The following is a 144179-nucleotide window of genomic DNA, read 5'->3' on the forward strand; positions in this document are numbered from 1 at the left end:
CTTCTAATTTCTCAATGAGCCTTTGGAACATTGTTATTCTTCCATCTCTAAGTTGTGTCCAGCTATTTGTGACCCCATGGACTGCAGCATGCCAGGCTTCCCTGTCCTTCAGTATCTCCTGGAGTTTGCTCAGATTCATGTCCATTGAGTCATTGATGCAATGTAGCCATCTCATCCTCTGCCACTTTCTTCTCCTTTTGCCTTCAATCTTTCCCAGCATCAGGGAATGTACAAGTTTCATTTTTGATGAAGTGTAATCTCTTTTTTTTTTCCTTTCATCACTGTGGTTTTGTAATCATATCTAAGAAAGTTTTGTGAAACCCAAATCATGAAGATTTACTCCTGTGCTTTCTACAAAGAGTTTTATAGTTTTAGCTCTTACATTTAAGTTTAAATGATTCCAGTAGTTAATTTACTTGTAAGTGAGGAAGTGTTCAATATCAGTTTTTCATGAGACTACCTAATTGTCCCAGCACTCTTTGCTGAAAAGACTATTCTTTCCATACTGGATTGTCTTGGCAACCTTGTTAAAAAAATCAAGTGACTGTAAATGTGAGAGTATCACTGGACCCTTCATTCTCTTGCACTGATCTCTGTGTCCGTCCTGCAAAAAGCACCACACCGTTTTCATTTCTCTAGCTCTGCATTAAGTTTAGACATGAGTCTAAATGTGAATTCACCAACTTTGCTTTTCTTCCTAGTTGTTTGTGGCTATTATTGAATTTCCATATGAATTTTAAGATCAGCTTATCATTTTCCACCAAAAAAAAATAACAAACTTTCTGGGATTTTGATAAGGATTGTATTGAACCTATAGAACACTGTGGAACATATCTTCATTTTAACAAAATAATCATAATAAATGTTCTGATTCATGAATTTGGGTTGTTTCCCACTTATTTAGATTTTCTTTAATTTCTTTCAGCAATTTTTTTTTAGTTTTCACAGTATAAGGTTTTTTTTCTTCAGTTTTAACAATATGAGTACTTTTTTTTTTTTTGCTAAATTTATCCCTGCATATTTTATTCTTTTGGATGCTTTTGTAAATGAAATTTTCTTAATTTAATTTCAGACTTTTATTGCTAGTGTATAAAAATAAAATTGATTTTTATATATTGATCTGTATATCTTGCAACTTACTGAGCTCTTTTATTAGTGTTAAGAATATTTCCGCTTATTCATTTGGATTTTCTACATCCAAGCTCACATTATCTGCAAATAGAGGAAGTTTTGCTTCTTTCTTTCTGATCTGAATGGTCTTTATTTCAATTATTTGCCTAATTACACTGGCTAGAAATTCCAGTATAATGTTGAATAGAAGTGGTGAGAGCAAATGCCCTCAGCTTATTCCTGATCTTACGAGAAAGGGTTTCATTCTTTCACCATTAAATATGATGCTAGCTGTGATCATTTTACAGATTATTGGTTTGAAAGAGTTTCCTCAAAAAACTTGGTGTTTGTAGCATACTTTTCTCATTAAAGGATGAGGATTTAGTCAATCATTCTCTCTGGATTGAGGTGATCATGCGTTCTTTTTCCTCTATTAGTATAGTGTATTTAATTGATTGACAGTCTTATGTTGAACCAACCTTACATTCCTGGGTAAATCTGTCAAGTTCACAGTATATATAGTTTTTTTTTTTTTTTTTAAATACAGTACTAGATTCAGTTTGCTAGCACTTTGTTGAGGATTTTCATATTTGAATCCACAAAAGGTATTGGTCTGTAGTTTTCTTAACATGATTTGTCTAGTTTTGGTGTAAGGGTAAAATCAGCCTGGTGTAACGAGTTTAGAATTGTTCTCTTCATTCTTCCTTTTTTAGAAGAGTTTGCATACTATTGGTGTGAATTCTTTTTTCCACGTTTGGTAGAACTCAACCTGTGAAGCTCTCCGGACCTGGACATTTCACTGAGGGAAGATTTTTGATTAGTAATTAAATCTCTTTACTTTGTAGGTATATTCAGATGCTCTTCTTCAATCATTTAAATAGTTTGTGTTCTTGAAGAAATTGTCATTTCACCTAATTTATCTAATTAATCTAATTAATTAATCTTAGAGTTTATAATTAGACCTCAGGTGTGGGAAATCATGAACTCTATGAAAATGTTATTTAAGATTAAATTATTTCTAATCATCTTTGATCAGGCATATGTAGCACCATCTGATTAAAATTGACAGTTACATATATATATATATATATAGCTACGTATATACATATATATATGACAGTTACATGTATATGTGTGTGTGTGTGTGTGTGTGTGTGTGTGTGTATCTTCCCAATTGGCACAGCGGTATATAATCTGCCTGCAGTGCAGGAGGGCACAAGAGATGCTGATTTGATCCCTGGGTCAGGAAGATTCCCCTAAATTAGGAAATGGCAACCCACTCCAGTATTTTTGCCTGGAAAATCCCATGGACAGAGGAGCCTGGCAGGATGCAATCCATGGGGCTGCAAAGAGTCAGATACCACTGAGCAACTGAGCACACACATTATAGACATAACTAGCATATGGATTTAAATAGAGATACTAAATTATTTTCAGCTAGAAAAATATGTGTTCATTGAAGTAGTACAGCCCACGAGCCCTGCTTGTTAAAGAAGTATATGTAGTTATCTCAAGTCCCTTCTTAAACCTAGAAGAGGGATATGTCAATAAATGTCCATCCAAGTCTACCTTCACCAGCTATTTTTATGCTACAACATCAATCTCTTTTTTGCACTGTAACTGAACCTTTGGTAACCAGTGCTCAAGTATTTATTGAACACTTGAAAACGAAATGCTCTTTAGTTTCCTTGTTGGCTAAATAAGCATGGTAATCAAAGGGAGCTAAAAAAAAAAACAAAAAAAAAAAACCCAGGTATCTTTGTTTGCAAATGCAATGCAAATAACTCTTACTCTTATAGCCCCTTCATTAATGTGATTTAGTCCTCAACATAGCCTTTCAGTCTATGAACACACAAATGAATGTGCGGGAGAAGAGGTTCAAAGAATGGTTGTTCTTAGAAGATGAAGTTGTTGCTAGAAAGAAGAGATATGCAGGTTGTTTTAAGTATCTCTAAAAACAAGTGATGGGGGACTTCCCTGGTGGTCCAGTGGTTGAGACTTTGTCTTCCAATGCAGGGGGTGCAGGTTTGATCCTTGGTCTGGGACCTAAGACCCCACGTGCCTTGTGGCTGAAAAACTGAAACATAACACAGAAGCAATATTATAACAAATTTAATAAAGATTGTAAATGATCCACATTAAAAAAAATCTTTAAAAAATGAGTGATGGGAGAAAGTCTAGAAGAAAAACCTTTGAACTTAAACTTTTGTATCTAGAGAGAATTCAGTTTCCATATATAAAGACTTTCCTTAAAAAATTGAGACATAATTGACACTTAGCACTGTGTTAGCTTAAGGTGTACAAATAGGTTTGACACATATATATATATTGCAATGATACCACCATAGCATTACCTAGTACCTCTTTCTAGTCACATAATTATTATTTCTCTTTTATGGTGACAGCATTTAAGATCTAGTCTGTTAGCATATTTAAAATATATGATACAGTACTGTTGACTATAATCATAATGCTATACATTAGTTCTCCAGAGCTTATTCAGCTTCTAACTGAAAGTTTATTCCATTTGGCCAAAACTCCCAAATTCTCCCATCCACCAGCTGGTTAACAACCCACTCTCTGTTTTATGAATTCAGCTTATTTAGTTCCACTCTGAGAGACATTATTCTGGCCTGGAGAATGTCATGGACTGTCCATGGGGTTGCAAAGTCCATGGGGTCGCAAAGAGTCGGACACGACTGAGCGCCTGTCACTTTCACTTCCATAAGTGATATTAACACTTATATTAGTCTTTGTATGACTTCTCTCACTTAGTATAATGCCCTGAAGGCCCATTCATGCTGTTGCAAATGGCAGAATTTCCTTCTTTTATGGAGTTGAATAATATTCCATTATATATTCTACATCTTTTTTATCCAGTCATCCATTGATGATGGATAAGAAATGTTGGGGGCCATGATGACAGACCTGGTCATGAACCGATTAGAGTTCATTTCCTTAGAAGAGCTATATTACAAGCTATGCACTTTTTGCAAATACCAATGGCAACTTACTTAGAAGCAGTTGGGTAAGTGTTGTATGTAAACAATTTATTCTCCTAACAACCAGATGAAGGGGCATGCTTACCCCTGTCTTACAGATGGTAGTGTTGAATCTCATCCAAGTTAGTAAATGTGGCCACTTGTGTGTGTCTGTATGCACTCTCAACTACTAAGTCCTGTCTGATTCTTTTGTGACCCCATGGACCATAGCCTGCCAGGTTCCTCTGTCCTATGGATTTCCCAGGCAAGAATACTGGAATGGGTTGCCATGCCCTTCTCCAGGGAATCTTCCTGACCCAGGGAATGAATCTGAGTCTCCTGCTTTGGTAGGCAGATTCTTCAGCACTGAGCCACCTGGAAAGCCATCTGTGTCTTAGAGTTCCTTAAACTAAATCCACAGATAAAACAAGGTAGAGAAAGTTGATTACCAAAACCAAACATTGGTCTTATCATCTAGAATCAGGGCTTTGGAATACAGCATACGGAGAAGGACTAGTGAAATTAAATTAAATTTTAAAAGGAGTTTATTTTAGGTATCCATAAAAAGTAATACAGGGAGACACTTTTTATACATGCTTCAGTAGAACTTTTTAAGATTACTTAAGTCATATATTTCCATGATAAATCCTTCACAAACTTCTTTATTACTCATAACAGTTTACTTTCAACACATCCCTCGAGCGATTAAAACAGATCTGGGACGTGGCAGGTGAGAAGCAATAAATCACAATAATTCAAGCTTTAAAATCCTTCTCTGTCTCTCTTCTCTTTATCTTTCCTCTTTTAGTTCAGCTGAAGTTCTGAAACATCCAATTAACTGCTTTAACTCATCATGTGGAATGTACAGATAAAGTCATTGCATACAAATAAAATGCAATCTCAGCTATGTGGGCTGGGCTTCCTTGGTGGCTCAGACAGTAAAGAGTCTGCCTGCAGGAGACCAGGGTTTGATCCCTGGGTCGGAAAGATCCCCTGGAGAAGGAAATGGCAACCGACTCCAGTATTCTTGCCTGGAAAATCCCATGGACAAAGGAGCCTGGCGGGCTACCGTCCATGGGGTCACAAAGAGTGTGACATGACTGAGCGACTTCACTTTCACTTTTCACTTTCTCAGCTGTGCCCAGGTTTTCCGATGTTAATGGCAGGGGTTAAATTCTGCACTGTACTCCAATATTGCCATCACTCATCTTAGACCAAACATTACTTCAGATTTTAACACTATCTCCTTGGGATATGAAAATTTTCCACATTTACCAAACCATTTTCATGGAGAGTTGCTTTGTATATTTGATGCATAGAGTTCACACTCTCAATAACCTAAACCCAAATACTCATGGCAATAAAATAATTTTAAAGGAATAGCCTCATTTTATTAAATGCTTCCATTGTACTGTGTTCTGAGTAAAGACATTGCTGTTGTTGGTCAGTCACTAAATCATGTCCAACTCTTTGCGACCTCAGGAACTGTAGCAGGCCAGGCTTCCCTGTCCTTCTCTGTCTCCCAGACTTCACACACATTCATGTCCACTGACTCAGTTATGCTGTCTAATCATCTCACCCTCTGCCACCCTCTTCTCATTCTTCCAGTATTTCTTACAATATTTTATTATCAGTGTTCTAGAGGCAAGAACAAACACATACTCAAAACATACCACAAAAAGCCAAACTCTGAGACCAGAGTTTATAAAAACTGCTCTGAAGTACACAAGTATTAAGGGGAAGCCTTAAATTTAAGATCAGCTGTCCTCAAATATAAAACCACTGCCATTCTTGTATGTTAAAGAAATTGAGATGATGAAACAATATTCATTCATTTATTCAACAAAACACTTGTTGAGTGCTAACCATGAGATAAGAGTCTAGTGTTAGGAGTCGGGCCTTAAAAACTAAGACCCGGACCTTCGAGCTGCAGATCGTCAAGTAGAGGAAGTCGATGAGAGAAGAATTAATGTATTGTAACAGATATATGGTTTCCCCTGGTGGCTCAGTGGTTAGGAATCCACCTGCCAATGCAGGAGATGCAGGTTTGATCCCTGGGTCAGGAAGATCCTCTGGAGAAGAAAATGGCAACCTATTCCAGTGTTCTTGCCTTGAAAATGCCATGGACTGAGGAGCCTGGTGAGCTACAGTCCATGGGGTCGCAAAGAGTCAGACACTACTGAGCACACATACACAGCAGAGGCATATATATGAGAAGTGAGAAAAGTGAGCAGAAGCTTTGAAATCTTTTCTTTAAAATAATCATTTTCTTAAGCAAGCTACAAAGTTGTCACGTCTCCCAAGCAGGTCACTCTCAGAAAAGGTTGTTGTTGTTTAGTCCCTCAGTTGCGTTCAACTCTTCTTGCAATCGTATGGACTGTATAATCTGCCAGGCTGCTCTGTCCATGGACTCTTCCAGACAAGAAGACTGGATTGGATTGCCATTTTCTCCTCCAGGGCATCTTCCCAACCCAGGAATTGAACCCGCGTCTCCCGTATCTCCTGCACTTGCAGGCAGATTCCAAGACTTGTAGATGCAGATGACATTTGCAGAGCAACTCACTGAATCTCCAGAACTGGTGGCCCTGACTAGAGCCAGTGTGCTGGTGCAATTTTCCATTTTGCAGGGAAAGATTAATCAATATGCAGGAGATGAACACGAGTTTTCTCTAGGAAGATATTATACTTTCCTTTCTCATTTTTCCAGAGTAAGTTTCCATGAGGTGGGTGTGTTTGGGTTTAGCAGGGAAGAACGCCACAGTGGTGTGTTGTTTTAGTGGTTGCGGGATGACCTAAAGTAAAAACCATAAGTTCAAAGTGTCTGACTGTTTACGGGACACCCACCTCCAGAGAACTGGCATTTGAGTGTGAGATTACTCATCCGTATTAACTCTTTGAATAAACACTTTCTTGTTAAGTGTAACACGGACTATACATTTCCTGACAAAATAGTCCTCAAACTTACACAGAATATCTGGACCAGAGTTTATTTCTTTAAGATATATTTAGAAAGAGACAAGGCACTTCAGTGCATTATTTTCTAAGCTGCCCATGGTTTGGGGGCAAAGTGATGGACCAGAGACTTGATACTGCATCTTCAATGAGAGGAGGGTCACAAAGATTGCAGGCATTTTCCATGGCATTACTCCATCCATGCCTTTGTACTGCCAATCAGCCAGCTGTTTCTGGGTCAGTTTGTTAAACTGTGCATCTATTCTAAATACCAACCCAGGCTATCCCCTGATTCCAATTTATCTGTGACACACGCGTCTACTTCATTGTCATGGGCAAACGAGTAAGTGACAAAGGAAGGCATGGTTTTAAGAATAAATCCAGAGGAAAAAGTCATACAAGACACACATATACATAAACTCTAATAAACTCAACAGATGATGAAAGGAAGAGTTTGGAGGACTAATCCTACTACGTCTAATGCTTCCCTGGTGGCTAGGCGGTAAAAAATTCACCTGCCAATGCAGGGGACTTGGGTTCGATCCCTTGGTCAGGAAGATCCCCTGGAGAAGGAAATGGCAACCCAATGCAGTGTTCTCGCCTGGGAAATCACATGGACAGAGGAGCCTGGTGGGCTACAGTCCATGGGGGTCACAAGAGTCAGACACGACTGACCCGCTGTTCCTCATGAACCCTTTTATCCCATGACCTGGTATGGAACTCTCCATTGCAGGGTTCAACTTTATACTGCAACTATCTCATTAAAACAAAAGAAAACAATAAGAAGCAAGCAAACAAAAACCATGAAATTCACTCCTGTTACACTCTTTGCCTCTGGGATATACTTTCTCAAGCAAGATAGTCACCCTTCAATGAAGAAGAGACTCTGAAGAGGGGTCAAGATACAAGGAAGACCACCGTGTCTTGGGCCGACCCTCCTGAAGCTGCCAGACGAGTGCAGAGCATCTCTGGAGCAAGAAGTGCTTCCTGCGATCTCTGGTGCCCCGGAAGTGCTTCTGAGCCGTGGGCAGCAGGCCGGAGCCGCCCGAGGGTGGGCGGCACCCGAGGGAGGAGTATGCTCAGGAAGCACTTCCAGGTGGGGCCGCTGGGCTGCCAGAATCACACAGACCAACCACAATCACCAGGCAGTCCTTCATAACATTTATTACTGTGTGTACTCTCTATGGGATTATTCATATTTGCCCAGAGACTGACAAGCCAGAAATGACTAAAAGGTGGCGCATGAATCCTCTATTTCAAAAAACTATGAGCCGGGTTGTTCCACACCATGTCATCAACTTCACTTTTCCTCCCGTGTGTTCCTGACACACAGGCAGCAGCACGGTCCTGGATGAGGCGGCCTTGCCTCCGGCGTGCCCTGCTTCCCAACATCGAGGAGCCTGTAAACCTTCCTGTTAGCCCTGGGTCCCTAATTCTGGATTTCTAGCTGAACTCACAAGTCCTAGTAAAATTCACTGTTCTAGAATTTTCCAAAGTCCTCGCCGCTCACTCCAACAACTGAAATCTGAATATTCCACTTCTGTTTATTTTCACAGCTTTTCCTCTGCTGATGGATTGCTCCCATTGCTTTCATTTGTGAAAGGACTTCTGTCAGTTTGGGGTATTAATATCTGTTTCCTTATTAACATTTCTTGGGGAAAAGCAGCCTAATTACCCGTTTGGTTAGAAGTTTAAAGATTGGGCTTGGTGAAGTTTTGGAGTAGCAGAGGCAAAGTTTGGGGATAAGGAGGAAACATGAACTCTGAGATGATATTTGATAACACTGAATCCGTGGATCTCTGTTCCACTCAAATCCATGTCTCTCCCTTCCCTCTCTTTCTTTCTGTCTCCCTTTCTCAAAGTAACTTTCTAAAGTCAATAATTTATTTTTATAGCCATACTTCCGAATCTAGACAGTCGAACACTTCCATATTGTAGAATGTTCTCCAGTGAACTTTATTGATTGTGTAATTTAACTTAAACAATAATTTTAAAATTAATACTATATGTAGAAGAAGTAGCCCAATAATAACTGTATCTTCATTAGCTATTCTCTCTCGTGTGTGTGTGTGTGTGTGTGTGTGTGTGTGTGTGTGTGTGTGTGTGGTGTACGCACTCAGTTGTGTTTGACTCTTTGTGACACAGTGAGCTGTAGCCGGCCAGAATCCTCTGTCCCTGAGATTTTCCAGGAAAGGATACTGGGAAGCCCGTTTTCTCCTAGTTTAGTTTATTTAAGCACATAACACCAATCAACAAGCAAGTTTCTTTTGTGGCAATATACTTGTACACACAAAAAACATCCGGTCAATTTTATTTCCAGGTGACTAAGGTAACCTAATTGTGGCTCCTATAAATAAATAGATAATAGATAGATAGATATAGAGAGATAGATAGAGACATGACATAAACAAAGCTTATGTGAATTGCCATTTCACCGCACATGGGCATTTCTCATTCTAGATCTGTTCCTGTGACATTTATCATAGAGAAAACGTAAAAGAAATAATATGCATATATATATATATATAATCAGAAAGTGAGAGATGGGCTGCTTATTCCTTCTAGATTTTTTTTTAATTCAGTCATCTCTAGAACCTATAGGATTATTTTACATCCAAGAATACTGTTGTTATTCTAACCCTATAGAACATAATACTATTAGAATTTCAAATTACAATATTTTCTTTATCCTAACCTTGTTATTGTTAGTAATGATTGTTGTTTACTGTTATTTGGAAATTCAGTTTGACTCTGAATATATCTAATTTATATTGCTTTACACCAAGTGTTTCCCCTTTGCCATCAAAAGGAAAGTTTTAATCATTACTCTCTAAATTTGGATGTGTAAAATAGTTCGGAAGAAAATATTTTTTAAAGCTTCAGAGAAACCACTTCATATCTATAATCACAGATTTTTCCCTGAGTTTGAAATGAAACAGTACAGATCTAAATGTATACCTGAAAATGCAAAAATTATTACTAGAAAAACCTATTATATATCTCTTTCTCAGTATAGCAGTTGGCTAAAAGTAAATGTTTCTTTATTCAGTAATTTATTTTAAATCTGCTAAAAAAGGAACTTGGGTTTAGAGCAAGTTTTTGGTTTATTAAACAAACTCACACCTGGCCACAGAGTTCTTTGTATCTAGTTAAGTATATTCTCCCAAAAAAGATGAAAAGTAAGTTTTGCTTTTGTAAGTCCACTGAGGGAAACCTTAATACAACCTAAACAAAAATGTTAAATTTTCAATGGTGAAAAAGTACATACTTTTCTATGACAGATCCATTGCTTTAGTTTTGGTTAGTGGAGACTTGAGGACACTGTCCAGGGAAGGGTCAATGCTGGCATTTTGTTTGTTACTCACTCTGCCAGTGAAACGTCACATTCCTGCCTGGCAACACAGATTCCCAGCCCTGGATTTCCATCAGTTCAATTCAGTTCAGTCGCTCAGTCGTATCCAACTCTGCAACCCCATGAATCACAGTACGCCAGGCTTCCCTGTCCATCACCAACTCCTGCAGTTTACCCAAACTCATGTGCATCGAGTCAGTGATGCCATCCAACCATCTCATCCTCTGTCATCCCCTTCTCCTCCTGCCCCCAGTCCCTCCCAGCATCAGGGTCTTTTCCAATGAGTCAACTCTTCACATGAGGTGGCCAGGTATTGGAGTTTTAGCCTCAGCATCAGTCCTTCCAATGAACACCCAGGACTTATCTCCTTCAGGATGGACTGGTTGGAGCTCCTCACAGTCCAAGGGACTCTCAAGAGTCTTCTCCAACACCACAGTTCAAAAGCATCAATTCTTTGGTGCTCAGCTTTCTTCACAGTCCAACTCTCACATCCATACATGACTGTTGCTGGAAGGGGGACCCGTTCCAGGGCCCGAAAGTGGGCTCTTGTCTAACACTCGGAAATGAATTGTCCGAGGAGACACATGTGCTAACAAAGCAAGAGATTTTATTGGGAAGGGCTCCCGGGTGGAGAGCAGGAGGGTGAGGGAACCCAGAAGAACAGCTCTGCCACGTGGCTCGTAGTCTCGGGTGATGGGATTAGTTTCCAGGTTGTCTTTGGCCAATCATTCTAATTCAGAGTCTTTCCTGGTGGTGCACGCATCACTCAGTCAAGATGGATGCTAGCAAGAGGGATTCTGGGAAGTGGACGGACACACGGTTTCTCCTTTTGACCTTGCCAGAACTCTTCCGGTTGGTGGTGGCTTATTAGCTCCATATTCCTTATCAGGATCTCCTGTCATAAAACAACTTATGCAAATGGTTACTATGGTGCCTGGCCAGGGTGGGAAGTTTCAATCAGTGTGCTTCCCCTTACATGACCACTGGAAAAACCATAGCCTTGACTAGATGGCCCTTTGTTGGCAAAGAAATATCTCTGCTTTTTAATATGCTATCTAGGTTGGTCATAACTTTCCTTCCAAGGAGTAAGCGTGTTTTAATTTCATGGCTGCAATCACAATCTGCAGTGATTTTGGAGTCCAAAAAAATGAAGTCTGACACCGTTTCCACTGTTTCCCTATCTATTTCCCATGAAGTGATGGGACCAGATGCCATGATCTTAGTTTTCTGAATGTTAAGCTTTAAGCCAACTTTTTTACTCTCCTGTTTCACTTTCTTCAAGAGGCTTTTTAGTTTCTCTTCACTTTCTGCCATAAGGGTGGTGTCATCTGCATATCTAAGATTATTGATATTTTTCCAGACAATCTTGATTCCAGCTTGTGCTTCCTCCAGCCCAGCGTTTCTCATGATGTACTCTGCATATAAGTTAAATAAGCAGGGTGACAATATACAGCCTTGACGTACTCCTTTTCCTGTTTGGAACCAGAAAAGAAGAAAAGAAGAGAAGCTAAAAGAAAAGTAGAAAAGGAAAGATATTCCCATTTGAATGCAGAGTTCCAAAGAATAGCAAGGAGAGATAAGAAAGCCTTCCTCAGTGATCAATGCAAAGAAATAGAGGAAAACAACAGAAGGGCAAAGACTAGAGATTTCTTCAAGAAAATTAGAGATACCAAGGGAGCATTTCATGCAAAGATGGGCTCGCTAAAGGACAGAAATGGTATGGACCTAACAGAAGCAGAAGATATTAAGAAGAGGTGGCAAGAATACACAGAAGAACTGTATAAAAAAGATCTTCATGACCCAGATAATCACGATGGTGTGATCACTCACCTAGAGCCAGATATCCTGGAATGTGAAGTCAAGTGGGCCTTAGAAACCATCACTACGAACAAAGCTAGTGGAGGTGATGGAATTCCAGTTGAGCAATTTCAAATCCTGAAAGATGATGCTGTGAAAGTGCTGCACTCAATATGCCAGCAAATTGGGAAAACTCAGCAGTGGTCACAGGACTGGAAAAGGTCAGTTTTCATTTCAATCCCAAAGAAAGGCAATGCCAAGGAATGCTCAAACTACCGCACAATTGCACTCATCTCACACGCTAGTAAAGTAATGCTCAAAATTCTCCAAGCCAGGCTTCAGCAATACGTGAACTGTGAACTTCCAGATGTGTGAGCTGGTCTTGGGAAAGGCAGAGGAACCAACGATCAAATTGCCAACATCCACTGGATCGTTGAAAAAGCAAGACTGTTCCAGAAACACATCTATTTCTGCTTTATTGACTATGCCAAAGCCTTTGACTGTGTGGATCACAATAAACTGGAAAATTCTTAAAGAGATGGGAATCCCAGACCGCCTGACCTGCCTCTTGAGAAATCTGTATGCAGGTCAGGAAGCAACAGTTAGAACTGGACGTGGAACGACAGACTGGCTCCAAATAGGAAAAGGAGTATGTCAAGGCTGTATATTGTCACCCTGGATTTCCATAGAGGTTCTTAAACCTGTGAGAGAATGCAGTGACATCTTCACAGTGAAATACTGAAGGTTTGTGGACTGATGGATTTGAGGGAGTGAGAGGGAAGAACAAAGAGAAGGAAGAGAAGAGAGGGGAGGGGAGGGCAGGGAGAGAGAGAAAGAGAAATGTTCATGGAGAAGAAAGGAGGCAAGAGGGAGGGACAGAGCAGGAAAGAGGAAAAAAGGCCTCAGTTCTTCTGAATCCTTTAAAAACACAATGTCTGCCTCAGGCATATGAGAAATTGTTTGCAAAATTTAAATGACAATATAGTTTGTTTGTCTTCCAAAGAGGTGGATTTGGCCACAGACCTGGGGCTGACCCCTGAGTAAGAAAATATTACCTTTATGTGGAGCTTTCTTGCAGAACAGTGCTTCTCAAGCTATAAGACCCAAATGGGTCCCTTGAAAACCTTGTTAAGTTGCAGGTTTTTCTTTAGCAAGAAGAGACCTAAGACTGCAATTTTGGAAAGCTCCCGGAGGGTCCTGGTCCCACTGGCCCATGGGTCACACTTTGGTAGCAAGGCTTAGGAAACCAAAAATACCTCCAATAGAGGACATAGAGGGGCTTCCCAACTGGCACAGTGGTGAAGAACCTGCCTGCCAATGCAAGAGACACAAGAGATGAGGGTTTGGTCCCTGGGTCTGGAAGACCCCCTGGAGTAGGAAATGGCAGCCCACTCCAGTATTCTTGCCTGGAAAATCCCACAGAGGAGCTTGGTGGGCTACAGTCCATGGGCTCACAAAGAGTCAGACACAACTGAGCAGGAGCCTGGTAGAGGATGTATGGAAACGCCGATCCTTACTGAAAAGCAGATTTCCTCTCCCCTTGTGGTGGATTTCTGCCTCGTCAAGTAGTTAACCATGCCTGCTCTTCACTGACAGACTTTTCCTGACAACCACTCATATCCTAAGAAACAAGTTTGAGAAACCCACACCTCGAACCCTAAGATGTGGATCTCGTCACAGTGACCCATCTCTCAGCTCAGACAGCCTTCATCTCCACATTCCTCTAGAATCTGGCTTAGAAAGTGAGTGCAGACTCATTAATGTCAATTTATCCACACACAGCATCAGAAGAGCCAGAGTAGGTCCATGCTTCTTCATGACTATGGGTGCAAAAAGACACCTACTCAGTTAAACACTGCATACACTCTTTTTTTTTTTTTTTCCCAATTATATTTAAAATACATACTTATTCCCAGTGGCCAATGCAGGAGACTCAAGAGACACTGGTTCGATCCCTGGGTCAGGAAGACCCTGGAGAAGGAAATGGAACTCCAGTGCAATATTCTTGCCTGAAAAATTCTATGGACAAGAGGAACCTGGTGGGCTACAGTGGTGGGCTACAAGAGTGTGACTTGATGAGCAACTGAACATGTTTATAGACAACACAATTTTAATAAGACAAACTGCCACACTGGGTCATCAGTCAGTGGAAAGAGAGATTTCTCTATAAAACATATCACGTGTGCATGCCCAGTCATGTTTGACCCTTTGTGACCTGATGGACTGTAGCCCACCAGGCTCCTCTTGTCTGTGGAGCTTTTCAGGCAAGAATACTGGAGTGAGTTGCCATTTCCTTCTCCAGGGGATCTTCCAGACCCAGGGGTCAAACGCACATCTCCTGTGTCTCCTGTATTGGGAGGTGGATTCTTTACCACTGAGCCACTTGGGAAGCCAAACCTACACTTAAATCTACATGCCAAAATTTTGACTTCAGAAAAGTGGAAACTTTTCTCAATTTGCCCAGGAGAAGATGATAATTCTGGAGAGGGTAACTAAAGAGGACCCACCCTACCCTCCTGTTTTCCCCTCTCCAAAGGGTCTATATACTGCCTCTCCAATCTGCGTTGTTTCTAGCCTAGGCATTTATTCCTATTATGGGTTAGGAAACCAGATAAGGACACAGTATCACCAAAGGCACCTTCTCCATAAATGATCAAAGTCCTTAGCTGTCTCCTCCGCATGTTGTCATGACACTCCTCCTCTCTGCACTGCAGCAGTCTCCAGGTCAGAGGTTTCAGTCTTGCTCTGAGGCCCTCCACTGCCCTGGGTAGTAGTCCTGAATCACCCTGGCAGCCACACTCTCTCCCCACGCTAAGCAACGGCTACACACGGCCTGCACGGTGGCTGTCTCTCGCTGCCCTGGTGCAGGAGAAATCTGATGGAATTCTGTGGGAAGGTAGTGGAGGGAGTAGTAAGTCTGATTAAGCCATCGCTTAGGTTGATTTAGTAGCCAGCAGCTTAAACTGATGCTTTATCAACTCTCAAGTTCAAACCCTGGCTGGAAACTGAGTTATTCATCAAGAAGGATTAGAAAATGCAATGGGTCCATAAATTTCTCAGACTGATTCTTGTTATCTCCAGAGATTTTTCCTGTCACTTAAAAATGATGTCTGGGGTACAATTTGCATCTAAAATGGCCTTGGAAAGAGGCATAAGGCCAGCATTTCAAACTAATGAATCCTCAAGTTACAGAGAAATGCTCCCAGCCAAATAAAGCAAACCACATTCCGCCATATTGCGATCGGACCTGACCCAGGTCAGTGGCAGCCTTGCTGGTGGACCTCAGCTACTTTCTTCCGGGAGAAATGCTTACACTTTGTTGTAAGTGACCAGCCAGTGTTTAGAGCTTTGCTGTATTTTCATGGGTTGAATTACCAAGTGGTCTAGTTTATCCAAACAGGTTAGAGATACTCATTCTCCAGCAAGAAGTGTGCAATGTCTATTCTTGTGGAGAAGTGTTTTTTCTGCATATTTTCTGTCTTACGTGGTGTGTAATGCTCTTTAATCATTTCGGACAAAGGTTTGACAATGTAGAGTTCAATGAACTCAGCAAGTTTGACATCTCAGGGTCCCAAATCTACCCCGTGTTGTTGCCCAATCACTACGTCACGTCTGACTCTTTGTGACCCCATGGGCTGCAGCATGCCAGGCTTCCCTGTCCTTCAGTGTCTCCCGGAGTTTGCTCAAATTCATGTCCTTTTAGTCGGTGATGCTATCTAACCATCTCATCCCCTGCCAACCCCTTCTCCTTTTGCCTTCAATCTGTCCTAGTATGAGAGTCTTTTCCAGTGAGTCAGCTGCAAGTAATTGATGGAGGACTAATAATGAGTTCTAGCCATGACTGAAGTTTTATACGTGCATTCATTCGGCAGGTCTACGATTTGAAGGTGGTCTGGCTTTGGGACTCTAACTAAAATCTTCTCAGTGCAGGTGGCCAAACTATTGGAGCTTCAGCATCAGTCCTTCCAATGAGTATTCAGGGTTTAAAATACATAATGAGTGTAACAAAGCATAATTCTTGAGTTGAGCATGAGAGAAGTTTCTAGTTGATGAGGCCTGAGGCCATTGGTCTAAAGAGAAGCTTGACATTTTAGGGCTCAAGGCTGTGTTCAAAGGTCAGAAAAGGTTAATCTGAGAAAGTAGACTGTGATATTAGGACCGACCAGAGGAAACTTCAAAGTCATTCTGGACTGTTGCAAGAACATGCCTGACAACATTTTCACTTTTATTGGAAGAAAGAAGAATTCTAGTGATGAAAGTGTAGGCCAGATAAGAAAGGGGAGTTAAAATTTCAGGGTTTCCTTAAATTTCAAAGTGTAAACAGCCACTTGGTTCACCTACCTTCCTGTTATTCTAATGTGTTATTCTAAGATAAGACGAAGCTTTAGAGTGGAGGGATAACCACAGTGTGAGGACCGAAAATGTAAGATTCTGAAATTGTTCTAATGCCATTTAGTTTATTCTAATTCCTTTGGAAATAAAGGCCTTTTCCTGAACTGTAAAATGTAAGCTTCCCATGTTTTTTTTTTTTAATATAAATTTATTTATTTTAATTGGAGGCTAATTACTTTACAATATTGTATTGGTCTTAGAACCTGCATTTTAAAAGAGCAGATGCTCAAAGCTCCTCCCAAATTCCAACTTTCCCCACTCTGACAATGCCCTCACCAAAGCTCTTTCCGCTGAAATCTCGCACCTTCTAGGTTTTCTTACTTCATCTCAATTAGACAGAGCTCTGAAGCCTCTCTTCCAAGGCCCCCCAACCCCGTGTACACATTTCTATTGTATTTTTTTAATCCCTTTGTACCATAGATATTTGTTTTATGTCTGTGCTTCCAATGGGAACTGCGTTAGGCGTCTTTCAGTCCATAAGTTCTTTGTTCATTCACCAGGGATTTTTTTCAGACCTTTTACATCTTGGGTCTGGGAAACCAAGGTAACTAAAATATGATAAGGGCTTCCCTGGTGGCTTACCGAGTGAAGAATCCTCCTGCAATGCAGGAGAAACAAGTTTAATCCTTGAGTCAGGAAGATTCCCTAGAGTAGGAAATGGCTACCCACTCCAGTATTCTTGTCTGGAGAATTCCATGGACAGAGGAGCCTGGGGGTCTACAGTCAATGGGGTTGCAAAGAGTCGAACATGGGCTGAGTGACTAACACTTGCAAAATATGATCAACAGAGTACAATCATGCCTGCTAAATTACGACCGTTTAGCAATGATTTCTTGAATGAGTAAAGGAAGGGAAAATGAGTGAATGCATCACTAGCACCAAGAGCTGTGTGGAGAGCTGTTTCCCAGCTGAGGCAGTAGGAAGCATGGTAGAAATCACACATATTCCTCAAATGATACTGCATAAACAAAGAATGCATTACTAGGGGACCTTCACATCCGAGTCATAGTCTTATCCTTAACTACTTTCTTCTTGCTTCTTTTTCTTTTTCATTGTCCCCATCACCTATCACATTTGTGTTGGCCTCATGCTAATACTAGCCTCATGTTATCAACAAACATTCACAGAGGACTACCTATTTGTTCAATTAGGGCTTTTCAAATCAAATGTATTGATGTCATTGTCCCTGTTCTACTCTGATATGGAAAGGAAGTGTCTGGTTACCATTGTAAATTCCGCTGGGTATTTGATCACTAACACATAACACTGCACATTTTCTCTCTGAACATTTCTCTGCTCTAAAGCAGATCATTAAATTGCTCCCAGGCAGAAAGACCATGGACCAAAACAGCAGGGCACTTTTGTAATAAGACCTTGTAAATTGAAAGCCCTGGCTATCTCTCCCACTGTGAGAACCCGCTGAGACTGGTTCCTTTTAACATGGCATTAATAAGCGCTGCAGACCCAGTTAATTAAAGACAGTATATCTAGGCAGATAGGCATGGCAACTCTTAAAAACCAGTTCTTATTTTTAAGATGATTTTACTCTATGGAAGCTGACTCTGGTTAAATTGCCCACTTCTTCCAAAACTCAGTTTTCATGTTATGTATGGAACCGTGGACCTGAGATGGTCCACACTCCTGACGAGCCTGTGCTGGAATTTGTAACACGTTCTGCGCCACAAAGTCAGATGCCAGGGGCATCTAGCTGTGATTAACCAAGTCCATTTGTTAAATCCCCGCTGGTTAAAGGAAAGGCTTATAATTGCAATATCATGGCCCTACAGTTACAAACCGGGGGCCTGCTGGGAAGCCCAGACCCCAATGTGGAGGTGTCATGAAAGCCTCTGAGTCCATGGAGGTAGTTAATCACTCAATTAGACTCTCATTATCATCTGCCCGCATCAAAAAGACTTCCCGCAGTCCAGGAGGGGTTGTAACCCGTCCCTGACAGGTGACCCCCTCCTCAGACACAATGGCTACAATGGGCCTCAGAGGACACGCCAGCATGACAGGGCCCGTATCTGAGCCCAAGCAGATGCCCAGGGGGCTCAGACAGGAGATCAAAGGCCGGGAAACAGCTGATCCCAGACTGGCTGGTGTCAGCCTGGTGTTCCCTCTGTCAAAGGCAGATGGAGACCCAGCTTATTGATTGCCTCCCTCCATATTCAGCCAGGAATAAAAGGCCTGGCCTGCAGGCGGGGAGGGGGATGTTCAGGAGGAATGTTCAGCTTGGGAGCCCACAGCAGCCCAGAGGTGAGAAGCCTGCTAGTCCTTCCTTCCTTCGGAAAAGGTCTGCTGGAGGAAACTGAGGCTAAAGTTTCATCTTTTCCACCACATAGTAGTACGCCAAGAAGATAGAACCAGCAGTGGGCACAGTTTCAGGTAGAGTTGTTTAAATATTTTTCCAATGCACAGCAGGTCTTCTTGGGGTGACACTGTTCCCTGGGGACCCAGAAACCGTCTGAGGATTCCATGGGCCAAGCAATAGAACACACAAATTTGTACCATTTTTTTTTTTTTAATTCCCCATATAAGCAATATCATATGATATTTTTCTTTCTCTGTCTGACTTGCTTATTAGCTCAGTATCTTTTTAGCTTTGTCATTTCTGGAACATCATATAAATGGAAATGTCATGTGTAACCTTTACAGATTGGGTTTCTTCACTTGGCAGTTGGCATTCAAAAGTCATTTCTGTCTGCCCGTGATTTACTGAATAGTGTTCCCTTATATGGATATGTCTCAGATGGTAAGGAATCTACCTACGATGAGGGAGGCCCGGGTTCAATCCCTGGGTCAGGAAGATCCCCTGGAGGAGGGCATGGCAACCCACTCCAGTATTCTTGCCTGGAGAATCCCATGGACAGAGGAGCCTGGTGGGCTACAGTCCACGGGGTCGCAAAGAGTTGGACACAGCTTAGTGAATAACACTTTGCTTACACTACACTGTATGGATGCATCGCCCAATACAGTACTGAGTACAGAAGTCTACTGTACCCATGCGTGTGCTTGCTCTATATGGATACAAGCATTAAGTCAGTTGGGCAATTATGTAGGTGCGTGATTCCTGGACTGCAGGTTAAAAATTTATTTAGCTTTATAAGAAACTGCCAAATTATAATCCAAAGTGGCTGTATCTCAATGAACAATAAATGAGAGCTTCTGTTGTTCTTCACCCTTGCCAGCATTAGTATTATCAGAAAGTTGTTGTTGAGTTTTAACCACTCTCATAGCTGCGTATTGGGCCCAGGGGGCTCAGACGGTAAAGAATCTGCCTACCAATGCAAAAGACTCAGGTTTGAGCCCTGAGTTTGAAAGATCCCCTGGAGAAAGAAATGGCAACCCACTCCAGTATTCTTGCCTAGGAAATCCTATAGACAGAGGAGCCTGGTGGGCTACACAGTCCATGTGGTTGCAAAAGAGCTGGGCATGATTTATCAACATAACAATATGAGTGCAGTGTATCTTGTATTTTAATTTGCATTTCTGTTATGACAGATGATGCTGAGTATATTTTCATAGCTATTTTCCAACTGTATATCTCTTCAGTAAGGTGTCTGTTCAGATCTTTGGCCCATTTTTAAAACTGGATTGTTTTCTTATTGTTGAGGTTAAGAGTTCTTTGCACATTTTGCATGCACATCCTTAATCAAATATGTACTTTACAAATATAAGCCTGTCTTTAGTTTATCTTCATTGTCTTAATAGTATAATTCACAAACCAGAAGTTTTTAATTTTTAGGAAGTCCAAAATGCCATTTCTTTCATCCTTGAACAGACCTGTTTTAATTGGATGCTAAGAATTATAAAGAATATGAATCTGTGAAGGGATTATTTTTCTCCCATAAAACTTCAGTTTTCAGTGGAAACAAAAAAATTAGACATATGCTATAGATTCTGTTTTAGTGACATCTGAATTGATTGTAACTAAGTTGATTTATTTAAATTGTGGCATTTCAACTATTCTACAGAAATTGTTTGCAGTCACTCATTCACTTTTTCGATTTATAGCTGTCCCTGATCTGGTCTTCCCCATTTATTACCCTTTCAAAGGCCTTCTTTGTAAAATGTTTAAAAGTTTTTGATGTACCTCTCTACCCATCTAGTCAAAAACAAAAAGAAATACACTATATTGCAAGGTGGGGAGACCTATATAATATACGCAACACACCTAATGCATACCCCAGCAGCTAACAAGCAGTAGTTAAATGGTGCCATCATCAGTGATAATAGTTCTTAGTTGTTGTTCAGTCACTCAGTCGTGTCCGACTCTGTGGCCCCGTGGGCTGCAGCACGCCAAGCCTCCCTGTCCTTCACTATCTCCCAGTTTGCTCAAACTCATGTCCATTGAGTTGATGATGCCGTCCAACCATCTCATCCTTGGTCACCCCCTTCTCCTCCTGCCCTCAATCTTTACCAGCATCCAGGTCTTACTAACAAGCAAATTATAACAATGGAGTAAACTTTCTGACTGTATCTATGTATTTATTTGGCCCTAGAAGCCAGAGGTCCACATAACCTCTGTGAAGGACCACTAGTATCGTATGTGAAAGTTTATATAGCTTGGCATAGTGGTTGAGAGTGAAGGTTTCAGATCTAGGCTTGGCCCACATCCTGTTTCCTCTGTGAAGCTGGGTGACTGTGGGCAAATTCATCTTAGTGTACCACATCTTCCTTATCTGTAAAATGAGTGGTAATAGCATTATCCCCCTTATAGGACTGTCAGAAAGTTAACTTGGTTAACGCCTGTACAGTCCTGCAAAGAATGGCTATCCAAAGGAAGAGTACATAATACTTTTCCTTTATTCTTTAATTGGAGGAAAGTTGCTTTACGATGTTAGTGGATGCAGTGGGGGAAGGAGAGAGCGGCGCAAATGCCGAAAGTAGCATCAACATATGTGAAGAATGCGTGTGTGTGCTAAGTCCCTTGAGTCGTGTCTGAGTCTTTGCGACCCCTGGTCTGTAGCTGGTCAGACTGCTCTGTCTGTGGACCTCTCCAGGCAAGAATACTGGGTGGGTTGCCGTGCCCGCCTCCAGGGGATCTTCCTAACCCAGTGATCAAATCCACATCTCTTGCTGTTCTTGCATTGCCAGGCGGGTTTTTGACCAGTGTGCCTCCTGAGAGGCCTAACCCTTTCCTACAATCCTGCTTTGCTGTGGCATTCTGAAAGCGCAGAGCACCTTCGTCTTCTGCTAGCAGCTTGTGGCATCAGAACAGATGGAGCCTTTACCTTCAGACGCCTTCAGATGCTCCTCCACTAGAGCCTGTTACTAACATCTCTTCCCCACCCCCCAATCGTAAGACATATGTGGTGGATGCGGTGATCGTGGGAGTGCGGCGGGAACTTGGGGCGTGTTTGGAGCCAGGACGCCCCGCCGGAGTGGACAGGCGAGCCGGGCGGGGCAGCTGCGGGGCCCTGATGTGTGACGGATGGCCTGTTGCTGCCATGCATCACCCGGGCCCGGCTGCCCTGGCAGCACGTCGCAGCCATACATCATCAGAGCGGTGCCCGGCCGGAGCTGCAGCCTGGAAGCCAACTGCCCCATAAATTTTCATACAGCCAAGGAAGAGAGCTGTCATTTTCTTTTCTTCTAAGTTAAAGACGGACCCTCGGGAGAGGAGGGACAGAGGAGCCTTTCATATGACCCGGTGGCTTTTCAAGGACCCCAGAGGCACTGAGGTCCCCACGAACAGGCACTACTGCCGTCAGCGATGCCCAGGGAGGGAGGGAGATCCAGGAACCTCGGCTGGACTTGACCAGACTGTCCCAGTGTCTGACCCGGCACAGTCGGCCGTCTGCGGTAGAGATGTCCCGCACTAATCTACGGAAAACTGTCTGAAGCAGTGGCCTGTTTGGTTATTCATCATTCAGCTGTCATCAGCTGAGCCTGCATTGAAATTTGCTGGAATTTGTTAAGCGTGCTTGGCAGTTTGTATCTCAGTGGAGGTGGGTGTTGCTAGTCCAGTGAACAAATTTAACAAGTTTTTTTTTTTTAAGTTAAAATAATTTCCTTGCTAGGTTTCAGGATGCCACCATGAACAAAGCATTCTAATAGCTTGCATTCTAGTTGGGTTTAAGGGGAAATACTAAAAATGAACACAAAATGAGTTCGATAACTCTAATGTCGATACATACTATCAAGAAGAAGGAAGAGTGAAAAATCAGGATGGTGAGATACAGATAAGGCATCCATTTATCTGAAATATCAGGAAAGGTATCACCAAGGCAGTTCCTTAGGATCTGAGAGCTCAAAGATGAAAAGTCCAGAAAATTTCAGAGAAACGATTGCCCTGAGCAGAGAAATAGCAACCAGAAGTCCTGAGACAGTAATAAGTATGTCCACATTGAGACACAAGGAAAGCGGGGTACCATATGCTACAGTGGGAATATGGGAAGAATTGAGACCGCAAAATTCAGGTAGGTAGGCAAATTTCAGATCATCCAGGGACTCGTAATCCATGCTGAGATGTTTGGATAATCTTGTTGCCAACAATTAGAAAGTTCCAAGCTGGGGAAGTGGGGATAACGCTCTCAGTTTGGAAAGAATCCATCATTCTCCCTCACCCCGGAGAGGATGGTGATCACTGCGTAGCAGATAAGACCAGGTAATGGGAGAGACCAGTGAGAAAGTTACCAGGGTAGTTCAGGCTTCTCTGACCTCACAATTTTAGCACTGTGATGGTAAGGAGTGTTTGGATTTATAAAGTACTTTGAAGGCAGAGTTGACATGCCTTCCTAGAGGAGATGGTTTGCACAAAGAAGAAAGCAGAACCAGGAAAATTCTTAGGTCCTATTTCTAAATGACAGAGTAGAAGTGACATTGTTTTCTGAAATGTATAAAACTTTGGAATAAGAGCATGCTGGGAAATCAGAACTGTTGTTCCTTGGCCATGTTCTGCTGACATAACAGTTTGGTATTCCAGTGTAGCTCTCAAGTAGGCAATCTGAAAAAAAATACCTCTTGAGCTCAGCAGGCAGGTATAGCAATGAAAATTGGATATTCTTTAGAGTTCAGGCCATAAGGAGTGATAATCCACTCCAGTATTCTTGCCTGGAAAATCCCTTGGATAGAGGAGCCTTGTGGGCTACAGTCCATGGGGTAGCAAAGAGTTGGACACAACTTAGCAATTAAACAACAAGTATTTAAAACTAGGATAGTAGTGGAATCTCCTAAGAAACAGGTAAAGCCGAAAAAGAAGGGAAATCTGAGGACAGGGTTGTCGGGCTTTCTGATATTTTGAGGTCAGAAAGTGAAAGTCCTCAGCTGTATCTGACTCTGCGACCCCAGAGACTGTTGCCAGCCAGGCTCCTCTGTCCATGGAATTCTGCCATGCCCTCCTCCAGGGGATCTTCCCAACCCAGGAATCAAACCCTGTCTTCTGCATTGTGGGTGGATTCCTTACCTTCTGAGCCACCAGGGAAGCTCAAGAAGACTGCAGTGGGTAGCCTCTCCCTTCTCCAGGGGATCTTCCTGACCCAGGAATCAAACCGGGGTCTCCTGCATTGCAGTCAGATTCTTTACCAGCTGAGCTACCAGGGAAGCCCAAACAACAGAGAAGGAACAAGTAGAAAGAGGAAGAACAGGAGATAAGAAAAGGTTGAAAATAAAACTACGTGAGTGCTGCATTGGGAAGAAATCTAGAGAACAAGCATTTCAGGAAGGAGAGTGGGTTTGCTGTGTCCACTGATGCTGAAAGTTGGTTTAAAATGAAGACCAAGAATTTAGGCATCATCCTTCAAAAGACTGATGTTGTCATGACATTAGTATAAGAAACACTTGTTCAGCGATGGGGATGGAGGTTCCAGGTGGAATGATCTAAGACAGAATAGTAGCTGAGAAAGATAAGGACGCAGATGGTAGATGGAGAAATGAAACTAACTACAGGTGAGATTAAGGTACATTTGAGCACTAATGGGAATGAATCATTAAACTGATCGAGCAGGAAAAGCAAGAGAGAAAGGAAGACATTTCAAGAGTCCGAGGAGAATTGTTGTTGTTGTTTAGTCACTAAGTCATGTCCAACTCTTTTTCAACTCCATGGACTGTAGGCCATCAGGCTCCTCCGTCCATGGGATTTCCCAGACAAGGATACTGGAGTGGGTACCATTTCCATCTCCGGGGGATCTTCCCAACCCAGGAATCAAACCCGAGTCTCCTGCATTTGCAGGTGGGTTCTTTACCACCTCGAAACCAGGGAAGCACCAGGGGAGAATAGATTCAGAGTATATAAATGTCCTTAAAAAAAGAACAAGGACAATTTGTATATTTTAAAGGGAGATGAATCACATGTGATATGGATGGCGGTAGACTGGTAGAAGTGGTTGTAGTTGTTAATGGATGGTCAAAGACAGCAGCGTTGGAAATTAAGATTTTAGAATTGGTGCAGTTCCTGATGATGACAAAGACTTTGGTCTGTCTTGGAAACAAACAATTGCTTAAGTCAGATGAATGAAGAAACACTGTAGAATCTATTGAAGTAAAAGAACTGATAGGCTGTTGGTAATCCATCTATATGGATAGCAAAGTTGTGAAGAATGATAATAGGTGCAAAAATCAATAAAACTGATTTCTGGGAATTCTTGGTTGTCCAGTGGTTAGCACTCCTCATTCTCACTGCCGAGGGCCCAGGTTCAATCCCTGGTTGGGGAGCTAAGATCACATGAGCTGCATGGAGCAGTCAAAAAAGAAAAGAAAAAAAGAAAAAGATAGTGATCCAGATACAAACACCCACTTGGCTGTTCTCCTAGATTCATTGTGACCCACACCCAAGCCCTTGGATGACTCCTTAGGGGTCTCTGGTCAACCCCACACCTGACTAGGAGCCAGAAAAATACCTCAAAGTGGGAAGCAGGAACAGGTATCAGATGGTTCTCCACCTGGTACATCATAGCTGGATGCTGCTTACAAACTATTCCGAAGGGTGGAGACCTCGAAGCCCAGAACCAGGGTAGTACCACAGTATATAAAGTGAGATCACAGTAAAGTGTTACCGATATTCTTTCTTTTGTGATTCATTTTTATGAAAACAGTACTGTACATGATTTTTTAATTTTTAAAATACAATTACTTGAATGCTTTTGATTTGTGTTCTTTTGTTTTTCTCCTGACCAGTTGAACTAAAAATATCTGAGAAACAATTCTTTCTTGCTAAGGAACATCCGATTGCTTTTCCTTCTGAGGAGGGTAAATATCTGTATTTTTAATATATGTTTTATGCCCTTTCACTGCATAACTGCTTCTATTAAATGACATTGTTGTTAAGTCATGTCTGACTCTTTGTGACCCCATGGACTATAGCATTCTAAGCTGCTCTGTCCTCCACCATCTCCTGGAGTTTTTTCAAATTCATGTCCAACAAGTTGGTGATGCTAACTAGCCATCTCATCCTCTGCCTCCCCTTCTCCTTTTGCCTTCAATCTTTCCCATCATCAGGGTCTTTTTCAATGAGCCAGCTCTTTGCATCAGGTGGCCAAAGTATAATCTATGTAAAAAATTCATAATAACAACAGACTCAGAGTTGTTAAATAATTTATTTAAATGACATGATACATTACTAAGATAAATGCTCTAGGATCCTAAAATCTGGGTGAGTCTGTTGCCTGCTTTAAAGGAATGTCTCCCTTCCATGGGGTATAGGAGACACTGATTTAAAAGAGGGAGAGACAGAGAAGGAGAAAGACAAAGGGAAACATAGAAAGAGACAAAGAGTGAAATCAGGATGCAATCTCAGACAAATATGTCCACATATTGGAAGAAATCCCTATGCTTTTCCAGACATTTCTTGGCTAATATGAAAAATGTGGATACATCCAGCTAACTGACTGGAAAATACTCTTTGGGGCTGTAAATGTGTTCCCCCCTCACCCCCGAGGCTGTACCTGTGTGGTTTAATTGAAGAGTTTCTTGAGCAGACGTTGTCGGAAACTCAGGGAAAGGGCGCCAAGAGTTTCTTAGAAATGTATTTCATGGTGCAGTATCAAGGGATAGCATTTATTTTGGATGTGCTTCCATGGGAGTACTGAGGTGCCGTGGGGTAATCTTGCTTTTTTCCCCCTACATGAGATGTTAGTGATCCTAAATTAATTACAAACTGAAAATTAACATGCTCCCTAACGGAAATATCTTAGTGTTTCGTCTTCGCCTTTTCAAAATTCTGGGGGACTTGGCTCTGAACAAATTACACTCCCACGTATCAAAGGATCCAGTGTGCGTTAATTCTGTTACTCACTGAAAGATTTTTCGTTTCTCTTTCCCTTTTCTGTTTGATCTCTTCTAAAGCAACACCGCAAATAGAAAATGCACCAGATTCAATAATCTACAAAATAAATTAATCTGCAAGTAACGCACTAGCATTCAGAGAATCAAGCTAGTATCTGAGGGGGAAAGACCCCACTTCCAAGAAGACAACTGAAGTGTCAAAGTCTTCTTCACTGTGGGCGGCTCCTTCCACGCAGAATGGAAAGGAGGGATGTCTTGCCTTCTTTGTCCTTTGCATGCACTCATGTACGCTCCGAGGGGAGGGATAGTCTTGAACTAGCCCGCACTTGACTGTTCACGAGCAGTTAACAGTGATTTGCACTAATGGGTTATGAAAAGCAGAGGGCAGAAGATGCTGGAGTTAGTCTAGAGAGAGGATACTTTTGGACCTGTTTCCATTTGGTCTCCGGAGGGTCTTTCTTAACATGACAGCAGTGATGGGGTAGGTAGAATACCTCAGATCTTCATCTATAATTCATACCATGAATTTTTTTTAATATAACTGTGTTTATTTGGCTGCCCTGGGTCTTAGTTGCAGCATATGGGACCTAGTTCCCTGACCAGGGATCAAACCCGGGGTCCCCTATATTGAGAGTGTAGCGTCTGAGCCACTGGACCACAAGGAATGCCCTGCATCATGAAGCTTAATAAGGAGAAGCTATGGTTCTCATTTCACCTTCGTGCTTAACTCTCATCTCTCCTTATTTCCATGGAAGGAATTATTTATGTCACTTTCAAAACTGAGTGTTCCAAAACACCAACCTGAAGAAAAGCCGTCTTTTGCAAACCTGGCTCCTTCACGATTTCCCTACAAGAGGTACTTACTTTGGCTTTTGAAGATTTTTCTACGTGAAAGCCTGGCCTTAAGTGAATATCCTGTTTGTTTCCACAAAGCGCATAATTAGCTGAATGAATGAAAATGTAACTGTGAATTTAAAAACAAAATGCTCATGAATAATCTTTAATTCCAGTAGTTTCGTTCCAGATAACTAGTGATTCCTTCAAAGTGCTTAATTAAGGAGTGGGTCACGTACCTTGTGCTGATAAGGTAGTCCTCATTGCGCTCAGTCCCGTCTGACTCTTTGGAACCCCATGGACTGTCTCCCGCCAGGCTTCTCTGTCCATGGGACTTTTCTCCAGGCCAGAATACTGGAGTGGTTGCCGTGCCCTCCTCCAGGGGATCTTCACAACTCAGGGATCAAACCACATCTTTGGTGTCTCTTGGGCTGGGAGGTTCTTTACCACTGGTACCATAAGATTACCTTCTAGTGGGTAGTTAGTAGTAGTTAGTAGTTCAGTCACTCAGTCGTGTCCGACTCTTTGTGACCCCATGGACTGCAGCATGCCAGGCCTCCCTGTCCATCACAAACTCCCGGAGCTTACTCAAACTCAAGTCCATCGCATCGGTGATGCCATCCAACCATCTCATCCTCCGTTGTCCCCTTCTCCTCCTGCCTTCAATCATTCCAGCATCAGGGTCTTTTCCAATGAGTCAGTTCTTTGCATCAGGTGGCCAAAGTATTGGAGTTATAGCTTCAGCATCAGTCCTTTCAATGAATATTCAGAACTGATTTCCTTTAGGATGGACTGGTTGGATCTCCTTGCAGTCCAAGTCTAGTGAGTAATTTTTCAGTATTCATCAATGGCCTTATAGATGTTCACTTGATTCTGTAATCCACATTCTAGATTATATCTTTCTGGAACATAACAATAGCAATGCATGCAGACATGTTCAGAAAAGCTACACGTCATGCTAAGCAAAAGTATACCTGGTAAATTAAAATAATATTCATAGTAAAATCTATGTTACAGAAAAAAAAAATTTATGATATGGTGAAATGCTCAGAATATATAATTAATTTGAAAGAGATTTTGAAACAGATGATATAGTTTGACCTGTTTTTAAGGAACAGAGAGTCTGTGCAATTCACCATGAGACTCACGTGTGTTTCCAACCACTCTTAGCATTGATATTTGAAAATATTATTTTTAAGCAATTTTCCCCCAAATTATAGGCCCAGTGATAAAGAATCTGCTTACCAGTTCAGGAGATGCAGGAGATGTGTGTTTTTTCTCTGGGTCAGGAAGATCCCCTATATAAGGAAATGGCAACCCACTCCAGTATTCTTCCCTGGAGAAGCCCATGGACAGAGGAGCCTGGTAGGGTGGAGTCCATGAATTGCAAAGAGTTGGACCTGACTTAGAGACTAAGCTTGCATGCAAATACTCTTTAATCAAAAAAAAAAAAAAATGCAGGTTCTATTGGGGGAATTCTCTGGTGGTCCAGCGGTTTAGACTCTGTGCTTCCAATGCAGGGGGCACAAGTTCAATCCCTGGTTAGGGAACTAAGATCCCACATGCCGCATGTCAAAATTTTTAAATAAATGAAAATTAGACTTTAAGAAATGCTCCATAGGGAGTGGTGGTAGAGTATTTGGTGACTCCCTTTGTAGAAATGAGAATCAGGTTGGGGCAGCAGAAAATCATAAGGAGACATTCGCGTGACTTATCTTAGACTTGGGTGTTTGCACTCATGTCGTCAGAGACAGCTGATTAAGTCCCAAAGCATGGTGACGACCAGAATTCTGATCTCTAGTTTAGACTCTGTGGCTTTGGCCCCTGGAAACTTCTCTGATTGACTTTTTTTTTCTAACGCATTCCTGCAGTCCCAAGAGGTCAGTGCTCTAAGTCACCCTTGTGGGAACCTCCCTTTCAAACTCGACACGCACCCCAGTGTAGCTCAGAGGACTCACGGGACCACCTGCTCCACACGCTGGCTTCTCCCCTGACAATAAGCCATTCCTGCATTCTGGAGTCCAGAGAATATAGTAAGTCCTTCCTGTGAAGTTACCCAACCTCAGAAAATGCATTTCTGCACCTGGGTACTGCCGCCTCCTCTCGTACGAGGGCGCCCACCCCCTGGTCATGACTGTACCCTCCCCATGTGTTACAATGTTCTGTTCTCTGAATTTCAGCTGTAAAGTGAATAATTACACAACACCGTCATATTACCTCAAGCGCTCAAAATATATGGCTGGAAAACAGAGGATAGAGTCAAAAAAAAACAGCTTATTTTTTCCTTTTTACACACGTTCATATTTGACTTTTAAAGTTCTCTTCTTTTAGCCAGAAAGTACAGCTCGTAGTGTGACAATAAAAACCCAGTAACACCCCAATCAGGTACACATTATGCTCATAGAGGTCCGTCCCGAGGGATTTTAGGGCAATGAAAAACCCATATATATCCACAGCAGCCCGTAATGTGGCTTAAGCAACAAGACTACTGCTGACTGGGAACTTTTCCTGTATTTACGTGTCCTTGTAAGATGCAGAAAGAAAAATAAATAGACAGATTAAAAATGTACCTTCCATTCCACCACATTTGGCCATTCCTAACTCAGCCCTCAGGCTTTTCCTGCAGTGGGAGGGTCCGGTAAATATAATAAATAAATACACGGAGGGAAGTACCTTCTCATGTCCCCGCTGCTACTCAGCTTATTCCCCGCAGCAAAGGACTGGGTTTCACTTTTATCATTATTGTAGCTGGCAGTCGTTTAGGTAATTATCCAGTGCTTATTAAGAAGCTTAATTAAATTATTTATGACATTGACCTCCCGAAAGAGTTAATTCCTTAAAATTCCCTTACGTAAGGATGGAATACTATTTTATCTTGTGAAGGAAACAGGGGAGAGGTGAGCTGAGCAGATTTCTAACTAGGTTATAAATGGACTGAAGAATCCCATGCTCCTGGTTCTGCTTTTGCTTCCAACTGGGTTTGGAACACAAAGAAATTCAGATGAATCATAGTGTCGTCAACAATGATTTCTCCTGCCTTCCCATGAAGATGCCAGCAGGCGTTTGTCCTTCCAGATTGACCTGGCTATGTCAGCATCAAAGGGAGAAGTGATGGAGGATTATTCTCTTTCCATGAGAATGAAGTTCTTCCGTTTTTCTAAGGTTTAAAAAGAAAACACATCTTATTAGAAACCTGGGCCTTCCCAAAAACGTTATGATGGCAAATGGCATGGCAAGACTATTTTGAAGTGCTGTCTTGTTTTTTAGTGGTCGTAGTGACAGACAGAAATTACTGTCTTCTCTCGTATTCTGCTCCACAGGAATTAGCTGAATAGGGTGTAGAGTTATTTGGCCTATGTTCTCTGCATTAATAAGCCTAAGACTAGAATTGACTACATGGTCCTGTCTTGTCCATCTCAGTCTTTTGACTGAGGTTGTTTGAAAACTTATATTCTAGATGAAAGGTTGCTCTTCTTATCCTGTCCTGCTAAGATTGAATTTTTACCCCTCACCTAACAACAAGCAGAATAATTTCAGATAGATGCTGTGCTGCATTCTATTCAGTGGCTGATTTATTTTTCCTTGATGTACTCTGGTGACACAAATTTGCAGGTAAATTCGGTGAACATCCAAAGCTATAGTAACTTAACACATCTACAGATGATATTGGGGGAAAAATATGCCTCTCATTTAAAACATTAGCTTTTGTAATAATGGGAGCTAATCAAATAGAGCTGTTTATCTACTTCAAGGCAATATTGAAATGCTACTTATTTCTTATCTTGTCTTCATCTTCTTGGTAGCATGCCAATAACTCTTCGTGATCAACAAGACTCCACCATACGGCCTGTAGGCAGTTTGCTTTTAGAAATCAAAATTTTCATAACTGATAAAGAGAAAGCAGCCTGATCAGTGATTCTAAATATGTCCCATAGCTGTTTCTGTTCGTTTGCTGACACACAGCACTTTATAAGCCGCGATTCTGGGCAGAATAAAGAGGTAAATGAATCAAATATACAAAGGCATGGGGTTTCTCAGGTGGCTCAGTGGTAAAGATTCTGCCTGCCAATCCAGGAGACACAGGTTCAATCCCTGGGTCAGGAAGATACCCTGGAGGAGGAAATGGCAACCCACTCCAATTCTTGCCTGGAGATTTCCATGGACAGAAGAGCCTGGCTGGCTACTGTCCATGGGGTCGCAAAGAGTCGGACGCGACTGAGCACTCACACACACATACAAAGGTATATTTAAAGTCAGCATTCATCACATGTCTGCAGAACTAATTATTTCACCTTTTCTTTCCTCATCTCTCCCTGATCTTCCTGAGAGATTCAGCTTAGGGCCACAGTGGTAAATTAGGAAACATCAGGAGAGCTAATGAGATATTTACAAGAAGACTCAGTTTTTCAAGAAGCTGATTTTTCAGACTTGAAGAGTCGGAGATAAACCCCATTGCCATGTATAAGTTTATAAGACAGATTTCGCAGCGCGTCCCCAACGCATCACGAACGACGCCTGCTATAAACGATGACATGTGAAAATGGACGTCAGCCCGTGTGCTCCCAGCAGCAGCTGCCTCTTCCCCGGTCTCCCTGGCTCCAGCCTCTTCCTGTTCCAGCCTGGCCCACATTCTCCTGCCAGAATAAACTTCCTGGGGTAGCAGAGAACCCAGTTTGAGCCTAAACCCTGTCTGGGCTGGCCATTCAAACTGATGGACAGTTACGACAAGATGTTTATCTGGACGAGGGCTCGGGAAGCCTTTGGGAGAAAGTCATCTTGAGGGGAAAAAAAAGAGAATTGAAAAGGAAAGCTCCCTCGGGTACTAAATCCTGAGTTGTCAGAGGGGAGAGATGGTTCTGAATTCACCTGGGAACCTATGAATATTCTCCTGGCTTTTGAGTTTTCATCCAGAGGAAAGCTGACGAACTAAAGCGAGGAGAAACTTTATACGGAAGTTCCTGTCTGTCTTCAGAGCCAAACAAGCATCGGTTGATATGCTGCAAACTGTGGGGAGCCCCGGGGGTAAAGGTTACTTGCCCCCAGTCCTCTGCAGCCCAGAGGATTCAGAGGGTGGTGTCTGCCGGTAGAACTCAGAGTGTGCCGCAGGGTAGATGTTCTCTTAAAAAAAGTGCCGTCAGAGATCGGGAGACACCTTGCTCTGTGATGGCAGTCAGTGAGACACGCGGGCAGGACCCGGGTCCCGGCTGTAGGGCTGGTTCTACACAAGGGAGGCACCCCATTTATTTATGGCCACGTGTGACCTGCTCCCCAAGACTGTGAGAAATACTTCACGCAGCTTTAGAAGGAGCTGAAGCTTTTTTTTTTTTTTTAAGATTTATTTATTTATTTTGGGGGCTGCGCTGGGTCTTCCTTGCGGTGCTTCGTTGCCCCGTGGCAGGTGGGATCTTCCTGGACCAGGGATCGAACCCGTGTCCCCTGCATTGCAACACGGACTCTTAACCACTGGACCACCAAGGAAGCCCGGAGCTGAAGGACTGAGTGAGTGTGTGGAGGGGAAGAGATAGGGGAACTGGCCCTATAAAAATTGCAAAATATTTAAATCCTGTGGAAAATTCAGAAAATGCTAACATCTAAGCATCCCTGACCCAGGTAAAAGATATGTTAATACTTTGCCATCTTTGCTTGAGATTCCCATTTTACACTTTTTCTATTTTAAAAATAAAACGTTATAAATCATTATATAACATTATACATCTATGCTCCTCTTTATTTCCCTGTAGGGAATTATCATCAGGAAGTTGACAAATGTGAATCCATTCATCCTTTTGTTTTTGTTTTTGAATTTTAATAATAGTATGTTATACACAGATTTCAAAATTTCCAAACCATTTACATTTTAAAAAAATTGTCAATCTAGTTCCTTTGTTTATAACATTGTACTGTATGCCATCACTTGAGTGAACTCTAATTAATTGATGCATTTGAGACCCTGAGGTGTATGCTATTGTTTTTTAGAGCAGGGTTTCCACACACGAGTTCATGGTACAGGTCCCATGTTCAGAATATTCCAGAAAGTTCTATGGTTCTATGTGGAATAAACCATTCCTTATGGCTTCATCCTGAACCATGTGGACATGGACATTCCTAAACCATATCCAGGCTGTCAGTTGGGTTGAGCCACTTTCAGACGTGATTCCTCCTTCCTCTCTTCCCCGAGGTAGAGCAGCCCCTGCCCGTGCCACTCAAATGGACATTTCACAAACTTTTCTGCTACTGTTTTTTCTAAAACCCTTTCTCCTATCTGGGGTACCTTTCTCAGGCCAACACCACCATCCATTCAGAGAATCACAAGTTGGTTTTGAAGCCCAGATTTTCACTTAGTTTTCAACCCACAGTTGATTTACTCTTCTGTCTCTGGATTTTCATGTTTCATCTCAATGATAGGGCTGTTATACCTGGCTTTCCTCTTCTGTTATGACACCTGTGTGCTTTCCCAGACTTGATCTCTGGATCATCCTTGGGTCCTTTTACAGTGTAAACATAATTGCATTAATAAATTAAAACAAACAAACAAAAAAAGCATTTGGAAATGCTTAAATTGACTGGAGGTGATCACAGTGAATCTGAAGTTGATCTCTGTGTCCCTTAAGCCAAAGCCAATGACTTCACTATTCATGACATCAACTGTCCTCCCTAGGATTGTAATCAGATGCCAAGTATGTGTGTCTGTGTTCAGTCATGTCTGACTCTTTGAAACTCCCTGGACTGTATGTAGTCTGCCAGGCTCCTCTGTCCATGGGATTCTCCAGGCGACAATACTGGAGTGGGTTCCCATTTCCAGTCACCAGCACCCCAGGACAGTGCTGGCAGTCAGGGGCAAGATGCATAGGAAAATGCATTTTCTGTTAGTTATCTCAGAGCTTGTGTGTGTGTTCGTGTGCGTGTATACTCCTTGGTCACGTACTTCACTGCGATTAAGAGCGATTCAGACGGTAGTATAGAGGCAGTTCTAGATGGAGCTGGCTTAAGTCAGAGAAAACCCTTTTTGCCAGGAGGGAAATCCTGGATTGACAGGTAGAGACTCAGGCTCGCATCCCTGTCCCCGGTCCAGATCTCAGGCATCTCTGCTGAGAGCCGAAGCCTGCTGCTCCATTAGAAAGAAAATCACTTGGCTCCCCTAGCCTTTTGCGTCCAATTTATGTCCAATTTGCAGACTTTCAACATTGCAATCTCACAGTTCATAAAATCAAGCTCAGCCTGGGCTAAGTCTCCAGGTAATGGATTTAGGATCACGGGAGGTGTTAGCTGCAGTTCGTGATGGGTAACTTTCTTGTTAACTAAAGTCTCTTTAGCTAAATGAGTTCCAGGTTTAAGTCTCCCTTCTTTCTTTTTTTTGGCAGAGGTCTGGGGGATGGGGGTGGGGTGGGCGCAGAACTTTATTAGGCTGCGCGTGGAGAGCTTTTCATTGCAAAGGCAACAGAAAAAAAAAAAAATTGGGATAAGCCAGTCTTTGTATAAACGGAAGGTGGTGAAAGGAGAGCTGTGTATGGGGGCTGGAGGATCAACCCTCCGGCTCCACTCCGCTAGGCAGGGGCTCCGGGAGGCGGCCCGGTGCTCACGGCGGAGCCAGGCCATTTCCGCAGGTAACTGGGCGCTGCGGGGAGACAGAAACCGCAGGTGGAGGGGGGCCGGAGGCAGGCGGTGTGGACACTGGGCGTCTCTCCCCACTCCCGTGCCCTCGTCCTCCACAACCAACTCACTTTCACCCACCACCCTTGGGGGACTTCTAATCAGTACCCCATTGTTGAAGGCGGGTCAGTTGAATATTCTAGGTGTGTGTCTGAGCATGTGTGTGTGTGTGTGTAAGCGCACACCACACCGAAACACGGGTGTGTGCTCATAGGACCCGCCGAGGATCCGTTCCAGGATCCTGGAGGGAAGTGGGCCTTCTAAGAGCCGTGGTTCCTTGACTGTCAGTCTCAGGAGTCGGGTTAATTGGACGTCTGCGTTTTTAAAACAAGTCATTTATTGAGTCACTCCACTTAAAAAGCTAATGAAATGCTCTTTAATTTGGGCTGTTATTCTTTAAACCAAGACGAGCCACTTCTATATTTAATTTCTTTGAAAAATCATTTCCCCTATAAAAGTCGCATGGCTGCCTCTGCGTCGTCGCTCACCCGTGTGTTCACGTCTCTTAAACTCTTCAAGGAGCTTTCTAGCTCCCCGCGCCCGATTGCTTTTCCCCTTGGTCTTCCTGTTCATTCTGAAGCTTTCCTTGTCTCTTCTGGTCTCTAAGAGAGCGTGGCCAGACAGCCTGCTTTCAGAGAAGCAAGTACTGCTCCCAGTCTCGGGACTTCCAGTCCCAGAGTTGAGTGTTTCCCTCAGTGTCTTTTCCTTGCATATGATGAAAATGCTCGTTGTTACACGCACGTGTTTACAGATCAGAGTTTCTCCTGTCTTAGGGAGAGTGTTGGCCCCTGGGCCAGTATGGACATTGTATACATTGTTTATTTCAAGACTGATAAATCAGAGGCTGTTATGGTATTAGGGTTTTATATATATAGGAAGACAATTCTACATATATAAAATGTAGACATGGCTTGTCTTGGTTTAAAGAATAACAGCCCGAATTAAAGAGCATTTAATTAGCTTTTTAATAAGAATATTCTTCCTGTACATATAAAACCCTAATACCATAATAGGCTGTCTCTCATACATATATATATATGTATATATATATATGTACACACACACACACATATACTGTCTCATATATATACACATATATATGTATATATGTATATAGGAGAAGGAAATGGCAAACCCACTCCAATATTCTTGCCTGGAAAACCATATAGATTGAGGAGCCTTGTGAGCTATAGTTCCTGGAGTCGCAAAGAGCCACACATGACTTAGTGACTGAACAATAACAACAATATATATATATATACACACACATATACATATAAATTATATTCCTAATATTTACAACAATCTATTAACCTGATAAGAAATGTATCCCTACAGATGTGCAAGTGGACAAAATGGAAGCACAGTAAGGTACCTATATAACAGTAACTGTAACTATATATACATGTATAATATCATAATATAAATCTCCTATCTTTGAACAGATGCTCAGTACATAGTGGGGATTTTTTTTCTTAATTGGGAGAGGTTTGCATGATACTCTCCCTGTCCTGTGTCTCTCAACATTTAATGAGAAAAAAAAAATTCTTGTTTTAAAAACTCTGCATAAACTCATTTCACCTTCTTGCTCTTGTAGAAACACTCACTATACAGGTTTGAGAAAGGTCTTCAAGGAAATACACTAGAATACTGTGGAAATGAGTGGCAGAGACTCTGGGATCTCAGTCTAATTTATCAACACACACGTACATGATCTTTGGGGAAACCATTTAATCAGACAGCCGTAGGACGACCTTGAGGGTTTGCTGGAATCACCTCTGGCCGGTGCCGTTCTTTCTCTCCTCCTACTGGCCCCTGAGGACAGAGCTGCTCCTTCCTGAGCTGAGCGGGCTCTGTCCTCCTCTTCCCGGCTCCTCGGAGGCAGAGAGATGACTACCCAAAGGCTGGTCCATTGGCCCCGGGCCCCAGGTCTTATGAATCACCAAGTCTCATTCAAAGGAGTTACCACCATGCAGAGACTTGATTTCCGTGCCCCAGTCTATGAATCGAAGGGAAAAGAAGCTGAAATACGAGTGGGAAAATTTAAGTCACCTTAGTCCTATGCCTCTGGAGACAAACTGCTCGCTCAGAACCTGGCCTCTGGGCTTCTGCGTCTTTTGGTTTGTGCGAGGCGTCTGGAGGGAAGCCCTGAGGGAAGCGTGGTGTCCTGGGTGAGAAAGGTGGTTAACCTGAAGCCCAAACACCTCCTGCCACCACACGCTCCCGAGCAGACCAGAGCTCGTCCTTACGAGCCAAACATCAGAACGCGTCTACCCAGTGAGGTTGGGACAGTTATGCAGGGGTAGCGGTATCCTATTTTTAAAAAACAGATGGGGGATTCCTAGGTGTTCAGGGTTTGGCAAACAAATTTAGCAAAATATGTTCGATTTGGAAATGGAGAGGACAGCCTGTCCCCAGGACATTTGTCTTTTATTTCTGTTAACATAGAATGAGCTTAAAAATGACTGTTTTTAATGCATCAAAACTCTATTGGTTCAAAAAGGACATCAGCAAGACAAATATTAGGAAAGTAAAAGCAGGTTTATCACTAGCTGGAATTAATACAGCTGTCTATAAAAGAAAGCAAGAGAACCCACAAAAATAATTAGAAGTAACAGCTGTGTGTTGTTGGCAGCTAGCTATAAGGTTAATACAGAGAGATTAGTTGCTTTCCTAAAAATCAAAACTAGCCTCAAATTAAATTTGAGATTAGTCACTTACTAAGTGACTATGTTCAACCTTTCTGCGTCTTTTTATTTATCTCTAAAATGAAGCCAGTAACAGTTCCCGTTTCAAGTAATTGTTTTAAGAATAACTGACATAGCATCTCTAAAACATTCGGCATCCAGTCTCCTATAGACTTGACTAATCAATATAACCTGTTAGTTTTAATAGGTTAAACGTGAAATTAAAGTGATTTCATCCAAAATTGCCATTAAAATGTCAAAAAGTTCTTAGAAAAATTTCAGGGAAAAAAATGTAGGATCGATAAAAAAACTACTAGACCTTGCTATGGGATATCACATGGAGTTTGACTAATGAAATACGCTGCCTTTATAAATTAAGAAGCTTAATATTATAGTGATATCAGCTTAGATACAATCCATTGATTGACTAGGGTTTCCTGTGTGTCTGCTACTCTATAATGCTTAGTGGGTGTCTGTATCTCAATTACATTTATATCAACTCAGTGAAGAAAGAATTATATTGCTTAGTTTATGAAAGAATTTGCATCTTAAGGAAAAAGCACAAGTCTGTACAGCTGATAATGGAGGAATATGAAATTGAATAAAAGTGTACAATTTATTTCTAATTTGAAAAATTAACAGGACCTTGTCAATGTGTTAGTCACTCAATCGTGTCTGACTCTTTACAGCCCAACAGACTATAGCCCACCAGGCTCCTCTGTTCATGGGATTCTCCAGGCAAGAACACTAGAGTGGGGCGCCATTCCTTTCTCCAGGGGATCTTCACAACCCAGGGATCGAACCCAGGTCTCCTACATTGCAGGCAGATTCTTAACCCCTGAGCCACCAGGGAAGTCCCAATAGGACTTTGAAACTGCCTAGATGGTTCAAAGTTAACCTGGAAAAGATAAATCCATGAGAATAGTCAAGGGCACTTTTCAAGCCAAGAACAGCATATGTACAATCGTCTCTCCAGGTATTAAAATATAAAAGCATGAAAGGTAGGTTAATGGTACAGAGTACCTTCAAGAAATAGGATCAAGAATAAATGATGATCATCTTAGCTTGCTGCTTTAAAACCAGAATCTGAAATGCATGTCTTGGTCCAGATAGCTTGTTGCATGCAGGGAATGGTCCCATGGGTAGGAGCAGACCACTGGGAAGGCTGAACGCAGGGCAGAGGGTGAGCTGATCGAGAGATGCCCAATCCAGGTAACTCCACAGCTAGGAGCCTGGGACTCGGTCCCACTGGGGACACTCCAAGGAGCCACGGAGAATACAGCGTCTTCATCCAGGGACAGAAGAGTTGTGTGTTTATCCAGTCTCCCATCCCACGAACTGTGCAGGGGTTACCCTCGGTCAAGGGTACTGTTCACTTGACCGTCCGGGTCTGTGCTGTGTTAGTGACTGAGTGGTTTCCCCTAGCATTCTATGCAACTGTGGCTGAGAAAGTCCCGGGGCCGAAAGGGAGAGGGTTGTTTCCACCGGAAGCACGCTGCAGTCCGATCCCCATCCGCTGGTGGCTGCCGCAGCGAGGAGCAGAGTATAAAACAGGCTGAAAAGATGTACTGAGGCAAGGGAGGCATTAGATACAGTGAAGTGGTTTGTAGGAAAAGTGGCACTTCAAAAACACCGGGGAAATAGTGTTTTATTTGATTATAGAGTTAGGAAAACTGCTTAAAAGATGAGGAAAACTGAAGTTTCCTAAGGTGAAATTCCAGGTATAATAAGGTAAATGGTAGAAAATAAAAATACTAAAGGATTAGAAGAAAATTCAGGTGAGTCGTTTTTCTTTGTTTGTTTTAGTTTTTGTTTTCTAACCATCTTAGGAATGGAGCCATAATATTTAAGGCTGAAAACCGTGGATGAAAATATTACAACTAATTTTTTATAGTTGTTTTTTTAAAGTTAAGCCAAAATAGCTTTTGCTCTTCAAAAGTTGGCTTTTTTTCCCTCCAACTAAATAGTTTTATTAAATTAAATAAACATATCTGAATTTTGACTATTTAGTTGCCAAGTTCTCAAACCCACTCTCTGTACTAACATACTGCATGTAATATTCTGTGTCCAGCACTTAGTCACTGAAAAACATTTGATCAAAGAGAGAATCTAAACTATCCTTAAATATATAGCTTAGATCGAGACACATTTTTTAGGATCAAAGTCCCATTTATACTCCTAATCTACGAGGGATGTAGATGCAAAGATTTCCTGTCTTAATTTCACTGCTATTTATATTTTTTAATATGGTAATTTGAGACATATCTTTTTTTGGTCAGAGTTGGAGAAAACTGTGGTTTAGTGGTGCTACCCACATATGCAGAAATTGTTTTATTTTCACAGAATTATAAAGTGAAGAATTTAGGCAATTAATTGATTAATTTTTATCATCACCACCCTCTAGCCCTCATGCCTAAGCATGTGCCATCAAAACCTTTCTTCTCTAAGTTATAAATATATTTAGCTATTTCTCTACTTAGCCTTGATGGTGATACAATTTATATGTTCAGAAAGTGGGTTGATTAACAGAGGGTAGCTTAAATATGGGGCTTCCCAAAGATGGCAAAGACTCTGCTCAAAATGTGGGAGACCCAAGTTCTATCCCTGGGTCAGGAAGATCCCCTGGAGGAGAAAATACTCTCGAGTATTCTTGCCTGGGGAATCCCATGGACAGAGGAGCTGGGGGTGGGGGTGGGGGTGGCGGCTATAGTCCACGGGGTTGCAAAGAGTCGGACACAACTGAGTGACTAACACTTTTCATGTTAGTAAGCTTTCATCACGGGACGCTTTGCAAGATGCTCTCAAATGTGCAATGAGTTAGAACTTTTTTTTTTTTCTAATTCAAATAATTTTTCAACCTCTTCCCTATAACAGTCTCACTTTTATAGTCAGTGTAAATCGGAGTAAAAACAGGTTCTAGCCTGAAGTCCTCTAGGAGACACATTAAGTTGTAGGACCAAAGCTAAACAAAATAGAAAAAAGAAAACAGAAACAACAAAAATAACCTTTCAGCTGTGTGATTTTCAGGAGAGTGCTGTATAGAAATGGTCCTAGTCATGAACCTTAGATTAAGGAAATAGTCCAAATAATATGTATGTGGCAGCCTGTGTTTCTCTGAAATGGATTTCAGATCCAGTGGGATCAAAGGTTTCGATTTGGGTTTTGTAACTGACTTGCCTTTAATCTGCTCTGAGGACTTAGTAAACATAGGTGATGGATAAGTAAAACAACTGGACAATTAGGTAAGAAAAAAAATCAGCCATAAATTGATTGTCTAGTGTGCATTAAACCCAAAGAAACTTTTTTTTTCTTTTTTAATTTTCCAGGTTTCGGCACCATAGGGAAGTGTGATTTTGGGCAGAATTTGTGAAGCTCTTCTCCATGGGCCTTGATGGAGAACATCTTTGGGAAATAATCTACAGCTAGAATTTGTCCTGGTTTGTACTTCTTTTTCCTCTCAGCCTGTCATGTTCTTTATAATTTTATTTTTTTTAGTTTAATAGTATGCAAAGACTTGAATGTACAAGGCTGTCATACTTTCCACTGGGCTTCAAAGAAAGAAAGCAGAATGAAGCTTGTTGTAAACTTTAATTTCCATTTTCTGCTTTATGTAACCTTATTTTAGTAGCTCCAGTAAAATGTAACCACATTAACCAACACTTAATTTGGACTCCATGACGAAAGAAGGCCAAAAATAGCTCAGAAACAAACAAATTTGGAAGTGTGCGTCTGCGGCCACATCAGATGTTGTCAAGTCACAACTTCTCATTTGTAGGTTAAAAAAAGAGAGAGAGAAAGGAGGATGATGGGAACCAATTGCTGACAGTGTTTGGGCAATCAAGCTTCATTTTTCTTTTCTCCTGTTTGGTGCTGTAGTTGCTAAGCAAAATTGTATAATGAAATGACATTATGAATTGAAAGGTGATGCTTTACTGAATTCAAATTGTAAACAGTATTACTAGTCAGTGGCATTTTCGTATGAAGTTTATTACATGTTCAATTACTAAAATCAGGATCTCTACTCAGATTAGTGAAACTACAGTAGACTTGATCCTATCTGAAAATACTATGTGAGTTTGATACTAAAGACAACAGTGGGATAAATTCAGTGTTCCTTAAAGGTGTAGTTAACATCTATATTTTCTTTGTACCTATTTATCAATAGACATCAACATTGCTTGTGAGTCACTGCAAAAATACCTTATAATTGTTTAAATTTTACAGCATGCAAAATAATTTTATAGCAGTTTTTCTTTTTTCTTTTTTTTTTTTATCCTAACTGTTGTCCATGTGATGTTTCAAAACACTATCAGTCTTGGATATTCTGATTCCAGATTTATAGCATTTCTAGAATATCCGAATACAATATACACATGCTATATAAAAGCACACTGTTAGGGGACTTCCCTGGAGGTCCGTTGGCTGAGATTCCACACTTCCACTGCAGGGGGCACGGGTTCAGTCCCTAGTGGGGAAACTAGGATCCCACATGCTATGTGGTAGAGCAGCCAAAGGTTTTTTTTTTAAAAGAAGCATCTCAAGTAAATGACTTCAGCTTAAAAAAAAAAATACACCGTTGCACTTTGCCTATTTAAATGCAGATAGTTGAGAGCTGTATTTTAGCAAATTAATATAAAAACTAATGTGTATTCAGGACCTACTTATACCAGGATGTATATTTGTGTTCCAATTATATATTGCCATACAGTCTTATTTAAGGATTCCCTCGTAGCTCAGTCAGTAAAGTATCTGCCTGCAGTGCAGAAGACCTGGGTTCAATTCCTGAATCAGGAAGATCTCCTGGAGAAGGAAATGGCCACCCACTCCAGTATTCTTGCCTGGAGAATCCCACGGACAGAGGAGCCTGGCGGGCTACCTTGCATGGGGCCACCCCCACCACAACCATGAATAGTCTTGGAAGGACAAACTTACTTAAAACTTACCAGCTTAAAACGATAACCATGTTCTTACTGAAAACTTAGCGGCTTAAAACGATAGCCATGTTCTTACTGAAAACTTAGTGGCTTAAAACAATAACCGTTTTCTGTATGTGGTCATGATTCTGCCATTTGGCCAATGCTTTGCAAGCACAGCTCATCGGCTTCAATGGCATCGCTGAGATTTATGCACCCGCTTCCAAGCCTGCTCACTCTCATGGTGCGCAGGCTGATGACTGTTGGAACTCTGATATTAATATATCTGTGTCAGCCAGCCAGCTGGTTCACTTCTGAATCAAATTCTTGGCTCTTCGCCCCCAAGCCTCTCTGTGTGACTAGCTTGGGTCTCCTTGTACCGCTGGGTTCTCAGGCTCTTCCAGAGCAGACGCTTCCTAGAGGTTAGGCTCAGAACTAATTGTGTGGCTTCTGCCCCCTGGTACTGGTTGCTGTGATCCTCAGATCCCACCCTTATTTAAGGGAAGCGACTACATAAGGGTGTGACTATCAGGAGGTGTGTTCCACGGGAGCCATCAGCGTATCACACAGAAACTTGTCCACAAACGTCCACAGTTTTACTCCTGGTGACCCTACCCTGGAGATGACCCAGACGTTTGTCAGTGGATAAACGGCTAAACAAACTATAGTGCATCTATACTAGTGAATACTATTCAACAGTAACAAGGACGACTTGCAAGCACCTGGCTTAATAACCTCAAGGAAATAATGCTTAGTGAACGTAGCTCATCTTAAAAGCATACACCCTACATAATTCCATTTATATAACACCCACAAAATAATGTTTACAGAGATGAAGGATGGATTAGCTATTTATGGGGTTGGGGAAGGTAGGCGTGGCTGTCATGGATCATTGGAAGGAGCCTCAAGGTGATGTTGTAGTTGAGTACCTTGATTGTGGTGGTGCTTAGAGCTGCAGATGTGATAAAATTGCACAGAGCTACACACACACACACACACAATTAAATATATAAACAGTTAAGTCTAAGGTTCTGTAGGTTGAACCGATGTCAATTTCCTACTTGTGATACTGAATTCTAGTTTTAGGAGGTACAGATATTGGAGGAGGCTGGGAGAAAGTTGTTTGAGACTTCCCTGTACATTTTCTTTGTAATTTCCTATGAAGCTTTTAGTGTTTTAAAATTAAAAGTAAAGGGCAAGAAAATGCCCCTTGGGTTCAAAAGAGGGATGGGGGAAATTCGTGCACCCAGAGGACTTTGGGTCCACCCTGGGTACCCGCCTTGTAACGTCCCTAGGATTTGGTCTGTATCCAGGTGTGGTGAGTCCAACAAATAGGAGAAGGTTGCTGCTGGAAAGATGGTTTGTTACCCACAGCTCCCAAGAGAAGGGAGCAGATGCCATGGTTCGCAGGACCACAGCGGAAAGCACGGAGGTGCGTCGGGACGCAGGTAGAGTTTGGGGAAAGCTTGGACCAGAGCCTTTATTGTCACTAGCAGAAAGGGGTGAGGCAGGTAAGCAGCTGAGCAGATTTAGAATTAGAGCCTTTGAAAAATGTCGGCAGGCTCAGCGCCAAGGGGCTGGTGCCAAGTTGTCTGGTATCTGGCCTTTTGTTGCTGCTGTTTTCTAGTCGCTAAGTCATGCCCGACTCTTTGTGGCCCCGTGGACTGTAGCCCGCCAGGCTCCTCTGTCCATGGGATTCTCCAGGCAAGAATACTGGAATGGGTTGCCATTTCCTACTCCAGGGGATCTTCCCAACCCACGGATTGAACCTGAGTCTCCTGCATTGGCAGACAGATTCTCTACCTCTGAGTCATCAGGAAAGCCCAGAGCACCCCTCATCATTTTATAAATTAAAAATAATCTGTAAATACCAACTTCCTCCAAATTAGATGGGAGAACAGTGTTTCAGGAATTGTAGAGATGGGAAGATGGACAGGTCCCTCCAAATTGAAAGAGGTCATTGGGGAGAACTCGTAAGGATTGCTTAGTTTTAGTCAACATCACACATTGAAAACAGGCTTGATAAAACCCCAAACTAAATACATTGTCTCAGAAAATCGAGATACAAGTGATCCACTTTAATAATAGTCTGAAGTCAGAAGACTTTACGATTTTACTCTATTTTTTGCAATATGATATGCAATTAATTCTTCCTTAACGAAACACATTGATTAAAATTTCATTATGTCAACATCTCACAATAAAGCCGGGTCCAGGGAACCCCTTTCTTTTCACTTATTTAAGTCTTTATAATTAATTCTGGATTTATGTCATTTGCTGGTCAATGTTACAGTCACCTTACTAACTACTTAAGCAATTTGAGAGCTGTCGGAGCTCACAGGAACCCCTGAAGCCGTGGGTGCTAACCCACACTTCTAATCTAATCCTTATTTTTGTGAAGTTTCATTTTCCCATGCTGTGGCATTTTCTTTTAGCCAACTAATTAAAAGTTAATGTTTTCATTTTATGCACAACAGTAATTCTGAGTTTAGATTTCGGCTGGACAGATGGGGTGGCATAATTCTGTTCAGTACACAGCCTGGCGACACTTTTTTTTACCCTTTAATTATTTTTTTTTCTATTTCAGTCCCCAAAACGATTTTGTGGTAATTGAGAAACCCAAAAGTATTAGGTGATTGTTGTTCTTTTAGTCACTAAGTCATATCCAATCCTTTTGGGATCACATGGACTGTATCCTGACAGGCTTCCCTGTCCTTCACTGTCTCCCACAGTTTGCTCAGATTCATGTCCATTGAGTGGGTGATGCCATCCAACCATCTCATCCTCTGTCGTCCCTTCTCCACCTGCCCTCAATCTTTCCTGGCATCAGGGTTTTTTTCCCCAGTGAGTCAGCTCTTCGCATCAGGTGGCCAAACTGTCTGTAGAGTCAAAGCTATGGTGTTACACCATATATGAACATGCAGAATTCTCACTGAATTTAAAAACATGTTCATATTCATAAAATGCTTCAAAAATGGCCCCTTTCAGGGCAGATCTTAAATGTCCTCACTGCAGAAAGATGTGGCAATTTTGTGAGACGACGGTGGGGTCAGCTCACGACGAGGTTATCATCGTTTTGCAGTATGTAAGTGTGTGAAATCAACATGCATACAGCCCATGCATACAGAGCGTGGGATGTCAATGGTAACAAAACCAAACAGGAGCATGAGTTACCTAAACGTGTTTTCCACTGTTCTCCACATCTCAGAAGAGTTTGAGAATGAGAGCTGGGGTCAAATTCTGGGGTTTTTCCTTTGACTAGAAGTGCCACCTTAAGCTCCATCCTTGGGAAGTTCACTCAGTTCAGTTCAGTCGCTCATTCATGTCCGACTCTTTGTGACCCCAGGGACTGCAGCACACCAGGCCTCCCTGTCCATCACCAACTCATGGAGTTTACTCAAACTCATGTCCATTGAGTCGGTGATGCCATCCAACCATCTCATCCTCTGTCATCCCCTTCTCCTCCTGCCCCCAATCCCTGCAAGCATCAGAGTCTTTTCCAATGAGTCAACTCTTCCTATGAGGTGGCTAAAGTATTGGAGTTTCAGCTTCAGCATCAGTCCTTCCAATGAACACCCAGGACTGATCTCCTTCAGGATGGACTGGTTGGTTAAGCATCTTTTAATTTCATGGCTGCAATCACCATCTGCAGTGATTTTGGCGCCCCAAAAAATAAAGCCAAAACAACACCCAGTTGTGGATGTGACTGGTGATAGAAGCAAGGGAAAGTCACTTCAGTCTTCAGTCTCTAAACATGTCTCTCTAAGGTCTCTGGGGAGATGCAGTGGATTGCGGGTTTATTTTTCTTCTCCATCCATTAACCTTGTCTTAAAGTTTTTCTGGAAGCTGAGCACTTTGAGAGAGAAATGCAAACACGAATGATAGCCTTACAGCGCGTTTCCCCCATTCTTGGTGCTTACAAAGCTCCCAGTCCTTCCTCATCAAACTACAGGACTTGAGCTCCTTCTGTCTCCTGCAATAGCCAGATTCAAACAGGTGTGCTTATTCCTTTCCTTCTGGAAATCTTATCTTTGGACGATCCCCTTTCTGGAGTTCTCCCCAATTCCTGTCTGTCAACACAAGTTCCATCCTACTACTGAGGCTCTGGTCAGTCCTCTAGAGTTATCAGGTCCCAGGTAGAGACGTTTCCTTTCTCTGAAGAGTGTTTAATATCATTGCCCCTGAAGCTGGTGCTACATTCTCTTATTATTTTCTATTTATTCTGCACCAGGCCTTAGTTTCAGCCCTAGGGACCTTCCATCTTTCTTGCGGCAGGCAGGATCTTTAGTTGCAGCATGTGAACTCTTAGTTGCCTCACGTGGGATCTAGTTCCCTGACCAGGGATCTATCCCGAGTCCCCTGCATTGCATCTTGGCCTCTGGACCACCAGGAGAGTCCCTGATGTTACATTTTCTAGTTAGAGATGCTTTTGCATGTTGGATTGTCAGTTCATATCACTTGATCCTGAAACAAGTTAAAAGTGCTTCCAGGGTGAGAGCCAGGATTTTTTCTGTTTTTTTTTTTTTCTTTAGCCTTTTAATCGATGTCAATTTTATAGGCTAGAAATTCATGATACTACCAGAGGAAACTATTTTCCCTTCATTATTTATTCTTCTCTCACATTTTTCTAAAAAGATTTTTTTAACTTGCATATGATTCTTTCCTTTTTATTTCTTTTCTTTCACCTTTTACTTAAAAAGGTTTTAAGGTAGCTTCCAAGGTAGTGCATTTGAACCTGAGTAATATGCTATTTTGTTACGTGTGGCTTTGCACCGCACACCTCCATGACGCTGGATGCCATTTTTATTCTGTTTAACCTCCTGCTGGTCCTATGCGTTAAGAGGCTGTATGTCACTGCTCCACAGGTTACAGGAAAACAGACCCTGCTCTGAAGTAGTTAGTTTTCTTTCCTGTATTTTCTCCCCAGGATGCCTCTCATCACTTGGCAAGAATTCTTTTCTGTTCCCCGAGTCAGGATTTTAATCATACATCTTTGAGACCTACCTCGACCTCCAGTTTAATGGATGCACAGAATCTGATTATTTTGGCGGGCACTCACAGGTCTATATCTGAGAAAGGTAGATAGAGTCTACGTTTTATCAAATGTTAATGTGCGTGTATGTGTGTGCATGTGTGTGTGCACTCAATCACGTCCCACTCTCTGCGACCACATGAACTGTAGCCCACTAGGCTCCTCTGTCCATGAGACTCTCCAGGCAAGACTACTGGAGTGGGTTGCCATGCCCTTCTCCAGGGGATCTTTCCGAGCCAGGGGTTGAATCCCCATGTCTTTCGTCTCTTGCATTGTCAGGCAGATTCTTTACCACTAGTGCCACCTCTGTAGAATTCTCCATCAGTTCCATTTAGAATTATCTATGGATCCAGCCGAGATGATATTTGTAATGGGGAAGCAAATAGAAAAGGAATTTCCACGAGGAATGGTCGGATAGTTTACATAGGAACTAATGCCTGTCTGTTCTCAGATTGTACTTGGAATTCAAGCAGGTTGACGGCAAAAAAAGAAAATAGCTTCCACGTCCCTAGAAAGAGCTATAATGCAAAAATAGATCTCTCCAACACAGGACCGTGGAGAGGATTTATTAAATAGCTTAACTTTTATTTGCGTTGATAAACGAGCCTTTCTGGAAAGGGATTTTCTCTTCCTGCACTGGGCTCCTGAGCGCACGAGCTGCAGATGCCTGGGGGGTTGCAGCGTCCCTGTGAGAACGCGGCCGCGGGAGGCTTCTCGCCGGGTCCCCCCCGCCCCATCCAGGTGTGGAAACTTCAGGATGTGCGGCTGCCCCCCTCAGCTGCACAGGATGGACCCTCACCCACACTGTCAGCACCTCGTGGACCAGAGAAGGCCCTCTTTGTACCCTTCCTCAAGGCACCTCAGTGTTGCCATCTCATTCTGTTTCAAATTAACATGGGTGGTAATTTCCGCTGGTTATCCTGTGTCAAAGGAACTCTATAGCCTTCAACTGTTCTCCGCTTGCAGGGCACTCTGGGAGGCTGTTAAGATATGCAAATCGCGTTGTCTCAGCGTGCTCTCATGGGGAATTTTTTTTTTCCCTTCCTCTTAGCAAATCTAAAAGAGAATGTTCGAGTTTGGCTCCTAACGCTAGAGGGGAAAGGAAGAGTGATTCAGGTTCTGCCACTGAATCTTCTTTCCAAGACAGATCTCCACAATGAGGTTGAATGTTAACACTTTGAAAATATTGTGGGAGTCAGTGAAACCAGGGTATGACCACTAAACAGGAATCTTTACATATACTGGGAAACTGACTTCATCATGTATGTGTTTGCCAAGTGTTTTGCTAGAAAATGAAATTTTGCCACAAACTGAATCCTGCTCATCTGATCTTTAAGCAGCTGTGATAAATGATCAAGTCTTATCTCTTTGACCTATTGGTGTAAGAATACAGAGTGGGTCAGCCTGGCCCAAGTTCAGATTTTTACATCTGTTGATGATGATGTGATCTAAGTTACTTAAAATCCCTTTAGTTTCAGTTTCCTGATCTCTAAAATCAATATTATCAGATCTAGGTCACAGTACTGTTACAAGCCTAGCATGGGATAATATTCCTGTCACATGGTCATCATTCTTTCTAAGATAATTGCCATTGCTTTTTATTGCTTTGGAAAAATAAGTAGTTAATTGAATATTGCACGTTCTGAGTCATATTGGAGAATTTTTAGTGACACATTTTCTGCATCAAGTATCTGACCAGGGCTTCCCTGGTGGCTCAGCTGGTAAAGAATCCGCCTGCAGTGCTGGAGATCTGGGTTTGATCCCTGAGTTGGGAAGATCCTGCCTGGAGATTCCTCATGGACAGAGGAGCCTGGTGGGCTACAGTCCATGGGGTCACAAAGAGTCAGACATGATTGAGGGACTAACACGTTCACCCCCAAAGTAGCCACCAACACTCTTGACACTCATCTCAGATACCATAAGAAGGTTCAGTGCAGAATCAGAATAAACAAAGGCCCAGCTGTCCTAGGAGCGCTCAGCCAAGGGAGACACAGAAATACTGCAAGTGAGAGAGGCTGTAGACCCGGGATCACCAAGCAAAGGTCCAGGCGCCAGATCTAGCTGGCCTCTGTCTTTTGTACGGCCTGTGAGTCTAGACTGGTTTTTACATTCTTAAACGGTTGGGGGAAACATAAAAAGAAGACTCCTCTTTTGTGACACATGACTAATATGCAAAGTTCAAAATTCAGTATTCACAAATAAGGTTTTATTAGGACACAGTCACATTAGTTTTTTAAAGTATTAATTATGTATTTATTTGGCTGCTCAAGGTCTTGGCTGTACCCTGCGGGATCTTTGCTGCAGCATGCAGGATCTTTAGTTGTGGCATGGAGCATCTAGTTCCCTGACCAGGGATCGAACCCCAGGCCCCTTGCCTTGGGAGCACAAAGTCTTAGTCACTGGAACATCAGTTCAGTTCAGTTCAGTTAAGTTGCTCAGTTGTGTCCGATTCTTTGCAACCCTATGGACTGCAGCACGCCAGGCCTCCCTGTCCATCACCAACTCCCGGAGTCCACCCAAACCCATGTCCGTTGAGTCGGTGATGCCATCCAACCATCTCATCCTCTGCCATCCCCTTCTCCTCCTGCCCTCAATCTTTCCCAGCATCAGGGTCTTTTCCAATGAGTCAGCTCTTCGCATCAGGTGGCCAAAGTATTTGGAGTTTCAGCTTCAACATCAGTCCAGCCTCCAAAACTATATCTGTTTGTAGGTGAGTGAAAGTCCCTCAGTCACCTCTGACTCTTTGCAACCCCATGGATGCGTAGCCATCTAGGCTCCTCAATCCATGGGATTTCCCCAGGCCAAGAATCCTGGAGTGGGTTGCCATTTCCTCCTACAGGGGATCTTCTTGACCCAGGGTTTAAACCTGGGTCTCCGTCACGGCAGGCGGGTCTTTCATGTCTGAGCCAGCAGGGAAGCATATTTGTCTATAGGTAGTCATACCGCTTCGGCCCTATAAAGTCAGAGCTGCATAGTCAGGAAGAAGACCGGAGGGCCCATTGCAGAGCACACCGATAAAGTGGCCCCTGATGGAGAAAGCCACGTGGCTCCTGCTGTGGGCCAGTGAGATCACGCACAGTCATTAGACTCCTTTTTACAAACTCGGTTGTCATTTGCTCTAACACAGAGTTGAGGGAATAAAAACACCACAAAAAATTACATCCAATCTAATATTGATTATGTAAAAGCACAGTGAGTCAATTACTAATAAAGAAACATGTGTCGATGTTAACAGCCCTTGACTTTAGATTAAAATTGCACAATTCTCTCTGCCCCTTTCCCCCCCCCACTTCTCCTTGCTTTGAGGGGATGACTATAAGCTAGAAAATCAAAAGAAAAGAATGAAAACACTCTTAAATGAAATTGATTTGTGTGACAATCTGTTAGATAGTTTCTACACTTTGGTACTGGTATATTAGTTAAACAGGAACTTACATTTTATCATCTGTAAATATTGGCTCCAAAGACCATATCAGGTTAGCTCTGTCTCTAAAAATTCATATAACATGTATTTTTTGTGAAAATAACTTATCATTAAGCTGCGTTTAATAAAAATCAAAGTACAGTCTAATTCAAGCATATCTATATCTCACGGGTAAAGTGAATGTTGACAGCTCACAGTTATTTTGCTAAAATCAGAGAGGCAACACTAAGGAATTAGCTACAAACTGTAAGTTAAAAATTTGGAAAGCTGTTTTTGGAGTTAAAGAATGCATCTGAGGTTTCAAATGATTTATTTAACTGTTTAGTTATCTATGGAGAAAATCCATTTATATAAATACAAATTTTATGGTAAGAATTTTCCAATTTTACTGTTTTTTTTTTAAGTGGAAAAGGATAGAAAAAAATGAAAGTCAAGCCTCTTGCTATAAGCTATTTAGCTTAATTTAAGCTATTTCCTTGCTATAATTCAAGTAAACTCAGAACGATATAGTTCCAACATACATTTAGCTATATGACAATGAAATACAGAGGTGTGCCCAAGATGGACAAAGATGTACACACATGTGCATATATTCAAGGCCAAGGAACTCTACAGATTTATGTATGATTAATTTAAGTTAAGAGAATTGTACCTTACAGATTTTTTTTTTTTTTTGGTCCGATCAAGATTTGTATTGTCAGTAATTTTGTAAATGGCTATCCAGAGAGGACATTTGTTATTGGCTAGGGTGATGGATTAGGCCATTTTGGTCATTTTTCATTTACAAAGCATTTGTTTGCCTTGAAGCAAATAGAAACAGGCTTTCAAATCATTAGAAAGCCAGGTATGTTTGCAATGAAATAACACGATGAACAGAACTTTGGAGAGCCAACTAAGAATAGATGGCCCTAACGAAAGATGATCCCTCTTCCAAAATACACTCATCCCCTCCCAATTATCATGCTTTAAGTCTCCTTTACAATTTCTCAATTCTGTTTTGTGAAGTTGAAAAGCACAGTGTTTTGGTTGGGAGGAAAATATATCAAGAAACGGAACAAGTTGTAGTCTGAATGGTCTTCACAAATAACTCAAGAGAGAAACCCTGTGAAGGAAAGATATTAAGTTACTCTCAGCGGTGCAGCTATGCTGTAAGGGAGATCACTGGTTTGCAAAATTAACTCATTAATATGCTGATTTTATTGTTTCTTTATCTTATTAGGCCAGGGATGAAAATGCGTGATACATAGGACAGTATGCCCCCGTCTACATTTGGGAATCTCTTTTTCACTGAACTTGAATAAAAACTAGAATTCTCAAGAATCAGCCCAAACAGCTATTGCCTTCCGCTGAAGTTAGCACCCAGGACGGAAGGGAAGCCCGCGTTTCCTGCCAGCTCCCCCAGGGCAGGGCTTCCCCCATCAGCCATCTGCCACTGGATGGGTTCCTATTAGCAAGAGCTAACGCTAAGGCCGTTCTTACCATCCACCAAGATATTTTCTGAAAGCTGTCATGAATTAGCTGTGGGAATTTCACAGATGAAAGCCTGGGTCCTCTAAGTGTAGTTACTGTACCCAAGGCGCATCGCCATGCAGTCAGACCAGAACTCAAACCTGAGTTCAAGCCTGGCTTCCGAAGCTGGGCAGCTACCCCCTGGCTCACACAGCCTCCCCAGCATCTGGCAATTGATTCTTCCGTGCTGAAAGACAGACAAGAGCTCTGAAGATGCTTGTCTCGTGGTGGAAGGACGCACGGGGCATCGGCAGCTGGGTTCTTTACCACGGGTGCCTCCTGGGAAGCCCTGCAGTGAGTTCAGTCGCGCTGATATACACATAAATATATTTATATATGCACACTAGTGTGAGCGCTTAGCTGCTCAGTCATTTCCAAGTCTTTGGGACCCTGTGGACTGTAGCCCGTCAGGCTCCTCTGTCCATGGGATTCTCCAGGCAAGAATACTGGAGTGGGTTGCCATTTCCTTCTCTGTAAAGCAATTCTATTCTAATTAATTTTTTAAAATTTAATCTTAATAACCACATGCTTCTAATAGTTCCTCATTGTCCAACCCACCCCATCCTCCATTTAATGCTTTTCTCGCCATCACTCTTGTTCTCTGGAAGCGACAGCATCAATTGCACATTAATTACCATTCATCATAATTAATTCATTTCCATTGGTTATCTAACCTTTTGAAATGCTTTCCGTTTAAAAGATCAGTTAAATTTTATCCCAGAGGAATTGATTACTAATGACAGGAAAGAATATTGGAGGGCCAAGACACCTTCAAAAGTCTAGTCACCAAAAGGCAGTTCCTACTTCATGTGACCCATGACTTATGGGGAAGAAGAGCCAAGATACCAGGACCTGGAGCAATTTTAGGAGCTCACAAAAGTGTTTTAAATGGTTAGGAAATCAGAAAGAACAAACTATATTTCTAGTTCAAGGCTGGGAGTGGCAGCTGCTGCCTCTGGCTGGCATCTCTGGAGATAGTTGATACATGTCACTAAGCTGGAAAAAGACCGCCGTTCAAAACTAGACATGTGGCTTCTGAATGCATATCACTTTTGCAACTTGGTGTAAACTCAAACTTTTTTCTTTTAAGGTGATCACCATGGAGAGGAACGGATAAGGATTCTCACATTTTTATGGTTATTTCACAAGAAACCCAGAGATTTAGATGGTTTATATCTCTCTTTGTGTCTCAGTTATTCTATTAATTAACTAAATGGGGATAACAGTAACAACAGAAGAACAATTTATTTGTCTGTGGCAAAACACAACTTTCTGATTTTGTTCAGAGGAAAAGATTTTATATCTGTCTAGCTGTCATGGTATTATCTGAAGTAGCCTTCTTTATTAAAATAAGAACTGCTTTGATAACTTTCCATATGTTGCTAAAGCACAAAATTTTTAATGCAACCACAAAAATGCAGCTACTAACATTTGAGCTGCTAAATCTTTAGCCTTCCAGAAATTGTCAGAGGTTGCACATCAGAAGTAAAGGTTTTGGGTTATTACAGACCAGGACTTGTAGAAGGATGCTATCCAGTACAATAGCCACTAGTGACAGAGAGTTGTTTCTGTTAAAATTTAAATTAATCGAACTTAAGCAAGATTAGAGAGTCTGCTCCTCAGTCACACTATCAGATTTCAGGTTCTCAGTCATCTCGTGTGAATGCAGCTACCATTTTGGAAACAGCAGTTATAGGACTTTTCCATCATCTACTAGACTCATACCAGAGGCTAGCACACAAAAATTTAGGCTTTGTAGCCCATGTGGTGTTTGCTGCAACTACTCAACTCTGCCATCATAGGGGGAAGGCATCTGTAAGCATATGGAATCAAATGGGCATGACTGTGTCCCAATAAAACTTTATTTACAAAAATGGGCAGTGGGCTGGGGCTAGCTGCAAAATATAGTTTGCCAAACTCTGGACCAGATTTTCCATGCAGGGCACCTAGCACTGTGTTGGACCCATAGTAAGCATTCAATAAATAATCGTCTTCTCTATTGCGAGTACTTAAAAATCAGAACAAGAACTATTAGACTGGCAATCAGTTAAAAGTTCAACAGTTTTTGCATCTACAATTTGGTATGTTCCAGAAATGTAGCAGCTGTAATTTATTTTAACAAGATGCTGTAAAAAGAGAGAGAGATTTGAAAACTATTTACTGGAAAGATGGTCTTGAGCCATCTTTGTCTTTTAGCAAGCTATGTACAGTATCTGTCCAGTGTTTTCTTTAAAAAAAGACAAAATCATACATGAGTAGTCTCATATTTCGGGGTAGGGGCTTATGGCAGTCTTAATTTTATTATCTTTGCTTCTCTGTGTTTTGCCACATTTTTCTACCTATTCTCGCTTTTATTTTGATAATCGGAGCAAAGAACCTGCTAAACTAGTTGAAGTTACTGGCGTCAGTTTTCCCCGACACGTTCCTGATCTCGGGGCGGGAAATGCACCGAACACATACTGTTCTCACTGAAGCACAGCGCTGCCCACTTCTATTTAGTCTGTCTCTACTTATGTATTTTATAAACGCCATTGGTCTGAGACAAAATAATAATAGTGTGAAGGTGGCCAAGCATGTGAATCTCGAATAATTTAGGGATACGGTTTAATGGACTGCTGGATTGTTTATAGCTTCAAGATCATCATTTGGAACTTAGGGAAATTTTCATAAACAACCCCCACCCCTTTACTCACCAACTCTGTCTTCTCGTTCACCTAAGCACAAAAGCAAAAGTTAAAAGTCTTTCTCTGTGTGAACTGTGGTGCATCTTCATCAGCAATGGGCATGCACAGATTATTCTGTGACACATGCCATCCAACACCAGTGAAGCGAGCCGGCTCCATGTTCCCTGAGAATTTATAACACAGGAAAATATCTACAGCATGCTATTAGGTATAAAAATGGATCCATACACCATTTGGATTTGGGTTATAACACAGACAAAACATACAAATGTCAAACTAAATTTTTAAATTTACATTCCAGGGTTTTATTCTTTTAAAAACAGATAAACACTCATGTTATGTATATTTGTGTACACACACAGGCATACACACATATACACACTAAAGATAAACAGAAAGCTTTGAATGTGTATTAAGTAAATGCACAGAGTGAATCTGAAATGTACCTGAAAGGTAAACAATTCTGTATAAATATTTAGTCCAGCGGGAAATACAGCATTATCACAATTTCTGGCAATATTTTATTAGAAATAGAATATAACTTCTTTTTTTTCTTCCTTCCATTTTTCTGTGTTTGGAGCAGTGGCATTCCATGGAGATTTTAGAATGACTAAAAATTTTCTTCTACTGAAACTATTCTGTCTTGTTAATTTTGGCAGCCTGATCCCTTTACTTTTAATTGTTATGAAATTGATCACAATGACAGCAATTTCAAGTAGCTAAGCATGTCTATATTTTTATCTTCTTGATGGGCAAAAATTCTGTTGTGGTATGCTCAGATGCTCAGTTATGCCTGACTCTTTGCAACCCCATGGACCATAGCCTGCCAGACTCCTCCGAAAATGGAATTTTTCAGGCAAGAATACTAGAGTAGGTTTCCATTTCCTACCCCAAGAGATCTTCCTGACCCAGGAATTGAACCTGCGTCTCTTATGTATCCTGCAATGACAGGCGGCTTCTTTACCACTGGATCCGCCTGAGAAGCCTGTTGTGGTACGTGTTCATATCCATAAGAAAGGGAACGGTGTTTCCCTTTCCAGTTGAGAAAGCTTCATTTGGGTAATGGTGTGATTTTTCCATACGAGGTGGTCACACTGGCGGTAGCCAAGAAGCCTTATAGGAAAGAAGGAGATGTTAAGTTTTACCTCAAGATCCATTTACAAGTCCTGTTTGGCAGCATTTTCTCTGAGAACAAGCTATGCTATATATTTCAGAGAAATTGAAACCATATGTTGACACCTAAAAATCTTGAGAAATACCACCGGAGTTTGCAAGAAAACACATAAATATAATCAAATCGTTGAGAATATGTCTACTCAGAAGTAACTATAATACTTTGCTTGTTTTTCAAGGAGCTGTATTAGTGATCTTAATGCCATTAACTGTAACACACAGACCAATTGAAGCTGACTGATTGAGTTAATATTAAACTCTTCATCTTGTATTTCCACATTGAAATGAAAAGATTTCATAGTGCCCGCTTCAGTTTTAGTAGTAATTATGTTTTTTCGCTGATGCTTGGTATAGAGAGCTTCTCTGTCAATAGACTGGGGTCTTGGAATGAGATTGAAGCCAATATGAAGCCTCAGGAAGGAAAAAAAAATACTATTTGGAGCATATTTAGGCTGGCAGGTATTTGATGAGCTACTGAACAGCCGTTGCAATTTCTCTAGCATTCCAACTAGTCACTTTTGTCCACAAATATCGCAGATAACTCTCCCAAAGGGCTAACTCCAATCTTAATTCAAAAATGGACACCCAACACAAGGGACCTGTCACAATGGAATCTGAATTTAAAGTTCAACATAAGACAATTCTTCTGGGTCCCCAGAAATATACCTACTTAGAGATAATTAGGCTTCTCTAGTGGTTCAAACTGTAAAGAGCCTGCCTGCAATGTGGGAGACCAGATTTGAGCCCTGGATCAGGAAGATCCCCTGGAGGCAGAAATGGCAACCCACTCCAGTATTCTTGCCTGGAAAATCCCATGGATAGAGGAGCCTGGCTACAGTCCACGGGGTCACAAAGAGTCAGACACAACTGAATGACTTAACATAACACACACACACACACACACAGATAATTATGGGCTCCCCAGGTGGCTCGGTGGTAAAGAATCCAGCTGCCAATGCAGAAGACACAGGTTGGATCCCTGGGTTGGGAAGATCCTCTGGAGAAGGAAATGGCAGCGCACTCCAGAATTCTTGCCTGGGAAATCCCACAGATATCTGAGCATGGGGGGCTACAGTCCGTGGGGTTGCAAGAAGTAGGACATGACTTAGCAACTGAGCACGCAGAGGTAATTATAGTAATGGAACATGGAGGGGGTTTTGCCTGTAGATGCTTCACTTTGAGTAAAGGCACCCATGACATCATCACTATGGTGTGACTTTAGAATGCTATCCACACGGAAAGTGAAGTCAAGTGAAGTCTCTCAGTCGTGTCCGACTCTTCGAGACCCCATGGACTGTAGTCTATCAGGCTCCTCTGTCCATAGGATTTTGCAGGCAAGAACACTGGAGTGGGTTGCCATTTCCTTCTCCAGGGATCTTCCCCACTCAGGGATCAAACCCGGGTCTCCCGCATTGTAGGCAGACGCTTTATCCTCTGAGCCCCCAGGAAAGCACAGAAGTAAAACATGGTGATAACTTTTTTCCCCTGCACCAATTTGAGTTGGAAGTCCTGTGATGGGGTCCCCACAGAGGGCAAGTCCTGTGATCACTGCTCACTGCCGTATGCACCAGGGACTCCCGTTCCCTCTGCCCCCAGGAAGCGTCCTGACCTTCAGTCCGTTTGCAGTGACCCTCACAGCCCAGCGCTCTCAGTACGCTGATCTCTGTGCATCCTTTTTATGGCTCTTTGTGTTGTTAGCTTAATGGATCATTTGATACTGGAAATAAGGCAGTTTCTCTAATGTACTTTCTCAAATGTCCCTTTCACACACTTTCTTTTCTTTAACTTTTCGTTTATCAACAAACACACATGTACTTGCATATCTCGGCCACCTCGCCCATTAGGAATCCCTCTTAGTTATGTAGACTTCTTGGTCTGTTTTTTGTTTTGGCTGGTGGAGTGGACTACGTGTATTGAACAAAGAGGGCATTTCTACCTCAATTATTTGCAGAGAGAATATGCCCTCACCCGTAGACCTACCACCATCACCATTGTCTCTTCTCAAGGGGCAAAGGTCTCAGGGTTTCTCTAGTGCAGATTTGCCAGAAGATTGTATTTGATGGAATTTTAAATAATTCTTTTTAATATCTTCATGAGTAGAATAAACTTCCCAATGGGCATGCACACACACTGAGTCTGAAGTTTGGACTGTGTGTATTGAGTACCTACGATGTACCAAGGAAATTTGCTCGGTATCAGATTTATATCACACAGACTTAACTGAAACCCATGAGGAAGTTAATCCTCCCTTTATAAACAAGGAGACTGAGCCTTGGAAATTTAAATAATTGGCTCACATTCCTGCATCTGGAAGATAAGTTCGGTGGGTTTAGACGATGAAGCCTGGACTTTTAACTCTATTATGTACTGACCGATTTTTGTTGCTACTGCTGTTTAGTCGCTAAGTTGTGTCCGACTCTTTGTGACTCCACAGACTGTAGCCCTCCAGGCTCCTCTGTCCACTGGAATTCCCAGGCACGAATACTGGAGTGCATTGCCAGTTTCTCCTCCAGAGGATCTTTCCGACCCAGGGATCAAAATCCCGACTCGATGGATCAAAAATCTGTCTCCTGCGTTGTCACGTGGATTTTTTTTTTTTTTTTTTTTACCACTGAGCCACCTAGGAAGCCCTTTTACCAATTTTTACTCCTTCTCATAAGCCATGATGGCCTTGAAGCTATAAAAGGCAGTTTTACTGCTAGAAACAAATAAAATAAACAAAAAATACAAAATTATTTGAGAAGCAGGGTGTGTGAGTTCACTTTACTGGGTCAACTTGACTGAATCAGGGGATTCTGGATAGCTGGTTAGTCATTATATCTGGGTGTGTCTGACAGGGTGTTTCCTGAGAAGGTTAGCATTTGGATCAGTGGACTCAGTAAAGCAGGTGGCCCTCCACACTGCGGGTGGGTATCGGTCAGTCCACTGGGGGCCTAAATGGGTCAGAGGTGGAGAGAGGAGGAATTCACCTCTCCTTTCCCGCCGGCCTTCTGAAGGCAGGACGCCAGTCTCCTGCACTCTGATAGGACTTAAACCCTCAGCTTTTGGACTCAGGCAGGCGTCCCACCACTGGTTTCTCTGAGTATTCAGCTTGCAGAGAGCAGATTACCGGGCTTCTCAGCCTCCATAATCCTGTGAGCTAATCTCATCCCTAATAAATAGATTAATCAATCAATTTCCTCTTGGTTTGGTTTCTCTGGAGAACCCTGACTAATACAGAGTGATAATTTGCAAGAAAGGAAATAGCCAAATAGAGATTTTAAATGGGCTTATTGCCAGGATTCTTCTTGAATATCTCAAATCAATGAAAGAATTGTGTAAGACATGTTGAGTGTGTTTATGAATACCTTTTCTGGGGAGATGGTCAGTAACTTTTGTCAGATTCTCTGAGTGGCTCAGGATGGTTTGTTGGTTGGTTTGTTTGTATTTTCTGTGCTGGACCTTTGTTGCTGCGTGCGGGCTCCTCATTGCAGTGGCTTCCCCTGAGGAGTGTGGGCTCTAGAGCACAGGTTCAGCAGCTCCGGTGCATGAGCTAAGTTGCTCCACGGCATGTGGAATTTTCTCAGACCAGGGATCGAACTCATGCCCCTCTCATTGGCAGGACCACCAGGGAAGTCCATGATAACATTATTGCTATGTATTACTGTGAACAAAAAGCATCAATGACTTTTCATATAGAATATATATAATGATGTCATTGATGCTTTCTGTTCATTAAAGATATATATCTTTATATATATATATATACACACACACATTCAGTTCAGTTCAGTTCAGTCGCTCAGTCGTGTCCGACTCTTTGTGACCCCATGTATCGCACCATGCCAGGCCTTCCTGTCTATCACCAACTCCCAGAGTCTACCCAAACCCATGTCCATCGAGTCAGTGATGCCATCCAGCCATCTGTCGTCCCCTTCTCCTCCTGCCCCCAATCCTTCCCAGCATCAGGGTCTTTTCCAGTGAGTCAGCTCTTCACATGAGGTGGCCAAAGTATTGGAGTTTCAGCCTCAGCATCACTGTTTCCAATGAACACCCAGGACTGATCTCCTTTAGGATGGACTGGTTGGATCTCCTTGCAGTCCAAGGGACTCTCAAGAGTCTTCTCCAACACCACAGTTCAAAACCATCAATTCTTCGGCGCTCAGCTTTCTTCACAGTCCAACTCTCACATCCATACATGACCACTGGAAAAATCATAGCCTTGACTAGATGGACCTTTGTTACATTAATTACACTTAAATGTCTAGATGTTGCACAGATACTCAGATTTTCATCCTTAAGTTTTAGACTTACACTTTTTCTGGAAAGAGGAGGACTTGTGTTTCTTGGAGTAACTGCACCTTACTCTCTTTTCACAAAGCCTGAATACTCCTCTGGTCACAGATCATAGTAAGATTTCAAGATATATGTCATGTCCCTGGAGGTTTACAGACATGAATGGAACTCTTTAATTTGGATCTAGTTTTCTTTTTCCTCACCTTAGGCATCAAATTTTACAGCATTGAAAGAGGATTTTAATCATTGTCTTTATTCTTCTTGGAGACCTGGAAACTCTCTGCCTTCAGAATCTGACAGTCACACTTGAACTAATAGGATATTCATTAATTAATGATTTAGTATCTTTCAGCCTTGGAATAAGAGCTTCCCAGGTGACACTAGTGGTAAATAGCTCGCCTACCAATGCAGGAGATGCAAGAGATGTGGGTTCTATCCCTGGGTCAGGAAGATCCCCTGGAAGAGGAAAAGTCACCCCACTCCAGTATTCTTGCCTGGAGAATCCCATGGACAGAGGAGCTTGGCGAGCTACAGTGCATGGGGTCGCAAGAGTCAGACATGACCAATGCTACTTAGCATACACGCAACTTTGGAATAGACTTGACTTCCGTAGCTATTACTCCAATTTGGCACAAGGCCCTGATTTCTTTATCAGTCCTGAGCATTTGCTGGGGAACGTCTCTCACTGAAGTCAGTGTACACAAGTTGCCTCTGACATTCACAGGTTGATACTCAGCGTCTTGCTCCCTATGTGGCTGCCCACTGAGTTAATTTTCTTAATAATAAACAAGTATGGCCTCAGATAATTTGCAGGACAGAAATTCCTAAAATATCCTAGGACTAGTAATTAAAGTTATAGTAACCCCCCCAAAAAGCTTTACCTAATCATCTCCTAGTCAGGTCAGCCCTGGGGTGATATTTTTACAGGATTGTGGCACTATAATTTTGAAACCTACATAATTTTATCATCCTTTGAATAGTAGATGAAATTTCCACTGAGTATCAAATAGTTCATTCATCCATCACTCACCAATAAATAGTGCATTGATCTTGAACTCTGTGATTTGATTTATCAAACACCAAGCAAAGTATCTTATGTTATTGACCTAATTAAGAAAAAAAAAAAAAACCTGTCTAAGGTAAAGTCTTACATATTCTCTTTTCTAAACATAGTAAGGTCCTTATCCCATAGCAGCATTCCCACTCCTCTTGTTTATATTGCTGGTAAACAACGTCAGTATTGAGTTGATTTTGAAAGTAGATTCCCTGGAGTCATGGGCTTCCCTGATAGCTCGGTTGGTTAAGAATCCGCCTGCAATGCAGGAGACTCCAGTTCGATTTCTGGGTCAGGAAGATCTGCTGGAGAAGGGTAGGCTACCCACTCCAGTCTTCTGGCCTGGAGAATTCCATGGACTGTATAGTCCATGGGGTCACAAAGAGTCGGACACCACTGAGCAACTTTGACTTACTTCCCTGGAGTCAGGCTGCGCTGACAATCAGGATCCTTTCTTATAGACCTGGGATCCAGTTTTCTGAAGCTCATTTTCCTAACGTGTGAACTGAGAATAATAATAATGATGGGTCATGCGCCATAGAGTAGCTGTGGTTTAAAATGAGAAAACATATGCCGTGCCCTAATGGCAGTGCCTGCCATATCATAAATGAATTTGGCATATTTAGTGTTTATATAACTGATTTTTGTTAAACAAAAATTGAAAACCTCAGTTATTGAAATATGCAAACAACCATGCAAAACCTGTTGCACCTAAATAATGCAATTTAGATAACAAGGAGTGGAAAACCAAACAAACAAAAACCAGAGATTGACTTGGATGACCTGTCGGTAATAACCCAATGGGCTAATAAGAAATGATATCTATATCTACATATACACATAGGTAATAAATATAAGTATATACATTTGTAGAAACAAAAATATACAAATAAAGTTTTGAATCACTTCTTTTTAGCCCAGGCCTTCCCTGATGTCTCAGCAGGTAAAGAATTTGCCTGCAGTTCTAGGGATGCAGGAGGCCAGGGATTGATCTCTGGGTTAGGAAGATCACCTAGAGGAGGATATGACAACCTACTCCAGTATTCTTGCTGGGAAAATCCCATGGACAGAGGAGCCTGGCAGGCTATAATTCATGGGGTCACAAAGAATTGGACACAACTGAAGTGATGGAGCACACACACACAGATACATATATGCTGACCTATCTATATATCCCTTTCTTTGAGCAAAATTGAGGCATCTCTTACCATTTTTCATTGTCACCCCAACTTATTCCTGATTAGAATCCTAAACCAAACTCCTGACTTTAAAAACATGAAGGAACATTACAGAACTGAGCGTTAAAGCTGTTGACACTAGAGTATCATTTTCTGGCTCAAATAAAGAAATGAAGGATGAATGACATACAAATGTATTCCCTCCTTAGTGCTTGGAGGTTCAATACTTCTTTCCTCCCCACCCTCCAGGCAGATAAACCCTTTGAGTTTGTGATGTTTTCCGATGTCATAGCCTAGCCCACTGCCCAACTTTCCCTAAGGAAGTCAAGTAATTTAGGGTTGGCCCCTGAGGTAGCAATTAACATGCTCTAGAATCTGTAATCTCTAGGCTCTGTTATCATATGATTAATTTTCTGAGTGGCAGTATCCATATTCAATAAAATGAGCTACTGTGCAGCCCCTTTGAAGAAACTCATAAAACAGTGGGTTTAATTTGTCTGGGAAATGGAGACTGAAATATGGTGCAGGTCCCTGACGGAAAATGTGGCTGCGTTCTGCAGCCTTCCCACCAAAGATCTTGGAAAATGGGCAGTGTTAACATAGTTCTCTGGAGTAGGGCCAGAAAGAAACAGTGGATGTTCTCTTGTAAAAACCCTGAAAGCAGCAAGCAACCCATAAACAGTACGCAGACCGAGTCTGAAAATGGACCATTTTATGTCCCCTAATGGAAGGATAGCTTATTTGTTCATGGATTTATAGCAACAATGTGATGTCATCAAGTGATTTATGGCCAGAACACAGCAAGTGTCAATATACAGCGGTGGGTGGGAGCATCCTGTCCTCAAACCAAGAAGCTGACTCCCACCCCCCAACCCCCGCCAGGAGGTTGTCTTTGCCGGAGGGTGGGGCAGGTATAGGAAAACCCAACCTGTTAGTGTTACTGCAAATGGGACGACAAGGGAGGCAAGAATTATTGGAATCATCCGTCTTAGGGAAGGATTTGAGGAACATAAAATCTGTTTAGAACATAAAAGGATGATTGCAAACCAGACCATATCTCTAATGCCTGACTCATTGGGTGACTAGTATCTGATGCTCTACAGGAAAATGGGGCTGTTAACTACAAAACACATGGAGGGAGCATTCATTTTTAATGAGAAAAGGATAGGAGCCTGGCAGTATCATGTGATAATAAAGAAGCATGGTGTTATTTTATTTTTAAATTTATATGCAGTAAAATTCACTGCGTTGGTTATACAGCTGTACAAAATTTAACAGAAGTAAAGACCCATGTGAAAGTGAAAGCAAAAATCATTCAGTCATGTCTGACTCTTTGCAACCCCATGGACTGTGTCCATGGAATTCTCCAGGCCAGAATACTGGAGTGGGTAGCCTTTCCCATCTCCAAAAGACCCATATAACTGTCACCAAAAATAAATTAATAAAAACAATAAGTACAGTGCTTCCATGGTATAAAAAAATTCCCTTGCTCTGTACCTTTGTAGTCAACTCATTTCCTCACCCTCAATTATTGCAGTCATTGATACTGTCCCTGTTATAGTTTTGCCTTTTCCAGAATATCATTCAGATCGATCGTGTAGTATGTAGCCTTTATACCACATATTATACGCGTTTGAGGTTCAGCCTCATCATTGCATCTATCAATAGTCCATTCTTTTTTCACGACTGAGTAATAGTCCATTCTGTGGTTATGTCACATTTTGTTAACAGGGATGAATATGTGGAGCTCAGATGAAACTCTTCTGATGAAAATGCAGAGGTGGCTGTCACTGGGCCTTTGTCAAAGCCCACAGGACTAGAAAACAAAGAGTGAGCCTTCACACAAACTGTGGGCTTCAGTAAATAACAGTGTAACAATGTCTGCTCATTAACTGTAACGGAAATGACATAGTAGGGCAAATTTTTAAAAATAAAGGAAACTGCTTGATGGGGTTGGAGGTTTAAGTAGCTATGTGGAACTCTTCGTCTTAATTGCTCAATTATTTTATAAATCTATATTCTATAGATACAGCCTATTCATTATTTTTAAAATTTAAGAGCAGGCACTTAAGGATGAAAATAAAGAGTACATTCAAGAGAATTAGGGGAGTAAAATGGGCTTACTTTCAAAAGCCAAGAAAGAGGAAAAAAAGAGAAGCAAAACAAGAATTACGGTAAATAGAAAATGCATAGTATGATGATTTAAGTATCTTCAAGCATATCAGCAAACACTTTACCTACAAACAAAATGTACTCTTCTGCAAAAGAACTGATTTTAAACTGGAATAATCAAGTGACCTCCCCATTATGCACTCTCTGAGAGGCAGGCATCAAGCATCCTGTCACAGGAAGACAGAAGACATGCGATAGAAAATAAAGACACAGGTTTAAATATAACTGGAAATTAACAACCAAAAGAAAGCTGGTATGTCACCACTAATAAGTAGAATTTTGGGTAAAAAGAAAGTCATGATTTAATAATAACAGAGCAACCTATCATGAAGTTAAAGAAATATTAACTCTATACATGTGTAACGATATAGGCTCAAATGTTTAAAGCAATTGCTGAAGGAAGACCAAGGAGAAACTTAACATGCAAGTCGGTATGCTTCTGTGCAGCAGCAACAAATCATTCTAAAGGCAGATGATAGAGACGTCAGCATTATAAATGATTGATGCAATCGCTCGTAGCACAAGACACAATGCATTCATGAAATGCAAATGCTTTGTAATGGACATTTATAAAACTGGACTGCGTACCGTGTCCTAGGTATCTATAGGTCAGTGTCATTCAGGTAGATATTTAATCAAAATGTCGGTCCATTAGAAAGAGAATGATAGGTTTGACAACAGGTTTTAGAAACTAGAAGACATGTGTCTAAGTCATTCATGGTTCAGATAAAAATGCATGTTGGTAAAATAAATACACTGGAGAAAATTTAAGAAAGTAACAGTTGGAAAGGATATTGGTTAGGGTGCTGGCTAAAACTTTTCACACTGCTGATTAGGCTTGGCAAAACCTCTTTGTAGGAAATATGTAATAATGTTGAAGATACACTCAAACTCTAAGCTAACAATACCACATTTAGGTTCACACACAGAGAAAATTTCATCTATGTTTATGAAGACACTCCCACAAAGACAGATTTTAAATATTGCCTCTAATAGCTAAAGTATAAAACAATGTAATTTAATTTATAAATTAATATGTAAATTGTAGTGTCTTATAAAATGACAAAAATAGTAATTGTCAAAATTAATGAATTAGCTAAATCAAGTTTAATCTTTTGCACTTTGCAAGCCATGGTGTAAGTTGAGAATATTATGTAGATATTTATATAGCAAGGGAAAATAGACATTTCCACATGTTCTTTATTGATAAAATTCAAAATATAGTAATAAAAATTGAGTGTATTTTTTGTGTGTGTAACATAGGTATATTAACAAGAAGAATAGGATTCCCTTTATGGGGATAAAATTTCACCTAACTGAAAGTTGAAAATTGATGTTGTATAGCATCAAATTGATTACAAATGGTCACAGGTGGAAAAAAAAAAATCTTAAACTGTGAGTCACTCAGTCATGTCCGACTCTCTGCAACCCCATGAACTGCAGCCCACGAGGCGCCTCTGTCCATAAGATTTCCCAGGCAAGAATACTGGAGTGGGTTGACATTTCCTTCTCTAGGGGATCTTCCTGACCCAGACGTCAAGCCCGGGTCTTCAGCTTTGCAGGCAGCTTCTGTACTGTCTGAACCACCAGGGTTGCATAAAATGGGAATGGACTGCGTTTGGGTTCATTGAGCCATGGTTTGCCAAATCTGAGTTCAATCAATATGTCAGCATGATATCAAGTATAAACAAGCATCTTGCTAAAGAAACTATACACATACATGGTGCCATTTATGTAAGCTATTTTAAAAGTCAAAACATTACTATTATTCTTTATGGATATAGGTGTGCGGAAAAATATGAAACATGAATAGGAAAGACATATACCAACTTTCAGGATAAGATCTGAATGCAAACTTTCAGATTAAACTAATGAATCCAACATTTCTATACTAGAACTCTCTCTAGGGCTTTAGATGTACCCTCCAGAAACAGACTGCTGGTTATAAAATGACTGGGCTTGGCCACAGGAATTCTGAATTGCATGGATCCAAAATAAATGAGTCATTTCCTTCTTCCCTACCTCTTCCACAGCTTCCTGTCAAATTATTCTCTTTCTTGATAGTATTGATCTTAAGAAATATCACCTCCATCATCTAAAGTCTTTTTTAATCCACGCTTTCCTTTCCAAATTTGATTTATTCTCCAAATTCCGGTCCCTCTCATCACCATTCTCTCTCTCTGACTCTCTTCCCTCTGTTTTCTCTCCTCTCTCCTCTTTTACCATAAAAGCCTCAAAACTTTTCTCTAAGAGAGAAATCTTGTCAAAACCCATTTTGGGTTCCTATCAGCCATTTCTTCAAACTCCCCATTTTCTCCCCATTCTGGGTGAGATTAAATCTAAAGTCTCTAGCAGGTCTTAAAAGACTCATTTGAATTGGTTTCCTTTACTTTCAAAAGTTAAAGTCTTGGCTTTTAATTTTTTTTTTAATTGAACTTCAAACACCACCTTTCCCTCCCTCACCCCCCAACACCCTTTATATTTTCTGTATTTGTGATTTCCATACCCCGGTGACATACCTCTGTCAATAGTACATTTCAGGATTATTTTCAATACATTTTTGTTTGTTATCACTTACGGACTAATTCTTGTTCAACTCTTTGCAACCCCATGGACTATAGCCCACCAGGCTCCTCCATCCATGGGATTCTCCAGGCAAAACTATTGGAGTGGGTTGCCATTTCCTGCTCCAAGGGACTTCCCAACCCAGGGATTGAACCCATGTCTCCTGCATTGACAGGCTTTGAAAGATAGAACCAAGTGTGAAAATCACAAAGGCAAGATTCAATTCAACAGACTAATTTGAAACAGTGAACCAAATGTGAAACAGTTACAGCCGTATAGATCGCTGTTGTGTATGTGTGTACATGTGTATGCACGGAGGCCTTCTCCTGGATACACAGGGTTCACACAATCTCTGAGCTGCATTAACAGACTCAGAGAGATGATTGTAGCTCAAAAGAAGATTCACAGGCTGCTGGGGAAGGAGGACCGCTCCATGGTGCGACATCTGTTTGTTTTTTCTACACCCCCTCACAAAAGCACATCAACTTGGAATCAGAATTGGATTCAAGGCGAGGGCAGTAACACTTGCCTCTCAAGCTCTTAAGGTTATTGTAGGAAAGTCATTGGTACGGCAGGTTATTTTTCACCGTGTAGTTCACCCAATAAAATGGAATAAATACTGGATTGCTTTCTAAACATGTTAATAAATCTGTTTAAATTACTTTGTAAGTCATTTTAAAGATCATCCTCAAATGAAAAACTTTGAAAGGCCCAGCAGTCTTTGGTCATGTTAGCATCATACTAATGACTAGATGGCTCAGATGTTAAATGGCTCAGATGTTAAAGAATCCACCTGCAATGCAAGAGACGTGGATTCGATCCCTGTGTGGAGAAGATCCCCTGGAGAAGGGAATGGCAACCCTCTCCACTATTCTTGCCCAGAGAATTCCATGGACAAAGGAACTTGGCGAGCTACAGTCCACAGAGTTGCAGAGTCAGAGGCAGACACTACTGAGCTACTAAGCCTGCACAAATGACTGGGTGTCAACTATGAACTATTTTTTTTTTTTTTTTTGCCCCAAGCATTACGCATAAAAACAATAATGACTCTTAAAACCTAAACTGCTAGTAGGAATGTATTGTCTTCTTCACAGAACTAAATGCTACAAAGAAAATGCTGACAAGAGAGGTGTATGACAAGCCAAATATATTGCCAGCGCTCAAACATTAAAATGAAAGCAGTCCTATTTTTCTTTCTTACAAAGTTTGACACCTATTACCATAACCATTTGTTAAAACTGCATGACCAGAGTGGACTCACATTCCTCTCACCTTTATCTGCTCCCTGGCAGGTGTGGGGAAAGGGTTAGAAGACAAGTGTGTGGCTAAAACCAAACTCATTTTGAATGTCAATTTTGAGAAGGAAAAAGCGTGTAAAAATGAAGCTTATTCATTAAATTGAAACCACCTTTCCCACGTCCAATTAAAAACATCTTCTACCCTCAATCTCTTCCAAAAGTGACCTGTTACAGCACAGAGATGGCGGTTGTACTTGTAGAGAAAAACAACACAGAGTAAAGCATTAGAGCAAGACCATCACTGATGGAATAGGAATTGTAATGCTCTGTTGTAGGGAAGTAACTAGAAGACACTTAGAAGAGATGCCAAAAAGGTTAACAGCTTCCCTTTTCTCCCCCTGCCCTTAAGGAAAGAGTCTTGGAAAAGGCAACCCACTCCAGTATTCTTGCCTGGGAAAGCCCATGGACAGAGGACCCTGGCGGGCTACAGTCCATGGGATCCCAAAGAGTTGGACATGACTCAGAAACCAAACGACGATGAAAAATAGTCTACCTGTAAATCAACTATGCTCATTTCATTCTCAGATTTCATAGAATCAGTGAAAGAACATATGTCAGCATGACCCATGTAGCACTGTGTATTTAAATCGTGTCATTAAAGAAATACACTATTTTCCTTCAACATTTCTATCTAGACTAAGTTACAGATAAACCAAATGCTGAAAAGAAACCCAAAGCCAACACTACATAAATATTACCCTCAAAATATATTTTTAAATTTTTTTTTAATTGTGGAATAGTTATTGCTGAAATTATAACGTGGGGGTTCAGTTCTTACTTCTTGAATTTTACTCTACTATTTGCTGATTTTAGATTTTGATTTCCATGTGACCTAGGTCTTAACATGTTTTAAGGACTTCTTTAATGTCCAAGAGTCATACATATCATTCTTGAATTATCACACATCTGTGCATTTCTGCTATAAGGAGTCTCTAGGATACATCGTGCTTGAGGTAGAAGTCTCCCCATATGATACCAAAAGGACAGGGACAAAACTAACACAACTGGTCATCTGGTTGTCTGAATATGTCTAAATTTTAATACACTGTCCAGGATGTGAAATGATTACATCATTTCAAAATGCTGACACATGGACACAATCACACTTAATAATTGCGTATCCACTGTGCATTTCAGTTATTTTCCCCAGTGTCCAAGGCAAGGTAGGAGTGTGTGTGTGCGGTTCAGTCTTCATTAGAGAATGGAGGAATTCTGTGAACAAGCTGAAATAAATTCAAAGAAGGACAGTGAAAGAAAAGATTAAAAATGTACTCATGACAGAAACAAGAGGGGCATAATTATTGAGACAAAGAAAAAGACAATTATTTTAGAGTTATTCAAAGAGGAATAATTATTTTGCTATTGTTTACAACTTCAAAAATAAGTAATGCCACTATACTATACCCACGTTGATACTAGACTTGTTGCCAGGGCAAATCGTGCGTGTATTTATCTGTGTGTGTGTGTGTGTAAAGAACGCAATATTTAATCATCAAATATATAATTCTCCTTCAAATCATGGGTATGTTCCAATTTATCATTAAAACCTTCTCTCTTATCCCCATGGTCCAGAGAAGTGCGTGTACTTATCTGTGTGTGTGTGTGTGTGTGTGTGTGTGTGTGTGTGTGTAAAGAATGCAATATTTAATCATCAAATATATAATTCTCCTTCAAAGCATGGGTATGTTCCAATTTACCATTAAAACCTTCTCTCTTATCCCCACGGTCCAGAGAAGGTGTGACATGGAAATTTCTAGAAAATTTCCTCTGACAGAAGTCTGAGTGTAAACATAGTCAGAGCTTGGCTGTAAACAACCTTCTTGGCCTAGTACTCATATTGGAATTTTAAGAGAGAGTCGGTACCCTTACTTGGAACCAAGAAGAACCAAACTCACATAAAAATATCAAGTTCTATGTTGCCATTGAATGTTAAGATGAAGCTGCTAAAACCTTATAAAAATCTATGTATTTCCCCCCCTAAGCATCAGTAGTTTATTGTAGAAAAAGGTCTTGAGGATATTCCGATGCATTTTGAAGATTGTAAATCAGGGTGGATCGTTGAAACGTTGGTCCAGTTGACCCCGGTTTGCCTGGTGCATAGTCACCATTGCTAAAGAAGACAGAAGTCTCAGCCTTTTAATTGTTTTGTGTCTTTCACTTCTATTCCCTAAGCAATAGATACACTGATGCAGAAGCCAGCTAGTCCTATGATTCAGTTCTTGCTCATTTCACAAACGAAATGCAAAAGATTAAGTGTTGAAAAGTAGCTGCTGGGTAATTCAGAAGGTGAATTTCGCTTTTCTGTCAGTTGGCTGATACCAAGCTAGTGATAATAAGGCCTCTTTAGAGGAACATAAATGTCAGTTTTGCGTCAGCCTGTAACCTGAGGAATGTGTGAAAAGGTAGCGCACACAGACCCAGCCCCTCCCTCAGTTTAAACTTGCTGAAGGGCCTTTTGACTAACTCCCCAGCTTTGTGGTTTCAGGATCTATTAGTGAGACCATTGAATGTTTCTTTGTGGGTGTTCAGGCAACAGGGGAGCTTATCTGCAGACTCACATCTCCACCCCGTGGCTCTGGTCGACCCACCAGGCTGAGTCAGAAAGGGCTTCTTCCCTGGGCCATTCAGCCTCTCTCAGCACGACTACCTGAACGCACCGTGTTCACATCCTACCTGAAAAGGAGCTTTCTTATTTAATTTAAATTATGTAAAGAAAAATCACGTTTCTTTCTCAACTGGATGATTCATCTAAATTATTATTGACCCACCCTGGAAACATGAAATACGTAGTCCTACCCTAAACTTCAAAGCCTCACGAAAGTCTGTCAAAAGGTAAATATAGGTTGAAATGAGAAATAATCCAGATTTAATTTTCAATTATTAACTTTTGCTTTTTCAGTTATGAGAACTGATGAAATAACAAAGACAGAAACTAAACTGGTAACTGAAGATAATGATAATAAATAAAATAGATAAAATTTAAAAATAAGATAGTGAAGGGTGTGAAGGAGTATGATTGGTAGAAAATTGCTGTGAACCTCCAATTCAAATTCGGTTTCTCTTTATTATCATCACTATGGGTTATGCAGCATGTGGGACCTTAGTTCTCTGATCAGGGATCAACCCTGTGCCCCCGCAGTGGAAGCAGAGAGTCTTAACCACTGGACCATCAGGGAAGACCCTGGTTGTTCACTTCCGGATACTTACATCTTAACCTGTGACTAATGTTTTCATTATGGGAATTCAAATTGATGAAATCTATTTTAGTTTGATGTTCTGTGAGCTTTCATTGGGATGTCTTGTGAGAGGTTAACACATTTTCAGAGCTAAATGGTTTAACTCGTCCCTTCAGTTACCATTTATTTAGTCTACATATTCAACTCTGCTGCCGCGCTTCATTGTTCCTTGTAGGAGCTAGGCATTTTCCTCCACGTCCTGTTTGTTCTGGAAGTCAAGAGCTTTATGGCATATTTTCCAATGAAATCTTAATTCCTAAAATGATACCCTCTTCCACAGATTGCCACATCTCCAACCATCAACCACTAAGATCCTTGTCTAATAATAAACACAAGCAAGGTAATCTTAGTAAAAAATGATATTGCAAGGGACAGGCTCGAAGATAAGTGGGTAGGTTCAGTAAGAATTCTTTATATGTTGCACAGTATTAGCAACTTTCTTTTTTTATATATATTTTTCCACTGTCTCTTTAAAATGTTAGTTTAAATCTTTACAAATATGAGCGAAATGTAAATCCCAAGTAAGGAGCAGGACACAAAGTATTTGATTTCTGCTTCCTCTCTTGTCCTTCTCCCTCCATCTGCTGCTTCCAGGCCATTTCTCTAACTCGTTAGCACCTTTGACTGAACCTTTACCCAGAGCAAGGGGTCAGAGAATGAAGTCAACTCAGCTATTTCTGCTCCTGCTAATGTAGTGTGGAGGGCAGGGTGCTGGTGGGGAAATTTCCAATAAGTACATACACATGTGATTTGTGTTGTTGTCGTTCAACCGCTGAGTCGTGGCCAGCTCTTTGTGACCCCATAGACTGCAGCACACCAGGCTTCCCTGGAATAAATAGGAAGACTTGTTTGATTGTTGATAATACATGGTCTATGGTAGAAGTAATCTAGCACTTATTGAAGGCATATATGGAATTTCCATATGTGTCACCAAATTTGGATAGATCTCCCATTTTGTTACCATACTCCTCATTGCTATTCTCTGACAGAGAAATTGCCACCGTCCTCTGGAGGCCTTTTTCTGAGTTACAAGCCTTAAAATTTGTCAGTCATCTTGCATTCGCCTCTCTTCCCTTGTCCCTGCCCTGCTGTATTGAAACCATAATCAATGCCTACTGGTTTTTGCCTTCTAAGTATCTCTTATAGGAACCTACTTCTTCCCCAATCCCTCGTTATTATCCTAGACTATGCTACAATCTTGTCTTCTCAATGAGCAAAAAGCCTCCCATCACCTGCCCATCACCTGGACTCTCAGATCTGTGAGAAGAGAGGCCAAGTTTGATGTGCTCTGCAGTGCCTAGTGTAAAACCCAACACTTAGTAAGAAGGACGAAAGTAGCAGTAGGTATGCCAATACATTAAAAATGTAAGTAGAGCAGATAAATATATGTCTAGCATTTTACTTTCACTATCTACTAACACCACACACACACACACACACACACACACACACTGCCCATGAGCACTAGTTCTAGACCAGGGGTCCCCAGCCTCTGAAATCTGATGCCTGATGATCTGAGGTGGAGCTGATGCAATAAGAATAGGAATGAAGTGCACAATAAATGAAATGTGCTTGAATCATTCCAGCATCTTCCCCCCACACCCGCCGCAGTCCTGGTCCATGGAAACATCGTCTACCAGGAAACCGGTCCCTGAGGCCAAAACGCTTGTGGACCCCTGTTCTGGACGATGCAGCTAAGGACCACAGTGGACAGGCCCTGAGCCCTCCAGTTCCAGATCCTACCTTACTTCAGGTCCAGTAGAAAGAGGCCCCTCCGTCTTATGAGTTTTGTTTGAAACTCTTAAACTGACATAAAGCAAATGAGACAAGAAGGTCTTGTCCCAGCAGTATGTGCCTATACAGTTGGTGGGTGCTTAGCACCCAATGTTTGGGACCAGCCCTCACTGGGGTCAGATACGACTTCACTATTTCTCAGGAATACAGTTACAGAGAAGTCACTTCGGCTCTCTGAGATTCCCTTCTTCCACTGATAAACTGAGGATAAAATGCATAACTTCCAAGGGCTTTATGAGGGTTCGAGATGAGATTTATAAATTGCCAAGCATGGTGCCTAGCATAGAAGAGATGCCCAACGTGGTTTAGTTTGAATTTTCAGATGACAATTTTGTAACCTATAAAATAATTTGTGCTGACCTTCCTGGCAAAAAGAAGTTCTGTGATTATAGATCATTTTTAATGCTCCCAAAGTTTATTTGCAGCTAGTCAAGAATCTGCTTCAGTATAACCAGGACATTGGCAGGACAGCTATTATAACTTGCATTTTTTTTTCTAACCAAAAAACTAAAGACCTAGAGAGTTGTATGACTTGTAGAATGGGTTCACAATTAAAACTCATAGAATGGATTCATAATTAAAATTGGAAGAGTGCCTAGACTTTGGGAATTCTCCTCTGTTTTTATTCCCACCCTTTGAAACAGTAAGGATTTAATTCATTCCAAAGAAGGTTGGATCATTGACATGAATTCTTTAATGTACCAAGGCTTTGGGAACTGTCAGAAATAAGAATATTTCAAAACATGAAAATATTCTACAGTTTTGCTGCTTATTTTGTCCAGCCTTTCTTTTTGGGGCAGTATTTGGTTCCACATGTGTTTATGCATTAAAATCAGAATCAAGACAATGTGTAAAGGATGATGAGAAGTGTGTGAAAGTTGCTCAGTCGTGTCCGACTCTTTGAGACCCTGTGGACTATAGAGTCCATGGAATTCTCTAAGCCAGAACACTGGAGTGGATAGCCTTTCCCTTCTCCAGGGGATCTTCCCAACCCAGGGATCGAACCCAGGTTTCCCACATTACAGGCAGATTCTATACCAGCTGAGCCACAAGGGAAGCCCATGATGAGAAAATGTAGAGAGAAATGTGCTATGCCATCCAAGGCTCTGCTTCCTTATGTCCCAGCCAGGAATGAATAAGCTAAAATGTCCAGAAACACTCCTGGGGGAAAGACTACCTTTAGAGGTGTATCCTTCAAGTGGAATCATATGATAAGGTATCTGCCTCTTAGAGATGAGATGATGGGCTTCCCTGGTGGCTCAGCTGGTAAAGAATCTGCCTGCGATGCAGGAGATCTGGATTCAATCCCTGGGTTGAGAAGATCCCCCGGAGGAGGGCATGGCAACCCACTCCAGTACTCTTGCCTGGAGAATCCCATGGACAGAGGAGCCTGGTGGGCTACAGTCCATGGGGTCGCAGAGAGTCGGACACGACTGAGCGACTAAGCACAGCACAGAGGTCTACCTAAGGATGCTATGGAAGAAGCCTTTTGTCTTAAATGGCAACGGCAGAACCAACCAGCCAATCTTGCAGCAGGAGATTACCAAAGGGCGAGAATCTTAACCAAAAAATAGAAAAAAAGAAAGTATAAAAGACGAAAAAAGCTGGGTAGAAATGAGATCCAGAAAATATTTCTGGGTGGTAGCATGCTGAGGTCCAGATGGAAATTTAGCATTAATTTGGCTAACACTATTTCAGTCACAGCACATTTTCAACTATTTATTTTTGTACCGAGCCTCTCCTAGTAAGGTGGGTATCAAATGGAAAGATTTTTTTTTCCTTTTTTTCCTAAGGTGGCATTTCAAATAATAATAATAATAATAAAATCCTGGACCGGTAACAGTTTTTCCATTAGATGCATAAGGGAACACAGCAGGGATCTTGCATGAGACTATATTTTTTTGCTAATTTAATCTGTGCATATAAATGACATCTTTCCATTTCTTCTCTAAAGGAGGCTTGTTTTTCCATCCTCTTCAATGATTGGCTCCAACTCTGGGATGCTTGTTTCTTTAGCGTTGATACCCAGACGCAAACGCAGTCCTCCTAATTTATACCACGGGAAAAAGGGAACCGGAGTAAGAGAGGCGGATTCTATCGATGCCACGGTTACATACATAGAAAATTGATTTTCCGACCGTACCCAGTGATAAAGTCCATCTTTGATATATTCCTGTCTCACTGCTTTCCAGGTCTTAAGGCATCTGATCCCAGGTCAGCTCCCCTTGGAGTATAATGCAGAACACAGTCCCTTCCCTTCAGAGATCCCATGCCACAGGGCATGGGTGTGTTTTCTTTGGCTGGGACAGCCCTTATGAAAGAAATTATTCTGCCGCCTAACTGACAGAGTTGGGCATAGGCTACTGAGAAACGGGGCCTCTCCCAGTGGCCCTTTGCCTGGAATTTGTCCTAAAAGCATGAAACTGAGCTGCATTTGTAGCAGACAGATGTGGATAATATATGCACCGCCTTTCCATTCCGGTGTCTGTCTGCGCGAGAATGAGCGCCTGCAGGATTTGAAATGTGGCCCTGGGCCGTGGCGACGCTGCGAGCTCCTGCTGAGACCTGGTCCCAGGCTTGATTGGAAAGTCGATTGTGGATGACTCCCCTTGGCCAAGTCAAGAAGCAAACTCCCCTGTTGCCCTGTCTGCTGGAGCGAATGTTCCGAAGATAATAACCTAAAGATTTTTAGCAGTCCATGAACAAGGCCTATGATACAAACAGAAAGAGTGGTCAAATCCAGCCGCTAGTCAACACTGGCTTGTCCTAAAGCTTTACCTGGGGATGCTCAGCGTCCTCTGTGCGTTTATTCACATAGCTCTTTTTGTTGTTGTTGTTCAGTCACTAAGTTGGGTCTGACTCTTCGCGACCCCATGGACTGCAGCACACCAGGCTCCTCTGTCCTCCACTCTCTCCCGGCATTTGCTCAGATTCACGTCCATTGAGTCAGTGATGCCACCCAACCATCTCATCCTCTGTCGTCCCCTTCTCCTCCCTGCCCTTCCTCTTTCCCAGCATCAGGGTCTCTTCCAATGAGTTGGCTTTTTGCATCAGGTGGCCAAAGTATTAGAGCTTTAGCATCAGTTCTTCCATTGAATATTCAGGACTGATTTCCTTTAGGATTGACTTATTTGATCTCCTTGCAGTCCCAGGGACTCTCAAGAGTCTTCTCCAGCACCACAGTTCAAAAGCATCAGTCACATGGCACTATTGTCATGTATTACTAACATGAGGGAGAACTAACTCCGTCATGAATTGTAAACTAGAATTATTGAAGAGTCCCAGAGCCTGCTTCTTTGGTTCTGTTTTGGTTTTGGATGAATTTTTAGGAACAATTATAGTAAAAACATGATTTTAGTGAAAAGAGCCCCTTCTTGGGGCTCTTCTTATGAGTTCTAATTTGGCTCTGCGCTCATTTTGAGCAAATTATTCTACTCGGGGGAACAGCAGCTGGCCTGTATATGAAAGGAGAGAGAGAGAGGATTTAAGTGACTTACGGCTTAGCTTTTCCCTCTAAGACAGTACAGCATCAGTGGTGCCCGAGTCGGCTGTTAACAGTGAGGTGAGTGAAAAGGAGTGGAAAGTCAGCACTTTGCACTCTTACTGTCCCATGACCAGTGGTTCAAAAGAAATACACATTATTGAATACATTTTTAAAACACCGATTTATTTTTTCTCCCTGGCACTCAAATTAGTGAAACTTGGGGTTCGGGTGATCTCTTTCCTAACGTATCTCCAATTGCTAGTACCCTCTAAGCCAACAATCAGCCTTCTCCCCTGGAGAATGGGGGTGAGGTTAGGTCTCTGCTTACAGAAGAAGTCAGCAAACTGGCCCTCAGGAGAAACCTTTGCAGATTCCTAGAAAAGCTAAGAATGCCTTCCTTTATGTTTTTATTTTTTTAATATTTTTGATGGTTTGATATTAATTTTTATATTTTAATTGAAGCATAGTTAATTAACAGTATTATATTAGTCTTAGGTATGCAGCATAATGACCCAATATTTTTATAGATTATGCTCCATTTAAAGTTACTACAAAACAGCAGCTATATTTGCCTGTGTTGTGCAATATATCCTTTTTGCTCGTTTGTTTATTTTATTTATTTTTTATTTTTTCTAGTCAAGTGAAGCAATGGGAATGTAGAAGGAACAAAGAAATCTGTAACTGGCTGTGATCAATTAATTGTAAACACCACTGCACTCGGACCAGCTGCTCCTTTGTTTATAAATCGTCTAGTTTTTATCTCTTAATCCCATACCATTCCTCTATGTTTTTAAATGGTTGAAAAGACATTGAAAGAACAAGATTCTATAACATGAAATGTACATGAAATTAAATTTTCAGTGTTCAGGTATAGTTTTATTGGAACAAGCACACCTTTTTTTTTTCTTTTTTCTTTTTTTTTTTTTTTTACTATTATCTCTAGCTGCTTTCATGCAGTAATGCCAGAATTGAGTGCTTACAACAAAGACTATTGCTTTCAAAGGTCAGAATATTTACTTTCTAGCTTATTACAGAAAAATTTATCAACCTGTAGCTTTAAGGAAAGAGTATGAATAGTCAGAGATAGATTAATAAAGATGTAAAAAACAAAAAGGAAAACCAAGATGAGGGACACAAAAAGGAACATGATAATGACCACGAGATTGTAGTTGCGATAATTACAGTAATGTCAGCAGCATTGCTCTAGGTCCAATACTACTTTTCAAAATACAATGCGCATGTTTCCTAAGTCGCTTCAGTCCTGTCTGGCTCCTTGAGACCCCATGGACTGCAGCCCTCCAGGCTCCTCTGTCCATGGGGTTCTCTAGGCCAGAATACTGGAGTGAGTTGCCATGCCATCCTCCAGGGGATCCTCCCAACCCAGGGATGCAACCAAAATATAGCTCATACATAATTTTATTTACTCAAGTCAAAAAAAAAAGTGAGGAAGTAAGACAACTATGATATTTGCCATTTTATTGAAACATAGACCCACAAAAATTCAATGTCTTACCCAGACACACAGCTAGTTAGTCATATGGTGAGGATTAAAATCTAGGTACCTTAAAATTTATCCTAGCACCCCCAACTTGTACCATAGACAACCAAAGAAAAAGCGAGTTAAAGGGAAGGATCATTTGGGAAAAGTTAAATCAAAGTTCTCCTTAAGGACAACTTGTAATTCTTCCACCTGAATCCATGTAAGAGACTGCTGGTAGGCCATATTATCTTGTGTGTTGCTCTGTTAAAAGTGGTGCAGACACAAACACCCATAAATATGCAAGAAATAGTCATTGACTTTAGAAGATTTACCATCCTCCAAAAATGCACACACAAACTGTTTAAACAATACTGTCTCCATTTTAACCTAACTACTCAGTAACCTCATTATTAAAATAGTATATTATATATGTTTTTTATAAGAGTATATATATCAAATACATTTTTTGGTTTAAAAAGTCTGATGCTGTAAAGAACAATATTGCAGCATAGAAAACTGAAATGTTAAGTCCGTGAATCAAGGTAAATTGGAAGTGGTCAAAGAGGAGATGACAAAAGTGAATATCAACATTTTAGGAATCAGTGAACTAAAATGGACAGGAATGGGCAAATTTAATTTAAATCTACTACGGTGGGCAAGAAATAGAGTAGCCCTCATAGTCAACAAGAGTCCGAAATTAAGTATTTGAGTACAGTCTCAAAAACAACAGAATGATCTCTGTTTGTTTCTAAGGCAAGCCATTCAATATCACAGTAATCCAAATCCATGTCTCAACCACTAATGCCAAAAAAACTGAAGTTAAATGGTTCTATGAAGATCTATAAGACTTTCTAGAATTAACATTAAAAAAAAAAAAAAAAGTCTTTTTCATCATAGGGGACTGGAATGCAAAATTAAGAATTCAACAGAAACCTGGATTAACAGGCAAGTTTGGCCTGGAAGTACAAAATGAAGCAGGACAAAGGCTAACAGAGTTTTGCCAAGAGAACTCACTGCTCATAGCAAACACCCGCTTCCAACAACACAAGAGACAACTCTGCACATGGTCATCACCAGATGGTCAACACTTAAATCAGACTGATTATATTATTTGCAGCCAAAGATGGAGAAGCTCTATACAGTCAGCAAAAACAAGACCTGGAGCTGACTGGGGCTCAGATCATGAGCTCCTTATTGCCAAATTCAGACTTAAATTGAAGAAAGTAGGGAAAACCACTAGACCATTCAGGTATGACCTAAATCAAATCCCTTACAACTATACAGTGAAAGTGAGAAATAGATTCAAGGGATTAGATCTGACAGACAGAGTGCCTGAAGAACTATGGATGGAGGTTCCTGGCATTGTACAGGAGGCAGTGATCAAGACCATCTCCAAGAAAAAGAAATGCAAAACGGCAAAATGGTTGTCTGAGGAGGCCTTACAAATAGCTGAGAAAAGAAGAGAAGATAAAGGTAAAGGAGAAAGGAAAGATATATGCATCTGTATGCAGAGTTGCAAAGAATAGCAAGGAGAGATAAGAAAGCTTTCCTCAGTGATCAGTGCAAAGAAATAGAGGAAAACAATAGAATGGAAAAGATTAGAGACCTCTTCAGGAGGTCCAAGGGAACATTTCGTGCAAAGATGGGCAGAATAAAAGACAGAAACAGTATGGATCTTAGAAAAGCAGAAGATATTAAGAAGCGGTGGCAAGAATACACAGAAGTACTATACAAAAAAAGATCTTAATGAAACCAAATAATCATGATGGTGTGATCACTCACCTAGAGCTAGACGTCCTAGAATGAAAAGTCAAGTGGGCCTTAGGAAGCATCGCTATGAACAAAGCTAGTGGAGGTGATGGAATTCCAGTCGAGCTATTCAAATCCTAAAAGATGATGCTGTGAAAGTGCTGCATTCAATATGCCAGCAAATTTGAAAAACTCATCAGTGGACATGGAACTGGAAAAGTCAATTTTCATTCCAATCCCTAAGAAAGGCAATGCCAAAGAATGCTCAAACTGCTGCACAATTGCACTCATCTCACATGCTAGCCAAGTAATGTTCCAAATTCTCCAAACTAGGCTTCTACAGTATGTGAACTGAGAAGTTCTTAATGTTCAAGCTGGATTTAGAAAAGGCAGAGGAACCAGAAATCAAATTGCGAATATCCATTGGATCATAGACAAAGTAAGAGAATTCCAGAAAAAACATCTACGTCGTCATTGAAGATGCTAAAGCCTTTGACTGTGTATGATCACCACGAACTGTGGAAAATTCTTCAGGAGATGGGAATACCAGACCACTTGACCTGCCTCCTGAGAAATCTGTATGCAGGTCTAGAAGCAACAGTTAGAACCAGACATGGAACAATGGACTGGTTCCAAACTGGGAAAGGAGTACTTCAAGGCTGTATATTGTCACCCTGCTTATTTAACTTATATGCGAGTGTATAATGAGAAATGCTGGGCTGGATGATGCACAAGCTGGAATCAAGATTGCTGGGAGAAATATCAATAACCTCAGATATGCAGATGACACCACCCTGATGACAGAAAGTGAAGAAGAACTAAAGAGCCTCTTGATGAAGGTGAAAGAGGAGAGGGGAAAAGCTGTCTTAAAAGTTTGCATTCAATAAACTAAAATCATGGCATCCAGTTCCATTCAGTTCATTTCTGTTCAGTTCAGTTCAGTCACTCAGTCGTGTCCGACTCTTTGTGACCCCATAGCAAATAGATGGGGAAACAATGGAAACAGTGACAGACTTTATTTTGGGGGGCTCAGAAATGACTGCAGATGGTGACTGCAGCTATGAAATTAAAAGATGCTTGATTCTTGGAAGAAAAGCTATGACATACCTGGAGAGTGTATTAAAAAGCTGAGACATTACTTCTGCCGACAAAGGTCCATCTAGTCAAAGCTATTGTTTTTCCAGGAATCATGTATGGATGTGAGAGTTGGACCATAAAGAAAGCTGAGTGCTGAAGAATTGATGCTTTTGAACTGTGGTGTTGGAGAAGACTCTTGAGAGTCCCTTGGACTGCAAGGAGATCAAATAAGTCCCTCCTAAAGGAAAATCAGTCCTGAATATTCATTGGAAGCACTAATGCTGAAGCTGAAGCTCCAGTACTTTGGCCACCTGATGCAAAGAGCTGACTCATTGGAAAAGACCCTGATGCTGGGAAAGATTGAAGGTGGAAGGGGACGACAGAGGACGAGATGGTTACATGGCAGCACCGTCTCAATCGACATGAGTTTGAGCTTTGGGAGATGGTGAAGGTCAAAGCTTGGCATGCTGCAGTCCGTGGGGTCACAAAGAGTCTGATATGAATGAGCAACTGAACAATAACATGTATAAAATAGAAATTTCATTATTAAAATGGTATATAAAATATGTATTACATATTATATTATAGAAATATTTATTGTATAATATATAAATACTATTTTATATACTAATATAACATCTATTATATATTATGTATTATATATAATATATACATATTTTATATATACTTTGTATTATAGAAATATAGTATTATATATACCATTACGAGTATGTTAGTCGCTCAGTCGTGACCCCATGGCTTGGGGCCTGCCAGGCTCCTTTGTCCATGAGATTTTCCAGGCAAGAATACTGGAGTGGGTTGCCATTCCCTTCTCCAGGGGAACTTCCTGAACCAGGGATCAAACCCAGGTCTGCATTGTGGGCAAACTCTGCCATCTGAGTCACTTCAGTTCAGTTCAGTTCAGTCACTGAGTTGTGTCCAACTCTTTGCTACCCCATGAACCGCAGCACGCCAGGCCTCCCTGTCCATCACCAACTCCTGGAATTCACCCAAACCCATGTCCACTGAGTCGGTGATACCATCCAGCCATCTCATCCTTTGTCATCCCCTTCTCCTCCTGCCCTTAATCTTTCCCAGCATCAGGGTCTTTTCAAATGAGTCAGCTCTTCGCATCAGGTGGCCAAAGTATCGGGATTTCAGCTTCAGCATTAGTCCTTCCAATGAGCCGCTATTGCTGCTAATACCATTATACCCTATATATATATATAAAATATATTTATATGTAAGTGTTTATATATAATTTATATTTTTACATATAAAACAATACAAAAGATACAATAAATCGAGGTCTCAAGAGTTTTTTTTCCCAGAAAAGCTGACTAAAGACCAAATTAAAAAAAAAAAAAAGAAAGAAAAATTACTGAGATAACGTCTATAGTTAGTAAACTCTGCTAATGCCCCATACCTTCGCCCTGATCCCCACATTTTGTGACAAAGTCCCTGACAAATGAAGCCGCCCTCCCCCACCAGACCCAAACCCAGAGCAGCTGAGCCGATTTAGTGGCGCAGGAAGAGACAGGGGCATGTGCAAGCAGACTCTGAGAGTCAATTGGATTACACAGTGGAGACTTTTGTGATAAAGGGGACTTAGTTTTACAGCTTGGCCAGGCGGGGGTGGGGAGAAAAACCAAAGGAGAAAAATCACCCTGGGTCTCCCTGGTTAAGTTATTTTGCAGATTTATTGAAACGTGCACGTGGTCGAAAATGACTTCCAGACCAGAAGTCAGGCTTCTGGCTGAGCCGTCAGGCTGCGGCCGGCCGGCTGGCTGTCCTGTGCAAACACGTCCCGGAGCTCGGAGGTGAGGTGAGGTAACTGTTTACAGGCAGGGAGCGCTTGACAATGTTAATTGCAGGATGCCTCAGGCCCCAGCTGGCACGGGGCCCTGGATCCTCCACTCTGATTAGAAATTGGTGAACTCTAACACATCCTGCCAGGTACAGTCACAATTGGGTCAAGCCGTTTCTACCAAGTTTACTTGCTAGAAATATAATGGAAACACACACACACCCAAAGTAGCTTCCAGTAGCCAATGCTGAGCCTACGCATGCCTATCTGATTAGCGTTGTTTTTTTTTTTTCCCAACAGATCAGGACATTCGAAATGATCGAGCCCTTCTTCATGGGAGATATAGCATTTAGTGGTATGTGCTCCTGGCTCTTCATCAAATACGCTTTCCCTGCGGTTAGCGTTTGCCATGGAACACAGCGACTTGCCTACCAAGAGCTGGGAATGCTTTGTTCAGTGGTGATGAGATTAAACAGTTTCATTAAATCCTTGGCTTCCTAATCTGTAGCCTAAAACCCAACCGACAGCTTCTAGCAGCCAAGCCAGCCTGCAAGAATCCCCCCAAAAGCCCATGAATTTTGTTTAATTCACTTCACCAGTTTGATTGAATTCATAGGTAGTTTAGTGTGTGGCTGGGTGGAGACGGCCACAAGTTTAATTCATGATAGAACACAATAAATGTCCATTTAACAGAGCCAGTGGGGAAAACCTAGTGGTGAGTGCTATTTTCTGAAAGGCAGAGCAGCGAGGCGGTCACTATAGATGTGTGATGCCTTTTTGGCTCCCTCAGACCCGGGAGCAATGTCTTCCTCCACTGGAATCTCCCAGCCTTTCTGATAATACTGTTCGGTGAGTCAGCTGTTACCCATGTATAAGTATTTGGGGTTATTCTGCCTTCCCTATTAATTTATAATTTTTTGGAAGTAAGGGACTGTGATGCATTCTTGTATTACATTCAGCAAAATGTCATCCACAGACTAGCTCCTCTAGAAGTATGTAACAAATGAATTGTAAAAATCAGTAACTGATAGGCCAAGCATCTCAGTTTCTCTGGGCTCCAGTGTTGCTATTCATTCACTCCACACATGCTCAGAATAGATACACCCTGAGTTTCAGGCATGGTCTCTGTCACTGAGGGAACACAAATACAGTAAGACTTACTCCCTGCCCCCAAGTAGCGTAGGGAAAACCTACTGTGAGAACAAATATTTTAATGCAGTACAGAATATACAAAATACAGTATTAATATATCCTATTAGAGAGGTCCAAACAAAAGCTATGATGGACTCAAAGGAGAGACTTTGTTATTTTGTCTATCAATTTACTCTACATGTCTTTTTTTTAACAAATAAGTTTATTTAACTTCTGCATTGCGCTGGGTCTTCCTTGCTGCTCAAGGGCTTTCTCTGGTTTTGGCACGTGGGGGCTCTCTCTAGCTGCAGTGCGCGGGCTCCTCCCTGGGGTGGCCTCTGGTTGCAGAGCGCAGGCTCTAGGCGCACGGGCTTCCCTAGTCACAGCACATGGCCTGGGTAATCGCCGCTCACGGGCCCTTGACCCCTTGCTCCACAGCATGTGGGATCTTCCCCGACCAGGGATCAAACCCGTGTCCCCTGCATTGGCAGGTGGATCCCTATCCACCCGGGAAGTCCTCTGTATGTCTGAGCTACATAATGCATTCAGGCAGGCACAGAGGGAGCATCCAGGCGTGATGCTACCAGCGATCACCTATGCAGGGTCCCAATACATAGGTGATCGCTAGGGTTACAATAACTGTGTTATCGTCAGCCCGTCACAAATACTCATTCAAAAAACCCTCACACAAAACGAGGAGGTACATATTACTGCCATCCCTATTTGCCACATGAGAAAATGGAGGAAAAGAGAAGCTAAGTAACTTACTGGCTCTGTATAGGAAACACAGGTACATACTCATCAAAGAGTTTCCTTTTTTGTGTGACTTAATCCCAAGGGAAGGCGCATGCCTACAGGTAGTTGTATGTGGACCAGTGCGGTGTGAGCATAGATGGACATTTTAGGGACAACTTTGAAATCAACGCAAATGAAATGTATTCTAAAGTGGGCAGTTTTGTCAGGTCAGGGAAGTGAATACATAATCAAGGATCTGTAAACGTGACCATAAAATAGTAGAACCCGGCTCCTCTTACTTAAAAGTACTTATTATTAGAGAAGAATTCAATATAAGACAAATTATGTTGGTGTAACACAAATCCATCCCACCTCTAACTATAATAAAACTTAATTGTTAGTATAATGTCAGCTATACTTATGTAACAGGCTTCCCTGATGCCTCAGGTGGCAGAGAATCTGCCTGTGGTGCAGAAAACCTGGGTTCAGTTGCTTGGTCGGGAAGATCCCCTGGAGAAAGAAATGGCAACCCACTCCAGCATGGCTGCCTGGAGAATCCCATGGACAGAGGAGCCTGGTGAACCACAGTCCACAGGGTTCCTAAGAGTCGGACATGACTGAGCAATTAACACACACACACATTCATATAACAAGACATAGAAGGAAAGGCTTCATAATTTAGGGTTACAAGGTAAGTTCTTTACACTAGGGGCTTCCCTCATGGCCCAGTGGCTTAGACTCTGCCCTCCCAATGCAGGCGGCACGGCTTCGGTCCCTGGTCAGGGAACTAGATCCCACATGTGGCAACCAAGACCCGGTACAGTCAAAATAAAATAGACAGATTTAAAAAAATAAATCTGTAACGTATATAATTTTCTCAGAAAATATTTTATCAATATTTCATCTGGGACTGAAGAATGATGTTTGCGAATCTATTTATTTAGTTCACGAGAAGAATAATTTCCTTCCTCGGCAGCTTTTTAGCTGTTTTATGCTAAGTCCTAGATGAAATGTCAATAAAATATTTTCTGAGAAACCTATTTATGCTACAGAATTTTTATTCTTACTTATTGGGCTTCCCAGGTGGCCCTAGTGATAAAGAACCTGCCTGCCAATGCAGCAGACATAAGGAGACGTGGGTTCGATCCCTGAGTTGGGACGATCCCCCGGAGGAAGGCATGGCAACCCACTCCAGTATTCTAGCCTGGGAAATCCCGTGGACAGAGGAGCCTGGAGGGCTACAGTCCATGGAGTGACAAACAGTCAGACACGACTGGGACGGTGTAGCACACACACAGCATGAAGAATCGTAACACGTAGATACGTTGGAATAAACTTCAAGAATCTCACAAAAATATATCTCTGCTATGAAGTGGAATAAAATAACCAAGTTCAGTTAATTTTATTTGTAATACACACTTTCAGCATGGTGCATATTCCACAAAGTTGAAACTTGAGACAAACTCTTGTTGAGTATATGTTTTGAGTCCTGTGTAATAAATACAGAGAAAATTGCCACGATTTGTGAAAGTCGTTTTCCTCTTTTCAACCAGGGGATTTGTTCTTTACAATGATAATATGGTGTTAAAAGCTTGATTGCAAAACGGCCTTGCTCTGGGGGCAGCTCCTGGGCTGCCTTTGCGGTTTCTGCTGATATAAATTTGATATTTTACAAATGCAGAATATGAAATATATTCCCAACATGTGTTTCATACACTTATAATACAACCAAATGAAAAACAGCGTAAGCTCGGAAGGTTTCTTGGCTGTGCATTTAATGCACTGGATCTAGAACACGTTAAATGTTATTATGGAAATAATTGAAACATTTCACACAGTTTCATGCCCTGAATTTTGCATGTTGAACTCATGCTCATTTCTTTAGCTATAGAGGACTTTATGGACTGACACATACATGTTTCCCTTAGAACTGGGAGGATGTGATATGGTGTTTCTTTTTAGAAACCAATTTTAGGTAAACTTTGGTGTTATTTCAGACCTAATTTTGCTGAAGAGAGCTTTTTCTAAAAGTGAATTATTGGGAAAACATAGATAAGCTTTCTTCTATCACAATTTAAAATGACATCTTTTGTTCAACTTTGTTTCTCTTTCTCCCTTCTGTTTCCTTGGTGAATAGGTAGTTTGCTTGCCTTGAATCACATCAATATTTTCTCACTGAGAAGCTGTAAATATTTAATTATTCAAATAGAACCCCTTTAATATTGTATGCTGAGTGTGGTAGGTTTTTAATGAGATCCCTTGTTTCAGTTTAAACAAGTTGGAAGCTTCTCAATTCCTACGGAAATATTCAGGAATGAATAGCCCTGAGGATTAGTTCTTCTCTCCCTGTTTAACTCAAAAAGTGCCTGGTAGCTACAGAAAGAATTAGAAAGTCCGAAGCTATTCAACCATTGTTTAAAAATCATTTTTTGATGTTAATCTTTTAGTTTGCAAGCTGACTATAACAATTATTAATAGATCATTTAGAAACTACTTAATATGGTTTATTCATTGATCAAACAACGCATAACTTTATTACTTGAATACGAACTGCCATCACCAAAGGACATCACAGACCTATGTATATTTCAATAATACAATTTCCTCTGCTGCCGTGGTTATCAAAGTGGGGTTCCCCGACCAGCACCAGGAGCAGCTCGTGGAAGCTTGTCAGAAATGCAAACACACAGGCGCTTCTCCGGACCTGCTGAAATGAAAACTAAGAGCCCACTCATCTGTGCCTTAGCAAGCCTTCAAGACGATTTTGAAGCACGCCAAGTTTGAGAACTGCTGTACTAAAAGGATCCATACATTTCCTTGGCTACTGACATGATGATATATGTCTACACGTGCACATGAGCATATAAACACACACTTCCTAGAAACCAAATAAAGATGACAATTTTTTCACTTTCATTTCAGTAACACTATGACCACTTATTTCCCACTTATCTTCAGCAAAGATAAGAGAATCAAGTACCTCAAGAGTAGAAATTTCATTTTCCAGCCAACTCATAAATACCACCTGAGCCTCTTAAAATGTTAGAGAGAAATTCAGGAAAAGGTAGGGACTGCTAATTATTTTGTCATCATGGTTAAGATCAAAAGGTAGAAAAAAAAACCTCATTTTCTCAAATGTAAAATTGGTCAATTTAGTACACACAAACAATCTGGGTATAGATATATGTAGTTTGACTTATGGAAAAAATAGCTTGATTTTATTTCTAAAGGTCCTATAGGATAAAGCACTGCTCAAGTCTACTTAAATTTTCCTGTATATTTATCTGATAGTTGTCAAAGGCAGTGGAATGAAGTATGGCATTTAGTTTAAGCGATGAGGTTCTGAATCTGACTTTTACTGGTGGTCAGTCTTGTGACTTGTAGCAAGTAGCACAAACTGCTTGTTTTTTAGTTTTCTCAACTGTAAAATGGAAAAAAATAACGTGATCTATCCAGTAGTACTGTTTGGAAAAAATTAAGCAAAAAGTGTATCTCTAATGCCTGACATGTAGCACCTACTCAGTAGGTGTTAGGTATTCTTCAGCTGGATTTTCATCGCATCTCTTTAAGATCACATCCTCACCCTTGTTTCATTTTCTTGATTAATGACATTAGTTTTGGAAACATACAGTGTAAAGTTTCCTTTCCACTGAATTTTCAATAAATTATGAGCTTTCAAAGTAATGATATGCATTTACCTTGCCCCCCCCCCCTTTAAGAAAACTCCCTCAACATTTATATTAATGAGTCTTTTCAGTAGTTATGAGTCTGGACTACGCTCTTCCAAAGAAGTTTCCTCATAAATTAGCATTAATTGATGTCCAGTTTTTTTTGGAAAATGTTAGCACACATTATTTACGGCACGTTCTGTTCGTGTGGCGCCTCTTGACGTGAAAAAAAAAAAAAAAAAAGGTTTCAAAGGAGGTTGAAACTCTGTTTCCTTTGCTTGCAAAACGGTGAGAGCAAGCAGCGTTTCGTGCATTTGGCAGACTCTCAGCAGTATTTCTCTTTTGAAGGGCACGCCGGTGATCTGAAGTCAAGGATGAATTCACGGTGGCTCTTGGTGCCGCGGTTCTTTCCACGTTCACTTGGAGCCTGCATGTGCTGCAGACTGCATGCAACCCAGTGACGCTGTCCTCCAGCATCAGTAAGATGCCCTGCATCCAAAATGAAGCCGCATTTCACAGGGAGGTTGCCGTGACTTCTACTGACCCTAGGTTATGAGCAAAATGCTGAACATGTAAATGTAAAAAAAACACGTGTTCGCTTTCACTGTTCCTTATGTATCTACGTGCGTGTGCATCTGTGCCTCTAGCACTCTTGCAAGTGTCTATACAGACCAGAGAAAAGCAAGATTCCACAAAAATAAGGCTAGCGTTTGGATACAGTTTTTTTTTTTTTAAACTCTGTAGGAAGAACATGACATAAGGCTATAAGCCGAAATGTTCCTAAAAGTTGGGAAGATTTTTTGTCATGTTAAACATCTTAAACTAATGTGTGCTGACTAAAGGTTTGCACAGACGTGTTAGAAAGACACTCTTTAGAGATATGTGCCTTGAGTGGCTGGAATCTAGCACATAATAAATCCTCAATAAATTGTGTCTATTATTTTTCCTGGTCTTAAATAGTCAATGATTTTTGTTTTGTTCTTTTTCAGTTTTACTGTGTGTTTGCTGATTTGGGGTAACAACAGACTTAAATAAAGAAGACTTTCCCACTTACAGATAAAATCTGTTTTTTTGCCAGAAGGAAATCTGGAATTAGTCAATTCCTCTCATTTAGCCAGTTATGTAAATATAAATCTATATTGGATATTATTTAGGAGAAAAGCAGTCAGGTGATGGTAGTTCCATAAAAATTGAGAGCAACATAATAAACCTATGAGGTTATTTGCATCAAATATAAGCACCCATACATACTTCAGACAAGGAAAGAAATAATGTTTTAAGCTCCATTGTAAGCCCAATTTGTGAATAATATATTTACAGATATAACCCTTTCTCTAAAGAATTTATTCTTTTATTGAGATCATAGGGAAAATGAGAGAAAGAGAAACAATGAACAGGACAATCTGTAATTTGTGGATCAGCTGTATTCCTAACTCTAGAAATACAGAGGCCCTCCCTCCCACCTCCCCCCACATCCCCCCCTCCAGGTGGTCACAGGGCATGGGCTGAGCTCCCTGGGTCCACAGCAAATCCCCACCGGCTATCTGTTTTACATGTTGTGATGTATATGTCTCCTTGCTACTCTCTCAATTCATCCCACCCTCTCCTTCTCCCACTGTACCCGCAAGTCTGCTCTCTATTTCTATATCTCCATTGCTGCCTTGCAAATAAATAGGTTCATCAGTACCATCTTTCTAGATTCCATATATGTTCATTAATACACAATATTTGTTTTTCTCTTTCTGACTTACTTCACTCAGAGGGGACATGTGTATACCTATAGCTGATTCACACTAACCTATGGCAGAAGCCAATATAAAATTGTCAGGCAATTGTCCCCCAATTAAAAATAAATTAAATTTTAAATAATCCAAAAGGAAATGGACAAAAATATATGGACAGGCAGTTCACAGAGAAAAGATAATCAAATGATGCATAAATGAATGAAAAGTTGTATAATTTCACTCATAATAATAGAAACATAAATAAAAATGCATTGAAATACCAGAAAAAAGGAAGAAATGCAGGGGAAAGAATAGTATCTTCTGCAGTCAAACCTAAAGGTTTGAATCAAGAGAAGGGCTGGTCCAGGAAGCAAGACCTTCTCAGAGACAGTATGTCACAAACGATGGTCTTAAAGTCAAGGAGGAAAAGAAAACAAAACAAAAACGACTGTTAACAGAGAGCAAATGGTGTGTAACTGTCGTGGAGAGGGGACACGATGCTTGAGCTGAAAAGGAAATGATTGGCTGGAAGCAGATACGCCCAACCAGCAAGGCAGATGGCGGGGAAGGCGGGGCTGAGCAGCAGACTAAGATGGGGCGGGAGGCAGAGGCTCCTCCCACAGCCATTCAGACTCTTAATTAAGAAGGATCTTTAGTGTATCTAAGTGGCTTCCCTGGTGTCTCAGCTGGGAAGGATCCCGGATCCTCTGGAAGATGCCCTGGAGGAGAGCATGGCCAATGGAGTGGTCCAGTATCCTTGCCTGGAGAATCCCATGGAGAGAATAAGGACAGGCTTTAAGGCACAGTACAAAGGGAGAGAAACTGTTTAGTTGGTGAAAAAGATATTATCCATAGGTCAGATTGTATTAGCATCAGAGCATCGGGGTAAGACAGAGACTTTGCAGGGATGAAGATTTCCATGGAACACTGGATTTGTCATCTGCTAATATTTTCCCCAGGAATTTGGAAGCCATGTAACATTCTTGACCTTCTCTTTTTTCAGTTGTGGGATAGGATTAATAACACAAACTTGTGAAATACTTCTGAGGTGTACCAGTGCCGTAGTATTAATTCTTATTAAACAGTGCCTATTCCAGAGGAGCCTGGTGGGCTACAGTCCATGGGTCACAAACAATAGGACACTACTGAGTAACTAACACTTTCACTTTCATTGTTATTATTTAGTCCAGTTTTCTATTCAGTGCTTGAATCCTCCCGGCAACATACACACATGTGCCTGGAGAATTTACATTGTATTAAAAATTAATGCTTCAATAGTAATTGGAATATTCATTGATAGTAATTAGAATTGAGTAGTAATAGACATTGTTTTTACCACTAGAACAACCCAATATACCTATTAAAGTTTTTTCTGCTAAATTAAAATATCTTCACCCAATAACTTTTCCGCATTGGTTTTTGGTTTAGTCATTAATAAATAATATTTAAAAAAATCTAAAGTTTTGCATAAGAGCATGTCCATATTGGTTTACACTCTCAAGGTTTTGCTGCTCTTTCTTATCCAGGTTAAATATCAATTTTCTCATTACTTATAGGGAACGCAGTGGTGTCTCTAAGAGAGTATTTTTCCATGTGAGGGATGGAGTTTTGAAACAAACTTGGTGCGATTAGACCAATACAGAATAAATCTCAAGGGTTATCTCTCTAGCCCCTAAATATTATCCTTCTACTATAAAGAAGGCTGAGTGCTGAAGAATTGATGCTTTTGAACTGTGGTGTTGGAGAAGACTCTTGAGAGTCCCTTGGACTGCAGGAGATCCAACCAGTCCATCCTAAAGGAAATCAGGAATGTCATTTTGGAAGGACTGATGCTAAAGCTGAAACTCCAAAACTTTGTCCACCTGATGTGAAGAGCTGACTCATTGGAAAAGACCCTGATGCTGGGAAAGATTGAGGGCAGGAGGAGAAGGGGACGACAGAGGATGAGATGGATGGATGGCATCACTGACTCAATGAACATGGGTTTGGGTGGACTCCAGGAGTTGGTGATGGACAGGGAGGCCTGGCGTGCTGCAGTTCATGGGGTCGCAAAGAGTTGGACAGGACTGAGTGACTGAACTGAACTGAACTGAAGGGATAGTCTAAGTCACATCAGCTTTTTTGTTTTGTTTTTAGTCACATTAGCTTTTGAAATGGCTTCCCCGATGGTTGGGAGGATAAAGATCCACCTGCCGTGCAGGAGACACAGGAGATGCGGGTTCGATCCCTGGGTCAGGAAGACCCCCTGGAGGAGGGCATGGCAACCCACTCCAGTGTTCCTGCCTGGAGAATCCCACGGACAGAGGGGCCTGGCGGGCTACAGTCCATGGGATCGCGTGAGTTGGATACAAATGAGCACACAGATAACAGAGAAGAGGGCAGTGGTGACCAGCGGGGAGAGGGGAGGGTGAGGGCCAGACACCGTGGGCCCAGTGGGTTTACTCTAAGTGACAGACGGGAACTAAATGTTTGGTGGTGAGCCTGCTTTGGGGCTTCTCTTGTGGCTCATCTGGTAAAAAGTCCGCCTGCAATGCAGGAGACCCGGGTTCGATCCCTGGCTTGGGAAGATCCCCTGGAGGTGGGAAAGACAATGCACTCCAGTATTCTGGCCTGGAGAATTCCATGGACTGTGTAGTCCTTGGGGTCCCAAAGAGTCGGATACGACCCAACGACTTTCACTGCTGTCGGGCAACACAGAAGTAGGAACATGGTGTTGTACGCAGGAAACTTACAGAATGTTACAAACCAGTGTGCCTCTACAAAAATAAATTCTAAGCACTGTTGTTTATATACTTTTGGTCTTTTAATTTATTTTCTCCATGTTTCTGCTGCCTTTTCATTCCTGTCTCTATTTTCCCTTTCAGCTTTGTGACTAGCCATGTAAAAGAAATTTAGCAATTTCGCATTTTAGTAAACTGTGTTTCAACAGTAAACAAGCAGAAGTGACCACATGGGTGTCATGTTCCCAATAAATATTAGAGTCTGACGTAGGTTGGTTTCTTTTTTTTTTCCTGATTGCTTTGGGAACTGTGAGGCTCCAGCCATCAGTCTAAACTAGATTCTTTGACTTATTCATGAAATGTTCTACAGTCAACTCTGACCAGGGGGCTTGTACTTACTATTAAATGGCATTGCTACAGCTTGAAGCAGAAGTCTGTGTCACTCCCATGCCTAAAGGCAGCCAGGAAGTCTATTCCAATTAACTGTATTCTCCATTTTATAAAAGGGTGAAGGATGCTGATAAAGTCGAATGTGCGAGCTAAGTCACTTCATTTGTATTCAACTCTTTGCTACTCTATGGACTGTAGCCCACCAGGCTCCTCTGTCCATGGGATTCTCCAGGCAAGAATACTGCAGTGGGTTGCCATGCCTTCCTCCAGGGGATCTTCCTGACCCAGGGATCGAACCCACGACTCTTATGTCTCCTGCATCCAGTTTTTTTTCCCACTAGTGCCACCCAGGAAGACTAATAAAACAGAATATGTACAGTCAGGTCCTCATAAATTGTTGCCCTGCTTAAAGATAAAGATACTTTGAAGAAAATATAGATCTGGATCCACCTTAAAGAATTTCAGGAAAGATTCATATTAAAGAGACATTGATCTGCTAATAACAGTGTTTAAGTATTGTTTAATTGTGATTGCTCTGCCAAAAGCCAAAAGCAAATCACAGAAGATGAATAGTTATGTCACCGAAGAGACATTACAGGTGCAGGTCAGGCGAATCTGAAACGGAGCAGAACCCCGTGGTCCCTGCACCCACCCCATGTCCTCCACCCGCCTTTTGTTCGTGGAAAAGCTTTAGCCAAAGAGTAAGTTTAATCAGAGTAGTGAGAACATGCAGAAACAAAGGAAAACAGTCAAACGAGACCAAATAATAATAGTTTAGTCATTAAGCAAGGTCAAGGACCTTTAGTCCCTCCTCAAGAGCTGCAGATAATATTCTGCGCCATATCCTGTGAGCTGTTTTACATTATTGGAAACCACACCAGGTGGAAGAGGTTAACTACTTGATGACCAGACTCTAGCCGTGACATCAGCTGCCACAGTTCCGAGAACTGGCCTCAAGGAAATGGGAACAGACTGATCCTGGAACTGAAAATTAACTATTCTCGAAACAATCAAGATGATGCTGGTCAGACCACCGATGGCCACTTTCAAGATGGCCAGCAGACCTGAGTGTACTGCTTCTGCGTGTAGCCCCATCCCTGGGTCTATAACAGCTCCTGACCACTGAGTGTACGTTTGTGTGTGTGTGGGGGGGGTGTCCGGCAGGGGGGAGGTTGGCCTTTGGACAGGAGTCCAGTACCCACCCCACCCCCAGTTGCAGGCATCCAAAGCAAAGAAGACTTTCCTCTCCACCAACCTGGTCTCCTTACTGGTTTTGCAGTGGCGAGCAGTCGGACCCTACTTTTGGTCACAAATTTATAGTTTGAATTCATGGGCCATGTAATCCACTACAGTTTTTCTGGACCCAAATTTCTGACACCTCTCTTTTCAAGAGATCTATTTCCCACGCCATCTAATAGCCCAATTGCTTGGAATCCTACTCAAGCCACAATGTCTAATCTAGCAAAAATGCAGAAGAAAAACTGACATTTTCCAAGTGTCCGGAGAAGACAGACTCCAACAAAATTTCACTGATATTTATGATTACTCATCTGTTGGTGCTCCCTAAATAGCCTGCTTCTAAAACCTCTGAAAATAGTTCCCTTGGATTCAATTGTTTTTTCTTTTTTACTTTAAGAACTGAACTACAGATCAGGTGGAACTCTGAAAAGAAACTAGGTTAAAAAAAAAATCCACACAATTACAGGGAAATTGAAGTGGGAGAAATAACTGGAAATTTCAATCATAAATCATATTTTCAAATGGATATTGTATTGCTTTTAAGAATATGCAATTTCAGGAACAGACATCTAGTCATTTACCACGCCCCCCCCCAAGCAGCAGTACCACCAGATATGCTTAAATAGAGAAAACATCCTTTTAAATAAACTAGAACATATCAGATATACATGAGTAAAGTATTTTTTAAGCGTTTTCCTTTTTAATTATCTAAACTTTTTATATCTGGTTTCAAGATGACCCCAAACCCAGTCCAATCCATTTGCATAATGCTGAATTCCACACGAGTTAAATAATTAGTAAAGTTTCACCATACTTAACAATTTTGTTCAAAAAAAAAAAAAGAGCAGTATTACTATGAGCAGTATTCAGTGGGCATACACATTTTTTGAAAGATAAATGTGAGTAAAGCAAGTACCATTTAGGGATCAAATAGACAGCAGAAGAAGCAGCACTCATTGACCCTTGGGCTATGGACACGTAAGATGTAATTTTCATGATTCCGCTCTCCTTGCCTGGTGTTTTTCCCACTGCAGGTGTTAATTACCAGCGAGGTAAAGCTTCCTGCAGGGTCTTTACTCGTGTTTAATAGGCTATACTTGTTTGTAAATGGGAGGTAATAATAGTACATTTTTTTCATAGTTCTGTGGATCAAATGAGACCATGCATTAAAGTACTTAGAACAATGTATGCGTGCTTGCTAAGTCATTTCAGTCATGTCTGACTCTGTGCAACCCTATGGACTGTAGCCCGCCAGGCTCCTCTGTCCATGGGATTCTCCAGGCAAGAATACTGAAGTGGGCTGCCATGCCCTCCTCCAGGGGATCTTCCCAACCCAGGGATCGAACCCCTGTCTCTTATGTCTCCTGTATTGGCAGGTGGGTTCTTTATCACTAGCTGCACCTACCACAACTAAAGTCCTTAAGGACTTAATTAGTGTTTTTCCCAAGGCAAATAACCTAGAGCAAATGTGGTAATACTTGTTGTAATATTTGTTTCATTCATCTGATGCTCATACTTTGCAAACCACTGCACTCTGCAGTGTGAGCTTCAGAATTTTATACAACAAAAAAATGTATCCAGTTTTATATAATACATATTTTAAGGCAGTTTCCCATTTAGCAGAGGAGAAAAAAATTCTGTAAACATCTATAGGAAGTAACTGTGGACTCTGTGATTTGGACCTGCCAGCCAAAAGTTCCGATGCCACCTGTATATCATTTAAAGACAAGCTTAAAGTCATGGTTTCGCTGGGCACCACACAGGTGTTCACAGAGTCCCAGCCTCTGCCAGGCAGCGTGCGTGGTGCCTGAGATACAGTGTGAATTAGAAGGAGTCGGTACTTGCTCACACGGAGGAAGGCAGACAGAACAATAAGCAAAGAATTACACCGCACCGACAGACAGACTGCAATCAGGATGTGTTCTGGGGAGCATGGAGTGACTTCTTCCTGTGAGGGGGGAGTGGGGTCAGATTTCAGAGCTACATAAGCTGGTCTGGAGGAGGGGGTGAGGGCAGGGACCGGCGTCCCAGGCAGGTGACCCTGGCAGATGAGGGCAGGTAAAGAAGCCACCAGTTCATAACCCCGCCGGCAGGAAGACGGGGCGGGCAGGGGTGCAGGCGACAGCCATCCAAACGATGACTTGTAATTCATATTCCAACTTTCTGCAGGTGTGCCGAATTGATGACAAATGCCTGATAGAGTAGTGATGCCCAGGAATCCGGCGGGACCAAAGCCTTCACCTGACTAGACACTCACCGGGCCCGATCATTTCAATTTGTCTGCTCTGATCTGATTCAATCCCTTAGAAAACTGGCTTGAAAATAGCAATTGTTATAAATAAAATTGTTCGAAATTACTCACTTTTCAAAGGAAGAGCCCTATGTACCTTCCTTGTAAGCCACTTTATTTTTGGCAAGAATTTTAGAAAAGCTCTCCTTTAAAAAGAGTTTTCCTTCCTAGAGGCACAATACTCAGACATGAGGAAATATCAGTCAAGAAGACAAAATAAACATGTAATTCATAGGAGCCTGGAGCCAAATGGAATATATTGAAGACTGTAGTGAGTCTGTGTGTGTGTTAGAGAGAGACAGAGGAGGAAGGAGGGAGCTGCGGAGATGGAGAGATAGGCCCCAGGGAGGAAGGGAAGGGGAAGGGGGAAAGAAAATCTCCTGCAGGGCTTCCGGTCTGGGGCGTGGATCATCAGGAATGCTAAGCCGGTCCTCTCAAGGAATCGAGGGTTGGCAGATGACCACTGCTCTAGGCTTTTCTCTGTGGTCTGTCTCAGATCGAACCTATCCTACCCTGAGTGTCTCTCGTTGTTATAGAACCCACTCTTCCTGCTGTTTCCACACGGGGCACGTGGCAATGGAAGAGCGGAGATGGGGTGAGAAGCTGAATAAATTACCGATCCTTTTCTCATTCCAAGCAGCTCCAAGTTCAGCATAACTGTTTGAATGATTGATTTTGAAAGCTTGATTTTGTTTTTTTTCTTTAAATTTTTTTAACACGATGCTCATTCTTGGCTGTGCTGTCTCCAGGGCTGTGGTGAGCCGCCTGCTCTCTAGTCCTGGTGCTCCGCCTCTCCCTGCAGTGACTTCTCTTATCTCAGAGCACCGGCTCCAGGGCCCTAGGGCTGCAGAAGCTGGGGCTCCAGCGCTCATTTGCCCTGCAGCATGTGGGATCTTCCCGGACCAGGGCTCGAACCTGCGTCCTCTGCGCTGGCAGGTAGATTCTTTATCACTGGGCCACCAGGGAAGCCCTGTGTCAGTTCTTACTGGTAAGGTAACTAAGTGCTTTGAAAGAAGTTTTCGGGAGACACTTCGCATAATGTCGGTAACAAAAACACCTAAAAGCCTATGAGGATAAGGCTCCACTTTTTATCTCTTGGGAGAGAATTCTCTTTCCTCGCAGAAAAGAATCTATTCCAGGACACAGAGGGGGCATCTTGAACCTGGGCAGACCATTCTCCTGGGTCATAAGAGGGGGGGAGACTAGTGGCAATTAGTCCCACAACTGGAAGATTCTGCTTAACTGGGCAGGTTAATGACACTGATTTCTGTTTCGTGAGGAAGAGCCCTTCAAAAACAAGCCATGCAGGAAGCAGCATCGCTGAGTCGAGAGAGTGTTTGGAATCCATGAAACCCAGGTTTATTCTTCAGCTCTGCCATCTGAGCAGCCACCTTACCACAATGACATATTTTAAAGATCAGATAACATGCATGGCCTCTGAATGTATCTGGCACACGGTAGGTCCAAGATCCTAAGTATTTTTCACACAGTCAATAAAAAGTTCATAATGCACTGTGAACTGAAGTTCAATGCAAAGTTCCTGTTCAGTGGTGGAAAGTCAAGGACAAATGCAGGCGAAGCAGAGAGAGTGGTGTTAGTGTGAAAAGCTGCTGCTGTTTAGTCGGTCATGAGGCTCAGTGCTCAGAATGCCAGGCCAAAGGAGCTCAGCCTTCCTGATGGTCCAGCTCTCACATCCATACCTGATGACTGGAGACACCAGAGCTTTGACGATAGGGACCTTTGTGGGCAAAGCGATGTCTCTGCTTTTTAATACATTGTCCAAGCTTGTCAAGTCCTATTTCCCTTTCATCTATACACCCATAGGCAACACTCACTGATTTTTAAGATGCCCCTCCTGTCCTTATATGCACATTGTATGTACAAATGCAAGTATATATCATCTGTTACATGACCCAGACTTGACAGGGGGGCAAATAAAAAAACTTTCCCATTTGTTTGCTTTAAAAGATTTAGGCTTTTTTTTTTCTTTTATTTATTTTATTTCAAGAGGAAAGCAGCAAATTCAGGCAGACAGTAGCTGTGTCTTTTGGCAGTAGAAACAATCTAATGAAAGCATCACCTTTCAAAAGGGGTGGTGAGGGGGAGGGGAGGAAAGAAAACCCTTGTGAGACAGAGGTAACGTCATTTCAGCCCCAAATAGATTTCACTCTGGCTTTGTGTGTTTTGGACTCGCACGGCTTACAATGGTTTTTATCCCCAGTTCATGCCACCGGAGTTGGAATTCATAACACAAACGTCAAGACCAGGGGATGACTGACAGTTCCGACTCTGTTAATACCCCGTAGTAGGGCTTCTACCACGGTCAGAAGTTGAGATTTATTTTGACAAGCTTTCTGCTGGTTTTGTAGACGAGAAGTTTTATAATGGGGTTACCCCAGGACTGTATACACACGTCTGGCATAGATTATCAGAATCCGTAGCAAAATGGTAGACAGCGCTCTCCCTTGCACACTGGACCCCACAGAGCCTAGAACTTGGTTTTAATTAAGTTGTCACCATCTTTAATGGGTAGGTTCTGGATCATGTTTTTGAGACAAAACCAGCCAAGAGGTGATCATGAAGGTTAGCTTCATGTTTAAGCTTCATAGCTTAATTGTTTAAGGAAGTTCCTTGATTTAAAAGAAAAAAAAAACTTTACATTTCCCTGAAGGGAAGTGATAGTCACTTAATTGTGTCCAACTCTTTGCAACCCCATGGGCTGTAGCCCGCCAGGCTCCTCTGTCTATGGAGTTCTCCAGGCAAGAATACTGGAGCGGGTTGCCATTGCTTTCTCCAGGGGACCTTCCTGACCCACGATAGAATCCAGGTCTCTTGCATTGCAGGCAGGTTCTTTACCATCTGAGCCTCCAGGAAAACCCAGGTGCTTGTCAGCTCCTTACCCCCAAAAGAGGCTTTTGGTACCCTTTTCAAAAGAAGAATTAACATAGCCTTTTGGATTAAGGCCTCTGAGATTTTTCAACAACAAGTAAATGAGGGTGATATTTCTCCAAGTGATGATCTAAAGAGCCTTCCCTAGTAGAATACATGGGTTTTTACAATTGTTATCAGTAGGATTCCATGTTGTGAAGTGGGATCAGGAGCCATGTCTACCACAATGAGTGAAGAAATACCATTTCATCTTTGAGGAATATGTTTCTGTTTTTAAAAAAATCAAGGAGAGGGCTTTTGATTTCAATTCAGTTACGCCCATAACAAAGTGGTGTAATTCTCAAGTCACAGATGTTATTTGTATCAGAGGCAAACTGAACACTGGCATTAAGAGTGCTCTAGAAAAGAGGGGTGGATGGGGGGAGGGGGTACTCAAGAGGGAGAGGATACACATATCCTTACAGCTGATTTGCATTGCTATATGGCAAAAACCAGCACAACATCACAAAGCAATTTTCCTCCAATTTAAAAAAAAAAAAGTGCTCTAGGAAGACTGGAAGAATAATGCTCAGCGCTCAGAATGTGAAGGTGTGCTGTCGTAAAGTCAAAATCCTTAGACTATTCAGTTGACTCATGTATTGTTGCAGTTGTTTAATTGCTGTTGTTTAGTCACTAAGTCATGTCCAGCTCTTTGCAACCCCACGGACGGTAGCCCACCGGGCTTCTTTGTCCACTGGACTTTCCAGGCAAGGGTACTAGCGTGGGTTGCCATTTCCTCCTCCAAGTGATCTTCCTGACCCAGGGATCGAACCTGTGTCTCCTGCATTGACAGGCGGATTCTTTACTACTGAGCCACCAGGCACGCCTGGAATCTATTGTATAAATCCTAAGCCATCATACTCATTCACTGAGAGATTTTCCGCCATTTTACCAGGCAAATTAGACTTCACCTCTTGCTACCAGAATAACAGGTACCATTTGTCCATTATATTTCAAACTCAATATGACTTGTCCATTGTCCCCTCTGTCTTATATTACTTTAAAATAGTGTAATTTCACCCAATAGTAACCTGCTAACTACTGACTAACAAGTTCTCCTTTCTTATCCCTATTCAATAATATACTTGGACATTAGTTAATGTGTGAGTAGCCGAGAGCCAATACAAAATTGTGGTTCTCCAAAGGATAACTGAAGCTTCACCGCTTACATGACCAAACTCAAACAGACATTATGATTTTAATTCACTTTTCTGTTGTCCCAGGCTTGAGGTTTCACATATGCTAAGGTTTCTATAATAAGGCTTCCATTACGTAAGAACTGAAATATGCCTGGTGCTCTTTTTTTCATTCCCTTTGTCAACCACAGTCAGATTTTCCTATCAATTCCTAAAGCATCTGAATTCAGATAAAGTGCAATTCGTTTCCTTAAAAGGAGCTTCCGCTTTATTAAGCTATGATGCAGTCCTAGTGTTGTCTTCCAGACTAATGAGAAATTTAGAGATTCTATTAACTCATTGGAAAGACACATGCATTTAACTTTTTTTTTTTTCTTCAAACAAGAGAGTGTTGCATGAATGCTCAGTTACTAAGTTGTGTCTGACTCTTTGTGACCCCATGGACTGTAGCCCACCAGGCTCCTCCGTCCATGAGGTTTCCCAGGCAAGAACACTGGAGTGGGTTGCTATTTCTTCCTCCAGGGGACCGTCCCGACGCAGGGATCAAACCTGCGCCGCCTGCCACTCTTATTTGGCAGGCAGATTCTTTACCACTTGAGCCACCTGGGAAGCCCAAAGGGAATTGAAGCTGTACAACATTTTTAAGATACTCTTTGTAGCATACCCAGGAAAAAGACAGTAATAACCAGATGTGGTCATGCATGGGAAGCACCTGCAGAGTTAATGACATTTGGGCAGGGCTCGATAAACTAAATCTGTTATGATAAATCGTAACTGGGCTTGATCCTCTTCTTGGATTCTGAAACCTCAGGTGGAGCATATATATATATAGGTGACCCCTTTCTCTTCCCCAGATCACACTGAAATTCTTTGAGGATTTAAAGATATACAGGAAAGGTCCTATGCAGACAAATCTGTCATTAACCACTTTGAATTTCTTGTCACAAAATGTAGCTTTGGAGGCAAATTAAGTGAAAAAAAAAAAAAATAGACAGTCATGTGAAACCTTCCAACATGGCTTTTAGCCATAGATTATCTTGTAGAATGGAAACCTGTGGTAAAGTAACATACATTTTGCTGGAGACGTAAGAGATTCAGGTTCAATCCCTGGGTCAGGATGATCCCCTGGAGGAGGGCATGGCAACCCACTCCAGTGTTCTTGCTTGGAGAATCCCATGAACAGAGGAACCTGGCGGGCTGCAGTCCACAGGGTCGCAGAGAGTCAGACTCGACTGAAGCAACTTAGCAGGCAGGCATGCAACATACTTTTACCATACTAGCCATTTTAAAATGTACCGCGCGGTGGCACGAAGTTCATTCACGATGTTCAACCATCACCACCGTCTATCCGCGGATCTCTGGTCATCTTGCAAAACTGAAACCTGGTTCCCACCGGACGCTAACTCCCCGCCTCCTTCACTCCATCTCCTCACAACACCACTCTTACTCTCTTTCTCTATGAATTTGACTATTCTAAGTACATCGTATAAGTGGGGAAATATAAGAGTCATCCTGTTGTGGACTGATTTATCAATTTCACTTAGCATGATGTCCTCCAGGTTTATTTATGTTGTATGTAATGTGCCTGAATTCACTTCCTCTTTAAGGCTGAATGGTACTCCACGGTATGCATAGACCAGATTTTGTCCGTACCTTTATTCATTGATGGAGATGAGTTGTTTTCATCTTTCAGCTATTGTCAATAATGCTGCTAAAGAAAACGGGTGTACAAATAGCTAGTCGAGATCCTGCTTTCAATTTTAATTCTTCTGTGTATACGCCCAGAAGTAGAATTGCTGGATCATAGGGTGATTCTGTTGTAATTTGCAGGTGAATTTCCAATACTAGTTTCTATAGCAGCTGCACTACACACACACACAGATACACACACACACACACAGCTCATGCATACTATGTATACCATATATTTTTTGATCGTACACTTAAGTCTTTGATTCATTTTGACTTTTATACGTGGTTTAAGGTCAGAACTTTTAAATCATGAATTTAAATTGACATCTGAAATCACTTAATTCACCATTGGATTTAAGTATCATTTGGTGTAATATTTGAACTAATCATTAAATTCCTTTTAAAATAATCATAGAATATTTTTTCAGGCTGGCCTATCTGCCACGTTTCCTTCAAAATTCCACTGAAGTGTTCCACTCTGGAAGAATTCCAAGACGCCTTCCTCCTCAACATATACTTATCTCAAGTGGTCTTAAATGACTCATTTCTGAGCTTTTCTTCTGTAGTCCCCATAATTGATGATACTTTTTATTCACTTTGCCTCCAAGAAACTGTTAATCCTTCAAGCACAAACTGTGTCCTGGTATTCCCACATTCCTAGGCTTTCCTGATGGCTCAGTTGATAAAGACTCCGCCTGCAATGCAGGAGACCCAAGTTCCATCCCTGGGTCAGGAAGACCCCCTGGGGAAGGAAATGGCAACCCACTCCAGGACTCTTGCCTGGGAAATGCCATAGACAGAGGGCCTGTAGCCTGGTGGGCTACAGTCCATGGAGTTGCAAATAGACACAACTGAGCAACTAAGAATAAGAATACTGGAGTGAGTTGCCCTGCCCTTCTCCAGGGGATCTTCCCAACCCAGGGACTGAACCCATGTATCTTTTGTCTTCTGCATTGGCAGGCGGGTTCAAAGGGCAGGGCCACCCACTCCAGTATTCTTGCCTGGAGAATCCCGATGGATGAAGCAGCCTGGTGGGCTGCAGTTCATTAGGTTGCGAAGAGTCAGACAGGATGGAGCGACTACGCACAGCACAGCACAGGGCCACCTGGGAAGCCCCGCCAGAGTCACAATCACCCTTTTCATTCAAAGATGAATTTGTATATTGAAAACTTGGGGGTTGGGGCAGTGAGAAGTCATTTCCTTTGGAGTTTTTGATGAAAGAAATAGAGGAACACACGTAACATTCCCCCAAAATCACACAAACTATTTGGAATCACAACTTTGGGAAATTATCCCTGAATCAGGATCATGAGAAACTATACATGGAAGACACATACACAGTTATTCTAAGTTTGAAAATATATCCAATTAATATTTTGCAGTTTGCAAAATTTTCTCTATACACAAAAGTGAAAGTGTTAGTCATTCAGTTGTGTCCAACTCTTTGTGACCCTATGGACTGTAGTCTGCCAGTCCTCTGTCCATGGGATTCTCCAGGCAAAAATACTGGAGTGGGTGGCCATTTCCTTCTTCAGGGGGTCTTCCTGACCCAGGGATCAAACCCAGGCCTCTTGCATTGCAGCTGAGCGCTTTACCACCTGAGCCCCAGGGAAGCCCTCTCTACAGAGAGCAGTTCCTCGCCTTGTCCATCTTCTCTCAAGCCAGTCACCTTCTGTATACATGCAAGCTTCTTTAGAACCATCTGTCGCTCTTTCTAAGGAGCCAGCTCATTTGCTTAATACAAACTGATAAGATTTTTGAAAACACAGATACGGAGTCTCCCTAGCCTTCTAGACTGTTGAAAGCTAAAGTGTATCATAATATCCCAGTCTTCATTTTGCATTTTCTCTCTTTTAGTAGTCTTCCTTTGTGTGTATATGTATGTGTGTGTATTTTCCCGCCTCTGTCTTTTGCTTTTTGTAAATAAGATGTACAAGTTAAAAAACCCCAATTGGACTGAATCCAGCACTCATATTTCATCCAGAGTTTCGTATCCGACTACTTTAAGAGAAAAAAAATGTCAACAAGCTCTAAGCTCGCAATGACAAATGTGGACTTCATCTCGAATTCATGTATGGGTGACATTTGCATGCGGATTTCTTCGCTACCCTAATGGTTAGATTTCAAAGCACATCTTTCCTTTTATCTTCAGCTGAATGAGACATCAAAATAAGGGCCAGATAAAGGCGGAAGTCCTTTGTCTGAAACTGCCCAGGCCTGGCCAGCTGTGATGAAAACTGTCTGAAGTTTCACAGGCTTCTTGTCTGGCCTGAAAGCTGGCGTTTGCCTCTTTTATTTTGGAGGTTTTAAAGGAATAGTGCATCTTAGCACACAATGTCCTACGGGACAATGGGAGGCCTGTTCCTGGCGGCATCTGAACACAGAAGTTAGATTAAATCATTTATTAGATAATAAACCACCGATTACACAGGGAATACGTGCTGTCTTTCATTGTAATCGTGTTGATTTCTAAGGTCAGCCTGGCGTTTGGTGAAATCATGAGGGGAAGACTCAATGAGACTGTTTGCCCTCTCATTGGGGAATCTAACCCTTTATGTGTATTTGGTTTCCTAATGTCCCAGTTGAAGTGAGGCAATCAAGCGTTTTGTTCTAGTTTGTTTATTTTTAAATACATACCCTGTCTGTAGAAGCAGGCACACAGAGGATCATATCTGATGATAAGAGTGAGGGGCAAACAGACTAAACACAGTGCATTAAATTACATTTGGTCAATTTCGATTAGGAAATCAGGGTGCTTCACTCTGAGCAGCAAGTAGATTTTGCCGTTGCTGTTGTTTAGTTCCTCAGTCGTGCCCGGCTCTTTGCAAACCCATGCGCTGTAGCCCACCAGGCTCCTCTGTCCATGAGATTTCCCAGGCAAGAATGCTGAAGCAGGTTGCGATTTCCTCCTCCACGGGATCTTCCTGACCCAGGGATCCAACCCAGGGCGTCTCCTGCATTGGCAGGTGGATTCTTTAACACTGAGCCATCAGGGAAGCCCAATTCAATTAAAGAAAAATCAGACAGTTATGTCAGAGAATTGTATTGATAGCATTAAGATCACAAAGCATTCCCTTAGTTTTTCTATTCTTTTCACTTCAGGTAAAGAGCTCCTTAATTTGGGAGAGAGAATAAATATGCACAAATGTAAAAAAGTCCTCTAGTTCTCTGAGCCTATAGCATTATTTATATTGTTTAGTTATGGCCAACCTAGACAGCATATTAAAAAGCAGAGACATTACTTTGCCAACAAAGGTCCATCTAGTCAAAGCTATGGTTTTTCCAGTAGTCATGTATGGATTTGAGAGTTGGACTATAAAGAAAGCTGAGCACCAAAGAATTGATGGTTTTGAACTGTGGCATTGGCGAAGACTCTTGAGAGCCTGTTGGACTGCAAGGAGATCCAACCAGTCCATCCTAAAGGAAATCAGTCCTTTATATTCATTGAAAGGACTGACTCGGAAGCTGAAACTCCAATACTTTGGCCACCTGATGAGAACTGACTCATCGGAAAAGACCCTGATGCTGGGAAAGATTGAAAGTGGGAGGAGAAGGGGACGACAGAGGATGATATGGTTGGATGGCATCACCAACTCAATGGACATGAGTTTGGACAGGGAAGCTTGGCATGCTGCAGTCCACGGGGTCACAAAGAGTTGGACATGAATGAGTGACCAAACAGAACTGAACAGAAGTGTTCTCTTAGAGAAAAACAAAGGCTTTTTCCAGAATATCTTGTTTTCCGAAATGGTATAAGCAGAGTACATATAACATTAAAAAGTTTCTTGAATCCAAAAACCGTCAGGGAAACTTGATAATTATACATACAAGCTTCAGAACTCTTGGGGATTCTAGCCCCTTAAGGGTTGTTGATAAAATCAGGTTGACTCAACTCCTCGGGCTCTTCTAACTTTTGCTTCATGCCTGGAAGTCTGATCTGCTGGCCTGGCCTCCAGGCCTGGGTCCTGCTCCTTGGGGTCTGCCCCCGCTCCTGCCCGTCACGCACCTCTCACACTCGGCCGCGCACCCTGCCAAGAGCCTCCTCTGTGCTTTTTCTCCTCCGCGCCGTCACCAGGACGGGCCGCAGCTGCAGCGTTCTTCAGATCCCCCTTCTGTCTGCGGCCAACCCGACCGTTCTCCAGTCCAGCTCAGTCGCCTGGTCTTCTGTCAAGTTTTCCACAATGCCCCTGTCCTCTCCGTTACGTTATCATAGACTTGAGTGTGGTTCTTCCACAGCAGTGACTTTCTGCTGCCCTCCGGGTAGATCTGGATTGTACGTGTCTTAACTATGAAAATGAACGTGCTTGTCACTCAGTAGTGTCCCACTCTTTGCCCTTCTGTCCCTGGGATTCTCCAGGCAGGAATACTGGAATGGGTAGCCGTTCCCTTCTCCAAGGGATTTTCCCGACACGGATGGAAACTGCGTCTCCTGCATCAGCAGGCAGATTCTTCACCACTGCACCACCTGGAAAGCCCTTAACACCTTATACCACTGCGGAAAATATCCACGCAAAGAATATTAGGAAATAACATGAATTCCATCTTCATCTCCATTCTGTGGTTCCCTGTGTGACGACTTTAACTCTATTGGAGAGGAAGACATCCCTGGGTTGAAACGGTAGTTTCATCTCTTACCACGGTATGCGTGCGTGTGTGCTAAGTCACTTCGGTCGTGTCCAACTCTTTGTGACTCTGTGGACTGTAGCCCTCCAGGCTCCTCTGTCCATGGGATTTCCCAGGCAGGAATACTGCAGTGGGTTGCCATTTCCTTCTCTAGGGGATCTTCCCCACGCTGGGATCAAACCTGTCTCTCCTGCCTTGGCAGACAGGTTCTTTACCACTGAGCCACCGGGAAGCCTACCACTGAATAACTTTGGGCAAATTAACTTCAGCCAGAAGTCTGCCTCGGTTGTCTCATCAGAGAAATGGGGATAAACATTTAAACCACCTTCTAGGGATTTTTGAGGATTAAATGATTAAAATTTTCTAAGTGCCGTGTTTAGCAACCGCTGTTGTGACTAGCATTATGGTTCCTTTTCTTAATCATCCAGCGATCAAGAATGTATCCAGATGCGATGTTCAGAGTGCAGAGTTCAATGGTCAGATACAAGACCTTTCACTCCTCGTTTGCTGGGCAAAACTTGTCTTCAGTTCTGCAGCCAAAGCACTGGGGGATGGACAGAGCTCCTAGCATGTTTTTATGGACAATTACAGTCCACCGTGGGCTGTGTTTTATTTACGGTTCTATGTGCCAAGCACTCAGCGTTGCACCTCCAGCCCCTGCTTCTCTTCTGCTCTCTCTTATTATGCATCTGGTTTTGGAGCTTCAGTTTCCAGAAGAACATGCAGAATGAATGGGCTGAGGAGGGAGTGAAGAGAGAAAGCCAGAGCCATCGGCTTCTCCTCCTGAGGCTGGGGGAGGGGGTGTGGATCCCGTTTGCGTTTTCCCATCACCTCTCCTTCTGTCCCACGCTCTGCTCAGATGACACAACTGGCCGATGCACTTGGGTCTGTCTGACTCCCACTTATTGAAAATTCCTTCCAGCTCAGGCCTCAGGTTGCCTGTCAGTCTTAGTTTATGAGGTCAGGCATTTAAATCTTTCCTGTCTTTACACCGTTCATTTTAGTGGGGGGTTGGGAGAAGCTTCGTCCAGGCCTTCTAGACAGAGGCCATTTTTAAACCAGAGACTTTGTTCACTGAATTGCCAACTTTGTTTGGCTCCTGCTTTCATTCAACCTAAAAATTTGGATGTGAACATTCTCCAGGAATAACTCCTCCTTAAGTAAATATGGTGTGTTACTGCATAAGAAGCCCATAGAATTTTAAACTAAGAATTCTAAGGTTTCCAGAACCTGGGTTACCCTCTCATGGAGTTTTCTTTTTTGGGGGGTAAGTTGTGACCACCCCCCAAGTGAAAACAAACTCTAAGATGTCAAAGGTGATAGTTGGGTATTATTTTTGTTTAAGAATTTTGAATGTTATAGCTAGATGATTCTTGTAACACAAGGAATATTATTAAATATTTGCACATCTATGATTATATATTTTTTCTTTCCTTTTTTTTTTCTTTTTTTTTGAGGAAGGGAGTGGGTCTATAGAGACAGAAAGATATATCTCCCTGACTGAAACATCAAAACTCCAAAATAGATATTCTGAACTTGTACAGTTTTTAGTTTCTGAATCTGTCATGAGTCAGGGACTCATTTTTGTGTGTGGCTGGCTGTTGTTTATGAAGAAGTTATATTTTGTGACATTTTGACTTTGCTGAGTGTTATTTGACAGTTTTCTTTGGAATGCTGTTTATATTGACCCTCTACTTATCAAGCTACCCAGGCAGCTTATAGAGAAAAAAAGCACACATTTGTGAAAAACACTCGTAAGTCAGTTAACCCTTAAAGAAAAGCAGACCCCCAGACAATTCCAATGTGCATGCTTGCTAAGTTGCTTCAGCTGTGTCTGACTCTTTGCAACCCTATGGACTGAAACCCAGCAGTCTCCTTTTTTCCATGGTTTCTCCAGGCAAGAATACTGGAGTGCGTGGCCATGCCCACCTCCAGGGCATCTTCTCGACCCAGCAGTCGAACCCGAGTCTTCTGTCTCCTGCATTGGCAGGCGGGTTCTTTACCACTAGTGCTGCCTGGGAAGCCCAATAATTCCAACACCTGCCATTGAAATAAATGGTAGCATATAGATTCCAGTCTCTAGAGCAGACTACTCGGTGGTTCTGGCTGCCAGTATTTCCCCAGCTGCAGACTGATAAAACCTGAGAAAATAGATTTGCTATTTGTTAAATCTGATGCTCGGAACCTCAGCCATTTTCAGGCAGACAAACAAATGCTGGTGGATCTGTGAGTCCAGCCAAATTCAGAGAGTAATTTAGAAGCATATATGAAAAACAACTGGGGATTTCCTCACAGCAGTGGCTGGGGCTCCATGCTTTCACTGTCTAGGGCCTGGGTTCATTCCTGCGTCCAGGAAGTATGATCCTACAAGCCGCTTGGCGAGGCCCAAAAAGAAAGAAACAAACAAACAAACACGTATAAAGTTGACTGGAACCATCATCACTGGGCTTCCCTGGAGGCTCAGACAGTGAAGAACCCGCCTACAGTGCGGGAGACTTGGGATCAGCCCCTGGTCGGGAAGATCCCCTGGAGGAGGGAATGGCAACCCACTCCAGTCTTCTTGCCTGGAGAATCCCATGGACAGAGGAGCCTGGCGGGCTACAATCTGTGGGATCTCAAACAGTTGGACACAACTCAGCACACACACACAAGTGCCTTGACTAAATTATTTAAATTCTTATTCCTTGATGTTATCATATCTTCTTGGACTTATTCTAATTTCCATGAGATAAGGCACAGCTTTGTAAATGTTTTTAGATGATATTTTGGCCTGCAAACTTTTTTTTGGGGGGTGGGGGAGAATGATGGTCATATTTTCCAAACTTAAAAAAAAAAAAAAGGCATATACAGTTTACATATTTGTCAACTGTATTTTTGGGAACAATAGGAAGGATTCCGAAACTGGAATTTGTTGGGAAGTCTATATAATGTACTCACCATAATTACAGGGTTGATCAAAGAGACCAGAGACCAGAACAATTAACTGACCAGCAGACTCATTAACTAACATATTATTTGCATTGGTTTCTGTTAGAATCTGGCGATCAAAGTTATAGCTCCTGGAAAAAGTACTGTTTAAGGTGGATTCAATGTTAGAACAAAAATTAATTTTTTAAACAATTTTTGAGCTGTAGAAATACCTAAAACTCTTGCCCTTTCTTTTTTAAAATAATACATCTGATGAGACAGTTACCATGTCTCTACCATGTTTTACGTAATTAGCTAAGTACTAGAAGTTTGGTGATGGATAAAACAGACACCACTCTTTACCTAAAGAAGGCAGATCAAAATTCAAAATTCAAAATATGGTTTCTACTGAATGCGTGTTGCTTTACCATCATTATAATGTCGGAAAATTGTAAGTCAAGTCACTGTAAGTTGGGGGCCATCTATACATAATAACACAATGGAACAGTGTTTTTTTCCTATCTTGATCCAAAAAGCGAAACCGTTTCTCTTGTAAAATGGTGGGGGGAGGGGAATGGAAATTTTATGTGGCCCATAATAGTCTAGCAATGTCACTGTTATTCTATAGGAAACCAATACTAGCTAGATAAATTAGTACAGCAATTACATTTGAGTCTCTCACTGTTTCCATTTGTGTTTCTAGGATCGAGATGGCTCCGTCTGGTATTTTTGTCATGGGGGTTGGGGGTTAATTTGTTTTTGTTTTTTTTCCCCCATGTGCCTCTTCTATAAGCCTGGGGAGGAGAATATTTCACCTAAGTGAGGACTAAAGTTCAAGTAGAGCAAAGTATAAGTCACAAACTATGCAGTGACTTAACTGATGAGTGAGGTAGTCTTTTCTAGTTCTACGCCAGAATAAGCTCAGAGTATTAAATCCTATGTAACAATGTTTTAACAGCTCCATCTCATAATAATAAAGCCAGGCCAAGAAAGATGATGTGAGAGAATGTTCATCTCATATTTTATCATGAATATTTTAATTTCTATTAGAGCTCATCATGCAGAGTGCATAGTCAACTGAAAAGTGCAGATTATCAATGGAGCTCATTGAAGTTAATGATTTTCATTTACTTTCTGCGATGCTTGAATCAAAGTTGTTAATTATGAGTTAAGTTGGCCAAATTGTTTCCCCTCTTTTTTTTCCCCCATTTTCTGCTCTCTAGAATAAAAATAATCATGAATTAGGCAACAGATCAAGAAGGAAAATAGAGAAAGGACTTGGATATTTCAGAAAATATTGTTTAAGATGTTGAATAGCAAACAAATTATCATTGTAATTCTTTTTTTTTCGTCTTCTTAATTCTTGAGTGAATAGTAAATGTATCATAAACAGAAGCCCTCTTAAAATAGTGACAGTAAAATCAGAGATTAAAGTCAATAGAGCTTAGCTGTAATTTTTCAGGAGTTTATTTCCATCACTTTTTATGTTCCTGGTCTATGCCATATCAGATGCTTTCATTTTAGGTTAAGTACATTTTTGTAATTTCCCACATAACCTGTTCCAAATAGTTATAGTGTATAGGTCTGGGTATCTCACTGCTTTCCTTAATTCCCTTTCAACTTTTCAAACAGTGTTTATAATTCATCACATTTTTTTTTTCTGTTCCTTGTTTCTCCACTCCTTGGCTTTTAATGCCCCTTCCTTAGATGTCTCAGCCAAGAACTGCATCTTATTGACAGGGACGTAACTCTCATGAACCTAAGCTGGTTTTCCAGCCCATTAGTACCCTCCGCCAGGCAAGTGTTGGAGCGCTGGAAATGAGGAAGCAGAGCTTTGGTTTACATATGCTGACGTGAACAACTCAGTTGCACCCGTTATGAGAGCAACCACTCGGCTCCTGATGAGTGAACAGGCCATCCGGGAAGAAACAGAAACACAGAGAAATGGGCTCTCCGTGGGAGCAGGGCAGCAAGGTGCCGACAGCTTAATGAATGACTTGTCTGTTATGACAGGAGGACACCTTCCAATGCCAAGAGCAAATATTTGAGAGAATATGCAATGCAGGAAATGTACGTATGCTCTGTATATCAGACACTTAGGTTGCCTGTATCACTAACATATGGGCAGAGCTTGAGAAGTCTTGTTTTATGATGTGCAGCATCACCCTTGTCAGATACACTTTGAGATCCAGGGATTAATGGAACCTGACACTCAGGGTAAAATGGCAATTCTACTGGATGTACTGCAGGCGTGGGGACCTCGGGGAGAGGAGTTCAACCTGGAATGTTACCCCTATTTTTTACAGTTCTAACTCTGAGCTCATTTCTAATTTAATCACATATAGCTCCAGGCATCATGTCAGATGCAACAGGTAACTAGATAATTTTGTGAAATGCCTTCAGGTTAAAATTAAGTAGAGAAACCATGACCGAGGAGCCAAACAATCAGACCAACAAGAGGTTTACCTCCTCTTTCTGAACTGAGAAACCGTCTACAGCATCACTGAAGGCAATGAAATGGATGAGCTATGTTAAAAAAAAAATAAGATGTGTATGGACTTACTTCAGAGTTATAACTCAGATAACTAAAACAAATATTTGTTTATCATTCATCAGTCAGCTACCTTGGTTGTGTTGGGTCTCAGTTTCAGCATGTGGACCTTTTGTTGTGGTGTGTGGGCTTCTCTCTAGTTGCGACACACGGGATCAGTAGTTGCAGCTCCTGGGCTTAGCTGACCCAAGGCATGTAGGATCTTAGCTTCCCAATCAGGGATCAAACTTGCATCCCGTGCAGTCCAAAGCAGACTCTTAAGCACTGGACTTCCAGGTAAGTCCCTCAGATAATTTTTAAATAAATCATCATAGATAGACGACTGTTTGATACATAGGTTTTCAAATAGAGTCTGACACACTCATTCACTGTAGCACTCTTGCTGGTGGATAGGTTTGTTCCCACAAAACACAGATATGGACACAAAGAATTATACTCGTCAACTGCAGAGACCACTCCAGGATTCTGGCCTGGAGAATTCCATGGACCACAGTCCATGGGGTCGCAAAGAGTCGGACACGACTGAGTGACTTTCACTTTCACTTTTTTTTCGCTTTCACTGCAGAGACTGATGGCCATTTGAGAATCTAATATGTTGGAAGTGTATACATAGGGGGTTAGATCTTGTGATGTGTGTGTGTGTTTAATCACTCAGTCCTGTCTGACTCTTTGTGACCCTGTGGACTGCATAGCCTACCAGGCTCCTCTGTCCATGGGATTCTCCAGGCAAGAGTACTGGAGTGGGCTGCCATTCCGTCCTCCAGGGGATCTTCTCAACCTAGGGATTGAACCCAGGTCTTCTGCATTGCAGACGGATTCTTTACCCACTAAACCATCAGGGAAGCCCCAGCCTCTGTGACATTTTCTATTAAAATAGTGAATTAGGGGCTGGGCAACCTGTACGCCCACAAACCTCCTAGAAATTTCACGAATGCTGACTCGTTGGCCAGATCACAGCATGCAGACATCTCCCTCTCGTCTCCTCACGTGTTCATTCCCACTGGCTACTCCCTGGATTCCCGGGTCAAGCCTCAGCACTGTGTGACCTCCTGCACGTGCTTGCTCATGGCCTACTTACTACCTTCTGAAACGCTCTGGCCCAAATCCTAAAAGGCAGAGAGAGTCTCCAGACTGCTGTTCTTGCGTTTCCATTCCTTCTCTGGCAACCCTCCCAACAACGTGGGCTACGCAGAGCCTTGCTGAGCCACAGAACAATTCTGCAGAAATAAAGGGTCCAAGCCGGTGACAACGCCCAGAAGTTGGCCGCACAGAGGGCTCCCCCATCACTGTCCTGCTGGGTCTCCACATCTGATGCAGACGACTGGGCCAAGGGGCCAGCCGGGATCTGGCTCTCAGGTCATCAGAGCAGCATCACTCAGCCTCCCGAACTGATCCAATGAGCTCAGGGTTCGAAACGCTATGGAAACACGGCTGCTCTGACTTGTGGCAGAATAATGCGTCCCTGTAGTTCTGGCCAAGTGGTCTCCTAAAAGGTTTATTTTCCTTAGTCAGTGTTTTAATATGTGACTTAAGGAACGTGTGTGTAAAAGTGAGCACGTAAGTAAGCATAAAGGGGATTTTATGTGAGGCATCTGCTCCCGCCTTTCTCATGGTGACCCTCGTCTTTCTCCAAGACAGAGCCCTGCCATGCAGTACGTAGCACCGCCAGGCCGGCGCCCCGGGGACGCCGCCACGCTCTGTTCCCCGTGCTTCACCTGCACCTGAACACAGACAGTGGTTTATAAACTGTTGTTGTTTAGTCATGTCGTGGACCGTAGCCTGCTAGGCTCTTCTGTCCTCCACCGTCTCCCGGAGTTTTCTCAGACTCATGCCTATTGAGTTGACGGTGTTCTCTAACCATCTTATCCTCTGCCACCCCCTTCTCCTTTTGCCCATTTATAAATACTGTGCCCTTAAATGAATTCCTTCCTTTCCACTCCCTCTGCTTTCATCCCAGGTCACATTTTCAGGATCAGCGATGTGTTCCACATTGTATACGGTGCTTCACCTAACTGTACTTAGAAACCCTGCCTGGAGAAAAATGTGCCGACAGTCTCTGTTCTTCTGCAGTTAAGTTGGATGAGGACTTAAGCAACACATACGTGTATATGCTCATATATATATGTGTGTGTGTGTGTGTGTGTGTACACACAGATCCTATGTCAGATGAGTGTGTAAGAGGATGGATCTCGCATGACTGAAATGTGCTGGCTTTAAAAATATGGCATCAGCTTGGACTTAGAATGGACTTGTAACGTGAGACACCCTGAAGCTGATCCCCTACAGTGCTCCCATCTGGGAAAAGCTGTAAGTTACTCTCTATGTTGTGCCTGCTTTGGTTTGTCTTTGAACATTCTGGAAAGACTTGTTAAAAAGAATATTTATGTTTGTGTGCCTGCTAAGTCACTTCGGTCATGTCCAGCTCATCAGGCCCCTCTGTCCATGGGGTTCTCCAGGCAAGAACACTGGAGTGGGCTATCATGCCCTCCTCGAGGGGATCTTCCCCACTCAGGGATTGAATCCGCATCTCTGTGTCTCCTGCACTGGCAGCTGGGTTCTTTACTGCTGGGGCCACCTGAGAAGCCACATTTAATCATGTGTGTGTGTGTGTGTGTGTGTGTATTTAATTGATAGAAACTTAAGCCAGAGGAGACAATTTGTTTTCCTGGTGGGAGTTTCTGAGCTTGATATATTCTGCCTCATCTTTGAAAACCCTGATGGTAAAAAGGTAAGACAGGCTTTGTTTTTTTTATTTTTGTATTGATTTTGATTTTTTTCCCCTTCCCACTAGCTTTTTTCCTTTTCAGAAAGACTATTTGGCCATTGATCAGTTTCCCCTGTTCTATCAGTTTCTGCTTTGATGCAGTGAGCCTTATACTATGGTTTCATTATAAAAAGGGGGCAAATAGATTTGTGAAAAGAGGGGGGCCGCCACCCACACACATCTCTGCCCATCACGGGGGTTCACACCCCAGATGGCTAGCAGGAGTAGAACACGGACTCCTACCCGGTATAAAACCACAGGTGACTTGGCAGGGCGCACTCTCTCAACCGTGGAACCTGATGTTCTACCACAGAAAGCAGCGAGGCCTCCTCTCTGCTTCCACTTCCTTCCGTTTCAAAGCTGGTTTGTGCCAAACGCACGCGGCAGAATCTCCAGCGCATCCCATGTTCAGCAGGTGACTTGAATGGCTTCTGTCATGAGTCATGAGCCTTCCTTTACCTCTGCCCTCCTTTACTCATGTCCCTATTGTGATACACGTGATTCCGCCTGTCGCATCAGGTTCCTTTTAACGCCACCACTCACCACCTCACATCCTACCCCTGCACTGCACAGCTAGGAACCCCTGGCCCGTCAGCCCCCTTCTCCCTGGATCTTGAAGCTCTTGGAGAAACAGACTCTTACTTTACTAACAGAAGCCAGACAATAGCGCCTCTCTCTTAGGCTCACTGTTCTTTCTGGCCTTGCAGGCCGTGGGGCTGAGAAGCTCTGTGCCCAGTGTCCTAGTCCTCGCTGGTCACCAGGCTGCCTGTGTGCCTGCCGTCACCCCTGCGTCCCAAATCCCCTAAACCCTCCCATCTTCCACAAGCCGGCTCTCTCCCCATGTCTCACTAGGTGTCCTGCCACTGGCTCGGGAACTTCAGCTTCCTGCCCTGACGCCCACAGAGTGAACAGCATCCGTGTCCCTTCTCTGAGCCCTTGCAGGGGGAGCCCTCCTGCCGCATCAGACAGGTGCGCGCATCCTTACTCTTCAGCCCCCTTCCTCCCGAGTTACAGACCTCAGGGGCCCGGCTCCATCCACAGAATGCCCGGTTCCCCCAACAGTCTCTCCTCTCCCTTGGCCCTTCGGCCTCTCTTGGCTTCTAAATAAATCAAACAACAAAGCACATAGTGAAACAAAATTTCTCTCACTCTCCGATCTGCAATAATTTGATCCAGAAACCTAGCATTCTGACTCCATTCCTCTGTTCTTTTAATCCATACCTTCAATTAATTATCCAGTTGTACAGACCAGTACTTCTCAAAGTGGTTACGACCCAACAGGGGACTATGCTCAGAAGCAGAAACCATTCTGTGGTTGGAGGTGTGGACAGCCTGTCTGCCCTTCTAAGGGGCCCCCAGGGCTGCTGACACTGCTGCGCGTGGACCATCCTTCCTGCGGCAGGACTACAGGGGTCTCCAAAGTCCTTTGTGAGATCTCAAAGGCAAATTAAAAAAAAAAAAAATGATTGTTTATCATTCAGTTCAGCTGCTCAGTCATGTCTAATTCTTCGCAATCCTATGGACTGCAGCACACCAGGCCTCCCTGTCTATCACCAGCTCCCGAGTTTACTCAAATTCATGTCCATTGAGTTGGTGATGCCATCCAACCATCTCATCCTCTGTCGTCCCCTCTCCTTCTGCCTTCAATCTTTCCCAGCATCAGGGTCTTTTCAGAGGAAGTTCTCCACATCAGGTGGCCGAAGTATTGGAATTTCAGCTTCAGCATTAGTCCTTCCAATGAATATTCAGGACTGATTTCCTTTAGGATGGACTGGTTGGATCACCTTTATGTTCAAGGGACTCTTAAGAGTCTTCTCCAACACCACAGTTCAAAAGCATCAATTCTTCAGCGCTCAGCCTTCTTTATGGTTGAACTCTCACATCCATACATGACTCCTGGAAGAACCATAGCCTTAACTACATGGATCTTTGTTGGCAAAGTAATGTCTCTGCTTTTTAATATGCTGTCTACATTGGTCATAACTTTTCTTCCAAGGAGCAACTGTCTTTTAATTTCATGGGTGCAATCACCATCTGCAGTGATTTTGGAGCCCCTCAAAATAAAGTCTGTCACTGTTTCCTCTGTTTCCCCATCTATTTGCCATGAAGTGATGGGACAGGATGCCAAGATCTTAGTTTTCTGAATATTGAGTTTTAAGCCAACTTTTTGAGTCTCCTCTTTCACCTTCATCAAGAGGCTCTTTAGTTCTTCATAGTTTATATCCAATCAATTTGTTTGTTTACCATAGTTTATAGCCGATCAATCTCATCTGATTTGAGAGGACAATCTAATACTACCATTGATAATTCAGTCACTGTCTTGTATTGATCACGAGCAAGCTCTGTATTAGACTTATCTACTTATCTTATGACAGCCTTGCCTGGTGGCTCCGATGGTAAAAAATCTGCCTGCAAAAAAAAAAAAAAAAAAAAAAAATCTGCCTGCAATGCAGGAGGCCAGGATTCGATCCCTGGATCGAGATGATCCCCTGGAGCAGGAGATGACAGCACTTCCCATATCCTCTCCTGGGAAATCCCTGGACAGAGGAGCCTGGCAGGCTGCAGTCCACGGGGTCACGAAGAGCAGGATATAACTGAGCAGCTAACACTTTCACTTTTTCACTTCACCTACCTCACAGCATTGATCCTTACAATTCTTAAAAAAGTAGAGATGAGCAAACTTGAGTTTACAAAGATTAAAATAATAAAATAAAGGGGTTAAATAACTTGCTGTGGGCCAAACTGACAAAAATGAAAAAATGATTTTGAACATAATTATTGTAATAACAGTCTCTGCTTCTCAACATATTTTAAAATTTATTCTCCAACTCTCAGTTTTTTTTCTATACTGTTTTATGTGACAAAATAACTCTGTTGTCATTATACACAGAAAAATATTTTTAATTTCTTGACAGAATAGGAATGAGGAAACAGCATTTAATTAAGTAAGTGTGCTTATAAATGAAAATAAAATTTGGTTCTGAGGTCAGACTGGTTAGATTTGAATCATGGCTTTGCCTTCTAACATGTAACCGAGTTTCTTAATCTTTCAATTTTCTCATAAAAGACAGGGAAATAGTAAAATTTTTCTCTTTTGTAGCAAAGATAAAAAGAGATAAAACTTCTAAAATGCCTATAAAATAAACTAACACATGGCAAGTGATTAATGCAAGTCAGTGGTTATTATTATTATTATTTTGGGGAAAAAAAAAATTGTTCCTGGAATAGTGACTTTGATTACCCTACTGAGGCTGAAATACATGATTCAGCCAAATGATGTATCAATTTGGTTTGTTATTTCTGTCCACAGACCAAGTTTGCAAAATCCCCTGGTACTTGAAATTCTACAGACCAACTTCTCCCCCATCTCTAATCCTTTCCAAGAAGATAGAGCAGCTAATGAATTAGCTTGATCTATCTCCTTAAGCTTTACTGTCATCAGCAAATTACCCCTAAGAATATTATAAATGGACTTTACAAATTAGAAATCATGTCCTTAAATTACTTCCTTCCTTTCTCTATTCTCCTATTTCAGAAACTAGCAAATCTACAATCAATCAACTTAGCTCTGTCAGAGAAAATTTAATCCGGCATTTCTTATCCAGAACTGTGTACAAAAAACTCCTTCAGTGAGACGTGTAGTTTTGTAGTTTTGTTCGCTAGGATTAGCCAATGGCCATAACTATAATAGTTATTTAAAGAAAAGTAAAACTTCGTCATTCTACCATCAGAGGATTTGCAAGGTTAGGATTAGTGAGATTTTAAATTCCTGCGGTACTTGTTGATTTCATTTGGAGACCTGCCTGAACTGATGTAACTGACTAACATTTCTTTTTCTACCTCATTATATGAAGAAGATATGTATATGCACAACAACATTTTTAAATACTTAGACATGAAACTTGATAATAATTCTATCAACCAAAGCAAAAGGATGATTTCTTTATACTGACACATTGAAATAAACTCGTATTTTCTTTTGACAAACGACAGATTTGCAAAGCTGAGGTTGTCCCTGAAGATATGAAATAAGAAAGCTTAATCATTTTCATTGTGTCTCCCCCACTATTATGGAGGGGCAGTTGGTGCAGAAGCAGTAAACCTGTGTTTCTTTATAGGAACACCACTTCTGAATGAATGCCAGAATTTAGTTTTACTTCATTTTAGCTATCATCTACAATTTGGGATAAAAATCAACATAGCAAAGAAATGTATAATTACCATTGTCATTTTATTATAATGAAAATGTGGTTTGCATTACCATTTTGGCAGCGTACGTTTTGTTTATAGATTTCTTACTTCACTTAAGGCTGCCTACAGCAATATCTGCATAAGAAACATAGCTCTTAAGGCTATGCCATGGCCCCTGTCTGCTCCCTGGTTCAGATTTCAAATGTTTCTGCCCCTGTAAGTTTCCTCTGCATGAATACCATTACAAGTGGAGGCTAAATCTGCTTAAATACGGAGAGAAGAACACATACATATACTATATTCCTTTCCAAAAGCCCCTATAAAATAATTTAAGGGAATAGAGGAGAAAAAAACCCAAATCTCACAAAAATATGCAGAATGTGTCCTGAGAAAACAGTGTTACAATATCAGGGTATAAAAATAAGATAGGGTAGTAATAACTGACTGAGCAAGATCAAAAAAGCTGAATTCTAATTAGATATTGGAAAATCTATGAAGCAACCTCATGTATAGTACAGAAATCCCTCTGCCAGACCTGGAACCAGAGCAAAAGGAGTTCTTCTGATGAGAGTATGAAGTCATGAAGTGGTGTCTGAATCTCTTGTGACCTCATGGACTGTGCCAGGCTCCTCTGTCTATGGGATTCTCCAGGCAATACTGAAGCAGGCTGCCATTTCCTACTCCAGGGCAGCATCTTCCTGACCCAGGGATCAAACCCACATCTCTTGCCCTGGCAGGCGGGTGGGCTCTTTACCACTGTGACTCTTGGGAAGCCCCCCGGAAAACATGCTTTGGGCCAGATATGGTCCAGCCTTGGGCCTAGAGTGCCAGCTGATGGTATGGAAGGTCACAAATGACGTTTGCCTGCCACGACAACCAGTTCTTTAAGAATAAAAACAGCAGATGTCGTCTGCCTAAAAACTATATAGAGAGAAACTACAGGCACCTATCTGAAAATGCATAGAATCATAAAGAAACAGTCTCAAGGAGCGCTTGCATCCTAGGTGAGAGAGAGAGAGAAGTTGCTCAGTCGTGTCCAACTCTTTGCAACCCCATGGACTGTAGCCTACCAGGCTCCTCCGTCCATGGGATTTTCCAGGCAAGAGTACTGGAGTGGGGTGCCATTTCCTCCCACATCCTAGGTGAGCTGTTACCAAAAGTTGCTCCCTTCCTAGGGCCGCTGTCCATGACTAGGTAGAGGACTGTGCCTGCCAAAGGCAGAGGTCCCTTCTAGAGTGAGGAGAAACCAAAAGCCATTTTAGCAGTCAGGCAGGCTAGCTCGGAAGAAAGTTCACGGTAAGGTTTCCCCATTGATCGCGAACCCCACGAGGCAATTCATCTTCCTATTTACATACTGAATGAAGAGAGCCAAGCAAACATGTTGACCATTTTGTATTCAGATTCACCTCATGCATCTCAAACATCCAGGCTATTTAGGTAACCCTGCGTGGAGTCAACCTTTATCACAGCACAAGACACGTGTAAACCTGGCTTCCATCTGGACAGTGTTTTAAGTAATCACAAACTGCCATTCCCGGCATGGGTGGCTTTGAGACACCTGAATGTTGTCCATTCTGTAAAATCTCCAGATCTCTGCGTATCCCTGCTGGGAGGAGCAGCTCAATGAGAGACAGCAGAGGGAGGGGCCAGGAGTGAGGCCCCTGTACTTTTGAACTCCAGAGGCAACTCGGGAGAACGGTTGCTAGAGTCACTTCTTATTGCACTCCGGTGGCTTTTCTGGGAGGAGACGGTGCAGCGGTCTCCTGCAGGAGACGGCGGACGTCTGGACGTGATCTTTCCCCGTTCAGGAAAGACCAGCTATCAGCAGTTGGCCGGCACTCGTGAGGGTGTAACGGAGGATGCGTTTCACCTCTCAAGTCTGCGGAGAGATTGTATACACACACGTATGTTCATATCCACATATATACACACATACACACATACAAACATATATATGTATATATATAGTCGCTCAATCGTGTCTAACTCTTTGCAGTCCAGTGGACACTAGCCCATCAGGCTCCTCTCTCCATGGGATTTTCCAGGCAAGAAAACTGGAGTGAGTTGCCATTCCATTCTCCAGGGGATCTTCCCAACCCAGGGATCCAACCCACATCTCCTGCATTGCAGGCAGATTCTTTATCGTCTGAGCCACCAGGGAAGCCTATATAGAGGTCTAGATAGAAATACAGATAGGCTTTTTATTAAATATATATTTCTTTAGCTTGGTAAGTAGAAAAAGCTATTTAGTCATAGAGACAAACTGAGAACAAATCCATACTTACGTGCTGACAGCCATAAGCAATATTGAGATGATCTCTTACTGTGTCTTTGTCCCACAGAGATTACAACAGTGATTGAAATTGCCCCTTGCTAGGACAAAACTGCAGGCTTCCCAGGTGGCTCAACAGTACAGAATCCTCCTGCCAATGCAGGAGACACAGGTTCGATCCCTGGGTCGGGGAGATTCCCCTGGAGGAGGAAGTGGCAGCCCACTCCAGCATTCTTGCCTGGAGAATCCCATGGACAGAGGAGCCTGGTGGGCTACAGTCCATGGGGTCACAAAGAGTCTAACAGGACTTAGCAACTAAACAACAACAACAAGGAAAAACTGAGTGTTAGGCTTCTTCTCTTTTAATTAAAAAAATTTTTTTTATAGTAGATTCTTATTTGTTATTAGTGTTAAATATGGCGGTGCATATATGTCAATCCCAAGGTCTCAATATATGCTTTTCCCCCTCTCCCTTCCCTGAAAATGTTTCTCCCTGATGAGAGCTTGTTGACTCTTAGATGCATTGGATGGTGTTTGCTACAGTTTGTAGGAATGGAATATGGTTTCTAAGGTATTGCGGGCCAGAAGCTGTTCCCTACTCGTTTATGAAAGAGCAGCTAGTTTTGACCTAGATATTGCTTCCCAAGGATGCCCACACCTGCTCCCCAGGGGAGAAGGCTGCTCTATCCGGGTGATGCTCAGCCGAGAGCTGGTCTTATCTTCACACCCACCATCCAGACCCTGCAAGACGAGGACCATCGACAGCGCTGGGCACTGGGAAAGCCAGCTTCCCCTTCCCGCTGATAACAGGGAGATGCATGAATCGGCCTTTTCAACCACCCGCATGGTGTCCAGCCAGGGCTTATCTTCAGCCTTAAGGAAGGAAAAGCTGGAGTTGGCTGAAAGCGCCGCTTTCTTCTCTCCCCCCTTGATATCCTACAAGTCACCAGGGGAGCCGAATATTGTGAAATCCTGTCATGAAACTGCAGGCTGATAAACTGAAAAATAAAAACAGATGTGGCACCGGGAAGGCTTTAGGGCATTTGTTTCTTGCTTTGGACTGGTTCAAGGGCTGGGACTCTAAGCCTACTCCCACTCGGAAGAATCTAATATATCCTCTGCTTCTGACAATCACAATCCTTGGATAACTCACATCTTTGGATAATCACTTCTCCCACACTGAAGTCGAAATAAAGTGATGGGAAAATTCAAAATAAAAACAATAAGTGACATTTATTGCATGTGTCTGTGCCAAGCACTCTGCAGGCAATATTTCATTTAAACAGAGAAGGGGCAGAAACCAAACACCGCAGAGCCAGGAGACTGGGGTCGGTCAGAGCCTCGCTCTCACTTGCTGGCTGAGAAGACTGAAGCAGGTTCCCTCACTCAGCTCTTTCTGTGCCTTCATCTATGCAGTGGGGGTGATATGTGTACGTCCCTCTTTAGGAGTTAGCGTTCACAAACCTCTTGGAATAGTGTCTGCACCAGCCTCCATAAATGTAAACTCTTAATCTTAACACTTTGCAGACAAAGGTCTGTATAGTTAAAGCTATGGTTTCTCCAGTAGTCTTGTACTGATGTGAGAGCTGGATCATCAAAAAGGCTGAGTGTCCAAGAATTGAAGCTTTTGAATTGTGGTGCTATAGAAGACTCTTGAAAGTCCCTTAAACAGGAAGGAGACCAAACCATTCAATCCTAAAGGAAATAAACCCTGAATTTTCATTGGAAGGATTGATGCTGAAACTGAAGCTCCAATACTTTGGTCACCTGATGTGAAGAGCCAGCTCATTTGAAAATACCCTGATGCTGGGAAAGATTGAGGGCAGAAGTGGGTGACAGAGGATGAGATGGTTGGATGGTGTCACCTTATCAAGGGACATGAATTTGAGCAAACTCTGGGAGACAGTGAAGGACAAGGAAGTCTGGCGTACTTCAGCCCAAGCGGTCAGAAAGAGTTGGACACAACTTAGCAACTTTAACAAAAACAATCTTATTATAATGCAACAAAATAGGTAGTCTCATTAATCAATCCTCATGTTTCACAAGAAGAGCTGAATCTTGGTGACATTAAGCCACATGTGAACCACTACTCAGAATTGAAGTCCTGTCTGTAGAACTCCAATTACTGAGCATGACACCGTATAGAACTTTCAGGGCAAAACCAAAGGGAGACCCCGCCAACCCAGGAACATCACAGTGATTTCTATGTATGTGTGGATGAAGTAGATAAGCCAGACCCCGATCTCTGAATTTGCAGACCTAGACCTGATTCTACAGATTTCTCTCAACTTTCTACTGGCTCCACGAAGGCTCAACTGCGGTTATCATCTCATGATTTGAGGAAGGAAATGGGCTGACTTTGCTGCTCTCGGTACCCTGAGAGTAAAAGAAAAGCTCATCTCATGGACAGACTAACTCTGAGTCACCAGAGATTTATCACACAGGAGTCTCCTGGCTACAAGTTACTGAAGACCCAACTCACAGTGGATGAGCTATAAAGGGCTTGGTATCTCATGTGAGAAGAATTCCCAAGAGAGGATGTGTCCTCTGGCTGGGCGGCTCAGTAACTCAAGGACTTCCACGCTTTTACTCTACTACTCTTAGCATGCTGCTGCTGTTTACTCATGAAGTCATGTCCGACTCTTCACGATGGACTGTACCCACCTGTGTCCCCGTGTACCCACCTGTGTACCCTGTGTACCCTGTGTACCCACCTGTGTACCCGTCCTGTGTCCATGACGTCTCAGGCAAGAATACTGGAGTGGGTTGCTATTTCCTCCTCCAGGGGAGCCTTCTGACCTGGGATCAAAGCCACGTCTCCTGCATTGGCAGGCAGATTCTCTACCACTGAGGCCTGGGAAGTCCTCTCTGAGCATATTTGCCTTTAATCCTGGCCTTGTCTCCTTCATGTTATGATCGCAGGAACATCAGACTGATTTTTTTTTAATTGGGGTATAACTGCTTTAGAATGCTGTGTTAGCTTCTGCTGCACCATGAGATGAATCAGCCGTAAGTGTACATACATCCCTTCCCTCGCAGGCCTCCCTCTGACCTCCACTCCGACCCCCAGCCCACCGCTCGGTCATCACAGAGCGCCCAGTTGAGTTGAGCTCACTGTGCTATTCAGCATCTTCCCACTATCTGCTTCACACATGGTAATGCGTGCCTGTCCATCACGACCTCCCTCACAGACGGCTTAGACTTGCGACTCAGAAGACAGAGACCTAGGCAGCTTTCAGAGGGGACCTCTCTTTCTGTTTTCCTCCATCTTTGCACTCGTTAGGGATGGCAGAGTGGAAATTTGGGAGCAGCCTGGGTCCCATATGCAAGGGTATACCATTTTGACACTAAATTGCTCACTATTACGTAAAAGAAAATGAGATTTTTTTTTAATCTCATTTAAGCAACTACTCCTTTCCTTCTCTTCTACTTGCGTTGAAGTCGATACTGTGATGACCAGCTCCCTGCCAGTTTCCCCGGTAACTGACATTGGACACCGCAGCTGGGGTGATGGATCGAGGCTCACCAGCGTGTTCCCCTGACAAGGCGGTCACAGCTTTCATCACACTGACGCAGCTTCTAGCCCCTGCCTACCTTCCATCCGCGTCACATTCTGCTGTCCTGTACTGACCGCATCCCAGAAATCCCAGCCCTCTTTCTGTTTCCCAAAGGGACAAACAAAGGCACCATCAAAATCCTGTCCTCACTCTAGGACCGGAAGCTCCCTATTCTTTTGCACAGTCACCTTCCGGGACCCTCAGCTCACGCATGTGCTCAGAAGCTCAGTCGTCCTCTTTGCAACCCCATGGACTGCAGCCTGCCATGCTCCTCTGTCCATGGGATTCTCCAGGAAAGAATACTGGAGCGGGGCGCCAGGCCCCCCTCCAGGGGATCTTCCCGACCCTGATGGAACCCACGTCTCTCATGTCTCTTGCATCAGGAGGAAGATTCTTTACCACTAGCGCCACCTGGGAAGTCCCAGGACCTTCAGCTCCCAGCTCCCAAGTGAGGCCTTTCCTGACCTTCCTTGCTAAAGAACACCTCATCACTTCTCATTGCCTTATTTTATTGGCTCAAGGCTCTTAATGGTATCTGAAATTTTGTCCCGTTATTTGATTACTTATTTATTTTATGCTTTCCATCATTAGAATGGAAGCGCCAGAAAAGTCAAGACCTTAAACACTTAGACGAGGTTTGTGAAAGCACAGCTTGATGTAGTTTGTATATTCTCCAGCTTTTAGCTTCATTTTCTGGATCTATTTTCATGCTATTCCATAAGCATTCAGATTGCTTGAGGCTGCGTGTTCACTGGAATCTTATTACATAAATGATTTTGTGTTCCTCTTTTAAGCGTTTGAAGGTTTCCAATAGACCATGCTTAAGTCACTGTAGTAATCAGAAAAGGGAATTTTAAAATAAAATCATAAAGAAACTTAGAAGGATTGGGGGGAAAGCAGCTAATTGGGAGAATAAACATCCAAAATGATGTCTAATTTGGTTGAAAATAACCAGGATCTACTGCCTGACGCTGGTAAAAGATTACTGAAGTTCTCGACTCCCGGCTTAATTTTGCAGTCTGACCTGAGGGAGACTGTTAAAGTTCTCGTAAGTTGGGGGGACACTTTCTAATAAACGCCTTGCGAATCTTAAGGTACCACAGTTTCAAGTCTCCAGCGCTGGAGAACTCTTCAGAATGTTTTCAGTTACCGTTCAAAGTTAAAAACAGCTCCGCCTGTCGTGCACTTGTTTTGTTTGAGTGCGAAAGCAGTCTCAATGAGAGCTCGCATGAAAGGCAAAATAATAATTTGGGACGTGCAAATGAAAAACCGGTTTTGTGTTTATCTGCATAATGATACTCTGTCCACTGTGCTGAGTTTTTTAATCTGTCTTTTCAAATGTCTTTAAAATGCCGTTTTAAGCATGCTTCCTTTCTGCGTTCACTCACTTGACAACTGCTTTGAGTCAACATGCTGTGTGGTTGGCAACACAGAAGTTAAAGCTTCAATATTTGGATGATGAGCGGATAAAGGGATGTTCAAAATAGAACCAGAAAAGTAGTTCCTTGGAAATTTTACATGCCCGCATTAAGTCATATGACTCTATAGATGTTTTCTGCCAGCTTTCTAGTGTTTCAAGCCTGTTTTCACTCTTATTATTTTTCCTCTAAGCAGATTTAACCTTGGAGACCAAATAATGATATCCTTCCTAAAAGGAAAAAAAAAAAAAGTTTCCTCAAATTACTTCAGCGGACTTCCGCTGATGTTTTATTTTCAATAAACCTGGGGGCAAATAGCCACTTCTGAACTCTGCACTTTGCCCTGTGAGTTTCACAACCTGGCGGAAGGTCAGCACTAGAGTCAGTGTTAGCAAAAATGAAAATGATATGCACAAATTGTTATTTATACAAGTCCCTGATTTTGTTTACTGAGTTTAACATAAACTTTGTCTTTTGATTAAAAGCAAATGTTCAAGTTCTCTGTAGGGACCTGGTGTTCTAGGTGATTAAATTCTAAAAAAAAAAAAAAAAAAAAAACTGCAAAGGGCAAGAATTAACTGAGAAAGGCAGATCCCTTGCAGGAATTCCTTTGGTATTCATGGTTTGGTATTAAATAGCAGAAGATAATGACTAGGCTCTGAATATGTGGAACAGAAAAGACAAGAGATCACCAAAGACGTGCTTTACTAATTAAGTTCTTCAGAAAAAGATATCATTCAAAGCAATTGGTATAGTATACCCAAATTAATAAAAATGATCATCCTTTTGAGTTATTCTACTTCTTGAAATTTACCAAAATGAAATAATCAAAAAAGTAAATACAGATAATGCCTTTTCTGATTATGACACTGTATTCCTTACTGAAATAGCAGTATTAAAAGTTAAAAAAAAATTATAATAGGAAACTAAATGAATAATGATCATATTAATTTATTATAGAAAATAAACCCACTTAAAGTATTTTATAGAGTATTTCATTAACTGAGAAAATTGCCAATAAATTTCATGTATGTGAACAGAGCAAGCTGCCGAAACTATATATCCAATGTGACTGACCATTTATAAAATCTACAAATTACATGTAAATGAATATACATGAATTAATTGGCCTATTTATCTGGTGTTGCTTGTACAGATAATTTTCATTTTTCTTGCTCTGTGTTTTTATTTTAATTTTTTCTCAAAGAATATATGTTGCTTTTATAATGAAGCAATGATTGTTAAAACTGGAGCTTAGCTGTTTATATTTTTTTCTAGACGCAAAAGGAAAACCTGTTGAATTTATCAAGATCTTACGTATTTTATTACGTCTAAAGAAGCATACAACAATGGATTCCACACTCTTTTGTTTCTTCCTGTTTGGAATTTCTCACTACTGAGAGAGAAAACTTTAACGACTAAATTAAAAAACTATTAATAAATACCTGTGATATATTCAGCTTGACTGTAGATATGGCCAGGAAATTTTAGAAGTTAATAATTCTTGTCCTCGAGGAGTTTACTATCTTGCTGGGGAAAATAGACTCAACTATTTGAAGTATTTACAGAATAATTAATGGACAATTTGTGTGGTCCCAATCAACTGTGTGGTCAATTTCCTGAATTTTTCCTTTTCTCAGTTGAAGTTAAAGCTTAAGAGAGTGGCAGGGATCTTGTGGAATTAATAACAAGAACAAATACAGTGAAGCCACAATTAAGTTTATTACTTTGTATTGAGTGCAGCTCAAATTAAGTTCTTTAAAACATGGACATGAAATCTGTGCATCCTCTATTTGGTTTTAAATGTTAGGGAATTAAAAACATCTGATTACATCATTTAACACAAATTTAGGAATTCCAAAGAAAATAAAATACTAAATTAAATAAGAATCCAATCTCATACTAGAGCCAATTTAAGCACAACCCACTGTCAAATGTTTTGCGATTTATTTGTGTTCATGTTAGGAATATGGGGAATATTGACTCAGTGCAAAGAATGTCCTTTCTAAGTGATTCTTCTGTATTATGCCCTCGGTTCCTATGATTATATATTGTCTTCATGCAAGTTCTAACTTAAAAATGCAATGAGACAAAAATAAAAACAAAAAAACTGAATAATGGAAAACATAGACAAAATAAAAATCAGTGACAAAAGGCTCAATATCTGTAAGTAATTAAATATCACGTTGTTTCCTTGGAATTTAGCAGGCAAGAGATCATGTTTCACTCCATTAACTTGTTCTTTTTACTGCCCACTATTGGAAACAAAGAATGGAAACCAGTTCCCAGATTCACGTCTTGATAAACTCATGGGATCCTTACCAGTAAGATATTCTAACATCATCAATTTTTTTTTTTTATCAAAGATTGCATCATCTCTGGTAATAGTGGGGAAAGAATGTTTCAAAAATACAATGATGATAAAATGTAACTTGCACTTGACATAGAAATAAGGGTGGGTTGACCAGTCCTACTACTGGAATATAATAGAGAGTGATTGTCTTATGACAATTTCAGGATGAGCCATCACATTGTTACTTTGCATCAGATTTCAAAGGGAATGATAGTGCTCATACTTAGCCATCCGCTGTAAGTAGATAAGTGTCTTTATTACCTTAGTTGTCAGATTTTGCTATCAGTTTACATTTATGTAGTGAAGTTTCACTACCCCAATCTTAATGACAAGAAGAAAAGGGAAAGGTTTGGTTTTATGTTTCTATTTTTCTGTGCAATTAAAACCCTGCACTGGAGGCATCGACACTCCTCATGACCTTTACATCACCTCTGCTTACACAGAAGTCACTTCCTAGACAAAACCGTAAGTCAGTTGCAATATTAAAATTCATTTCATTTGCTTCAAATGAAATAGGCAACTAGATATACCCTCAAGTGACCTTAACGAGTCAATTAAGCATTAGGTGGCCGGGCTGTCCAGAGAAAAACTTTTCGTCTTCCTTTCTGAATGCCTCATTTTTATAACTCAGAATCCAACATGCCTTGCCTTCTAGAAACTGGCCCAAAAGATCTCCCATTGTCTAAAGAAGCTTCCATATTTTATTTTTATTCCACTTATCATTTCTCCAATGCCAGAATGAATTTTAGGGTAAGACATAAAAGAAAGAAAGAAAACAGAGCACTGGAAACAAACCTCATACAAGCAAGCTCCAAGGGAGTGCCGGGGAATGTGTACATATCACAAGGCCCCAACAAGTACTGTTTTCCAGCGTCGCCTGCCTCTCCATTACCAGTAAAGAGAGTTGCTTATAAAATAAACCACACACACAGACGGAACTCACAATTGTAACATTTAAATGATTATTTGCTTCTCTTTCTACCAGCTTGTAAAACATTATTTTCTTATTCTTCCTTAAATGGCCTGTGCTAATTACACACGGTGACCTCTGCCCTCCAAGTGCCTTCATTTACGGCCGCACATTCCTTTCCAGGGCAGCTCAGGGCCTGGTTTACAGGACGCGGCTACCAGGCCCTCCCCTCCCGGCTTCTGCTCCCCCAGGTCAGGAGCCCGACTCACCAACACAGCCCAGCCAAAGCATGTGTTTTTCAAAAGAGATACGTAATTCACTGGAATCCCAAGGAATAAATACAAAATTATATAACTGACACCTCCCTCTGAAATATCAAGCATATTAAGAAATACCTTCATGATGTGTTTCTTTCCTGAAACAGACTGAGGAGAAAGTAGCATTTTAACCTAGGAATAAATAGCTAAATTACCATTGTGGAGTCATTTCTTGAGGGCTCATGTACGTGACTTTGAGTTGACTTTTCTAAGCAGCTGGAAGTTGGAAGTTTACAAACTGTTTTGAAACGTCCAGCCTCAGTCTCTCATGATTAGGAACTGGCGAGGAGATCAGAAGATAGATGTGAGATCCCCTATCAATCTAAATTCACCCGAGGAAAAGTTTTTAAGATGAGGTTGTACTTGCCCTGCATTTTATTCAGGTCTAATACAAAGCTGGAACTCAGTTATCATGCATTTAGCCAATCATTGAACTCATCACCACCTGATTTATAGTAAGTATCTGAATAGTAGGATCGATTTACACAAATTGACCTAACAAGTAAAAATCACTGGGGGCTTCCCAGGTGGCGCTAGGGGTAAAAATCCAGGAGAAACATCCAGTTCAGGAGATGCAAGAGAGGCATGCTAGACCCCTGTGTCGGGAAGATCCCCTGAAGAAGGAAATGGTAGCCCACTGAAATATTCTTGCCTGGGAAATCCCATGGACAGAGGAGCCTGGCAGACTACAGTCCACGGGGTCACAAAGAGTCAGGCATGACTGAGCACCCATTAAAACAGAGCTAACTCTACAACCGAATCCTTTAGGAGCAAACTCAACATTTCCATGCACAGAGACATATACTTTAAACGATTATTATTGTTACTGAAAGTTCTGGTAGATGTACTCCAATTCTTTATTTACCGTGAGTGAAAGTATTTAAGGAAGTTGAACTTGTTAGTTAATTACTTATGACTTTTAATCCACTTCCAGTAGCTGGATATGTCTATAGTGACCATAAGTAAAAATTTCAGTTAGTTGCTAAATGATTAACATTTTTCTTTTCCACTGCGAACATGCCCGAGAAAGAAGCAAATTTAAAAGAAGGAAGAGGGATCCTTTTGTTCTCGTGTGTGGTGGGGGTGGAAGAGGTTCATCTCAGTCGTGTCTGACTCTTTGTGACCCCATGGACTGTAGCCCACCAGGCTCCTCTGTCCATAGGATTTCTCGGGCAAGAATACTGGAGTGGTTATCCATTCGCTTCTCCAGGGATCTTCCTGACCCAGGGATCAAACCTGGGTATCTTGGATTACAGACAGATGTTAACATGTAAAACTATGTAATGTCTGTCATTTTAATAAAATCTCTATTACATCCAATACCCCTGTTAAGAACACTAGAATGCAATAACTTACTTGAAGTCAAATTTGATTAATCAAACTGCTTTTTAGAAGAAAGAATACAATTCAAATTAAATCATTTTCAATTAAGAATGTCAAAATCTAGATTTACACAAATGATAAAATAGAACTAAATAATCCATTTATAAAAGGGCCACTGGTTATTTCATTAAATCATAAATACTTAATATATTTAAGTATATATGTATACATGTGTGTGTTCATAGAAATAACTTATAAGAATTTGATTTACAAGTAATTCTTCCACAGAGAGCATTATAAACTTATCTAATATCTTCCCTGTGGTATTTGCCTTTGTGTTCAATGTTTTTTGTTTTTGTTTTTTTTCCGGCTGCACTGCACAGCTTCTGGGGTTTTAGTTTCCCGACTATCAATCCCCAAGGGATTGAACTTGGGCCCTTGGGAGTGAAAAACACCACGTCCTAACCACTGGACCACCAGGGAATTCCCAAATTAAGTGCTTTTTCCGAAGATAACATTTCAACATATGATGACTTCTCTCTACAGATGGAGGAATCTTTATTCCTCATCCCCTTGCATATGGTAAGGATGACAGGCGTTAAAATTCTGGGGTACTGTTCTTGGGATTGCTTGGGCTCTTTCTTCCCACCCGTGGACCAGCAATATGGACTCTCGGAAAAGAGGCCATTTACTCGCCCAGTTGTCAGCGCATCTGGAAGCCTTGTCAAAACAATATAATTTTACTTTGTAACTTTTTGACATTGGTATTTATTGCACCTGTCTGTGGGCATGATTTATGACCTGTCTGGTGAATACTTCTCCTCCAGTTGGAGTTTACAATATGAGATAAGTGAAGCATTTAAAGGTCCGTGTGTGCCTCGGGATGGGAAAGGGACACTCTGTATGCCTCGCTCCCTAACTCTCTGCTTCCCCCGATGTCACCATCACCCCCAAAACGGCCACCGTGCTACCCCGTCCACTCAGGTCTTCAGAGAAAGAAAGAGGAGACGGATGGCATGAGACTACATTTTCCACGACGCCTTTTGCCGGGGACTAGCGGCAAGAAAACTCACAGTCCGATGGAAAACATGTGCTTGCTGAAAAGGAGGGCCCGGTTATCTCGTGTCTTTGTCTTGGGGTCCTGGCTGGGACTCATCAGGGTTTCTATCGGTCACCAGAAAACACACTTCCCACTGGCAAAATTGCACTTCTTTTAAGAGCAGCCATTCTAATTAAGTAGCCCGCAATCAAGAAACATTTCTTGAGTGCCCCCTCTGGGTCTTGGTATTAGTTTATGATTGTTTAGCAATTCCCCTCAATCTCATAAAGTACGCCCTCCAGACATGTTTTTGTTCTATGGTTTCATAATAGAACGTAAGCCCTTCAATCTCTACTCCCCAAAGTTCATATGAATGTGATTTATTTGGGGAAAATGCTATAATTACTAATAAAATTTAACATTTTTTCCCCAAACATTTGAAATGGGTGGATAGAATCTATTTCTTTGTCTGCTCAGACCTGCAGCTTCTTTCTCTTCCCTGGATTCTAGGGGAAAGCGACATTATCTTAAAATAACGTTATATATAATTTATGTAATTGTACAAGTGTGAACTTTTTGCATTTAAAAATTAAGGGAAAATTGAAATTAAAAATATTTACATGATGCTTTAAAAGAAAATATACAATGCCGTAGGTAATTCTAAGTTAGTAATGCTTTGTGCAGGCTTCACAGGTGGTAAAGAATCTGCCTGGCACTGAAGGAGATGCAAGACAGGAGGGTTTGATCCCTGGGTTGGGAAGATCCCCTGGAGAAGGAAATGGCAACCGACTTCAGTATTCTTTGCCTGGAGAATCCCATGGGCAGAGGAGCCTGGCGGGCTACAGTCCATGGGGCCGCCTAGGGTTAGACACAACTGCGCACACACACACAATGCTTTTGTGCACTTCTGAGATTTACCTAAGGACTCACAATTGAGTGCAGATGAATGATTACAAGCTCATTCAGTTTGATTCCCAGGTTTTCTTCTGGAAACTTGCACAAAGACTACTTACCCTCTTCTTTTCGTGTAGTTGTATTTAATTCCCACGAAAATTTAGGCAACATCTTCCTTTTTAGAAGATCAGAGACTTTGTTTCTTGACAAATGCATATAAGACAGGGACACAATCACAAACTCTAAAACTTATGTCACCAAGATGGAGTTTATTCTAGTCATTCCACTGGCAGCTCTTGCAATTTCTTGCTCGTCCAGCCCCAATGCAGAGAACACTGAGAAGTCCCTTCCCCTTCCGTGGTACAGTTTCTTCCTTGAGCCTACTCACCCCTACCAAACTGGAGTCTGCCAGCGTGTTACCAAGTCAGTGACGTCAGAACTGGCAGGACATGAAATCGAGATTAGTAATGGCCCCATGACATCACCCTCTTGTTCCTATCAAACAGCTGGTTTCTGTATATTGTGCAATTTTAGATCATTATTCATGGCTTGGGTCAGGATAATTCAGGAAGCCAAAAAACTGCCAAGAAAAATTGACCTGGAACCAGTTCAAAGACTCAAAATTATTTTATTGATTAGATACCCGAGTTTACATCTTCCAGAAGGACACCGTGGACCATCAATACATGCTAATACCTGAGTCATTTTAGCATGCCCGATGTTTTGAACTTCAAAACAAGATCGTCTTTGAAGGGTTAACGGTAAAGGCGTGTGATCATAAGATGTCTCAGGAACTCGGTTGGGTACAGCTGAACAGGGGCCAGCAACTATGGACCAAGCAAGTGGTTTGTTTGAACTGGATGGTTATTTATTTTCACCTTATACTTGTTGACTTCATATCCGCCCTTCAGCTCAGCTCAGAGACAGTGAAGAGGTATGTTTTAAACAAGCCAGACAGGAAGTTATTTTGAGAGGCCTGGTCCAAGCATTATACCAGAACAAGAAGATAAAGCACAGATTTGGCTGGCTGGCTGAGAACACTGGGAAGAAAGTCATGTTTTAAACAAAATCAAATCTAAATGTGTTCAGAGAAAGAGACCACAAACTCATATATTCTTTCTCTAAGAAACTGGAGGAGTTTTATCCTCAAGTCTCAGCTATATTTGGGAGATAAACCCCGTTATATTATCATGGCCACAGAGCAAATCTCTTGCACGGGTCATTGCAACTTTGTTCCTATAAAAAAAAAGAAAAATTAGTGCTATCCCCAAACTACTATAGACTCGTGCCAACCATGCTTCCTGTCTGTGTACTGTGCCAGTCTCTGATCGTGTTACTATCAGGCTCAAAGTTATCGACGCTTGTTGCCACCCACAGGAGTACACATTTTATAGTAAGAAAACACGATCTTGTTGTATTTTAAATCTCATTTCCGGGTCCTATTAGATGAAGACTGTGGTGGTATTAGAAACACGTGGGAGAAAAGCATGCAATTTCCTGCAGCAACGATGAAAATATACCTCCTATACTTGTGTGAAGGAAGCCCCAATCACAGATAATAATGGGTTCAGAAATGCCCAATTTTTACTGCCACACGCCACATCACCTTGTATAACTCTAACAGACTCCAGCCATAACATACTGCCACGTGCTTTTGTCAAATAATCAAGCAGTTTAATCCCCTTGGTAGCTCATCACCTATACACCTGTGTGCCCCACACACCCAGGCACACACACAGCTATGTAAGCAATAGCACTGTCACACTGAACTGACTTCAGTTCCACAATGAAGTCTGAAAGAGAAGCACATTTTTTACACAGTGGTGGTGACTGCGGAGGGAGATATGTGTAGGCATTCTAGCAGCTTCTTCTGGTGCTTTTTCTTTTCAAAGGCTGACCCAGCTTCCAGGGGAATCGAGCATATGCTTAGGATTCAGTGTTCTTTTTTCCCCCCTTTTTTTTTCATTTACGGAAGAAAGGACACACTCTGAGCTGGTTTCATCCTCAGCAGGGCCTCTCTCCAAAACACGACTATCTCATTTACCGCTAGAAGCAACCCCAAGGCGTGTGTTTCCTGGGATGTTCTGTTCATCACTCTGGAGCATAGGTTTTGCATGTTTGTAACTGCCCTTCTTACATTTTAAAACAGCATTTTCTGGAAGGGGAAGCTTGTTCCTTCTGCGTGATTCCAAACGGACTGGGCCTTTGCCGTGCATGTCTGCTCTGCAGTGATTTGTAAACTCATGCAGCTGATGGCTCAGTAGTAAAGAACTGACCTGCCAACGCGGAGACAGAGGAGACGCAGATTTGATCCCTGGGTCAGGCAGATCCCCTGGAGAAGGAAATGGCTACCCACTCCAGTGTTCTTGCCTGGGAAATCCCATGGACAGAGAAGCCTGGCGGGCTACAGCCCGTGGGGTCACAAAACATTGGACACAGCTGAGCACGCACGAGCTCACAGTGTGATTAATGCTGTTTTCTAATGTCCTTATTTCCCACTCACAGCAATACCATTTTCGGCCTCAAAACACAGTGAGTCCTGCATGGATCCTGATCTTTCTCCTTCGCTCCCGCAGAAATTACATCATGCAGGGTGCTGGAGACGCACTGGAGAGATGAAACATGCACTTTAAGTGGTGCCTTGGTTCGACAAATAAACAGACAAGAAAGAAAGAGAAGTGCACCAAAGAAATCTGTGTGGGAATGACTTCTTCAGGATCCCTTGCTTAAGATGCTCTGAAAAGGTAAAATTCTATGCCTTTGAGCGAACAGATAGCTGTGTTTACGTATAATGTTCACCAAGTACCAACTGATAAAGTCTTCTAGTGCCTGCTTGCTTCCTCATTTCGAAGCTTAAAAAAGAAAAGGCTAAATGGAGGCGTGTTTTATGTCACTGAATAAATAAATACAAACTGTATACTTTCCTTCCAGGAGCCAAAGAAAGCGCCTTGCGTTTTGAAAAAAGCCTTGTTAGAAGCACTCATTCAAATGATCAAAGTTGACAAAAATTTTATTACAGAAGGAGTTTTCTCAGAGATATCCCACTTTTTCTTAGCATTTGAGCCAGCTTAACGTTATAAAGAGATCAGGAAACAAAAAAACCCCACAACCTAAACACCCGCAAAAGCCACCCCCCGCCCCGCCCCCACGACTACCAAATGCAGCCCAAACACTTCTGCAGCCCCCAGGAGCCTCCATACAATCAGGGTTCCTGAGATGTGCCAGACCCTCTCCCTCCTTTCCAGATGGTGGAGTCTGCTACCCTCACATTTGGCTTTTAGTGGACAAGCAAGGAAGCCTGCAAATAAAGCCTTGGAGCAAGCTAGGAAAACAAACAAAAGCCATCACGCCCTGGACGTGGAGGCCAGTGACAGGTATGATTGATCAGGTGTCAGCTGGAGGCTGTCATCACCAGGTTGAGGGGAACAGGCAGAGCCTGGCAGGTTTCACGGGCCTAAGATTATCACGGGGTATTAGGCAGGCAGTGTTCTCAGCAAACGGAGACAGGGAGGGACCGGGCTTGGCTTTGCCTTGCAGGGGAGCCTACCACGAGACTCTCCTCCCGCACTTGAAACTGGGCATGTTCTGTTTCTTCTTGGAAAGTTTTGCGGGAGGACTGTACTGCCGGCCACCCTGGCCTGTTGTCTACGTGCTCTTCTCCTAAGACAGACTGAATACGTTTCTGTCGCTAAAAGAAGTGTCCGTGTTGGCATATGATAACTTCAGCAGCAAAACTGTCCGCGGGGAGGTAAACGCTAACAGATTCTAATTATGGAGTGGTTTCCTTGTTGTTTAGATGAGAATAGAGACCCTGTCAACGCTCCACGGGCTTCCTTGGTGCATTGTTGTCAGAATCAGCTGAGGACTTCCCTGGCGGCCCGTGGCTGAGAATCCGCCCGCCAGTGCAGGGGACGTGGGTTCGATCCCTGGTGCGGGAAGACCCCATGCATCAAGGAGCGACTCAGCCATGTGCCACAGCTACTGAACCGTGTTTAGAGTCTGTGCTCAACCGCGAGTGAGCCCCGCAAGGAGAGAAGCACGTGCCCTGCAGCGAAGCGCAGGCCCCACCCACCACCGCTGGAGAATGCCCACGCGCAGCAACAAAGACCCAGCGCAGACAACAGTAAAATAAAGTTTAAAATTTGGGGAAAAAAAGGCGAACTGAAATCATACCCTACTTACGTGTGTGTGTTAGTCACTCAGTCACGTTGGACTCTTTGTGACCCCATGGACTGTGGCCCACCAGGCTCCTCTGTCCATGGGATTCTCCAGGCAAGAATACTGGAGTGGGTTGCCATTTCCTTCTCCAGGAGATCTTCCTGACCCAGGGATCAAACCCGGGTCTCCTGCATTGCAGGCACATTCTTTACCATTTGGGCACCAGGGAAGTCCCTCATACCCTACTGACTTGACTTCAGCATGCCATGGATTATAATAAGATGTGTAGAAAGCTTTTGAATAAAGAGCATCCTTTTGCACACTAAGTAAGCATACTGATTTTGAGATTAATGCTATTATTTGAGAAATATTAAAATGTGGACGAAATTGCAGTCAAAGAAGTAGTGTAGATATGAAAACATTTTATAAACCACCAAGTGCTGGAAACATGCACTAAGCTGAATTCTAATTAAAATGTGTTAATGATACGGAGTTCATGATCCGAGCCGCAGTCAGCTCCTGGGCTTGTTTTTGCTGACTATATACAGCTTCTCCATCTTTGGCTGCAAAGAATATAACCAATTTGATTTCGGTGTTTACCATCTGGTGATGTCCATGTGCAGAGTCTTCTCTTGAGTTGATGGAAGAGGGTGTTTGCTATGACCAGTGCGTTCTCTTGGCAAAACTCTCTTAGCCTTTGCCCTGCTTCATTCCGTACTCCAAGGCCAAATTTGCCTGTTACTCCAGGTGTTTCTTGACTTCCTACTTTTGCATTCCAGTCCCCTATAAGGAAAAGGACATCTTTTTTGGGTGTTAGTTTTAAAACGTCTTGTAGGTCTTCATACAACTGTTCAACTTCAGCTTCTTCAGCGTTACTGGTTGGGGCATAGGCTTGGATTACTGTGATGTTGAATGGTTTGCCTAGGAAATGAACAGAGATCATTCTGTCATTTTTGAGATTGCATCCAAGTACTGCATTTCGGACTCTTCTGTTGACCGTGATGGCTACTCCATTTCTTCTAAGGGGTTCCTGCCCACAGTAGCAGATATAAAGGTCATCTGAGATAGATTCACCCATTCCAGTCCATTTTAGTTTGCTGATTCCTAGAATGTCGATGTTCACTCTTGCCATCTCCTGTTTGACCACTTCCAGTTTGCCTTGATTCATAGACCTAACATTCCAGGTTCCTATGCAATATTGGTCTTTATACCATTGGACCTTGCTTCTATCACCAGTCACATCCACAACTGGGTATTGTTTTTGCTTTGGTTCCATCTCTTCATTCTTTCTGGAGTTATTTCTCCACTGATCTCCAGTAGCATATTGGGTGCTACTGACCTGGGGAGTTCCTCTTTCAGTATCCTATCTTTTTGTCTTTTCATACTGCCCATGAGTTCTCAAGGCAAGAATACTGAAGTGGTTTGCTATTCCCTTCTCCAGTGGACCACATTCTGTCAGACCTCTCCACCATGACCCGTCCGTCTTGGGTGGCCCCACACGCATGGCTTAGTTTCATTGAATTAGACAAGACTGTGGTCCGTGTGATAAGATTGGCTAGTTTTCTGTGATTATGGTTTTAGTGTGTCTGCCCTCTGATGCCCTCTCGCAACACCTACTGTCTTACTTGGGTTTCTCTTACCTCGGATGTGGGGTATCTCTTCACGGCTGCTCCAGCAAAGCACAACCTCTGCTTTGCTGGGAGAAATATCAATAACCTCAGATATGCAGATGACACCACCCTTATGGCAGAAAGTGAAGAGGAACTAAAAAGCCTCTTGATGAAAGTGAAAGAGGAGAGTGAAAAAGTTGGCTTAAAGCTCAACATTCAGAAAACTAAGATCATAGCATCTGGTCCCATCACTTCATGGGAAATAGATGGGGAAACAGTGGAAACAGTGTCAGACTTTATTTTTTTTGTTCTCCAAAATCACTGCAGATGGTGATTGCAGCCATGAAATTAAAAGACGCTTACTCCTTGGAAGGACAGTTATGACCAACCTAGATAGCATATTAAAAAGCAGAGACATTACTTTGCCAACAAAGTTCTGGCTAGTCAAGGCTATGGTTTTTCCAGTGGTTATGCACGGATGTGAGAGTTGGACTGTGAAGAAAGCTGAGCACCGAAGAATTGATGCTTTTGGACTGTGGTGTTGGAGAAGACTCTTCAGAGTCCCTTGGACTGCAAGGAGATCCAACCAGTCCATCCTGAAGGAGATCAGTCCTGGGTGTTCATTGGAAGGACTGATGCTGAAGTTGAAACTCCAATATTTTGGCCACCTCATGGGAAGAGTTGACTCATTGGAAAAGACGCTGATGCTGGGAGGGATTGGGGGCAGGAGGAGACGGGGACGACAGAGGATGAGATGGCTGGATGGCATCACCGACTCAATGGACACGGGTTTGGGTAAACTCCTAGAGTTGGTGATGGACAGGGAGGCCTGGCATGCTGCGATTCATGGGGTTGCAAAGAGTCGGACACGACTGAGTGACTGAACTGAAAGGGACTGAATGATATGGAATTAATATCCTGCTTGTTATAAAGGCAATAACTTTGAATTAACATAAAGCCTTCAACTACCCAGATAGAACTTGAATTCACATATACTAAAAATTAAATTAATGGAATAGAAATCTCTGCCAAATTGTATTTCATTTGAACACAAGAAAACATCAGTTTAACAAATAAATCCTGAAAACTTCAATCTGGTTCCATTTCACTCCAATAAACACATATTTTGTGAATAAGTTATAGAATTTGTGCTGTAATATTTGATCCTTGATACTGGTAATCACCCAATTTATATTTACAAATACAGCATTTGTTTCCAAATATTAAAAATCAAGAGGAGATATCAAATGACACAGCATGATTGGCAGAAATGTTGATTTTTATTTTGAAAAAATTGTAGCATTTTACAGGTTAACTGTATATGTAGACTCGGGGTATGAGATGAATTATTACAGACAAAAGAGGAGGATTTTTGAAAGCTGGAAGATCCCCTGGAGGAGGTCATGGCAACCCCCTCCAATATTCTTGCCTAGAGAATGCCATGGACAGAGGAGCCTGGCCAGCTACAGTCTACTTGGTCACAAAGAGTCAGACACAACTGAAGCGAATAAGTATGCATGCATATGCAAATGGAAAGAAAACAAGGGTAAAAGCAAAGGGTTCTTGGGTCACGTAGTTCAGAACCTGGGGCCTACATTTTTACTACTTGTTTTTATTAATTTTTGTTGCTATATCCATCATCATCTCTGATACCACATGTAGATAACCAAAGGCTGTGACATGACAATAATATATTAATAATATTATATGTCACATGTAATATAATAATATATGTCACATATAATAGTATATATTAGCGTCTAAAGATCCAGTTTGGAAGTCTTCATCAGAGGTTACATTCACATCAACTCTCTGCCTCTGAGCGATGAAGCGCAAGGACCACAGCTGTGCTCTGGAGCCCGGAGAGGCAGGTGCCGACCCGCGAGCGGCAGCTATCGAAGCCCGCGGGCCCTGGAGCCCGCGCTCTGCAACAGGAGAGGCCAGGGCACCGCAGCTCGACGGCAGCCCCCGCCCAGCGCAACTAGAGGAAGTCCACGCAGCAATGAAGACCCTGCACAGTCAAGAATAAACAAATAAAAAGTATTGAAAATATATCAGCTCTCTTCTTTAAAACCAGAGTCCTCAGGGATCAAATCTAACGACTAGCAAGGCCCAGGGGTCCTCAGACTTGGTGACCACTGACCATGACCATGTGCGGCTAAGAGAGAATAAAACAGAAGCTTTCCCGGAGATAATTTGTTGGAGCAGTCACATGTCATTTTCAATTTCACGTTGAATTGCAACTCTGCAACATACGCCCAGACGATGATGCATTTTTGGAAACGCCAGAAGACATTCCACAAGGAATGATTTCATACTTGATTGTCTTCAGGAAGCTAGAGTTAATGGTTGTTTAATAAGGATTATTTAAATGATGCCACTGACCCCCTTCTACTATTGCTAATTTCCTTCCTTTCCCCTCCCCCAACCCTCAGTGAATACTACTGCATTTTTAACCATTTAATTGTACTTGGAAAATAAGTTCAAAACATAATTTTCAAGCTTTCAATTCATACACTGTGAACTGGATTTTAGGTTCTAAAAACGATAAACTAGTTTATTGAAAACCTAATCCTTCTGGAGTGAAGAATAATAAAGGCTTTCACGCTTTTACTGACCAGGAACCAGGACTGAGAGGTTCTTTAAGGGGAAGGGGTGTTGCTGAAATGGACTGTGCCCCTGAATCCTGTCATCCACACACTCTACTGGAAGACCAATGCTGGTATTAGGCAGTACATGAGTGAACAAGATCCTTGTTTTTAAGACAAGGCATGGAGCAAAATATTGTCAAAATAGGCTTTTCCAAGGTGTATTTATTTTTATTTTTAATGGAACAAAATTATTCCCAGCTGTGCAACATTCTCACCGTGCCCATTACTTTTTAATGAATCTTACAATAAGATGACTAATTCTGCACACTTGGAGGCTCTGGGCTGATGTTGTTGATTAAGCAATTATATTAATCCACTTCTGCTTATTTTTTTGGAAGCCCGACGGTGAAGGTAATTTTTCCCCCTTTGGAATAATCTCTCTATAATTATTAGGCACGTGTGAAAGGAGTTTTACACATGTTTCTAAGGACTGCCCTTGTTATTAATAACCAAAGTTAAGCTGCAAACAACAATCAATCTGTTTTATTCCAACTGATAAAGTTCATGATATCTCTTGGTTTCTCTTCTCAGCTTCGCCTTTGACATCATTGCATTGGCATGAAGACATGATCACAATGTTTTCTATGGTATAGATTAAATAAAAACACTGTAGAAAGCAAGCCACTATTTGGCTTAGATAGCCAAGCATGCACAGCTCCTGTTAAAATGATGAAAAGGAAGAAATAAGAAAAATAAAGGTTCCAGAGTGTGCAGTGGAAAATGTTACAAGGAGTATGAGTTAGAGCAGGGAGGTCTGTGTAGGCTGCTGGTGATGAATGTGGGTCTCAGGACCATCAATTGATTGGATTTCTTTTTTAATATATATATTTAATTTTTATTTTGTATTGAAATATGACTGTTTCAGGCTCCTTAGTGCTCAGATAGTAAAGAACCCGCCTGCCAATGCAGGAAACATGAGATGTGGCTTCAGTCCCTGGGTTGGGAAGATCCCTTGGAGAAGGGAATGGCAACCCGCTCCAGTGTTCTTGCCCGCAGAAGCCCATGGACAGAGGAGCCTGGCGGGCTACAGTCCACGGGGTCGTGAAGAGTCAGACACGACTGAGCGACTTACACTTTCACTTTCTTAGTTGTTTTACAGTATTGT

The 144179-nt window shown here is 41.9% G+C and overlaps 1 long non-coding RNA gene across 3 annotated transcripts; it reads left to right on the forward strand.

Moving 5' to 3' along the window:
• The first annotated feature begins 32186 nt into the window (after positions 1–32186).
• On the forward strand, positions 32187–90464 carry LOC122695596. Of its 3 annotated transcripts, XR_006341433.1 has the most exons (5): positions 35149–35246; positions 41306–41416; positions 84184–84238; positions 89766–89896; positions 90407–90464. It is a non-coding gene; the product is annotated as an uncharacterized LOC122695596 (long non-coding RNA). The 3 variants fall into 3 exon arrangements; XR_006341434.1 differs by lacking the exons at positions 35149–35246; positions 90407–90464 and adding an exon at positions 32187–33141 and having other exon boundaries at positions 89766–90397; XR_006341432.1 differs by lacking the exon at positions 90407–90464 and having other exon boundaries at positions 89766–90397.
• Positions 90465–144179: the final 53715 nt, after the last annotated feature.

Source organism: Cervus elaphus, chromosome 5 (assembly GCF_910594005.1).
Source record: "Cervus elaphus chromosome 5, mCerEla1.1, whole genome shotgun sequence".
Taxonomy (NCBI): Eukaryota; Metazoa; Chordata; class Mammalia; order Artiodactyla; family Cervidae; genus Cervus; species Cervus elaphus.